At 38.3% G+C, this 144,179-nt stretch overlaps 1 protein-coding gene across 2 annotated transcripts; it reads right to left on the reverse strand.

Moving 5' to 3' along the window:
- Window positions 1-874: 874 nt before the first annotated feature.
- Window positions 875-51,443, reverse strand: LOC124507831 (cadherin-6). Of its 2 annotated transcripts, XM_047074223.1 has the most exons (11): window positions 51,216-51,443; window positions 26,869-27,163; window positions 23,527-23,646; window positions 21,374-21,541; window positions 18,842-19,029; window positions 16,261-16,514; window positions 10,670-10,806; window positions 8,043-8,164; window positions 6,875-6,992; window positions 6,492-6,743; window positions 875-1,365 (listed from the first exon to the last, which is right to left on the reverse strand). In XM_047074223.1, the coding sequence occupies exons 1-11, from the start codon at window positions 51,441-51,443 to the stop codon at window positions 875-877; spliced, it is 2,373 nt and encodes a 790-aa protein (XP_046930179.1). The 2 variants fall into 2 exon arrangements, with proteins under 2 accessions (XP_046930179.1, XP_046930188.1); XM_047074232.1 differs by lacking the exon at window positions 23,527-23,646 and having other exon boundaries at window positions 51,216-51,284.
- Window positions 51,444-144,179: the final 92,736 nt, after the last annotated feature.

The following is a 144,179-nucleotide window of genomic DNA, read 5'->3' on the forward strand; positions in this document are numbered from 1 at the left end:
AAGTGATCTGTAGTACATTTGGTGGCCCGAGCTTTAAATATGCTAAATATTTCCTTTGTTGACATCATTAGCTATTTTCCCTTTCTCTTTATACGGTGCAAGGGCAAACTTTTGTGTGTTTAATATATAAAAAAAAATATGAGTTAGTGGCCAGGAATGAGATATCATTATGTTTTGTTTGTTGTTTTTTAATATTACCATTTGATTTGTTTCTAGTCCTAAAGAGGACCCAGAATCTTAAAACATTGGTGGATTTGATGCTTTGAATAGTCACTGGTGCCAGAAAAAGTTCTTGAAGAACACATAGGACAGGCAAATGCCATTTTAAATACTTTGGGACACACCCATAAAACACACCCAATATACACAGTCCATCATCTCCTTGTGAGCGGATATACCAGGACCAACCTCACAGTTGTTCCTCCCTCATTTCTTCCCACTAAAACTATATTTTTATCGTTAAAGCACAGTCCCTCATCTCATTAGCGTGTGAAATGTACAGCCAGAGCAGTCAGCTGACCTGAGTCAATGGAGTGTGGTAGGGAGGCCGGGCCAGTGACACTGAACGTGTTCCCAACCCGCCCTAGGAGAGCAAGGGAAAATACCACTCCTGGTTCTCTCTTCCAGCACGGGGCCTGGGGGGGGGGCTGACCGACATGGATAACTGGATGCGCTAAAAAATAAACCTTTGCCTCTTGGAAGCTCATAAAAGTGTACTAGAAAAAAGTCCCTCGCGTTGGGTCCCCCCGGACTGCAGCCGTCGACGTCGGGAACGGGCACCACCGAGAAGCCTTCGCGGAGCAGTGGACACGGAGGCGGGCGTCGCCACTGCAGGTCCTTGGGCGGCGGACTGCGAGGTGACAAAGGCAACGCATTAGGAGTCTTTGTCACTGTCCACGCCTCCGTACATGTCTGCGAGCTTTTTGAACCGCGGGCCCCAGTCGCTAAGGTAGTCGTAGTCTTGGTCTCCATCCGTGGTCACCGAGTCCAGCGAGCTCAGCGACTCGGCCACCGAGCCGGTGCCCTCGTAGGCGTAGGTGGCCAAGGAGTCGTAGGGCGGCGCGGTGGGGTCCGTGTCGTTCTCCTTCAACCTTTGGTTAATGAAATCCCGGACGTCGGTGTTGTCTCGAGCAGCTGGAGTCCGTCGGGGCAGAAAAAGGGCCTCGGGCACGATGTCCCTGCGTAATTTGCTGTCCTCGATGGCTTCGGGGTTCCTCAGGGTGCCGATATCAAAGGCCTGGGTGTCCTCCTCTCCGCCACCCTCGTCGTTGTAACTGACAATGTTGTCTCTGATGTCCTCTTTGGAAATGATCAAAGGTTCTTTTTTCCGCTGCCGCCTCAAAGCTGCGAACAGCACCACCGTCACTGGAAGCAGAGACAAAGCAGAAGGGAAGGGGAAGTTAATTTGCCGCCCAATTAATGTCAGCAAGCAGCGCTGCGCTCCAACGTGAAGTTTCAAAACTTCTCCGGGAAACTGCAGACTCAACTTTTATTCCTTGAAGGTTGCGCTTGCCTCCACGCGTGATCAAACCGGGGACCCCCCAAGAGCGGAGGAGAATATTTGAAAGAAAGTTACAATTTAAGTAGAGGATAAAACACCTTCATATTTTTGTCAGTAGTTCCCTTTCGCTTTGAAACGGGGAGCTAGTCTGAAGGTAAGGAAAAAATAAAATAATAATAAGAAGAAGAATAAAAAAGCTCAAACACAGCGAGAGCGCAGCAATCAGAGTGCAAATTATGCTGAACACCTGAAATGCTCTGAAACTGCTTATAAGCACAAGGCTGGCACCTTCGGGATGTGTTGAAGGGTTTGCATAACTACACGTCTAAAATAACTTTTGCACTCTGCCTTCTTCTTCTTCTTCTTCTTCTTCTTCTTCTTCTTCTTCTTTTTTTTTTCCTCAGAGAAGTGTAAAATTGGTTTAAAACCCAAAGTAGGCATGTGAATGTCTGCATACCTTTCTACATATAAGAAATATTATTACAGATAATACCTGGAGAGACCCAGATACAATTCAGAAAGCCATTCTGGACTTCAACACCAGCCGGTTTGAAAGGGGGCGGGTGATAAGACACACACCAGCTTATTTCTGTTTGAGCTAAATAAAATAAACACATTTAAGAGGGAACTTAAAAAAAAATCTTTCAGAGTTAGTATTCTGTTAAGTGTGATGCCTGGAATGTTTGTCCTTTTGATTTTTCCTCTGAACTCCAATTAGAGGCAAAGCAAGAATTGTGTTTAAATAACTCCTGATGTTTCTTCGCAGCTGGCTACCTGTAGACAGACACATCTCCAAATGGACATATGGGTGGGAAAATAAAAACACAGCGACAGCTTAGAGAGAAAGCAGCCATCCAGGGCAGAAACTGCATTGTGAAACTGGGTTTGTCCAGGGCTGTTTACTGCAAGAAGTACTAGTAATGTGTTTTTATTTTCTCATCCATAACATGGTCCAGATTTTATGAGTCATAAAAATTGAATTACTGTGGTAAGAATTACAGAATAATGGCTTTTGGTGGATATGGATACCTACACACAGAATGATGGATACATGCATTCGCATGTCTCTATATATTAAAATTTCAGGTGTTAATAGCATTAATAATAATTGGTTTTCTACGGAGAGCGTTCTATGTGCCAAACACTGTGCTAAGTGCTTTACATACTGAATCTCATTTGATCGTCACAGCAGCCCTACAAAGTAAGTACCATCATTATAACCCCATTTTACACAGAGGAAGTTGAGGTTTAGAGATGTCACATGTACAAACAATTGAAATCCAGGTCAAACTAAAAAGCCAACACTCTTATTAATCACCATGCGTTAAAGCGTGCTTTGATTATAGACTTTTTCTGAAGGATATCCAGTGTTGCCATTTTCAAGCGTGCGATTGTGTAACTGTATACATTGTCGTTTGCTGCCAGACAGCATCCTCCTGCCTCATTCATCCCAGCCATTCAGGGCGTTTTACTAACTATTTATGTAGTGCCTACTTTGTGCCAGCTATAGTTCTAGACACTATCAATGGAAAACATTGATCAAGAGCCCCGTCCTAATGAGGTGGGCAGAGGTGGCTGTGGTGGTGGATGGAGATCTTGAAAAACAAATAATGTGTCTGATAAATAAGGAAATCATTAGAAGGTGATATGTGCAGTGGAAACAAAAAGTTGATCAGAGAAAGGAGGATGAGGAGCACTTCTGTGTATGATTGAGGGGCCGTGTGTTTAAGAGGAGTGACATTTGAGCAAAGATATGGGGAATTAATTATCTGAGGAGCTGTCAGGTGAGGGGGACAGAGCTGGAAGAAAGGCTGGGGTGCAAAGGTGCCTAGAGTATTTGAGAAACAGCCTGGAGACGCTATGGCTGCACCTGAGGGGGCCCAGGAGAGGAGAGGAGGAGGGCACGGCCTGTCACGTGGAGCCTGGAGGCTTCTGTATATCTTCACTTTACCCTGAGGTGCGGGAGGGTGGAAAATTGCAGGGCATGCTCATAGTCTACGCTTTTTTCCGGATTCCCGTGTGACCAATGACAAGGGTTTGCAAAACAAAGGACTGTAACTGAGGATGGCCTCTGGGGTTAGAGAATAGAATCGAGACAACTGTCTTGGAAAGAATTAAACCTGTATGTACAATGGTTTGTGCCACCATTTAAGGCAAGATAGCAGGCATTTATCACTTCCTAATTCTTCCCCGGCTTAGGTTATCTGTATCTTTTATTTTAGTCCTATGCACACCCAGAAGTGCGATTGCCTGGAAGAGAGAGGGCACATTTGGTGAATCAGAGGCATTCATTCACTGCCTAATTCTCCTACAGCTACGACTGCCTGTACTTTTCTTCTTAGCCCAATGTACATCTGAACAGAAATTTTGGAAAGGAGATCTTTCTCAAAGCTAACTTTTATAAACTGAAGATGTGAGTTCTAAGCATGTGGAGCAAAAAAAAATACATTCTGAGAAAGTAATAGCTTTCTTCCCAGTGACTGACCTCTTCCCTTTTCTCAATCCCCTGAGGCCAGAGGATAGTGGTGAGATTTTGAGTGGGGAATGCTTGGACCAACCTGTGTTCAAATCCCATCATAAAGCTAGAAGGTAGCAAGGCACTTGAAATCAGCCTGCCTAGGCTCACTTAAATGATTTCACCTTTTTAAGTGTGTTTCCTTCTGTAAAAGAGAGGCACTAACACAGTGGCCAGTGCTGTCATCAGGAATGAGTTAATAAATGTAACAGTTGTGCAGACTGTAAAGCACCACAGAGACACGAGATGTAGTAGTTGTTTTCAGTGTCGTTTTATTTTTTTATTTTTATTTTTTATGTTTATTTATTTTTGAGAGAGAGTGAGAGAGAGCAAGAGCACAGGAGAAGTACAGAGAGAGAGAGACAGACAGACAGACAGAGGATCCGAAGCAGGCTCTGTGCTGACAGCAGAGAGCCCGATGTGGGGCTTGAACTCACGAACCATGAGATCGTGACCTGAGCTGAAGTAGGAAGCTTAGCCGACTGAGCCACCCAGGTGCCCCTGTTGTTTTATTTTTGTAAATAAAATAAGAGATGCCACATGATCCACTTTATTGACTGTAGGTTTCCTCCTCTATCGTTGTGGCTTCCCTTCTCTTACAAAACCTGAGGTTTGTTTCCACCTTCTTCAATGGTCTCGTTTTCAGTTCGGGCTCTTTCAGCCTGGAAATTACCTTACATTCTGTGAGCTCACAAAGAAAGTAGAGAGCTATGTGGAAGCCCTGAGGATCAGGGGGAGAAGACCGGCGTTTTGTACTTTGTCCCACCACCTGTTAGCTGTGTGAGTCGGCTACATGACTGCACATCTTAGAGCCTCAGTACTCTAATTTGAGATGCAGATAAATACATACCAGATGGTTCTGAGGGTTAAATGAGAAAAACAGTTGTGAAGCCTCTTGCCCAGTTTATAGCCCATGGTGTTAGCCTAGGAAGGGTTAAATCCCATTTATTTCCTGTCTTATTGGGTACAGAATTCCAAAGAGAATAGACCAGCTGTAGGAAGCACTGAAACAAGTTAAGAGTAACGAGGAGACAGTGAATTCATTGGAGAAGGAAATGAAAAGGGAGAATAGAGGGAGTAGGTAAGGAAAAAAGTGGGGAGGAGAAAATGGGTAGATGATGAAGGTAAGGAGAAATCACTTCTATGAGATGAGAGTCAGCTCTCTTTCTACAGACCACAAAATGTCCATGGAATTCTCCCTGAGTACAGCCCTGCCAATTCAGCCCTTCTAAAAATAACTTTTTTTAATCAAAAAGAATATTCATATCCTTCTTTTCCAAAACAACTGTTATAGACTCACACCATTAGAAACACTGATTTGTCTTTGCATACTGTCAGCTTTTATTTATCCTCATATCTTAAAATACTTCCCCCAAATCTTCGTTGACAAAGAGAATCACAGCTCTGTAGTTAAGTTTCAAGACTTCTGTTATAATTAGCAAAATGATACGAAATGTGAAGTTCTTGAGCAGGGATCCCTAGGCATTCTCTTCTTGGAAAAATGTAGGTCTTTACTCTTTCTTCTTTCCTTCTCTCAAAGTCACCAAATTGTCAGGTTTTTTTTTTTTTAAAAAAGTACACCCCCCCCCCCCGCAATCCAGGTTGACACTTCTTCCCTTTCTTCCCTTTGTGTAGGGGAGCTTGCTTTGATTTTTGGAAGGACTGAGTTAACTAACATTTGATTTCTTAGTTCACAACAGGCAACGGTCTGTAAAGTGTTTTGAGCTCAGCCTGTGAGCTTAATTCATTTGTTGGGGATGAAACTTTCATTTTGAATCATTGCTAAACCTTGATTTTCACCTTGATTGCATTCATTTCTTTTAGGTCCCAGATTTACTTCCTCAGTCATAGAAGTTATTTATTTTTGAGAGTCTGAGAAATAATAGACATTGTGTATGTGGCATTCGGGGAGCAATGCTAAGAAGGTAGTTATTTAAATGGGTAGATCAAAGCAAGTTGGCTGGGTTGAAGAAAATTTAATCACTTCTTTATTTCCCGTTTGAGAGAGAAAAAGTCATCACATTTCTCTTTCCACTTGCCCACTGATCTTTAAACTTTACCTTCATACAAAGGGCCATCATCACACCTTCCATACTGGGTGACTCTCACTCTTTACATTTTAACAGTGTTTGCCAGGTTAGATATTAAACAACAAATGAAATGAAAAGGGCCTATTTATATAGTGCCCTCAAATCCTGCCTGGGATTCATTCCCAGTCTAACAGACAAGAGATTTCTTTGGTGAATGATTCCCTGAGTAGGTAAAGACATAGGCAAGTTTCATATCTGTTCATTCGCCAAAGCTATGTTCAAACAAAAACTAGTTCATGGTTGAACAACACAGATTCTCAGCATGTAACTCTACTCACCTAGAGCGGGCTGTATGCCTTAATGGGGGAGGCGGATAAATCTAGAGTGTCACAGTAACAGTGTGTGCCTCTCATGGGGAGATAGGATGCAGGGAGAAGCAGTTTACCTAGTAGGGTCACGATGCACAGAAGGATGGCAATGAGAGCCCCTGTGCTCAGTCCCGTGGGGTGGACGAGGGCCTCCGCATGGCAGGACTGCATGTTCCCATGGTGGTCACATGCACAGACCCGGACAGTTACTGTCCCAGTGCTGCTTTGGACTGGGTAGTCGTTGTCTGAAATGACCACAGGCAGGAGATAGGTGCTCATCTCGTGTCTATTATAGCCATTTTTCCGAGTTAAGATTCCTGCTGTGTTATCTGGAACCGGAAAGCAAAGTCAATGTTAACGTGCATACCACGTCATGGATTGCAACAATTGTGATGACAGTAGATAGATAGAGATAAAGATATAAATATATAGACAGAGAAAGTAACTTGGGCTCCTTTACCTTTGTTGTCTTGAATGGTAAAGTTTGAGCCACTGGTTGCTTCAGGGGCCAAAGAGAATGAGAATTGGTGCCCACTATAAGGGTCGTCTTTGTCAATGGCTCGTAGGGTCTGAATCAACTAAAATCAAAACCATAAAGCTGCTATAAAGTTTTGGTAACTCAAAAGCATTCCTTACAGTGTTGCAGTAAATTGCTTGACTAAATGATTTCTGATTTTAATTTAAAAACGATAGTCTCTAGAAAATTTACAGTGAGTCCACTCTATGCAATGAAATGATGGGTTGGAAATAGAGCCCAAAATAACACTTTGTTTTGGGGCTATCCTGGGCACTGTATGTAGGATGTTTAATAGCAAGCCTGGTCTCCTCCCACTACATACCAGTGACACCCTCCTCTTTGTGACAATCAAAAAATGTCCCCTGGGGGCAAAATCACTTGGGTTGGCAAACACTGCCCTAGAGTGATACAAAACTATAAAATATCACAGTGATCTACCACAGCATTTCAACTAAAAAACTTTGGGCACTCTGTACAACAGCCTGTTTAGAAATGCAGTCTTGACATATACATAAACCATCAACTTGCATAAAAACTAAAAAGAAAGTTTGTACATAAAACACAACTTCAACTTCCTGCCCTAACATGTATTTTAACAGTGTACCGCTGTTTCGACAAACTGTAACATAATTTTATACCATTGGTAGAAAAGACCTATTTCAGGTGGGGACAAATGTGTAAAACAGGAAAACATTCACGAATGTGTATTACTTGTACAGATGGGCAATATAAGTAAGTGGAACTATGAATTATAGGCAATTGTAAAATATGTCATAGTTATTGCTTTCCTCTCTGTACACATGGTAATTAAAAGTATCTGCTCACCAATTAAGATTTTTCAAATAAAGCTGTGACTAATCTATTTTAATGAAAACTCAGGACTGATTTGAATCCACATCAGTCTTTGAGAATGATGAACTTCCAGTTCTTAAAAACTGCTTGTTCTCTTATACAAGTTAAATATTCATTCTGTTCTTATTTATAGTATTAATTTTGTTAGCATTTACTTCATACTTAATTCAAACCTGGCCCTCAGCTCTGTGTATCGTCTGAGTTATTAGAAGATCTAAATTAATCTGACTAAATTAATTTACTTTCTTATGAAACTCACCTGATCTGCTTTTGCCTTTTCACAGACAAAGGTTTCATAGAATTCAGCAAATTCCGGGGCATTGTCATTGACATCTAGAACTTTAATATATAGAGGGACTCGGCTGCTTTGCTTTGGATTATCTGCAACATGCCAAAAAGAAGGGAATAGGCATTTATATGTCGATTGTCAACCCCCTTTAGACAACGGTCACTCACTCCTTTCTCATTCATACACAGATTCCCCAAGGCTGCTCTGAGTACCACAAGGCACTGTGTACCAACTTAGTCACAAAAAAGAATTAGTCACAAAAGAGAATGCTTCTGGAGTTGGATACACCTGCTGGAAATACCTAGGAGATAAAGCTACTTGTGTTGATATAGGGCAACTGTATAGCAACCCCCAGAATAACACAAAAATAAAGAAAAACTTTATCCAGGAAAGGCAGTTGAGAGGCAGATTTTAAGGGAAGCCAAAGAAGCAGGGAGATGGGAAAACATTTGGACAAAAGAAAGAGCCAGGGGGCTGGGGGCGGGGGGGATCAAGGAAACCAGAGGATGTTTTCATCTTAGTTTTTGTGCTGAATAAGAGCTAGCCATAGTGCTTGGCATTTTGCTATATTATCTTATTTAATCCTTACAACCGTTTCTGTAAATACAGTTTTTGCCCCTATTGTATAGATGAGGAAACTGATGCACAGATATGTTAGCTAATTTGTCCATCTTCACAGAGATAACGAGTGAGAAGTAGAGCCTTGATTTAAACTTGGGTCTGTCTGACTCCAAGCCCAGACCGTTCACCTAGGATAGTGAGAGAGCCGCACCCATGTTTGACAACCAGGGACAAGTGAAGTATCTGGGGTAGTGTGGAAGACAGATTCCTGGTCTAAGAATCAGGAGTTAGAACCTCTGAACTCAGCCCTCTTCATTCACTTCACTTATGTATCTGTTTGTTCGCTTCATAAATATTTACTGACCATCTACTTTTTCATATGTGCCAGCCACTAGTTGGGGTGCTGGGACACATGGGGAACATCACAAAAATCCTCCATGCTAAGTTTTATTCTAATGGGGGCAGACAAACTGTGAAATGGTACATGCTATGGAGAAATTAAACAGGGAAAGGGATTGGAGAGAGATGGAGGTGATACTTTGCATGGGATAACCACTCAGTCTTATCTCATGAGATGCCATTTGTACAGAGACACGAATAAAAAGAATTAAGCTATGTGAATACTTCCAGCTCTCCAGAGGGAGGGAACAGTAAATGCCAAGGCCCTGGAATGGGAGTGGGCTGGTTTCACATAAGCTCTGGGCTTCTATTGCATCAAAGATAGTTAAGAAGTTTAGACAATAAGATTCTTAAGTTCCTTTGCATCTAAAATGTTTCCCACATTAGTCTTCCAAAGTTAGAATTGCCTAAGATGAAGCCTTAAAAGGTCTTTATCACTAGTAAGTACTTTCAAATATATCACAGAAACATTAAATCTTAAAAAAAAATTAGGCACAAAGCTTAAAATATGCATGAAATGACTACTTCAGTAAAAAATAAAATTTCATGATGTTATAAAAAGTGGTCCTTTTCAGTGCAAAAAATAATTTTGTAATTTTAAAGCTTTAAGTATGCTCTGCCATTGGTATCTGCATTAGTCCCTCCACATAAATTCTGAAGAGCGTATTCCTACCTAACAAATTTTTAATTAAGAGTTCTTAACATTATCACAAGGCAATGCTTCATTTTGCCCATATTGGTTATTTATTATTCTATTCAATATCCTTCAGCCATTTCAAATCTAATGAGTTACGTTGACAAAGAAAACTACTGTAATATACCACTAGACATGGAATATTTCACACCAGATACCCAACTGAGCTAAAAATGTTTGAACTTTTAAAATCAAAAACAAAAACTAAAAAATGAGCTATAATTTAGAAGCCTATTTTTAAACATTTAAATGTTATTTTAAAAATACTTTTTCCTCCATGTACTTAGGCCTACACATTGTGTTTACATTACACAATTTTCACTGTGTATAATCATTTTATTTGAAGCATTCATTTGGCATTATTTTTCTTTGCCTTTAATTTCATGGTGACTTCCATAAAATTCACTCTAAACATTTTATTGATTACTTGGTGGTTTGGATTGCTCACTTTGGTGTACAATGGAAAAGCTAAAATTTATATCTCTTACTTCTGTAATGATTTTGAAATAGAAATTCTGTAGAAAGCCAGGAGATAGATATCTGAGATATTTCTAAGTAATGCCTACAGTTTTTAATATACTTGATTCTCCTCCCCACCAATCCTAACCATGAGTTCATTTTTTCAGCTGCTTCTGTAATGTTCTGATTAATAAAGCTTTTTGGAATTGAATCCCATATGTACCAATTCAACCTCATCTGAGAGGTACATTCTCATGTTATTATTTCTGAACTACATAACATCCACAGTTGCCTCTGCATTTGTGAATGAATGAGCACATGCCTAGAAGAAACATCACTACAAATCATTACAGGGCTCTTTCCCTCAATAGGTATCGAATAGGATATCAGTACATGGTGACTAATTTCAGCGTTGCTTCACCAGCCCTTGCTGGGACACTCACTCCATCAATTGGGGACAGTTGCTCTGTGAGGTTAGACTTACTGATCTCTGTTGCTATTACTGTAATGTTGTGCCACAGCAATGTTTCTCGGTCAAGAAGTTTCGACGTAAAAATTGAACCATTTCCAGAATCAATGTTGAATATTCTGTCCATATCTGTGTGTCGATCAACAGAATACCTAAAAATGCAGAGCAGAATTTAGAATGGTTTTCTTTTCTTTTCTTTTTATCGAATGATAGTTGACACACACTGTTACATTAGTTTCAGGTATACAACATAATGATTTGGCAAGTCTATATGTTATGCTGTGCTCACCACAAGTGTACCATCTGTCCCCATACAATGCTAGAAAGGTCCTTGTTGTATTTGTTATTCTCACACCCTGCAACTATTCCAAGAATGTCCGTTACATGAATTTTTTCTACCTTGTAGCACATATCTGAATATCTATAACTTAATATTAAGTAAAACATTCTGGAAAATTAATTCTTTACAATTGAGATCCTAATGTAAACCCATTAGACAAGTTGCATGAGTTTGAAAATCAACAATGAAGTTTTTTTATATGTAATTTGTATCTGGTTTGTATATTAATACATTTTAACTCTAATCTTAGAACTTTAATGTATATGTGTGTGTTCATGTACATAAGTAGGGCTATTTGTCTAGTTTTCTATTATCCATTTTATTTTAAAATCATTATGTTGAAAGAAGCAAAAAATGGCTAGTGTGGCTGCAGTTAGTGAGGTAGGAAAGGGAGAAAGATGAAATTGGGGAGAGAATCAGAGGCTGGACTGCAGAAGAATGGGCTGGCCACGGCAAGGATTTGGGATTTGTCCTAAGAACAATGTGAATATACCAGTGGATTTTAATCCAAATCATGTTTAATAAAGATTGCTGGTTGAATTGAGGAGAATGGTTGGCTGGTGCTGTCCCAGCTGGTACAAGAGAAGAACAGGATTTGGGGAAGATCGTAAGTTCCAGTTTTGATATTGAAGCTGAGATGCCCAAGGAAAGTTTGGGAAGCAAAAGAGCTAGATTGACAACTTAGATTTCCCGTTCAATTGTCTAGGAAGAGAAGGTCCAGTGAAGGGAGAAAAATATTAAGGACAGAATCACTTAAAAGATGATGGAAGGGGGCACTCGGGTGGCTCAGTCGGTTACGCGTCTGACTTCAGCTCAGGTCATGATCTCACAGTTTGTGGGTTCGAGCCCCGCATCCGGCTCTGTGCTGACAGCTCGGAGCCTGGAGCCTGCTTTGGATTCTGTGTCTTCCTCCCTCTCTCCCCCTTCCCCACTCATGCTCTGTCTCTCTCTCTCAAAAATAAATAAACATAAAAAAAAAAGATGATGGGAGAATGAAGACTCACAGTGCCCAGAACAGTGCCCAGAACAGTCCCAGAGCCGAGTCGGAACTTGATAACTGTTTAAGGAGTTAAGAGAATTCAACGAAAACCAAGAGGTATCTTAAAAATTAAAGGACAGGGCGCCTGGGTGGCGCAGTCGGTTAAGCGTCCGACTTCAGCCAGGTCACGATCTCACGGTCCGTGAGTTCGAGCCCCGCGTCGGGCTCTGGGCTGATGGCTCAGAGCCTGGAGCCTGTTTCCGATTCTGTGTCTCCCTCTCTCTCTGCCCCTCCCCCGTTCATGCTCTGTCTCTCTCTGTCCCAAAAATAAATAAACGTTGAAAAAAAAATTAAAAAAAAAAAAGAAATTAAAGGACAGAGTTTTCTCAACACTGAAATTGACGGAAGACTAGTAAATTTTGAGAAATGTTATCTTCTTTATAAATTTATTACTAGTTTTGAGAATAGCTATATATGGGGAAATATGTATGTACTCTGTTTTATGTATGGGATATTAAAGAGAAAACTCAGAAGAGAGTTTATATGTTAAGGTCATTAGGGGAAAGAATTGCCCATTTCAGCTAGATTCTGAATGTTGGCTCAGTAGAAATACAATTAAGTAAATGACCTAGCTACTCATACACATGTAGAATTATTATGAATGCTCCAAGAAAAATAAACTCTTGTTACTAACTTGTAGTTTCTATTTCAATTGATTATTTTGCTTTAATATAGAATTGGTGAATTATCTTAATAAAATATATTTTTGTCATCTATTAGGGGTCTAAATAAAGTAGATATTTGATTATTGTAGGCTATTTAAACCTGATATTAAAGAGAATTAATGAAGTTCAAAAAAGCTATATACCTTTCTATATCTCTATCTCTATCTCTATCTCTATATCTGTATCTCAGGCCACCTCAGAATTTTAATGTTAGTTTATATAAACCTAATATTTTATTATTAAGTGTTCATCTCTTACAGATGAAACAGCTCTTATTTTTGCAATTTGTGTCATGAATCAATGTTTATTAAGAATTTAGGCAACAGCATTGAACTTGATCAACTGCCTTCATTTTTAATTTGAGAATGATAAATATTTATAGCACATAATTAATTTCCCAAAAAGGAAATTTCAGTATTCATAGACTCTTTAAGAACTTTAATCATTGCCTACATTTTTTGCCTATGTTTTTTCCTTCATGAAAAAATTGAGCTTAAGATGCACTGCTTATTGTCCTTACAAGCTCTTACAATTATATACAGCAGTAATCTTTTCTTGTTATTTGTTTTCTTCCTGCTATACTTTTAAGTTTTACAAGCAATACTTTCCAGTCAAGTCTTTGAAATAAGGGGTACAGGGTGAAGAATTGTTAGTTGGAGGCAGTAACTATTTAAATACCAAAGAGAAAGTAACTATTTAAATACCAAAACTGTATATGAGTTTCCCCCTTAATTGGGAGATTTAAAAAGTAATAGGAAACCTCAGATTTCTACATTATTTAGGAATGATGTTTGCACATGAACCCTTATTTGTTTGTTGTTTTTTTTTTCCAAAGTAATTTCAATTCATATCTAGTATATTTACTGTCCAGTCATATTAATTGTAGTCATAACAGATAAGAAACAAGGTAATCAATCTTAACATGATTATAGCAGATTATTTTGCTAGGTAGCTCTCCCCCCCCAATTTATTATATTCTGTGATTCAATAATTTGTCTTCTAATGTATCCTCTCAAGTCAGGGAGATTTTAGGTCAGGAAAGGAAGTATGTTTGCAGGTAGATTTTTCATAATATCTATTCAGAGTGACATTTTATAATACCCTTTCATGGAAGTCAAGGGGCATTTCTGATACAGTTATTGGAAGAAAATTATTTTATGTAATTAAATAATTAAAAACTTGTATCTGCATAATGATAAATCAATGTTTGGGGGAGGATATCCCTAGTATTAATTGTGTACTTAACATTGTCTAGCACCTAGTTGTTCAATATTTACATCTTGGATAACCAAAAACTATGTGTGGATATACTTTCCCAATATAAGAACAATTTTATCCTATAAAAGGGCTTATTGGAATATGCATTTATATACCAATATATCCTTACTTTATCCTTATTGGTATTTTTATCCTTAAATCTATATCTATATATGAAATCCATATGTACCAAGAAAAGGCTGGCATAGAAAACTTTAAAATTAGCTGACAGCCAACCCAGTCTGACAAGCTAGCTACTTCCTTTAATAAAACATAAAATAATGCAGTGAGTTAAAATGGTATTCATTATAAAAAAGTGAAATAGACATAAAAATGCAGCCTAAATTCCCAGGAGACATTATCTCTTTCAATTAAAAACATGTTGAATGATCAAAGAGGTAACAAAGCTCATATTTATATAAACTTCCAGCATTAACACTTTTAAATTAGTCTTGACATTGACTTGCTGAGATTTTTTTCCTTACACAGGACAAACTCCAAGTGACAGAACAGTTGTGAAAGTACTTAAAATTATCTGTGTTATACAAGCAAAGGCCATCATTCATTTTCCTTATTAATAATATGAAATGTATATAGAACACTTGATCCACGGAGCTTACATGTGGCTGCTTTGGGTTGACCATAGTCCAATTCAAGGAGTCTATAGATATTCCAGTAGGATGACAAAACAACAGAGTCTATTTTCCCAATGATTTAAAACTATTCCCTGAAAGTAAGTCAGTGCATTTTTGTGTTTTAGATGTGGGACTTGCTATCAGGTTTCATTTGAACAAAGGGCTCATGGTTGAAAAGTTAGAAAATGCCTTAGAACCTCAAAATCTTTTATCTGCAGTAATATTTTTCATGCAGCAGTCAGTGTGATCCTCTTTAAAAATTAGGTTTAGATTAGGTAATACGCCTATTCAAAGCTTTGCAGTGGTTTCCTACCTCAATCAGAATAGAACTCAGTCTTTACCAATACCTTCAGATGTCCCTAGGACCTGCCACACTTACCACCTACCAAACCTCCTGTTGCCTCAGACCTTCCCAACCACTCCCCACCTTGCTCACTTTCTTCTAGCTTTGTAAGCTTCCTTGCTACTCCTCTTCATGCCAAGCAAGCTCTGGTATCAGACCTTACCCTCATTTCCCCCTCTTCTTTGGACATTCTCCTCCCAGATTCACCATGGTTCATCCTTTCATTTCAATCAAATCTTTACTCAAATGATTTCCTACCAAGGGCAAGCCTGACCATGCTATCTAAAATAGTACCCCAGATACTCTTTGTTTCCATACTCTGCCTTATTTTACTGCTTACAATGTATTTCACTTGAAATATTACATATTTGTTGTTTGCCTATTTCTGTCTTCCCCAATTAAAATGTAAGCTTAGTGAGATTAGGACTTGATGTTGTTCTCTATTGTATCTCTAAAGCCTAGAACATGCCTGGCATAAGGCAGGTACCCTGATCAGAATATATCTGTGGGCTCACTGGCAAGAGTTCCTCTAGTCTACTTACTTTTTTTTTTTTTTTTTTTTACAGGGGATAATTTACACAATAATATTCTTATTTAGCAGTTTTCTCATCTAGTCAAGTAAGCTACTGACTAAAGCCTGGAAGTTGTTGACTCCAGTGCCTTCATGATAAAATTCTAGAATACTGAAGCATCTGTGATTTCAAAGAGCAATGAGGTTTTCTTGCAGCATGATTTACAGCTAAGGTATTAGGAATGTATGGGGAAAATAGAGCTTGCTTACATAGTATAAATTAGGATTCAGCTCTATTAATTTCCCCAGGATTTCGCAGACATATATCATGAAATGATTCTTATTTTTATCCATGTCTGAAAATGAAAATAATTACGCGTCCAAATGGAGCATAATTCTGCCTCTAAGTGTTACAGGATAGATTCTTCCACACTTGAAAAACAGACTATTGGCCCGGTGTCTTGTTTATTAAAAATCACAATGCTCTCTCCATGCCCCTGTTTGACAAATCTAAGATCTTCAAGAAAAATTCCAGGCCATTCTGTTCTATTACCTTATACCATTTTCATGTAAGCAGTAAGCTCCTATAGATCATTTTGTGTCCCCCCCCCCAAATTTTGTGGGGTTTTTTTAGGCTTATGCTGCTGCTAAAACAATTGTTGAGCAAGGAGAGTAAAGATGCTGTTTAGAGTCATTTTTTCAGGAAGATACAAATATCTAATTGGAAGAAAGCATTAATTTTCTAACTTGCAGGTGATACTTGAATAGCAATTGACTGAAGTTTATGAAAAAGACATGTCTCAGAAGTGTGCTTACTTGACAGGATTCCTGGCAGCATCAGGATCTTGGGCTGTGACTGAGCCTATGGTTGTGTTTATCTGAGCATCTTCTCTTATTTGTAGGATGTAGGCCAGTTTGCTGAAGACAGGAGGCTCATCCACATCTTCCACCATGATTCTGACCGTAGCTGCATCTTTGAATGGACCCAGGTAGAGAAAGCGGGGTTCAACATGAGGATTGGAGGCTTCCACTTTGAGGGTGTACACTTTCTTCTTTTCAAAGTCCAAGACCTTGGGGTGGGTGGGGAGAAGAGACATATTTAAAGCAGCCAAGACACAGAAAGACGAGACATAAGGCATTTTTTAGTGCAAATCATGGGTAGTGAATGTGGTTATATTGCTTAGAGACATCACCACACAGTGTGATATTGGGCAAAGGCATGAGATGCCACACCATCCTGATGAAAATTGTGGGCTGAAACCATGCCCACTATTGCCTTGAAAGTGGGTGCAAGGGTGCAAGGTATAACGGACAGGGAAGAGAACCTGGAAGCAGGAGTCTTGTATAAAAAAGGACCCCCTGTAAAGAAAATTCTTGTATTTGACTAGAGGGAGCCACGTTAGGGGCAAATTGGCAAATCTGACTTTGATTGAATACTTAATGTGTGTTTAAAATTTGCTGGTATTGGGGCACCTGGATGGCTCAGTCGGTTAGGCTTCCAACCTCAGCTCAGGTCATGATCTCACGGTTTGTGAGTTTGAGCCCCATGTCAGGCTCTGTGCTGACACCTCAGAGTCTGGAGCCTGCTTCAGAGTCTGTGTCTCCCTCTATCTCTTCCCCTCCACCCCCCTCACGCTCTGTCTCTCTCTGTCTCTAAAAAATGAATAAACATTAAAAAAAACTTTTTTAAAAAAAAAATTTGCCAGTATCTGGACCCCACCCTGGATCATTAAACCAAAATATCTGAGGTGGGGGTGGGAATCTATACTTTTAAATACCTCCCCCAGTGATTCTAATGTGCAGCAGAATTGAGAACCACAAGTTTGCATCATGACTTCCTCTTCCTCATTCAGATAAAATAGATCTAATATGTTTTGTTTTTTTTTTTGCATGTGCATGAGTTGATAAAATATTCCAAGTGATATCCTGATAAGGGCATTGGGCTAATTACTTGCCAACGAAAGTAATGATCATTGTTGTCAGAGGTCTTTAGAAAAAGTATCTCTGCTTCTGGAGACATAGTGAACCCAAATGCTTATTGCTGACTTTTAGTTTTAGATGATGATATGACAAGGCTCACTAGAAACACAATTAATCAAGACATTAGTGAAAGTGATTTAGTCGGCTAGGCAAAATTTCAGTTTGAATCTGATAAGGCACTAAGAAAATTAAAAAGGTTAATGCACACTAATGGGCTTCCTAATTATATTATAGTATAAAACATTGGTCTGGATGTCGCTTAAACATGTTTTATTGTGTTTCCAGGTATTAAGACATGTAATTCAAAGCTTAAGAGGAAAGGATTTTCTTGTTATTTACATCTACCTGTGCTTATTTTTACCAGCAAGTATGCTAAAGGAGAGAGAAAATGTTATATCATACATGATAAAAATGCAGTTATTAAAAAAACTCACCAAAAATAACAATTTTTAGCTTTGAAGCACACAGTTTATTGGTTTTAAATTTTTGCCATACTTCTGTGTACTGCTCTGTGATGCTAGACAATTTGGGGGGGGTAAATAGTGAATAAGTACATAGGACAAAAATTGGAATTCAGAAATATAAAAAATTTATTATTGTGTTCCAAAAAGTAGCTAAACAGCTCATGGGAGATTTGTGTTATTTAATTTATTTCTGTGGTCTTTTTATATCCTGTCTTTAATTCAGGCTATCTTTATCACTGCTTGCATTACTCTTTTCCTTCAAAGCACGTATCAGAATTTAGTTACACATTTGTTTTGTTTATTTGCTTCCTTGTCTCTTTTCTCCCTTAGATTGGCAGTTCCGTGAGGGTGGACACCATTCTGTTGAATGTACCATTGCACCTCCCGCATCTTTTTTTTTTTAAATTTTTTTTTTTAACGTTTATTTATTTTTGAGACAGAGAGAGACAGAGCATGAACGGGGGAGGGGCAGAGAGAGAGGGAAAAACAGAATCTGAAACAGGCTCCAGGCTCTGAGCCATCAGCACAGAGCCCGATGCGGGGCTCGAACTCACGGACCGCCAGATCGTGACCTGAGCCGAAGTTGGCCACTTAACCGACTGAGCCACCCAGGCGCCCCGCACCTCCCGCATCTTGAAGAGTGCCTAACACTGTCTATTATTCATTGACTATATTTACTTTATGTACTTTAATGTACACCATTTATTTCTATCATTTATTTACTTATTAGGAGGTTCTTAATAAAAATTTATTAAAAGCATGAAATAAATGAATGAATGAATCAGATTATTGAGGACCTCTAAAAGCCAACCATTAGACTTGGCATTAAAAAAAATAATTAGTAAAACAAGAATCTAGAGGAATGTTCATGTGAGATATAATTGTCTCGGTTACTCGAGGACTAGAGAGAAGTGAATGTGCTCGTTTGTATGGTATTTAACAAACGGCATTACCTTTTTGACAGTAATAACTCCTTCCTGAGTTTCTTGGTCGGTGACGACATCGAACATGTCCAGCCCTTCTCCCTCTGTAATGCTGTACTCAATTTCGGCGTTTTCTCCCATGTCAGCGTCGCTGGCTTTGATCCTGCCAATTGGTGTACCCGGTGGAGAAGATTCAGGGGTTTTAAACTGGTATGTACCTATTAATCACCAGACAGATATAAGTCAAACACAGATGAAGGATACTCTATCACAATAAAGACAAACCCCATTTTCTAACAGTTCTTTCAGACATTACTAGGGATGCAGGCAGGTTTGTACTTTCCTTGCAATAATTAATGGCGCTCTATTCTCCTTACATCCTTACTTTCATGATTGCTAAGAATATTTCTTCTGTCATGACCCGTCTCTTTGCAAATGGAGAACACTTTTCTTGTCCTGTAAATAGGTCTCCAGGTTCATGGTATGATGGCGAGAAAGACTACGCTGCTAGAGAAGGGTGCAGAAGGTTTCAAGCCCCTGTTAACTAATCTAGCAGAAAGAACGGAAAAGAATTTAACCTGAACTATGACTTTAAGCCAATTACGAGGTATTTTTTAAAAGGGTTCTTTGTGTCTTTGCTAATAATAACTGAAGGTGAAAATAAATGACAGCGATCTGGAGAATGTATCCAAGTAGACACTCTCACCCATACATGGAGCTGGTCTGGCTGCGGTTAGGGATACAGATGGACACATTGAGAGAGAAAGCTCCTAATTGTTTCTTTAAGTAATCTTTCTTTTAAATTTCATTACAGTACTTTTTCTATGCGTAGGTTTCTCCCATTCTTGTATTTGTGTTGTTGATTTAAAACCTATATTTCATAAATGTACACTTTCCCGATGTCCTCATGTTGCAAAATTAGTTTAAGGAGACTGCATGTGGCTTTCAATTTAGATCCGCCAGACTAGCATGTACTTAGGACAATAACGACAAAAAAGTGTCAGAACAAAACTCATTTTACTCTCACCCATTACATTTTGCCAACCATCTGTGCAAATTATTTTGGAAAAAAACAGACTATGACTAAATATCACTAAATATCACTAAAATATAGTCATTCAGTCATATTCAATCATAGCCCATTAAGTGTTGGGCTCATCCTTGGCAAAATGATACACAAGCCAAGTTTTTCCTCTAGAGTTATTCTTCTCTCCTGTGCTTTGGTATAGTATTCAGTAATGATCCCAAGCTATCCACGGAGAGAGCAAAGTGAGGTAGGGTCCCTGTGGTATTTAAGCGCTGATGAATCCTTTTGTTATCCTTCCCCAGGGAATTCCCATATTGAAAAGGAGGTTTTGGGGCGAAGTATTGCTAATTCTGATATTGTCATTTCAGGCGTCTGTGGGAAAAAAATTTAGGGCCAGTAAAACCTATCTTCTACCCGTTACATCAGAAATTAGTTTTTTTTTTTTTTTTTTGCATTTAGCTATGAGTAAATACTTGAAAAAAATTAAAGAAAATGTAACAGTTCTGGTTGATCCATGTGTATCTCTATTATAAAAGAAGCCCATGTGAGGTGACCAGCATTGGGAAAGATATGCCATGATTGGGTAAGGTGGGCTTTCTTTTTAATGGTGAGCAGCTATTTTCTCCTGGAAGACAGGATTTAGGTAGTTTTCTTAGATCATGGTCAGAAAAGAATTTTGTTCTTGGAAGAAAAATTACATTAAAACCAGTACCCTCTTTCAAGAGCTTTGTATGAAGGGCTCTAGTATATTGCTTGATACAAAGTAGGCATTTAAGAATGTTGTTTTTCCTTCTTTTTTTCCTATCTAGCCATGAGAGTTAATGATTATAGTGATGTTTTTTTTGGTATCTCAATTAACCATAATATAGAAAACTATTTATGATTACAAATGGATTAAGTACATGGTTATTTCCCCAGTTGTATTTTTAGAAACAGTTAAATGATAAATCCTCCCTTATAAAGCTTTGTGGGGATTTAAAAGAGATTAAATGACTGATTAAATTCACAAAACATAAAGTCAATTTTTTTTCTTACAAATAGGAGCATTCTTGTATACGTATGTTCTGCGCAAGCAAATTTATGTCTGTGGTAGTCTTTTTATTTTTTTTTAATTTTTTTTTTTTTTCGTTTATTTATTTTTGGGACAGAGAGAGACAGAGCATGAACGGGGGAGGGGCAGAGAGAGAGGGAGACACAGAATCGGAAACAGGCTCCAGGCTCTGAGCCATCAGCCCAAAGCCTGACGCGGGGCTCGAACTCACGGACCGCGAGATCGTGACCTGGCTGAAGTCGGACGTTTAACCGACTGCGCCACCCAGGCGCCCCTGTGGTAGTCTTTTTAATAAGGAAAAATAAAACAATGGTGTTACCTTTACAACTATCACCATATTATAAATCATTCAACTACTAAAAGTATGGTTATTCCTAAGTTCATTAATATTGATAATTAATAACAATGGAAAATAAATATCATTCTTAAAGTTAGAGTTTTATAAAAGTGCACTGAAGAAATTCATTCAATCAAATGTTCCTACTCTGGGGAAACCGGGGAGGGTTGTCGTTGACATCAGTTAGCGTGATGTTCACTGTGGTGGTCCCAGATAATCCCCCCATCTGGCCACCCATATCCTTGGCTTGAATCACCACTTGGTACTGCTCTCTGTTTTCTCGATCCATGTTGAGCAAAGCTGTCTTGATGATACCTATGGGTGCGAAATTCAGAAATGGAAAGGGATGTATTAAAAATACTTTATCAAATCATTTATTTATGCAAACGTAGATGTCATCCACAATACTCAAACACTATACGGATGTAATAGGTGACATAAAGATGATTATAGATAGCCTTTATACTGAAGGAAATTATAACCACATAGGGGAGATAGATATATTTTAAAAACACCTATGATACAAGAATAAGTACAAGTCAAATCTGTAATAGTATAGATTGTAGGTAGTATAAATATCATGTGTTATAAGATAACGTAGCAAAATATAACTTGGCATGTGGTACAGTGTTATACTACCATAGCTGCTTGATAAAAGACATTTAAGTGTACTATGAGGAAATTGCTAAGGAAGTCATTTCCTTGAACTGACTCTTGAGCTTTACTTTACTGAATCAGCTAATTGCTCATCAAATATACCTCCCATAATGAACGTTCGGAGGATTTTCTAAGCCACAAACTATGGTCTGAAGAAAACACAGCTCAGTTCTCCCATAATTATCATCCTGTATGATCCTAGAGAACTTAAGTTTTCCTAAAGCTGATGTGAGCATTAGTTCAACTGGTCCCAGCAGCGACCAACATTCATTCTTATGTTAGGTTAATTTTATCTCTGTTGTTCAGTAGTTATAAAATAAGTAGTTGAAAGAACTTCTAAAAGTTTGCCTAATCTCTGTGTAGGCTTTATGCTTAAATTAACAACATTCTTTCAAAAATCTTTATAGGCTTTAAAGGCTTTCAAGGCTTTAAAGGCTTTATAGCCTTCTCTCGTAGCACATTCCAGTGCTTAACAACTAATGAAGCTGAAAATATCTTTTTTTTCTTTTATTTTTAACACGAACACCTCAGACAACAGGTCAGTTTTATTCCTATAGTCCTGGCTTCAGTGAAAGTGCAGCTGTGTCTGTTCTCCAATAACAGGACTTCTCTATTTAAATAGAGGAGATCACCTTAGCCTTTGTCCTTTACGTTGAATATTTCTAATTTTTCACCCTCATTGTTTTTCAACTCAACATTTTCTTTCTCCTTGGATTCTTTCCAAGTTCGTTGCACCTCTTAACACATCAATTTCCAACTGGATGTGGTAACCTAGAAAAGTTTTGATTTCTACTAACAATAATGGATGCTTGGGAAATGTAGAAAAGGAATTCAACTCCTATTATGATAGCAAAAGTATGTGTAGAATTTACCGTACAGCACAGACAATGTTTCCTAAGAAACAATTCATCAGAAGATAGTAGGCTACTTTGTGGATAAAATGCAGAAAAATGAGGTGTTAAAAAAAGAATTCCATTAAGGAATCCACTTTGTTTATTAGGATGCTATCAGCACGAGCTAGACAATGTCATAATAAAATCTTACTGGCTTAACACAGCTAACGTTAATTTTTTGCTCCTGCTCTGAGGAGGCCAGCAAGAAGCTCTGCTGATAGTAACAGACATCCAGGCTGGAGACCAAGGCCAACATTTGTTTCCATCCATGATCACTGTGGCAGGAGGAAAGGAATGTGGATTGTGCACCAGGTCCAAAAGTTCGGCTTGGAAGTGACTTGAATCATTGCCACATATACCGGCCCAAACAAATCTCATGGCTATATCTACCTTTAGAGCAGGGTAGAGAGATGCCAAATAACTAGTAAAAGAAGAATTGGAATATTTGTAAATAGCCCTAATGGCTATCAGGAGGTATTCGTTTTTAGGTTCACTCCAAACTGGAAGAAAAAACTGACATTGTATAAGTTTTCTGAATTTACCCTATATAAGTAAAATGGATGAAACATCCATTGTCAGATTTCTGAATTAAAATGATCTGGATATCATGTTTACAAATATATTGCTGGTAAAATTTGGCAGATGAATCTAAGAATATTCAATTACACTGATTGTTTTTTTAATAAATTGTTTTTATTAAATCAATTAAAATTATGGATTGTAAAAAGAAGATCAAAAAGGAATTCTAACCTGTTTCTGATTCAACTGAAAAATAGGGCTGCCCTTGTAGGATACTATACACAACTTTAGCACTGTTGCCATAAGTTGGATCATCAGCATCAGTTGCGGTGACTTGGACAACAAATGTGCCTGTAATGACAGAAACATGAATTGAAAATAAATCAAGGACCCATGTAGATCCTTGATGCACACACAGATAGAGAAAGCATGATCTTACTTCTGTACAAAAGTATCTTGACAAAGGAGTTGAGAATTTCAGGATGATACTAGTGTTAAAAAGCCTTGGATTTATCGGGACGCCTGGGTGGTTCAGTGGGTTAGGCGTCCGACTGGTTCAGGTCAGGGTCTCACCGCTGGTGAGTTCAAATCCCCACATCAGGCTCTGTGCTGACAGCTTGGAGTCTGCTTCAGGTTCTGTCTCCCTCTCTCTCTGCCCCTCCTCTGCTTGCACTCAGTTTCTTTCTCTCTCTCTCCAATATAAATAAACATTAAAAATTTCTTTAAAAGCCTTTGGCTTCTCATTCTGAAAGAGTGTGATCAACATTTATAAATGTTGTAAGGGTTAGGTTAAAGAGAAGCATGGGATAACCATGACCTTGGGTGGAACCAATTTCAACTAATGTCCAAAGATGAGATTTGATTGGACTCTTGCTATAGTCATTCTTTGAAGTTATCCAGACCTAAGTCAATCAGCATCTTGCATTGCTTTATCTACAGTGATTAGTTTCGGGGTTGTCCAATCATGAGGCCACTTGAGATTTTCTTGGGAATTCTGTGTCATGAGTGCTCTTTCTCCTGGACTGTAATGTGCTGATGTAGGGCCTGTCAATGCAGCAGCTATTTTGTGACCTCAGAGATGCCAGCCTGAGGACAACGCTGAATATGACAGAAAATTTCAGAGAAATAATTGAACCCAAATCAAACCATCTCAAAAGCCCATTTTATTTTTGACCTAAGTATGACTTAAGTCACTAAATACTTTTATTTGTTTAAACTAGTTTGAGTTGGGTTTTCTGTTCAATAAAAGCATCCTAAATGATAAATCTATCTGATAATTCTAAGAGTTTGAAAGATCTTGAAACTTAAAAGAGGTAGTGTTGGATTAAAGAATTATTAGAATACTAGAAAATTCACATCTGGAACCTGTAACTCCAAAAAAATTATTATAATTACATGCACAGAGAAGGCAATGATGTTTTAGATCAGCATTCTTGTTTTAAGGACTGCAGTCACCGAATAACCTTCAAAATATTCCTGACCCCCGTGAAATTCCACACAGATTTTTATGTGTATGCTTACATGTTTATTTCACTGAAGAGAAGATCCATAGATTTTATTGGATTCTCAAAGAGATCTGTGACTTCCAAAAAAGGGTAAGACCTTACTCTGATGAAGATCATCTTATGGCTGACTTTTGATATTCATATCAGATAAACAGTAAGCATACTGTTGGAGTTCTCCTGTCCATGGGAAGGACAGGGAAGTTACGTTCAGGGAATATTAGAAGTTTTACATTGCTTTTGTAATATCTAACCAATCCCGTTTGTTGAACAAATATATTGTACTGTGGTGGATGCTCTGGATGTAACATGTTGGTGCATGAGATCGAACACCCATCCTTGTAATTTGGGAAGGAAGGTGGGGACAAAGCATTATATGACCTCAGAGCAAGAGCTAGTAGTAGTTAACTAACACCCACATTCTTACTTGACATCAATATAAAATTTGAGTGCTTTTATAATATGGTTATCTAGATGTTTTGAGCACCTGTTAGTTGTCAGATATTGTACTGGGGGCTCTGCCCTTGTTTTCTTATTTCATCCTCATGGTAATCCTTAGCTGTTGACATTTATTATTTATTTTTTGTAGATATGAAACTGAAGGATCAGAGACATCAAGATGCTGCTTATTAGTAGAGTTTCAAATTCAGGTCTGTTTGACACCCAAAGCCCATTTATACCACCATGCTGCTATCCCACTTTGTAATGTAGGATTAAGATGCCTTTTTGTATGATAATAATGACGTGTTCATTTATGATAATGGTTAATATGAACATAACTGTACCTGTGTGCAAATTAGAAAGAGCCTTCCCTTTCTTAAGACATGTTACGTCCAGCTGCCCCCAGATATTTGTAATACATACTTAATTCTAACATAGTTCAAAAGTGAATGGCACCCTCTATAGTTGTGGGGGTGACACCTTGCACATCAAATTTTGTTTTCTGGAAACTGTTTTGCTGGGTGGTGCTGATGTTGAGACTATTGCTTATTAATTGTTCCTTACTTTTACCACATAGAGGAAAAATATTTTTTCCTAACAAATCTTCCTCTTAAAAGAGTTTTAATCCCTCTCTTTTGCTTGGCTGATGGTTTGTGATTTTTCTGATGAAACAAAGTGGTTTTAAGTAATGAGACGAGCAGCTTCTTGATGAGAAAGATTTAGATGGTTTACAATCATTTCCATGGATTAGGTTTTTCTAAGTCTTGGAACTGTGACCTAAAATGCCTCTGATATCTGACTCATAGAATTATAGAAGAGTTATTATTAAGTAATTTAGCCCTTTTGAATTTGACACCGAATGAAAATAAAAATAACCCTTTATTCAGGTAGCTTAAAATTTGTCACTGTTTCCCATTAAGTATTTTAATACGGCTAAGAGTGATGTCAGTAGGATTTTTTAAAATTTAAATTGTGTTGACCTCCCAATTTAAGCAAATTAGAAGCATACATATTAACTTTAAAATTGGTAGTAGAATTGTGCACAAAATATTAATTCATCATACTAATGTCATGAAAATCTCTTAATTTCCATCACTTAGTAAAGGATACATCCCCTAAACAACCCCTGCATAATTATGGATTTTTTTTTAAGTTTTCTTTGAGTCTCTTTCCCAAACACATATTTACTTAAAGCAACTGTCATTACTCTCCAGTCTGGAATGTAAACTCAGGCTTTTGTTTCACACTGGAGAGATCCTAACCTCAAGCCAAGTACCAATATGTGCTAAGAGAGGTGGAGAGGGCTGCTGTCTCTCAGCCTGAGGACCAGGGTGGGCACCTGGGGAGGCAGGAAGTAGATGAGATGATATCTCTTTCTTCCTCCTGTTCTTGCCTGACATTTTTTCATCCCTTCATCATTAGAGGAAATGCTGTTTTCTTATAATAAAATGAGACTAGAGTAATATTCGGAAACAGGTGTACTTGTCATAAAGGGATTGTTTGAAATATGATAGTTTTAGAATTTAGCATCTACATTCATTCACCTCAGTAAATTTCACTCCTAGGATTCTTTATTCAGTTGACGTACTAGAGGAGAGACATCACGTGGTTGAAATCACATCTCACTCACCAACATCAGACATTTCGGGAACAGTGGCCGTGTAAACATCCTTGGTAAATATTGGTTCATTGTCATTGATGTCATGGATCTTGATGATGAATTCAGATTCGGGCTCCACGGGTCTCCCTGTCCTTCTGTTTATAGCTTGAGCTCGAAGGATGTAAACAGGTTTTTCTTCCCTGTCCAGCCTCTTGGTGGCCTGTATGTCTCCTGTGTTTTCATTGATAATGAAGAGATCTCCTGCTCCATCTCCTGAAAGGATATATTTAAGTGATCCATCTCCTCTATCCTGGTCTGAATGTAACTAGTGTAGAAAAAAAAAAATTAAAGAAAGTAAAAGTCAAGCATGTGATTCTAAACTGTTTGTCTTGTTAACTTTTATTCATTCTTTTCTGAGGGAGGCAGGTTTGAGGGTTTTTTTTCTTATTGTTTACTTAAATCCTCAATAGTAATGTCATTCATTAATGAATATGTTTCCTTATAATCATAGAAATTTCTAGAACTGGAACAGAGCTTGTAGAAAATGTAGTAATCCTTGTTTTGAAGAAGGGAACACTGAAGTCCAGAGCAATAGCAAAATGCCTAAGGACGTATAAACCTGGTTGGAATGAAACTCTTTTCACTACTTTCCTATTTTCACCATAGCATTCAGATTCTACAAATACACTCTACTGTTCACTTTTATGTATCTGGACATACTAGAGAAGTGACATGCTATGGAGAAAATAATTTTGTTTTTGTTTTGTTTTTGTTTTTTTTTAGAGAGAGAAAGAGCATGTGCTCAGGGGAGAGGGGCAGAGGGGGAGGGAGAGAGAGAGAATCTTTTTTTTTTTAAGTTTATTTATTTTGAGAGCGACAGAGAAAGTGTGAGTGGGGGAGGAGCAGAGAGAGAAGGAGAGAGAGAATTCTGAACAGGCTCCCCACTGTCAGCGCACAGCCCAGCTTGGGCCTCAGTCTCATGAACTGTGAGATCATGACCTGAGCTGAAAGCAAGAGTTGGACGCTTAATCCACTGAGCCACCCAGGAGCCCTAAGGATTTTGGTTTTTGAAACAGAGAGACCGGGGTACATTCTGACTCTATACTTTGCTATCTTGGTGAATTTAGGGAAGCTACTCAATCTCATTGAGTTTCATATGATGGAGTTTATAATCACTTTTCTGGGAAGATGTGATATTTATTTAATTACTTATGAAATTCAACTCAAAGCCTTTGAGAAACATCTTAAGTGTTGCCATGAACAATGCCTTGAAAATCCCTTTACTAGATAATTTACAAGGGCACTTAGAACAAGAACATTTAATACTCAGATTTTCATTTAATATAGGAGAGGATCTTCTAAAAAGTGGAGCCAGACTAAAATGGAATAATCTGCTTTATAAAATAGTGGGTTCCCTTCTCCTGAAGGTAATCAGGCGGAGGCTCTGCTAAGATTAACCATCAGTGAGGGGCACCTGGGTGGCTCAGTCGATTAAGCATCTGACTCCTGATTTCAGTTCAGGTCATGATCTCATGGCTTGTGAGATTGAGCCCCACATCGGACTCTGCCCCGGCAGTGAGGAGCCTGCTTGGGATTCTCTCTCCCTCACTCTCTGCCACTCCCCCACTCACACTCTCTCTGTCTCTCTCAAAATAAATAAACATTAAAAAAAGATTAACTGTCAGTGAAATGGGTCAGGTTAAAGGTTGAATTAAATGAGTGCTAATATACCATTGAAGTGAAAGATAATCATTCTAACTTGGAGAACTCGCCTGTGTTGCCTATCCCAGAGAAGATTTCCAGAGCTTTGAGTTTCTGTTGTGTCTTTGGGTCCCTTTTTCCCACCTTAGTAAAAGTTTAGAAGGTATTTTTCCTAGGTCTTCAGATAAGCTAACTCTATTCACAAATTTTCAAAAATTAAAATTGAGGAGATCTATTTGAAAAGACCAGTTATAAGTATTAGCTGCATACAGACAAGATAGTTTATTGGTAAGGTAGCTAAGCTCTACCTTATTTCAACTCTGTCTAAACATAGTATAGGCTATGTTACAACAGTTATGGCAACGACAGCAACAGGTAAGCCAACTCTGTGTCCTGTTGATGAATACTATACGAAATGCTCAGAATAGTGTCTATAACCACATTTGAAAACAAACTCTCAAGGCAAAAGGGACTTTTAAAATAAGCGAACCCAGCCTTTCTAAAAAATTATATCCCATGGAATATCAATTATCTAAAATGCTGAGAAGGGGTTCTGCGGCCCCATATGTTTGGGGATTACTTCGTTTTTCTGCCTTTTTCTTAGGAGTCACCCAGTGTACATTAACGTATTAAAGGCTGTCACTGCCTCCAGTTTAAAACTGTACTTGACTGTATTTAATCTAGCTTTCCTGGGGGCTCCTGGGTGGCTCAGTCAGGTGAGCATCTGACTTTTGATTTCTGCTTAGGTCATGATCTCATGGTTCGTGGGCTTGAACCTGCATCAGGGTCTGTCTCTCTTCTCTCTCTGCCCGTCCTCTGCTGACTTTCTATGTCTCTCTCAAAATAAATAATCACTTAAAAAAAAACAAACTAGCTTTCCCGAACGTTCTTGCGCAAAGAATCCTTTGTGGGTGTTGGCATTCCCGAGAACAATTTTCTAAGAGACACACTTTGGGAAGCATGAACTAATTGAATCCATCATAACAGAATCAAGAAAATTAACACTCCGGTTTATGTAGTGTTTCCAAAATCATACACCTTGTGTGAAAGAGTCGGAAGATTAGAACTTGAGCACAAGAAGAGGCCCTACAGGTTATTCAGTGCAACCTCCTTGTTTTTAGAGATAGGGAAACTGTGTCCAAAGCCACACAGCTAATGCTAGTTAACAGCAGAGTTTGAGGAAGAGAATATTATTCATACAATTAGTAGCCTTGAAAGCAATTTGGCAGAAATAATGGAAGATGAATGGGAACGGGGAGGAAATTGCTTAGAAGTGAGACAAACGCAATAAGAAATGTAAAACAAAAGAGGACTCCATGATTTGTGTAATGTGATATGCTAAGGAAACGCTGAAACCGTGATTACACAGAAAGAGCCACTGGGGAAAGTTTAACTCTCCATCGTCAAATCCTAATGACTGAAGAGAGCTTTTAAAAGGCTATTTCATTAACTCATGAGTAATGAAACCAACATCACCGCCCATTGGATCTGGCTTCTGGGCAGCCATGGTTAGCAAACCCGGCACTGGGCGAGGTGGGGGGGGGGGGGCACCGCACCAGAGTTCCAAATAGGAGTTGTGCTCGTTCTCTCTCGCTCACCAAGTGTAAGATCATGGCAGCATCAATTAACCTCGCTGAGCCAAGACCCTTATCAATAAAATGAGGATAATAGAACCACAGGACCAGGCTATCATGAAGATCTGATTAGAGACTATGTACAAATACTACGTTAATTCCTATGCGAACATGGAGTAAGAGCACATTTTAAGATACCGTTCCTATTAGCTCCTCATTCAAAATAAGCATGTTTTGGCTCTTATTTTGACTTTGAGAACTTTGTTGTGAGGACTTTGAAAACCCAATTTTATAAACCCATAGTATCTCTAAGGTAAAATCTGTCATCCAAAGCTAGTATTCTTCTACCGGTGGCAGTCGCTGTCTTCCCATGTGATACATTGTATTCTGCATCCCACTAGATTGTAGACGCCCCTCGGCTGGTTCTTTCATCACTCTCGATATGTAATTGTTGCACACTTAGTAGGTGAAGACCACATCTGGTCACAAGATTTATTCAGGTAAAAGTAATCAGAAACTTATTTTTAGCTGTCAGGAGAGACCATTCCGATGACTTATGGAACAAACACCCGAGACGATATAAAAGGGCAGCAGAGACGCCAACGAAGAGTATGAACAGGATTGCTCTGCAGATCCCCATTCTGATTTATCAACATTTGAAAACTGGTGGGAAAATGCATCTCTTTACTCAGGCCTTGTCTGATAATAAAACAATTTAGCCTCATCCCCCTCGAGGTGCAGTGCCTGTGTCTGATACAGTACACGGAGCAGAAACCTCCGGAAGCCTTTGTGTGCTCTTTCCCCGCTTGCCCCTCCTTCCACGCACCTCCCCCGGGGCCAGTTCTTTTCTCTCTTCTTGGGGAAAAGAGGAAACATGAGACATCAGTGCTAGTGAAAGTGATGGTGGCAACCAGACATTAGGGGTTTATTGAGCACTTAGATTTTAATTGGATTTTTTCTTTTGTGATGTCATTCATCATGGCCACTGTAAAAGGCAGAAGTTAAACAACAACAAATAAAAGGTTGTAGGCTGCCCGAGGCATGTTTTTACTAATTTCAGTTTAATGTGGCTGTTCCATTAAGTTTAATCATCTGGCTCACTTTTAACGATTCACCATCAAGTAAAAATTATCCACTTTCCTCAGAAAGTCACATCTCATCTGGGGCTGGCAGGACTTTTTACTACTGTACCTGTAGCATTTTGTTCCAGAAGGAGCTCAGGGCCTTTGTTTTTCCATTGATTTATTATTAAAGTGCAGCACCTTGACAAATAAATACAGGGATTTGGGGTTGCAGACACAGGCCCACAGAGGGTAACGCCAAAGCAGTGCCGGCCTGTTTTTACCTGCTACACGTGCCAGCTCTGAACTTGATTTTGACTCCAATTTGTTTTTTTTAAGTTTATTTATTCATTTAGAGAGAGAGAACTAGCAGGGGAGGGGCAGAGAGAAGGGGGGACAGAGGATCCCAAGCAGGCTCTGTGCTGACAGCAGAGAGCCCAAAGCAGGGCTCGAACTCACAAACTGTGAGATCATGACCTGAGCTGAAGTCGGATGCTTAACTGACTGAGCCACCCAGGTGCCCCTTGACTCCAATTCAAAAGTATAACACTAATTGTGCAGATTTCAGTTTCAGATTTTCAGTCTGTCACTGAGTCGCTGAGTATCTACAACAGCCTGAAAGGGGTCTAGAAAAGGAATTATGTGATTTTTTTTCTGAAATAAAAAATTAGATTATGGCTAATATCTAGAGTGTAGTGCAAATGTGATGTGGCCATTTGAGAAATGTAAAGGTTGACAACTGGAGATGTCACAGCGCAATCAGAACAGTTGTGAAAAGGTGTCTGAAGGGGACTGAGGTGGAGAAACTGGAGTTATGGTGGAGAGAGAGAGAGAGAGAGAGAACAACCTTTTGCTAAATAGATTGAATATTATTTTAAATTAGGAAAATAAGTCTATGATCAAGTTAGGACAAACAGGCTGAACTGAATTCAATATATATATATGTATATATATGTATATGTATATGTATATATATACGTGTGTATATATATATATGTATATATGCATACATCTCTCTACATAATGCATTATACATAATGCTAATGAATATCTTGATATTGTGAAGGCTGTGAAGAGGTTGTTGGGTAGAGTTTATACCAGGAAGAAATTCAACCTTGCTTGAAGTACATAGAAGGGATTAGTAGATTCTGTTTTAGAGATTATAGGGTTAGGTAAACAATATCTTTCAAATTTTATTTTAAAGTTTATTTGTTTATTCTGAGAGAGAGAGAGAGAGAGAGAGAGAGAGAATGAGAGAGAGAATGAAAGAGAGAATGAGAAAGAGAGAGAATGAGAATCCTAGGCAGGCTCTGAGCCTGGTGCGGGACTCCAACTCACAAATTGTGAGATCATGACCTGAATTGAAGTCAGGTGCTCAACTGACTGAGCCACCAGGGTGCCCCCCACAATTTGTGTTTTAAGAAGCCTTCCAGGGGCGGGGGTGCCTGGGTGGCTCAGTCAGGTAAGCATCTGACTTCGGCTCAGGTCATGATCTCGCAGTCAGTGAGTTTGAGTCCCACATCGTGCTCTGTGCTGACAGCTCAGAGCCTGGAGCCTGCTTCTGATTCTGTGTCTCCCTCTCTCTCTGATCCTCCCCCACTCATGCTCTCTCTCTGCCTCTCAAAGATGAATAAATGTTTAAAAAAAAAAAAAAGAAAACGACCTCCAGGTAATTCCGATGAGTGCTGAACGTTGATTACCATTGCCTTAACTAGTATAATAGTTAACAGCATGGACTTGGGCAAGGGAAACACATGGGTGTAGGGATGCCCAGCTGGCTCCGTTGGTGGAGCATGGAACTCTGGATCTCGGGGTTGTGAGTTCAAGCCCCATCTCGGGTGTAGAGATTACATAAAAAAACAAAAAATCTAATTAAAAAAAAAAGAAACAGGTGGAAATGCATGCTGTGTACTAGTCGTGTAACTTGGGAGAACTTACTCTGTGCAAGTCTCAGTTACCTCACCTCTATGATAGGAATCATGATACTTAGTTTACAGGAATGTTGCTCTGAAAATTAATGAAATAATGTATGTAAAATGCTTCGCCGGAGGCCTAACTGAGAAATGCTTCAATAAATTATTCTCGCATCATAAACCTGAGTATTCAGAAGGTGGAAAGATTTGGGTCTGAATTCTGACTTTCCTGTTAATTAACTAAATTAATTAAATTTTCTTAATTTCATTCTGTCATCTATAAGATAGAACTCAGAACAATTAACTTTGCCAGTTATTCCTCCTCTACTTGCCCTTTAAAAGTTGGTAACCCTTAGGCCTATGTCTCGGGTCCTTGTCATTCCATTTCACATATTCTCTCCAGATGAGATCATCTCTCTATTTTTCTGTGTTCAACTATTACCTCTGTGGCCTTGATGCCCAAATCTATTTGAGAGTATCTATACCCCGGGGCCAGTTTCTTGAGACAGAGAGACAAAGGTGCAAGTCTCTTGGACAACTTATGCTCAGTACTTCCCAACTGACTTTATCACCCTCTCTCCAAATCTTCTACTCCTCTGTATGTCCCATCTCTGCAAAGGCGCCATCAGAGAGTCATCCTAGACCTTCGCCTCTGCCTCAATCATCCACATTCATTAGCCACCAAGCCCCTGTAAGTTCTAACTCTTACATATACCTTGACTCACCTACTTGCCTTCATTTCCACCACCATGGTCCAGGTCACTGCCCTTTCTCCTCAGTCTGTTGTAATGACGCCCTCCTAACACACTCAGTCTTACTTCCTCTCAATCTATTTTCCTTTCTGTGACTAGCCCAACTTAAACAATAGCAACACTAATTCTGAAGATGCCATTCTCCTCTAATTAAATCCTCTGGTGTTTTCTCTTTACTCTCAGGATAAAAGTGCTCATCCTCACTCCTTAACGTGGCCTCCAAAGTCCACCATGGTCTCTGCCTCCCTAGTCTCCTCAGCCACCATTCTCTCCCTGACACTCCTTGTTTCAGTGTACTCTTCTTTTTTTTTTTTTTTTTAATTTTTTTTTCAGCGTTTATTTATTTTTGGGACAGAGAGAGACGGAGCATGAACGCGGGAGGGGCAGAGAGAGAGGGAGACACAGAATCGGAAACAGGCTCCAGGCTCTGAGCCATCAGCCCAGAGCCTGATGCGGGGCTCGAACTCACGGACCGCGAGATCGTGACCTGGCTGAAGTCGGACGCTTAACCGACTGCGCCACCCAGGCGCCCCAATTAAATCTTAATACAATAATAAAACCAACTTGTATTGGGTTTGTTGAAAAAACTAGACAAGTTATAAATACATCAAGGACACTGCCCATTATAAGTACACTGAGTGCTGGGACAGAAGTCACCTGTCAAGGGTGAAGAAGCTTCAAGATTCATTCCGCTATATTTCAAATATCATCCTGTTGCAGAAACTAATGGATAATGAAAGGAAAATGCTCCATTTCACATAAACATTGTTCCATAATAAAAATAATTTAACTTTATGAACCAAGGCCATTTAAAAACACATATGGGCCTGAAGGACTGTATGAGATGGTGCATAAAAAAAAGTCACACTTGCCTTATGCAAACTTGCAGTTTAGGCTTGGAAAAACTGACTCACGTAAAAGATACAGAATAAAAGCAGAGATTAGACACTTGAGCACTGTCATTAAGTATTAGGAATAATAAGGTAAGTAAAAAGCCGGAGGATAGCATAGGAGGCACTTGTAAATTGAACAAGGTGGAGTCAGGGAACATGTTCGCTCTTTGATGGTTTATGAAAACTTCTTGGAGAAGGTAGCATTACTGATGGGAGACAAATGACTTAGCATCCAGTATGAGCACGTGGCATGGTTTCAAGGCTCAGTGTAGGAGAAAATCAGAGGAGGCTTTGAGAATGTGCCCGGGGTAATAAAAGCAATAAAGTCAGCTAAAATAGAAACACTCCTTCCCTTGAGTTGCTGGGTCACATATTTTCGCACACGGCACTCAGATGTGCAAGGGAAGATGCAGCTTCCTTATTTATTTATTTTTTTTATAGTTTATCCCTTAAGCTCTAATCCCATTGAGTATTAGGAACTCAATATTAGGTTGAACATCGAGTCAATAATTTAGTGCAATCCAATAACGTCTACCTGATTCAATAATAGAGTCTCTTTAGATAACTCTTTTAGATAAATCTCAGTCTTTCTGGCTTCTGCTTTCTCTCTTTGCCCCTGATCCAGTCCAGGATACCTCCTGGGTGTATAAAGGAGAGAGACTCACATGGTCTGTGTCAGAGGGAAATTTGGGGGCTTTTGGAGCCAAGGGCAGTCCTTGTACTGCCCTCTGGCCCACTGATTTCTAGACAATATCTCATCCATTACTTTCTTCAGTGGCATGTGTGTGTTTTGGCAGGTAGAAACATGATCTCAGTTCTCCAAGATCAAAGGTGAGGAGCTCAATCCTGCCTGCCTCATTGCCATCAGAAACCCCCCTGATGTCTGACTGTGACTCTTCCATTGCCCTTGGCTCCTGTGGTCCTAGCTTACAGGGTTGCTTTGTCTCTGATAGGTACCATCTATGGTATCATCCACTTCTTTCTTGCCCTGGAGAAACCCAGGAAGTCTGAGAGCTAAAAGGGGGCTTCTCCTTCACCACATGATTGCCCCAAATGGGAATGGACAAAAACCACTCTGCTTTTACCTTTAACTCACAAACTTGCCACTGCTGCCTGGGAACTTCAGATATAATGTCAAGGCCATAGAAAGGACTTCAGGGGCGCCTGGGTGGCTCAGTTGGTTGAGCACTGACTTCGGTCAGGTCATGATCTCACAGTTCATGGGTTCGAGCCCTGCATTGGGCTCTGTGCTGACAGCTCAGAGCCTGGAGCCTGCTTTGGATTCTGCGTCTCCCTCTCTCTCTCTCTCTCTGCCCCTCCCCCACTTGTGCTTTGTCTCTGTCTCTCAAAAATAAACATTTAAAAAAAATTTAAAAAAAAAAGAAGAAAAGAAAGGACTTCAGATACATATAGGACTGTGTGTTTGTATGTTTAATAGCCAGGACTGTGAAATTCCTCCCTTGGCTTTAGGAATACACCCACCAAAACAGTTTTGGTGGGAGGAAGAGCCAATTCCCATCCTTAAATCAAGAAGACAATGGGAGTGGAAGCATGATATGCAGTCCGGAGCCTGGCACCAATAATTTTTGGTGACTATATTTATAAATGGAATTCATGAGTTTTATTCTAGTTGGTTAGGCCCCTCTCTTGATACATTAAATGGGCTCTAAAGGAATCTAGAAAATCTCTTTTTCTCTGACAAAACCTAGGATCAAGCTGCCTCCATATCCCATGTTCTTTTTCAAGTATACTATGTTTCCTCTTATAACGACCTTAAAAATTATACTCTATAAAATATAAATAACTTGATTGATTTTTATAGCGGTGGACATATTTTATCTTTAAAGCATCCTCTTATATAATTCATCATTTGGCAACTGGTCTGGCTGCGATTTGGGAAAATAATAATAGCCATTTATTAAGCCCGTTCTGTGGGCCAGGAAATGTGCTGAAATCATTACATAGATTATATAGATGTATATCATGACACTCTTCATATTTCCTCCTAACTGATGAGGAAACCAAGGCAAGATAAGAGTTAGGTAATTTCTTGGCATCATACAACCAACATGAGTCCAGATGATCTGATACCACAGTGTCTTATGTTAACCACAACAAAAATATTATCTCCAGATGTTTACATTCAGATATATGAACCATTCATTAAAGGATTACTCTGTACCAAACTGTATTTTAAGAGCTGAGTAACAAAGATCTAATTCAGGATTTTTAACCTCTGCACTATTGACATTTTGTGTTGAGTAACTCTCTGTAGTGGGACCTAGACTATGCATTGTAGGGTTTTTAGCAGCACTCCTGGCTCCTACCCACCAGATGCCTATAGGACGTTTCAAGTTACAACAACCAAAGAGGTCTCCAGATGTTGTCAAGTGTCCACTGGGGTACAAATTGCCTCCATTGAGAACCACTGATTGAATTCTGTCTACCTATTTGTCCGTCCATCTATTATCTATCATCTTTCTGTCTTTCCATTTTTTCTCATTGTGTACATTGTTATGCTTAAAATACATTCAAATAATACCATAAAGATTCTGCATTTGCAGAGATGCCACACGACCCCACTCAATTCAATCTTTTATCTTTTGTTAGGTTTAATAACCATTGAAACAGACCTTGTGTTACGTGGAGGAGAATTTCTGACAAAGTGCTAAAAGCAAAAGAACTTTAAATTTAAACTCAGGAGAAATTTATTAATTCCCTTGACATTTATCTTTTACACTCAATACCTTGAATTTAATGTCAAAAGTACCAGAGCAACTATAAAATGAATAAAACTTGAGTGCTATAATAGTTGTGGTAGGCAGAATAATAGCTCTCCCAAAGATGTGTATGTCCTAATTCCTGGAACTAGTGACTATGTTACCTTATCTGGCAAAAAGGAGTTTACAGATGTGATGAAGATAGAGATTTTTAGATAGGGAGATTACCTTAGATTGTCCAGGAGAGACTAATGTAATCACCAGGGTCCTTATCAGGGAAAGAGGTGGGGGAGAGTTGGAGTCAGAGATGGAAAGGTGGAGCACAGGTCAGTGTGTTGTGTGTGTGTGTGTGTGTGTGTGTGTGTGAGAGAGAGAGAGAGAGAGAGAGAGAGACAGAGAGACAGAGAAAGAGACAGAGAGAATAGAGAGAGAGAGAGATTTGAAAATGATAGGCTGCTGACTTTGAAGATGGAGGAGGAGACTATGAACCAAGGGACACAGGCAGCCTCTACAAGCTCAAAAAGGCAGGGAAATGGACCCTTTTCTGGAGTCCCCAGAAGGACACCTAGCAGACACCTTGATTTTAGCTCAGTAAAACCCATTTCAGACTTCTGACCTCCAGAATTGTAAGCTAATAAGTTTGTACTGTTAAGCCACTAAGCGTGTGGTAATTTGTTTCTGCAGCCATAGGAAACTAAGGCGGTAGTTCCTTACCTTTAGAATTCAAGGTGAGTTGAGCCTGAATGCGGTCCCTCAAGAATCCCAGCCAAGAGTGGAGAACACTCACTTTTGGTGAGCACTTAATATGTGTCAGGTACCGCAAGAATGCTCAACAATTACTTCTCATAACAGCTCCAGGAGCTAACCTTTATTTTCTCAATTTATTTTTCAGAGAAACTGAGGTCAGAGAGGTTAAGGAACTTACCCAAAGTTAAGGACATGGCAAGGAAGGATACCAAGATCTGCCTGACTCCAGTGTCTGTGCTAATTCACACCAGAGCCTGCTGCCAAACGGCACTCCCCATGATGATTACAAACGTTTCTGGATTCATTGTATTTATTATATTAGACCCCAGGCTAAGTTGTTTGTAAATTCTATTGGCACAAATGATACAAACTGTAATATGTGTTATTGTTCATTTGGGATTTATCAATTAAACAAATGCCTTTTGGTTTATTCACTGCATGAAGTTATTTCCCCAAAAAGGCATTGTTTACTGCCTTTGGCTTGGCTCTGGACGTCCAAGGTCTTTGGCAGACTGGGACATTAGTCTCAGCTCCTGCTTAGTCTAACATTTTCATTTTCAAAAAGCCAGTGGTAAATCAAGCTGAGAGCCAGATACCCAGTCAAAAATTGATTTAGTAAGGCACGGCAACTCACCAGTTACAATCCTACCTTTTTGCCTTACGGTGCAATCTCTTTAGTAATTGCCAAATCTAAGGACACATGCGCATGCACACACACACACACACACACACACACACACACGTTCCTAGTGCCCCTCTCTTATTTTCCCTCTCACTCCAACACATACACTTTGGAGGAAAATATTAATACATAAATGCAGGCATTTGAGACATGATGATTCAAATGGCAGAAATTTTTAAAATTATGTTTCTCAGTAGCCAATGGACTTTTCCCAAAATGTGTTTCTCTTCAAAGGTAAAAAATATATTGGATATAATATTCTTATATTGACTCCTAGGATCTAAAAAGTTAAAGTTATATCTTTATAAAACAGTTTGCTTGAGAGAGGGACTATTTTTCTGTTCAAATTCTTAACTCTCAAGAATCCTGTATGTAGTCAATAAATAAAAGACTGAACTGAATTCCATAACCTGCTCATATAACTCAGGTGAGTGATTCTAGGAGAGGAAATTATGAGCTCATTTGTTTATTATTTTTCTTGGATGGGAACAAGCTTATAAGTTATGATTTGAACACTTTTTCTTTTTCTTTTTTTCCTCTTTCTTTCTTTCTTTCTTTCTTTCTTTCTTTCTTTCTTTCTTCTTTCTTTCTCTCTTCTTCTTGCTTTAAGGGAACAATGAAGCAATCAAGAAAGAGAAATGTGTACTGTCTGGATGGCCACACTGGGGAAACTGTTCTCACGGTTAGTGCTGTGCTCATAGAGCTCCAACTCCTAAGCATTTATGTGATTGTTTTATTTGCCTACATGTCTGAAATACTTTCTGCTACCCCAGTATCTTCATAATGTATAAGGGAAGAGTATTAGTCTCAATCACATCAAAAAGGCTGGACTCCAGCCCCAGCTTTGGCACTCTGCTGATAGTGACACTGGTCTCTTAAACCCTCTGGGACTGTTTTGTCATCCCAAAAGGATTTAATCCTGCCTAACTGGAAATGTGCTTATGCGGTCATTCAAAGGGTGCTTGTATGCTGAAGCACTTCATAAACCATAGCACCTGCTAAAAATATAAGAAAACATTATCATTGCTCTTTCTCTCATTACAAATTTTCTGCCTGCCAAGGAGTGATTTCTTTGTGTTGTGTCTTCTATTCTGTCTCTCCCCTTTCTTTAGAAATTACTTGATGGTTTGCCATCATAGTAAGGTTCCAACTACTGCATTATCATTTTAAAACTCAAGAAAGTGACGTGTAGACTGTTGAAAGGGAGATAAAATGGAATATAATACTACCACGCAAATTGACCAAGTCACTTAATTTTCTTGATTTGGTTTTAAAACTGTTTTCCTTTAAGAAGCGGGTGGATAGGTGATCACCAAAATCATAGCCTTTGCACAAGTTAAATAGCTCCTCCCTTTTTATTCTTTTTTCATAATACGCATAGTTGGGAAGCTGGACAGAACACTCAAGATACAAATCAACTCATTACAAGGAGAATTTTTTTCTTTTCTTTTTACTGTATCCATATAAGAAGGTGGATGCTGAGGCTAATCATTTCACAGTATATGTAAATCAAACCATCATGCCTTACACCTGAAACTTAGTGATGTATGTCAATTATTTCAGTAAAAGTGGAGAAAAAAAGATACACTAGGGTAGGAAGGTAATTTTTTTTAATGTTTATTTATTTTTGAGAGAGAGAGGGAGTGTGAGAGCGAGCGGGGGAGGGACAAAGAAAGAGGGAGACACAGAATCCGAAACAGGCTCCAGGCTCCAAGCTGTCAGCACAGAACCTGACATGGGGCTGAAACTCACAAACTGTGAGATCATGACCCGAGCCGGTCAGAGGCTTACCTGACTGAGCCACCCAGGCGCCCCCAGGGAGGTAATTTTTTATAGTCCATTCTGCTTTACTTGATTTCTAAAGGGAAAGTTTGCTTTCCAGAGGGTATTTACCCTAAGTGAGGGGGAGAGAGGGGCAAGAAGCCTTAGGCTATAGATTAAGTAAGGAAATGAGCCAGAATCTTACGCTTCACAATTTGTGGAAAGAAAATAATAAAACATGCTAAAATTTTGCATAACTCTATGTAAAAGCAGACTTTATTTTGCATCTTCTCTTTCCTGTTTCTCTTCTGAATTATACTCATATAAATAGTAGAAAGAGTTAAGATGAGATTACTTTCCAGAAATGATTGTTTTTCCTCCAAGAACTCAAAATATGTTGATTAGGAGAATGTATAGTTGGTAAAAAAAAATTAGTCATTATATAGAATTTTTCTCTCCCTGTATTTTCACATTTTTCTCCATAGTTGATTTTTATGTGAATTGTTGCAATCAACATTTTCAGGTCTTAAATGACTTCTTTTTTACCAGGCACTTGAATTGTCTGCACAATGTAGTTTCCTAGGAATTTTAAGAAAAATGTGCTTTCTATTGGTCAACTCTTGCCTTTCCCCATTCTGTTTCAAACTTTCTTCTACTGAGACCCTACATGATGTCTGGTTTTCATTTGTAAAGGTCTTAAAAGAACCAACTTTTATGCTATATTATTATTTGCTGTGTCTTCCCTTTTTATCTTTCTTGTTTATGCACATACAACTGTGTTGTCTTCAGTTTCTCTGGCTTGCACTAAGGTACCTTGAACTTTTTTCCTATTATATCATAAAATGTTTGTGTCATTTTGATGTGAAATTTCCAGAGGTAGCTTCCATGGAAAGACATACTAAATTTGGTTTATATGTTTACTACCTAATATATCCTTGAACTTTAAAGACTTTAGATTTTCAGTTGTCAACCCAATGACAGAAAGCACTATCAGTGATATCCATATCAAACCATGCACACCTATAAACTGGGAAACACTTTTAAATTACATGGCAGGTTTTTATCTCTTCCGTCATTGCAGCTTAATTCAAGTAATATTTGTCTGTTTCTATGGTGCAAATCTGTCCCAGGCACTTTTAAGGACACAAAGATGAATAAAACATGTAGGCTAGGGTCTTGCAGATTTTACCAAGATACAAGTACGTGAAGATTTAAATTAAATATCTAAAGTACTAATTGAAAGAGGAGTCCTGGGACTCAATATAAAACACTACTCAATATACTGAAGGTCAAAGTTGAACTTTAAACAAAGAATTAATTATTTTGCTCTTAAAAAGGTGAAGCATTCAGGGTAAGAAATTAAATCAAGAGTGATGTTTCCCTCAGTAAAACTTTGGTTCAATACTATAAGGAGATTATAATATTAACTCCAACCTAACAACTTAATTATGACTACCAACTTAAAACTTGAGTATTCTTTAAGTGCATTCATTTTTTGCATTGCTGGATGCATTAAAGTTTGTATTGGAAAAAATAACGACACCCGATCAGAGTCTTAACATTTCGCAGCAATTTAAATAATATTAACTCCAAATTGTGGTGTAAAGTGATGATGTTTTCAAATGAAATAATAAATTGCCTTAATAGGAGGGTCTACAGAAGTTACCAGGATCATCAAATAATGGGACTTGTAGTGCACATTTTATTTTTAGTTTGGTTGGGATAATAAAGAAGACTTCGTATTTTTATGTATGCGTAGTTCTCTGAACTGTTGGTGATGAGTCATTTCTGCAGCTGCCTTAGCTGCTTGGCACCATCTCCTGGCCCATAATACTTGACTTCACAGAAGGAGACTGCACATTAGCGGGATAATCCCCTGGGCACCTTTGGTTCTTCCTTTTCTTCACTGTTCCTGTTCTTTGAAGGCTCACTGGATTGCAGCGTGCCTTTCCTTCTTCCATGGTCTTCCCTTTGTGAGTAGGATGTGCCAGACCCCGTTCTAGGCCCTTTCTGTGTATTAATTTATTTAATCCTCACCTCAATAACTTTCTTACTCCTTCATGTAACAGTTGAAGAAATGGGGAACAGGGAGGTTAAATAACTTGCCCTGTATTACCCAGGTGGTCACCGTGGAGCTGGGGCTCAGACACAGGCAGCCTCCTTTGCTATTAACTTTACACTCTCTAGTGCATAATTGTTGAATGAATGAAAAGCATTTCTCTCCAAATGTATTCAAAAATGTCAAAGCCGAGATAACTTCTTCAATTGCCTTCTTAACTCCAATCTCTGTTCCCTCTAGTCAGCATTAAATCCCACATGCAGAGTGATATTTCAGGCTTTTTGTTATGCCCCCATTACTGCCCTCAGGTCTTCTAAAACATACTAATTCACCTAAAATATTTATTCATATATTTCACACATGTATACATTTTAATCTTCTAAAATGCCTCTTTGTGTGTGTGTATGTGTGTGTGTGTGTATTCTTTGTGAATGGAAAGCTGGAAGCAATTATAACTATATTCCTGGTGAATTATTTTGGCATGCTGCTTTTCTTTTTATTTCACATCACATAATTTCAAATTTGATTCCTCATATTGCCCTTTGAGAGTATCTATTCCTTCTACTTATTTATCAGTAATAGCAATAAGAAAAAAACCTCTTTGTCTTACGGGGAATTCTTTACTTTCTTTCAACCTCCTCTTTAATTCCAGACAGAAAGCTAGGTTTGCAAAGAATATTGATATATTTTAGCCTACTTATGAGGATTATATTATGTTGTCATTTTAATAATTGACAACGTAAAAGCTTATAGGAAAGTGGAATTTGCTAGTAGTGGCCAAATCTATACACAAAGAGATGCCTTCTTGAGATTCCAATGACACATTAACATCCATACATAATCTCTAAATTTCATAAAGGTTATCAAAGGCAGAACCCCTGTCAAAAACTTGTTTATTTTTGATAAAAGAGAGAACATAAGGAAGGTATCTTTTAATTTTGACAAGAGATGGAAGGCCTTCTAAAAGTTAAACTTATAATTCTGCTTACAATATATATGTCCTTGGCTTCTCATATTTAAATGAATGTGCCAGTTCTGTCATTCAAATCAATGGTAATGAAAAAAAATCAGTGGTTTAAGTATCTTTTTACTGTTGATTACCAATAAGTCAAGAATATTTATCTGATTTTTGGAATAAAATTCAGTCAAAATGATAATTAAGGATTTTGATTTGAAAAGAAATGTAAACTGCGGTGTTGGCGTTTTGCATATTCATATTTCCATCTGCTACGGTGGACCCATAATATGACAAAAAACAAAGAATTCTGCTGCAAATCAAGTGTTTATATTGTTTAATAATAGTACAAACAAGTAAGGTAATGAGTAAACAAATACTTAGCCATGTCTATAATATAGATTGGAGGGGATCTGTTATAATGAACATGTAGCATCTCTATAACCTTCTAACAACCTCTAGATCTGTTCGACTTGTGGAGTACGGAGGTAAAATAGCTCAGTGGGAACAAAAAGGACCTGAATCCTTAACTCTCTCGTATTCACCTTGATCCCTCCATTTCGTTCAACAAATTGAATTGCCAGCAGGAGGACATAGGATTCCACAGACATAATGACGTGGAAGTTGGAGGATTTGGGATTGGGTCCTTCTTTGTCTTTCTATATTTTACTCTACTTGCGTGACCCAGGCAATTGAACAGTTGCCTTTGGGTTTATGACCAAGGTCAGACATTCTAACTGTGCTGTTCTCCACACGAGCGACTATGTGGAGAGTTTAAGATTCAGAAAGAGAACTGCTGTTACACAGGACATCTTAGCATCAAATAGCAAATTGAGGGGCGCCTGGGTGGCGCAGTCGGTTAAGCGTCCGACTTCAGCCAGGTCACGATCTCGCGGTCCGTGAGTTCGAGCCCCGCGTCGGGCTCTGGGCTGATGGCTCAGAGCCTGGAGCCTGTTTCCGATTCTGTGTCCCCCTCTCTCTCTGCCCCTCGCCCGTTCATGCTCTGTCTCTCTCTGTCCCAAAAATAAATAAACGTTGAAAAAAATTAAAAAAAAAAATAGCAAATTGAAGCTTTTGTCATTAAGAAAGGGAAATCAGTTGGTGACAGGGAAACACAATGAGGATTACTGCCAATATTGGCAGTTGGGAAGTTACTTTTGAAACATTTTTAAAAAGTACATTCAACCAGCGAGTGCACGGTCTCTTAAATACACTAACCAATTGAAATATAAAAATGTTAAATGGCTGAACATTAAATTTAAATGATGAAGAAGAAAGATGTGCCCAAGGCACTTGTCCTGACTCAGGGAGAAAAGATTATTGCAGGTCATTGAACCAGAATAGAAGTTTAGAGAAGGTTATCAAGGGAAATAAAAAGAAAAGACACATTTTCATCACAATGACCAAAAAGACTGCTAATTGCATATCTAATTTTAAAATGCTCACATGTAACTATTTTGAATATCACTGATGTATTCTGAAAATTAAAATCAAGGAAAAGTAAAAGCATTGTGCATTATAATAATGCAAACATATTTGTGTAGCTCTTTGAAACTAGTCTTAACATTTTTTTTTCCTCTCTACCCTTGGGTTTCACACAGCAGGTTCTCAGCAGATATTTGTGGTATTGAGCCAGACGCAATCACTGAATGCCAAAGCGTGTTCTGGGAATGTTTTTTCATTTGCTCCTTGCAATGGCTCTGTGAAGTAGTGGATGTACAGGGGAAGGAAAATAACTGAGCTGTTACGAGGTCAGACAGACACTGACCACCAAGTCTAGCAGGCAAATACTTGAGTGCTCTGAGCCTTGGTTTACTCATATGTAAGACAGGGATCTAAATCGCATCTAGTCTGTAGGGTTGTTGTGAGCTTCCAAGGAGTTAATACATCTGAAGCAGTGAGCAGCGTGTCTGGAACAAAGTAAGGCTCAGTAAATGTTAGCTGTGACGATGCTTTAATCTGATGCTGCTGTTTCAAGCGGCAGTCGTTAAATGGCTTCTCTGAATCACCTGTCAAATTAGCGCGAGGAGGTTTCTGCTCTTCAATTTATGATCTTTTCAGAAAAAAATTGGAATACAAGAAAGCAATATTTTAATGATAGCATCTTTTAAATGGTCTTTCAGAATGAGTATAATATTGCTTCATGTTTACTGAATTTGGATCATGTAATTATAGGAATAAATAATTGTTCATTCCTAATTTTAAAGGTGTGTATGGCTGACACTTTTATTTTTATGGGCCGTTAAAACATTACTGTCTAATTATCCTGAGACTAGTGGCTTTACTGAATTGGGTAGACATTAATTTTAAGGACTCAAGAGAAAGGCATGTTAGGAAGACCTGTACATTAGAACCTCAAGTAGAACCCAAATTTTCATGGTGTTTAAAAAAGCACAACATATCTATTTTTGGTGGGGGGGAAACTCCACAAGAGAAAACCATCATCACCTTCCAAAAAGGTAACATCAGAAAATATCTATGAAAATACACAGCTTGTCAAATTTCATAAAAACAGATCTCCTGGTATGCTACTAAAAATAGAAGCTTCTAATGGAGCTTCATCTTATGTATACACTATGTGGAAGGAGAGGATAGAGAACACTGTGAAGAACAAAATGGAGGAGACAGGGAATTAAACACTGTTGTGGACTGTTTAATGAGCAGGTGCAAATCTTCTGCCTAAAACTGTGCAAAGGTCTGAGCTTGAAATATATTCATCTTTGTATTAATGATTGGCCGCATCTTCAAAATCTAATCTATCTCTGCTATGTTCTTCTTTTCTTATTGAACCTAATCTTAGACTATATGTGAATCATCACCAAGGAATTGCTACATTATATAAAGCTGGCAGGAGGGGTGTAGGGTTTTCTGAAAATGTGGAATTACAATGTTTCCCCCTTATTTTTCTATTAAGTTTACATAAGCCAAAGATAACCCAGATGGATATCCTATAAAAGCAAATACTCTTCCTGTTCCCCCTTGACATGAAAACATGTATCACTTTCCATTTTGCCAGCATTGGTGACATTTCCACTCTCCTGACTGTCCAGTCTTGAAATCTCTGTCTCTCTTTTGGCTTCTGCATCTAATTAATTGGGAAGTCCTGCTAATTCTCCCTCTGAGGTATGAGCTCACACCTGCTGTTCCTTTAAGAGTGCTTCCAATATTATCACCTCCTTTAGAAAGCTCTACTGAGCCCCACGCCCAGTTGGCTCCTCTCCTTCATAGTTCCATAGTACTTTCTAGAGGCCCATTTTATCACTGAACTTGCCACGTTTTGTTATAGTCATTGCCAGTGATAATGCTGCGAACTGAAGCAGTGGTTGTCAAATTCCGCCACATATTAGAATCATAAACAATTAAAAACCAACTCAGTCAGAATTTCGGGGTAGGTGAGACCCTGGCCTAAGCATTTTTAAAAGCAGCACTTTTCAAATGTTAATATGCATACAATTCACCGGGGATCTTGTTGAAATGTAGATTACGATTCAGTAGATCTCAGGTGGGGCCCCAAGAGTCTGCATTTCTAACAAGCTCCCAGGTGACACTGATGCTGTTTATGCTAACTCTGCTACAAGCTGCCCCCAGATGGTCATGTATTTTAGAAAAGAAATCGCATTCTTTATCTGTATCTGTATGTATATCTGTATCTTGAGCTCACAAACTCTTACCCAATACAGACAACATCTTCCCTCCCTGTTGCCCACACCTTCCACCACCATTTTTAGGTGAGTAGAGGTGTGGAGACTTTTCTCATAAATCAGAATCCAGATTGTCAATATTTCAGCTCTAATTGGCCTTCTCCACTTTTATTCCCAGTAAGTGCCTCTCTCCCTAGCCCTGCCGTGTCCATGCTTCTGCATTAATCTTACTGGCCACAGGACACAGTGAAATGCTGGGGAGCATTCAGACAGCTTAGAGGAGAGAGGTCCAAGTTTTGAATGTGATCTTATCTATTCACCTCATTGTTACCCCAGCGTCAGGATTCTGTCTTCTCTTGTGCTCATGTGACTCTCCCTCTTATCTCCTTCCACACCCGACAGCCCTCTGCTCCCACCCATTCTCACATTTCCCTCACTCACCATCCTCACTGTTGTCCCTACAGACTTACCACAAAGTAATGGAAACAACGAACATGAATACAAATATAAACAGATGCTTGTAGAGTAAAAAACTCTTCTACTTTAAGTGCTACTTGCTCAGCTGCATTACTTTTTCTTCGTTAACACTTCTGTCCTTTACAAGTACAGACCAATCTTTTTCATTTCAGGCCCAGAGGATGGACTGTAAGTAATGTTATTTCATTAGGCTAATAGCAAGATTTAAGGTTCTATTGGCCTTTGTACACCTTTAAGTGCCAGCCTACCTACAGTCCAGTGCTGTCCACAGTGCATGCTGAGGCATCCTGGGGTGTAGCAGGGAACCCACTGTGGTGCCAGGAAGTATTTTAACATTTTGAGGGAAATACTAGCAACACTTGGGCTCCGTGAGTCTCCTTGTGAATTACTAGGCCAGAGAAGTTAACAGTTTCAACAGTAGGTGGTGCTCCATTCCTTTCGATGATGTCATATATTTATATTTTCCCATCGAACTTGTGATAATAAGAGAGTACAATGCAAAATCAATGTGGAAAAGGAACTGAGGGGCAGCGTCTGATCTTAGAAGTTGCACAGTGCCTGGGAGATGCCCACATGCTGTAAGTAACTGTGGTTATTTATGAATAAAATTAAAATATTGGTTTTTCTGCTGATTGCTGTGTATTTTTTTCAAATAACTACTTATTTGTTAGAACATAAATACCTGTTAAGTTGTTTGGCTCTATTTCTTGTGTCCTAAGGGCGCTGTAAAAACGATTATTGAAATATCAAGGGCACTGCAAACCAAGAATGTTTTGGAACCTCTGCTACAGTTTAATCTTTTTTTTTTTTTTTTTTTTTTTCCCAAAAGTTTCTTTATGTGTTTGGTTCCGTATCTATTTAAAAGTGGACCAGGGGCTCCTGGGTGGCTCCTCAGGTGGGCATCTGACTCTTGATTTCGGCTCAGGTCATGATCCCGGGGTTGTGAGATCCACACTGTCAGGCTCCATGCTGAGTGTGGAGCCTGCTTAAGATTCTCGCTTCTCCCTCTGCCCCTCCCCACTCTGTCTCTCTCTCAAAAAAAAAAAATGTGTACCAACTTGTTGCCACAGAAGGAACATTTTTTTTCCCTTAAAAAATTATTTTGGCCTATTCTTAATTGTGATAAAAACACATTACACTCAAATCCTTTTGCCTGTTGATGAAGCATAACCCCAAAGATAGATTTGGGGAAATGCCCTATTTACAGTCTTAAACACATCTGAAGCAGCAATGCTGGGAATCACGACAACTTCAATTATTGCCCTTGCTTCCCCCCACCCCCAGTAGATATCTTCTTATATGTTATAACTTCAAGGAGGTGGGGGTGGGGTAGGGATGATGGTAAGGTAGGGAAATAGGTCTAGCTGCCAATAAAATACCTACATCCCACTCGTTAAGTTGAAGCTATGATTGGGAAGGGATTTTGCCTCCATCTTCTACCTTTTCCATCCATTGGGAGATCCCTTAATTACCTCATTTTACTTCTGCAATGATATAAAAATCAATATTTGTGCATTACAGATAGATTTAGTAGAGTGTTTATAACTGATCTGCTTGCCAATAATAATACTGTCTTTATGCACCTACTATGTGCCAGCCACTAGTTCCTGTCTCATGTAAGTTCATGCGGCAGGCTTCACTGCCTGCATTTTCCAGATGAAGAAACTAAAGCTGGGAAGGTTAACAACCTGCCTTGGCCACACATGTGGCAGTGCAGCCAGGCAGCCTCAGGTCCACTTGGAGTCCACAGCTCGAAACTTTTCCCCGTGGCAATATTACCTCTCAGAATTCTCATGGTAAAATTGATTCCTACGCGGTTTTATCCATTTCTGTTTCCAGGATCCTGAAATATCCCAGCCTTTCTTTAAGAACACGAGGTATTTTTGATAGAAAATGGCCTCACAATTTTAGAAGAAAAAAGCAGAAAGGAAAAAGGGGGAATCAGTTATTAAGAAATTTTAATCTTCTATGACAATAATGTTATTTGTATTGCAGAAAGTGCTTTAAAGGTGGTAAGATTATTATTATTATTATTTACAACCATTACTCTGTTAATATAGTGCTAGTCAAATTTCACAAGGAAATGGAGAGAAGTACAAATAAGTGGACTGTCTTTTTTCAGCAGTCACACAGCGTGTGAGTTTCACATCAAATTCAAGGCTAAACCCTTGGGGATCTGTGTTGATGTTCACCCCTCCACTGAATACTTCCTCTCCTACTTTATTCCACATTAATAATTCATTCATTGGAACACTGCCTGGTTACCTCAGCCCAAGCCATGGATGGCTTTCCTTCATTTATAATGGTAAATACTTAAAGAGAATATTTGCACACTGTTATTTAGGGGATATTTGATAACAGATTGAAATGTGAATGCGGAGCCCTTGGAATCTGCAAAATTTATGCTGTTTGCATGATATCCTAATATGATTGTTTCAAAATCATAGCTGTAATCATAAACAAAGACATTTTATCATTTCTGTTATGTTCATTCTCTGTTCATATAAAGGATATGTGACAATTATTTTTCTTATCAGTACCATATTATGAAACGCAGAAGCTACAAAATACAAATATGTGTCTATTTGTCCCCCCATCTCTGCCGCATGCAGATATTCTGCAACAAGAATGTAGCTGATGATAACATTTCAGTGAAACTCACGATGACAGTATAACTGAGCTGTTTCCCTGACTCAGCTCCAGTAACGTCCAAGGGCTATAATAAGTGATGCCCTCCTCACTCTACTTTCTAGAGTCAATAAAATGGTCAGATGATATTTGGAAATAGCACCTTTACATAACCATGTTTCTCTTTTGTGAACCTTGCCACAATTAAAGCACTATCTTCTGAAATGCCTCACTCTGGCCAGTTGAAACAAGACAAAACCAGCCATAGCAGCAACAATAACAGCGACCAAATCTAAGGCAATATGGTGGATTTTGCGGACAAAGGGCTCCATCTGGTCAGAGAATGGATGGCACTGTCGGGTGGTGCAGTGTTAAGAAGTAGTTAATTTGAACCTGGCCAAAGGACTAACGCTCAGAATGTTTGCTTTCTGAATCAGAAAAAGGAACCTTCCTTCCCTTACGGCTTAATCGCTCTATTCCTGTTTTTAATACATCCTACTTTATAGAATAGCTGGACCACATTTTTCAAGCTAAAGTAAAAATTAAAGGATTTATGATAATCCTATGTGGATGGTTGTGGGTGTTTCGTTTTCAGTGGAAGCATTTCTTTCTTTGTTGCACTGCTAACATTTCTCAGCTTCTTGCTACAGTCTTCTTCCCGAAACTACTCAAGTGAAAAAAAAAAAGTCTCACCAGATAAGCAACAATTCTTACTGTATTGGGGGAATAGTTCACATCCTCCCCGTCTATTTATTAGGAGTAACTTCTTCAGGCTTTAAAACCAGAATGTCAAAGTGCCCAATGGAATCCTACCTTGCCCACATACTGATAATCGGATCCCGTGTATTCCTCCAGGAGAAAGAACTGATTCCACATCCAGCTTCTTTTCGAACGGTTCAGCTCATTTTTGCTGTTTCCAGAGAGCTCCAGGGCCCTTTTCTTTGCTGGGAAACCACTAGTCCTCTTAGATAACGGAGTTGAGAAAGTTGGGTAGGGCTGACCAACCCAAAAGAGTAGAATGAAGTACCGGTAAGTTCTCATTCTGATGACACAGTCCACTCTCTGGGCAGTGGGTGCCCTGCTCCTTCAAGTGTCTTTGTTCACTGCACTCTGTCCAGTGTCATCCCTCCTTTCTTCCTTAATGTTCTTTGCTTGGCTCTCAGAGGATGTCTGGAAAGAATAATAACATATCAAACATTTTTAGAGATGCTTAAAATTCAGTGTTAGAGCAAATAAGCTCTGGAGAGAGAGGGCGGAAATTTCAATAGCAAAACAACAAAAATAAGTTGGCTATCAATTTTGAAATGAGGAAAATGTTCTTTCAGATATGCTAAATGGAAGGCATGTGCCGAGTAGGAAGCTGCTGTTTTCCTTTCTCCTTTTCTAGCGCTTAAAAATCCTATTTTAAGTAATAGCATTGCTGTAGGTCAACATGCCAGAGTGGATTATTTCACTACTCTCTTTTCCTCGCTAGTATGTGGGCTGAGATCTGGTTAGGAGAAACGAGTTTGTGTTTCTGATTCCATTTGCATATATATCCTCATGAACAAGTCTGAGGCAAAGAATATCACAGACAGTTTCAATTCAGCTGAAAGTGGATACTGTTGAATTTTCACTAAAATGTACTGAGTACCTGTGATGTGTCTGCATAAGTCAAGGCCGAGTCTGCTCTTCAGACTCTTGGCTCCATCCATGGGTTGTGGTAGACTGGCCTGGGTCAAGGAAGGTTGGAAAAGACCACACATCTTCTTTTCAAAATGCATACTAGCACATTGAAGTTTCTGGAGTGAAATTTTGCAACAGCGATGCCAGCCTACATTTAATAAAGGATTTCTCAGACTTGACCAGGAAGCTGTTTTTCCTCATACGACCTAATAACATTATAGGATAATGTTTTAGAATTTGTATATAATAGAATATAGGAATTAAATGAGCAATTCTATTTAAATTTCTTTAGGAAATCCTGGGTTTTCATCTCTAAATTTTACATATATCATAAGCAATCAAGCCTATATATATAAATTGGTCACAATGCCTATGTAATTTTAACAGGTGCATCAGGTATATCTCAATATCACAGTGAGAGTTGTCGGCTACAGGATGTCCAGAAAAGTCAGCTATTATACTTGTGAGTAATAATTTTCCAGGACAAATATTAACTTTCAAGAACGTAACCTCACATTAAAAAAAATCCTTGGGCCAGATTGCCTGGCAAAGATGTTACAAAGTGGTTTATATTTCATGTAATTAAAATAATACATGCCCATATCTCCATCCTAAACTTTTCCATATTTCTCGAAAAAGAATCTAACAAATGACTCCTTCATTGTACTATTTGAGATGGGAAAATTTCTTAAATTATACTAACCAAACATATGCAGCGCTTTGTAATGTAGAACATAACAGTAATTAAACTGGTTCATTCACGAAAGAAATACAGGTAAAGAAACACGTTTTAGGTAATAACAGAATTTTCTCTGTGTCTCCTATTATTGTAACAGGTAAATTTATAGATGACCAGTGTTTTGATTTTTTTTTTTTTACCCCAGCAATGAGTAATTATAGCCACCAAACACATGGTTTAGTGGAAAGCTTTCTATTGGAATATAAGTGAGATATTTTATAGTGTTCAGCATTTTTAAACCTTTATTCCATTACTATGCATCTTCTTGACAGCAGGCTGGGGAAGTTGAAAATTCCACAGGTGAGTGAATTAATACTGTGACAATTAGTCATGCTGGAAAAACGCCAGGCAATCGTATACTTGTCATTATGTGGCCTTGGTACAGGTGTGGAATAACTGATGCTCGGTTAGGTAATGACGATTCTGTTCTTCTCGCGGATAGTATATAAAGGGGATTGAGGGAGCATATGGAGAAAAGCCCTCTAAAGACATCTATTCATTTTTAGCAGGAGAGATTACACTGAGGTTGATTCAGTGGAAATTACATTTTTCTTAATTTCTCATATTCTCCATTATTTGCATAGACAAATCCTGCAGTGAAGAATTACACGTCTGTTGCTGCACTCCGTGTGTGCCCCATGGTGCTGGCAGGAAAGAGGGATACAGAGAATGGAGGTGTCAGCTGTTTAAAAGGCAGACTCCTAAAGGCCATTTTAAAGAAAAATCGATCCCTGTGGGTGTTGTGTGGAAACTCTACAAGCTGTTGCCACTTGAATATTAAATATTAGTTCTTTTTAATATCACAGATACCAAAATGTCAAGTATTTTTCTTTCTTTCTTTCTTTTTTTTTTTTTTTGCTTAGTTGGTAATGAGCTTTTAAAGTGATGCAAATTTAAGCAGTGTTTGCAAGTATGCTAGAACATCTAGTTTTGCTATAACCCAGCTCTTTTTGTATCAACTTGGCAGGGTGTGCCCTTGTTAAAAACTCAATATGCAAAATTACTAAAATTACTATGATCCGCTCATATTTAGTGTTAGCTTTTTAGAGGGATAGACTTCTGTGTGAAATTCATAGTTTAAAAAAACTCCAACGAACTGAACTGTTGAATATATAACTTAGCAATTCTCATTTAATACTTTGTAATAGGCAAGATTGCATGGTGGTTAAGATTATCAATGCTGGAGCCAGATTGCCTGGGTTTAAATCCAGACCCTGTCCATTAGTTGCTGTGAACTTGGGAAAATGCTTAATCTCATCTGTACCTTAGTTTCTTCTTTGTAAATGGGGATAATTACAGTAACTACCTCATAGTGTGTTGTAAGGATTAAGTCATTCCACGCAAAGCACTTCTAAACAGCGCGTGGCGCTTAATAAGGTCTTAATAAGTATCACCTGCTATTATTATTATTACTGTTGTTATTACTATTGTTATTGTTACCATGATGCATTGCATATTAAGAATCCATCTATAGCACACTGCAAAAGTCTGCAAAAGATAGCATGGTTCCCTCTTATGCTTGAATATTTTTTAATTTTTCTAGAAGCGCTTCCGAGCAAGTCAAATTCTTTTTTTTAGTCAAATTATTTTAAAATTAAAAAAAAATAGAACATCTTTAAAAATCAAAATCACACCATTTGCTAATCATTTTCCTCTGTGTAGACTTCAATTCGGGATTTCATAGTAATAGTAATATAAAAACAGAGAGGGTGGAAGCTTTATGCCCACTGACTGCATGAAGAATGTGGGCAAAAAGGAAAGTTCACTGGAGGATGGACTCATTCATGGAATCTGTGCTTTTTTTCCCCCTTTCCATTAAAATTTTTTTAATGTTCATTTTTGAGAGAGACAGAGAGCACCTAAGTCTGATGCTCAACCGACTAAGCCATCCAGGTGCCCTTCCTTTCCATTTTGTTGTGTTAAGGTTTTGAAAGTCATCTTTATTCAGGTGGAAAAAATCAGAACCCAGTTTCAACGTAGGAATTTTGCCCTTGTAAAAATGATACCGGACAAACATGTCTTTGTGTAATTTATGTGCTATTTTTATTCTAACGTTATACTGGATAAGAATATGATAAAGTTTAAATGAGTGGTATGTATATATTTTAGATTTTACTTAATTAAAAAATATGAAATAAAAACATATTCCAAGCATACTCTTAGATCCAAAAAACAGGATTCTTAGGATGCGGAATTGCCATAGGTCAAGGAGGGAAAAGCCCAGTGTAGCACAACTTTGAGAAACAGGGGAAAGTTGCTGACTTGTAAGCAGTCAAAATACAGGAGTACCACATGGCAAGTAGTAATCAGCTATGCAGGCTCATTTTGTAGATGTCAAGAAGTAAACCAAAAGGATAAAGAGTTAGGGCATGCATAGACACTGAATTTTAAAATAGCAGGCAGGCATGGTATTCAGTCAGGAAAGAATCAGAAGGTTAGAGCGCGAGAGAGCAAACAATGCAAAACAATGTAGAGATTGTACCTTTTGTCCCCATCCCCTCATGGCACTAAGAGCAAATCAGTTAGAAATATCAAAAACTCTATAAAGACAAGACTTGAGCTGCCTAATTGCAGCTTAATGGCAGCTTAGCAATGGACTTAAAAGATTACTTGATAGACTGCGTCTCTACTTTTTATTTTCTTTTTGCTGGGATCTGGGTTTTTTGGGGGGATTTTCTGTTTCTTATAGGCCATCATTTGTACACTCTGAAATGTGATATGCGAAAGTGGTTGATCCGGAAAAATAGTTTGAGTCGTTGCAGAAGCCCTTTCTTAGCGATGTGTAGAAGGTAATTAAGATGTTTATGGATAGGGGCACCTGGGTGGCTCAGTCAGTGGCCTGTCTGACTCTCGATTTCGGCTCAAGTCATGATCCCAGGGTTGTGCGATCGAGCTTCACATCTGGCTCCATGCTGAGCATGGAACCTGCTTAAGATTCTCTCTCTCTCTTTCTCTCTCTCTCTCTCTCTCTCTCTCTCAACCTCTCTCCCTCCCTCCATCTCTCTCTCTCCCTCTGTCCCTCTCCCCGCTCTCTCTCTCAAAGATAAAAAAAAATTAAAAAAAGATGTTTATGGATAGTGGGGCAAGGCCCACACAGCATTGATAATTGCATATGTTGTAACTTAATTTGCCTGGCAGCCAGTATGCATATACATTCAATCTTCACGCGAGTACGTAGCCAAGTCCAGCTTTTATTTAATGAAAGCCATTTAGGAGGAGCCTGGAACTCATTAATTCACGAGCTACCAGTTTAGAATATGTGATAATTAATGCACAAGCTCGGCTAAAGTTTTCCTTTGATTTGCAAAACCTTTTTCCCTAGATTATTGGAAATTAATAATGTAAAAATATTTCATAGGGATATATAGAATGAGAAGATAAACTACAGTGTCTTCAAGTTCCCTAGAGTCCTTTGGAATCACCTTCTATTTGCAAATCATTAATATGCTAATTAAAAACTTCTCTATTGATTGAATTGCTTCTCTGGTGACTTATGTTTGATAACAGTCTGAATGTCTCAACTGTGTTATCTGGTTTTGAGATACTGATTTTATTATAATATTTACAAACAAATAAGTAAATATTAAACAGGTTTAAAAGCAATATAATTACTTTAAGGTTTTAGAATTCAGACTCAGCATACATTTGTTCTATTATTCTTGATTAATTCTAATCAGTGCCATATTACTATAATGTTACCTAGGCTTACAAATTAAACCAAGCACGTTCATTCTTTGGTATGCAGAGCCTTAACCTGGGCACTAAAAACATAGGAAGCATTCAATAAAACAACATTCTTAATATACCTTTAACCATTTACCATAGTGAGAGAATATTTTAAAATCTGGTAGGAAACCGTTTCTTTGAATAAATAGTGTTTCATATAAATGCTGTAGCATGGTATTTTGCATTGATGCTGCTTACAAAAAACACTTCCGAAAATATTGTCTATACATGAGTCATCCTAACCCTTTGGCAGAACCCATTAGCAATGCTTTGGCATATGTATTATAAATCCCTTACTAAGTTCTGGTACATTTTCTCACCTTAGATCATTAATGAAGTAGAAAACAACTGGTTATTTACAACTACTTAACATTTCTCCTGACTCTATTGTATTCCAACTCTGAGCCTGAAATTGCTCTAGTCCCACAAAGCCTTTGGGTGCGGTGGGGATGAAGATGGTATTTACTCCATTAGAACCTAGCAAATTTAAGAAACAGAACTGTGATATCAGGATAAACCAAACAGAGGGCAGCCAAAGGTACCCGTGCCTTTCTTCAAGTAAATCTTTAAAAACGTCCATGTTCTTTATTCTGAGAGAGGAGCTTTACAACCAATTAAGTTTTTTCAAGATCAATTATCCGCTCTCCCAAGAAACTTTGTTTTGAATAAGTTGCCTCCTGCTGTGCATAAAAAGTCTACAGTACAAGGCTGATCCTCTAGAAGTGGTGGCATAAGGATAGAACCAATTTAAAATTTTTGGTAGAGATTTCACATGAAGTCTTCATTTCTAAACTTCCATTTCATTTTTCTGTAAATGTCAAAGTCACTGTTGAGTAAAATTGGTTCTGTTTCATGTGTGTAATGAACTCCACTGAAATGTGTCAAACAGCTTTGGCACCTCTCATCACATAGCATTTCTCTTGTGCCAATGAATCATCATGGCAACAGCCATCAAATGATGCCTGATTTTTTTTGTAAATGTTTATATTTGTGGATAATATGCCAATCTGTTTGCAAACTGATGTATTTCCAGATGAAGCTATTTTAACAGTATTACCCTCGTTCTAAAATCACATTCCACACATTGCATTAATGAAGATAAAATCGAATGTGTTACAGCACATAAAATGGTGTTTCATGTGTAGTTGAGGCTCAAGGAATATTTGTTGATGTGAAATACTCATTTGGGACAAGAAACCCCCAAAAGCATGAATCAGAGGATAAAGACGAAGTTCTTTTTCCACATGGGGGAAGAATTCCAACCTATTTTATCATGAGAGAAAGTTATCAGGGTATGGTTAGGAACGGACTCTGGCACACCACACATCTGGATTAGAAGCTCAGCCCTACTCAACACTGGCTGGGGATCAACATGTGTCTCAATTTCTTTAACTATAACATGGGACAATTTTAACAGTACCTACCCCATAGGATGCCTGTGAGGATAAAATGAATGAATTCATGTGAGGTGTTAACAGTAAGATGGCCACAATTACCTAAGCTGTGAAAAAAAAAAAAATCTTAGCAGAGGACACACATAGGCTATACCAGGAGCAGAGTTTTGCCTCTTGTGTATTTCTTGTTTGCAATTGAACAGTTAAACCAAAATCAGCCACCAATCTTTAAAGATCAGTGCATGCTCATTTCTGGATTAAGTTGATATCAGGAGTTCTGGTGACATTTTTATTTCTGGAGCGGACGGAGCTCCCTTCCCACGCATGGCAGGTGCTTCCCCACCAATCCTTAATGACGCTGTTCAGTTGCTTGTTTCATTCCTTTATGCATGTTGCCTGGCTCCTGAGGGTGTCTGGGCTTGTGGATATTGTCTTTTCCCAAAAGATTTACTCAGGCAAACAAAGGAAAAGAGAAAGCATTTTACACCTTTAATTAGATATTCATAGCATGAATTTTAAACAACTTCTGTAGCAAACTATATGTCTAGGTTGCAGAAATGTATGAAAGACTTGATTTCATACTACTCCTTGCTTGTAAGTTAGGCTCTTTGGGAGCTACATTAATTCTTCTGGATGCATAGCCATTTAAGACAATGAAGCTTGAATAAGACTGCAAGATGTCAAAACCCACTTGTACATTAGTGTGAATGATTTCAATGAGTTTGCTCTTCTTTTTCAATAGCTCAATGAGAGGGCAGGCTGAGAGTATTGGCTGGGAGCTGGGGCCGGCTGGAGACAAGGGTTTCTTAGTGGGTGTAAGGAGTTCAGGGCAGATTTAAATTTATTGAATTGTAAAAGCAGGAGTCACATGGTTGGGTTTATCATTAAGTCGTTACGAAACTTGGCACATCACAGATGATTCTAAAGGCTCATACTGGTGCAAAGTGTCATGAGGAGTGGAGATGTTGTATTTAATTTTTCCTGACATTATATCTAAGCCTTTCATCAATTACATGAAGTCTAACTAATAAGTAGTAATACTAGTTAAATCTACTGTGTTCCATCCCTGACCTTATAATGTGAAGGTACTATGCTAAGTATACCACAGACATGTTTTAATTTAGCCCTCATGCCCATTCTGTGAGGTGGATAATCTTCTTATAATTTCTGCTGATGAGAAACTAAAGCTTGGAGAGGTTGAGTAACTTGTCCAAAGTGATGCCATGGGTGTGTAATAAAGCCAGATCCTGACCTTGGCACCAGGGTCCTTGCTCTGAACACACCTTGAGGAGTCACAGCTCATAATAAGTGCTCAGTATGGTTGTGACTTTAGAATGGAGTCTTCATGACTTCCCTAAAATTGTAACAGCCATACAGGTTCCTAGAGGTAAAAATAGTCATCACTAAGTGCATAAGCTAAATAAGAACAGCAAAGGTTTGCTCTGTGCCAGGTAATGGAATAAATGCTCTATAAACACGTAAGTCTTTTTTTTTAATGTTTATTTATTTTTGAGAGAGAGAGACACAGAGAGAGAGAGAGATGGAGTGTGAGCGGGGGAGGTGCAGAGACAGAGGGAGACACAGAATCTGAAGCAGGCTCCAGGCTCTGAGCTGTCAGCGCAGAGCCTGACACAGGGCTCGAACTCACGGACTGCAAGATCATGACCTGGGCCAGAGTCGGATGTTCAACCGACTGAGCCACCCAGGTGCCCCTAAAGATGTAAATCTTAAACAAGAATCCTTTGAGATGGAGACTATCATCCTTTCCCTCTGCTTCAGAGATGAGAAACACAGGTTTCGAGGGACTGGATCCTTTGCCCAAGGATGCACAGCCAGTGGTTGGCAGAAGCTGGCTAAAACCCAGCTAATCTAGAGGCTCCTTCTTAACTATAACATTCACTGTCTCATTTGTAGTTTGCTCATGGAGACAGCATCTAGGTTTTACTTACCCTCATTTCAGACAAAATTTGAACAAACTTATCACCAGGTTTCTAAATCCCCAGCAAATTAAAGAGATTGGTCTAAGGAGCGCTGGAGGCTGGAGTACCAATTTTAGTAGGAGGCGATGGCTGAGGGGGGCAGAGAGAATGGCTACAAATGGCCAGCAGAAGAACTAAAGACAAAGGATGGAGTCAGGGGCTGGTCTGGGGAAGTAGTGATGCTCTGTGTTCCTATGCCAAGAACAGTGCCTGTGCAGAGTGACAGCGGATAAGCATTTGTAAAATAAGTGTGTGTATGGATGAATGCACAGGAGACTGAGTGTAAGAATGACTCAGTGCCTGAATTAATGACAGGATGACTCATGGGCGTGAGGATGAACATATGAATTCTTAGCAGCACTTGAGGGTACTACGATGTTGCAAATCTAGCAATGAATATTCATAACGATGACCTGGAATCATTAAGAAAAGGTCCAAGTCTCTTGAATGCTTGAGAAGTCATGGATATGTACAATAAATCTAAGTACGACGACTATCAAAAGTTGTTGTGGTGGTGTTTAGGAGAGCTGGGTTTTAGGTCCCACTTTGTTTCTGTCTTTCTCTTCCCATTTCATTTCAGACAAGCTTCTCTATCTCTCTGAGCTTATGTATGAAATTAGGGCTGGAGTGCTATTACCAGGGAGAGCATAGCATCGTGGTTGGAAGCACAATCCAGCCAGTTCACCCATTTGTATCCCAGCATCAATACTCATTAGTCTTGAGGAGTTGTCAAGTGGCTTGACATGATGTGCTTCAGTTTTCTCATCTTCAGATTGGGAATAGTAAACTTTGGGGTCTTGGTGGAGGGACTTGATAAATAAAACCTGGTTTCTCTTTCAAAGAAATTTCCAAAGAAATTAAGAAAATAACGCCTGGGTGGCTCAGTCGGTTGAGCGTCCAACTTCGGCTCGGGTCACGATCTCGTGGTCCGTGAGTTCGAGCCCCGCATCGGGCTCTGGGCTGATGGCTCGGAGCCTGGAGCCTGCTTCCGATTCTGTGTCTCCCAATCTCTCTGACCCTCCCCCATTCATGCTCTGTCTCTCTCTGTCTTAAAAATAAATAAACTTAGGGGCGCCTGGGTGGCGCAGTCGGTTAAGCGTCCGACTTCAGCCAGGTCAGGATCTCGCGCTCCGTGAGTTCGAGCCCCGCGTCAGGCTCTGGGCTGATGGCTCGGAGCCTGGAGCCTGTTTCCGATTCTGTGTTTCCCTCTCTCTCTGCCCCTCCCCTGTTCATGCTCTGTCTCTCTCTGTCCCAAAAATAAATAAACGTTGAAAAAAAAAATTAAAAAAAAATAAATAAACTTAAAAAAAATTAAAAAAAAATTAAAAAATAAAAAAAAAGATAAAACGAAGAAGTGTGGGGCAGCTGGGTGGCTCAGTCAGTTAAGTGTCAGACTCAGACTCTTTAACAAAATTATTTATTTATTTATTTTTGAGAGAGACAGAGACAGAGAGTGCATGTGTGTGGGAGGGGGTCGGTGGGGAGGGAAGGGGCAGAGAGAAAGGATCCCAAGCAGGCTCTACACTGTCAGCGCAGTCTGATGCAAATCTTGAACTCACAAACTATGAGATCATGACCTGAGCCAAAATCAAGAGTTTACTTAACAAACTGAGCCACCCAGGCGCCCCTAAGCATCAGACTCTTAGTTTCCCCTAAGGCCATGACTTTATGTTTCATGAGATGGAGCCCCTTGTTGGGTTCTCTTCTGCCCCCCAGCATGGAGCCTGCTTTGGATTCTCTCTCTCCCTCTCTCTCTGCCCTTCCCCTGCCTGCAGTCTCTCTCAAAATAAATGAACGTTGAAACAAAGAAGTGTTAGAAGGAGACTAAGCTATCACATTTATTACTAAAATAATAAAAGGCAGATTGGAAAGGTAGCTTAGTGTGAGAGCCGAGCAGGCTTGCTAAGTAAACCCCAGCATTAGTCAGAGGCCCCCTGGAGTCAGGGTTGCATTTCGCTTTGTCTTTTACAAAAGCCACGGAGCAGGCTCTGATTCTACATGCAGCACCAGAGAGAATGACTTCCTGCTCCCACTTCTGGACAGCTAAGGTACAGAACCTGGATGTCTGTAGAAATGATCCCAAGGAATCTGTTTTCATACTCAATAATTTAAAAAGATCATTAGATGGGGCGCCCGGGTGGTTCAGTCGGTTGAGCGCCAGACTTTCAGTTCAGGTCATGATCTCACCGTTCATTGGTTGGAGCCCCCGCGTCAAGCTCTGTGCTGACAGCTCAAAGCCTGGAGCCTGCTTTGGATTCTGTGTCTCCCTCTCTCTCTGCCCCTCCCCCACTCATGCTCTGTCTGTCTGTCTCTCTCTCTCAAAGATGAATAAATGTTAAAAAAATTAAAAAAGATCATTAGAGACATCTGTGATCTTGAGAGCCACTAAGTCATGTATTAATTACCAACAATTCTTGTATTCATAACTTTGCTTTTTGGAGTTGTTTACAGCATCACTAAAAGGAAAATGTATGAATAATTTACAGATGGGGAGTTTGAAGCTTCCCTTAAAATATCTTTCACTTCAGGTCAATCAATGCGTTCTAGGCAAAATGAATTCTTTTCCATCTTTCTTCATCTTTCCCACTACACACACACACACACATACACACACACACACACACACACACACACACACACACGAGGTGGGGGGCGAGAGAGAGCGAGTGAGCAAGCAAAAGGGATAATGATCTAGATGTTTTTATGTGCTTTGGACATTTGCCGGTTAGCACTGAAAACTACATGCTATTCTCACCCAAAAGGGTAGCACTATTTATAGCTGTGTAGCTCTTTATACCAAGTTTTAATGGGAAAAAATAATCGAACCCCCACTTGATGTTTGGATAGCTTCATTCATTCAATGTGTTTTATGTAACATTTTATTTGCAGAGGATTCATAACCTAAATTAGATGCTTCTCATAATATCCTGGTGTAATAACTTAGAAGACATTTAATTGAATAAATACTGTATAACAACGTAAAGGGATACTGCAACATTTAAAGATTTATTCCCTGAGACGTACTAAAGTCGAAGGAGGTCTGCACAGGTAGTGGCATCTTAACTAATCCAGGCTAATGTTAACTGACCATCAAATTAAACCTTCGCAGACAGGAAGACAATGTGCTTCAATGGGTTGCTGGATGTTTTATCAATTTTGATTGCCTTCATTTAAAAACTTTAATTAGAACCTCTGTTTACTTGAGTCAAATTGTGCATAAAATATCATGCAAAACATTTTAAGAGGGAATTTTAATTATACCACTAAAGAAATGCCCTTGTTCAATGTTTACTAAACACTTGCCAGAACAAGTTAATTAATACATGTTTAAATAAGTGAAAGAAAAAGAAGGGAAACAAAAAAGAATCACGTTCATCTTTTGTCAAGTTTTACTGCAGTTGTCAAAGAAGTTCAATTTCTAATTTAACGACTGTGCTGTTACAGTGTACATGTGTAATTATAAACAATGGGGCACCGGAACACAATGACGGCCAGCGGAAAGCTAATTCCCACTGGAAGTTGTTGTTCAAAATAATTGTGCGTTGTTACTTGATGTTCTGCAGTCATCAAATCAAGCACTTTGTAGTGCTCATTCATCTATTTATTTATTCCATGGTAGAAGATTGGAATGTTCAGTTGGCATCTAATATGGACTTTTAATTGTTTAAAGCTACAGAAAAATGCTTTTTAATAGAAAAAGCATAATGTGTAGACAAAAAAAATTTGATGATGTTGAATTTTTAGTTCTCATTTTAATATGCCACCAACTTTTTGACTTTATTTTTTTTTTAGAATCCTGATTTTTCTCATGTATGAATGTAAACCATGATTGGCTATGTTAGTAAAGATTGATATTGGTAAACATTTGATAATTTACTAGAAAAGCAAATTGAAATCAATGTTTCTTGGATATACCCTATCTCAGTAGCTTTATGAAAAATTGGAAGAAAAAGTACCCAAATTAACTTAGAAATCTTCTGGAGAAAGAAAATGCACATATCCCATTAATGATCTCTACCATAATTAAGAAGCCTATTCTCTTACATAGCGTAACCCACACAGTCCTATTGTAGTTTACTTCACTAGTGTTGAAACTGATCACCAAATTTCTCAAATCCTGTAAGAAGCCACAACCTGTGCTGGTCTGGGAAGCGACAGTGACTTAGGAGCAGGTCTCCCTTGGGTGTCCTACTTGAGGTTCCACTGATGGGCATAGCCAGGCCCATCAAGACAGTCAAATTAAGCCTCAACGGGATTGTTATAAGAATTACATATGATACAGTATGTAGAACACTCACCATGTTGCCGTGTAAACAGGCACCGAATATGAGTAGTATCCTTTTTGGTAAGCTCATTCATTGCTTACAAAGAACTGATGTTATGCAGTGCAAGAATAGTACATATGAACAATCTGCAGTCTTTGGGCCACTTAATATTAGTAAAAAACATGAAGTCAAAATATCATAAAAGGCAGCCTACTTAAAAAACAAAACAAAAAGTGTTTTCTTCTATATATTATTTTTCTTTAAAAAATTTTAAAAATATTTATTTATTTTTGAGAGAGACAGACAGAGCATGAGCAGGGGAGGGGAAGAGAGAGAGAGAGGGAGATACAGAATCCAGGTGGGCTGCAGGCTATGAGCTGTCAGCACAGAGCCTGATGCGGGGCTCAAACCCAGGAACCACAAGATCATGACTTGAATTGAAGTCCGATGCTCAACTGACTGAGCCACCCAGACAACCCTCTTTAAAAATTTTTTTAATGTTTATTTTTGAGAGAGAGAGAGAGAGAGAGAGAGAGAAAGAGAAATGGGCAGAGAGGGAGACACAGAATCTGAAGCAGGCTCCAGGCTCTGAGCTGTCAGCACAGAGCCCAGGGCAGGGCTCAAAATCATGAACAGCAACATCATGACCTAAGCCAAAGTCGGATGCTTAACCGACTGAGCCACCCAGGCGCCCTCCGACATCCCTCTTTTAAAGAAGAAAACTTTATATCTAGAAAAAAGCATGTTTGATACTTAAGCATGCCACTGACTTGCTCTGTAATTTCAGCTGGCAGGGGAAATAGAATTTCCTAATGAATTTTTCCTAATAAAATAAGAACCTGAAGTGCCAGCATGTTTGCACACCTACCAATTATGAAGTGAGTTTCCCAGGATATTAAAACTAAGCCAAAATATAATTTAGTCCTATAAACTACTGTCAAACTCAGCTATAGTTACATTTGAAGGATCAGGAATTATTTGATTAGCAATTGATTAATGGGCTTTAATGTGACTGATTATTTTTTCCAAAACACAGAATTTCTTTGTAAAATGAGTATTTTTTCCTATGAAGAAAATATTATATGTACCTAATATATATGTATAGATATATATTTAAACACTGTAAAGACATCTTTGAGAGTCAAGTGTTTCTGACATCCTAACCTTAGAAGATGTTGCAATTCTGTCACTGATACTTCAGATGACTGTAAATAAAAATCAGGTATCCGTGGTTATAAATACTCTGTTTCACATTTTCTTTAGCAACAGCAAAAAATTTCAATTAATTGAATCTCAGCCAACTACAAATAATGCCAGAAGTGCAATACTTGGTGTACCAGGTCATGGGCAACCATTAATTAAGATGCAAAGGATCAGCACTAAAGGCCCCCAATACCGGATTTTTGTCCCAAAAAAATTTTTTTTGTTGGGTATGGACTGAAATATCTATAAAATGCACTTTCAGCTATATGGGAAAAGAGAGAATTGGGTACAATCTTTATTTTGCTTGCTCTGGAATTTTTGATAAAGTTCTGAAGTGTCATTTTTGAAAATGAAGATGAAAATAATCTTACTTAAGGATTTTTATTTATAGACTAGAAAAGCCCTTTAAATTCCATGTTATATTTATTTGTTTAAATCTTTATTTTGAGAGAGAGAGAGAGAGAGAGAGAGCAAGGGCACACTCTGCATGTGAGCACCAGCAGGAGGAGGGGCAGAGAGCAAGGAGAGAGAGAATCCCAAGCAGTCTCCGTGCTGTCAGCACAGAGCCCTATACGGGGCTCAGTCTCACCAACCATGAGATCATGACCCAAGCCAAAATCAAGAGTCAGGCACTTAACTGACTGAGCCACCTAGGCGTCCCCATGTTATCTTTATTTTAAAGGAACACCGATTCAATCATTTCCCATTGGAGAGATGGAGGGGAAGATGAAGATCTTTTTAAAAATGGTTAAAGCCACCAAATGTGAAATTTGTAAACTATGATATACTGATTTAGAAATTTTTCCCCCAAATAACCCCCCAAAAGGCCAATAGAAATTATTTTCAAGAGACAATCCACAATCTTTCATAGTATCTAAATTTTGAAGGGCAGTATAATTGTGTGCATGCCCATGTGTGCGTGCCTGTGTGGTGTGTGTGTGTGTGTGTGTGTGTGTGTGTGTTGCTTTCCAGAATGTAGATATTTCTTCATGTTGCTTTATGGTAGTTGAGTTCAAACAAGAAGAATTCTCAGAAAAAGATCAGTACAACTTGTTAGCCTCCAATTTATCATCCACCTATCCAAGATTTAATGGTTGTGTTAACCCGGAGTCTCAAGAATAATTATAGTCTAAACCAAGTCCTTAAAGTAAGGAGATGAAAAGAACTGTATAAAGCGAAGGCTGTCATGAAATAGAAATTGCACAAGCAAGGGAACTTTCATCGTGTTGAGTAAGTACTTTACTATGGGATTCTTTTTTAAATTAAGGTGCCAGGTAAGTTGGATGAAAATAAAATATGTATGATTAGCAGGGAATACCTTGGCCCAGAGTAGTTGGATAGGAGTGGAAAAAGGACAGAGAGGTGGCTTTTCCCCCCAAGTCATTACCAGCTTAGTTCACAGAAAAGTTATTTCAAATACTTTCTTTGAAAGACTGCTTTGAGGTCTGCTTTTAATTTGAACAGTTAAATATCATATTCATGCCAATGAATCTTTTTCCTCGTTTTAATATCATTAAGAAGAAAGCCTCCCAGGCCAGAGTGAATAGTGTAATTGCTTAAAAGAAGAAATATATAACATGCATATTTAATTCAAACCTTTAAAACAATTTCCTTATGTTGACTTGGCACCTTTGTTTATGTAAGACAGCCTTTTAATTTTTTAAAAAACTAAACTACATCGTACCATATGGAAAAATCTCTAGAATAAGATTTTAGCAAAATACTCTTTCACAGCTCTTTCTCCGGTTGTCTTCCCTGGTTATATCTGTTTAGGCTGCAGGTCAGTTTTATAGGATCTTTAAATTTTCTAATACAATTAGAGTAAGCCACGCTGTATAAATCTGAAAACCTCCTAAGAACAAGATAGGAGGTATCATGAAACTTAGGTCATAAATTCTACAAACAAGTGCTTTGAAATTTTCCATGTCTTGAAATGCTCCCACCAACTGAAGAATATTTGTTTTTGTGAAAACTTTCTAAAAAATAGAATGAATCGCCACTTTTCATAGCTCAACAGATTGCTGTCTGCATGCACGACATTTCCTACTGCTTATAACGAAAGAGAAATGACTCTGGCACTTTATCTGTTTGATGAAAGACTGTTATTGCTATTGCCCTGTGAGACACCAAGCCACCTGCCACAGCATCCCTGGCTGTCTGAGGCAATCCTCTCCAGTTGGTGTGGGAATAGCAAACCAATATGTCACCGGATAGAAGTAGCCACAGCATTCCAGCTAAGAGATGGGGCTTTGGAATCAGCCAGGTATAAGTTGAAATTTTTATTTACTTATATGACTTTGGACCTGTTAGGTAGCCTTTTAACATTTAGCCTTTTCACTTTTAAACTGAGGATGATCATATTTAGGTCCTGGGGTATTAATGTGGAGACTGAATGACAGGGTGTACAGAGGGAGTAGATACATGATAGCTATTACTAGGTCATATTTTGGTGAAGGTCTGAGGGAGTGAAAGCTTTGGAGATGTTTTTCTTTTCCATTATAACTTTCAGATATGGTGGCTCACTGCCCCTCAAACTTTTCTGCGGAAATGTACTGAATAAAGATCCCTCAGAGGTATGAGAGCAGGACCCAATGGGTGAAATTTATTAAAGCCTTCAATTTTAAACATTTCAGCATATTTTGTATTCTACTCAATAACAGATCTAAATTGTTTTATTACTCATTTTGCCCCTCAAATCTTGTAAATCTGGTGCTCTGGTGTTACCTTCACACTGTGGCTTTGCCTGGCCTCTGGTACCTGTGGGGCATAAGAATGGCCAGCTTGGGGCCCACTGCAGAAAAACCAGACAATTCAGATTTCCATTAACTCTGCTTCCTAGTGCCCTTGTGCTGATGGTAGGCAGAGCTTTCTTTCTCTGACCACTCCATCTCATTCCAAAATGAAACATAGTCAGGGTAGGTGTTCTCTTATGGATTATCCTTGCCATTTTAATTAAAAATGTTGGCTGATTTGGCTGAGAAATAGGGTGCAATGGGGAAGGGGAAGGGGATTGAGAGAAAAAATATTTATTTCTTAGTGAAAAAAATTAAGTAAAATATATTAAATGGTAAAACATATGCCACTTTATGTTGGCCCTTCCCCATCCCCATGTTGGTGGTCCTTTAAGAAAATGTTAAGATAGCCTTAGAATCAGGAGGGTTGCTTAAAGATTATGGTATATGCTCAGTAGGGGTTGAATTTCATTCTATAAGTCTTGGGAAAACTTGCGGGTAATTTTGCAGATTAAGTGGGGAGGAAGATAATAACATGCTTTGGGTGACTTGCTATGTAGACAACTGGGTCTCAGCTGAGGCTAAATAACATTTCTTGTAAGTAAAAATTCAAGATAATAATAAATCAATACAATAAATAAACAAATAAATAACAATAATGTTGCATAAATAATTTCATGATATAAATAATAAAATAGTTGTTTGTATTAGTTCTCAGCCTTCTGTCACTCTGATAGGTTAAACAACTATCTAAGTCTTTTTTCTCTTTTTCAAGTTTTTATTGAAATTCCAGTGAGTTATCATACAGTGTAATATTAGTTTCAGGTGTAGAATTTAGTGATTCATCACTTACATACAACACCCAGTACTCATCACAAGTGCCCTCCTTAATGCCCATCACCCATTTGGCCTACATGTGAATGAGTCTGTTTCTTGGTTTGCCTTTCTTTTTCCCCCCATGTTCATCTGTTTTGTTTCTTAAATTCCACATGTGAGTGAAATCATATGGTATTTGTCTTTCTCTGACCACTTAGCGTTATATTCTCTAGCTCCATCCATGTTGTTGCAAATGGCAAGATTTCATTCTTTTTTTTATGGCTGAGTAATATTCCTGTGTGTGTGTGTGTGTGTATCACATCTTCTTTATCCATTCATCTGTCAATGGACATTTGGGCTCATTCCGTAAATTGGCTGTTGTCAACAAAACTAAAAGGCCACCTATGGAGTGGGAGAGGATATTTGCACATGACATATCTGACAAAGGGTTAGTATCCAAAATATATAAAGAACTTATAAAACTGAACATCCAAAGAACAAATAATCCAGTTAAAAAATGGGCAGAAAACATGAAAAGACATTTTTACAAAGAAGACATACAGATGGCCAACAGATATATTAAAAGATGCTCAACGTCACTGGGCATCAGGGAAGTACAAGTCAAAAGTACAATGAGATATCACCTCATACCTGTCAAAATGTCTAAAATTGACAACACAAGAAAAAACAGGTGTTGGTGAGGATATGGAGAAAGGGGAACCCTCTTGCATTGTTGATGGGAATGCAAACTGGTGCAGCCACTCTGGAAAATAGTATGGAGGTTCCTCAAAAGGTTAAAAATAGAACTACCCTACTATCCAGCAATTGCACTACTAGGTATTTACCCAAAGGATACAAAAATATTAATTCAAAGGGATACATATGCCCCAATGTTGAAAACAATTATCCAACTTAAAAATAAAACCCCATAGAGTCTATCCTCTGTTCACCATCAGCCTTTTCAACCCTTTGTGCTGGGAAACACAGGTTGAAGAAATTATAGAGATAATTGTGGTACTTGTTAACATTTCATCCTGGTCAAAGGCCCATAAGGCAGATAGAGGGAAGGAGAGAGAGAGGGAAAAAGAGGAAGATTAAGAGCAAACTCTGCGATGGTCCCCTAATAATTGGGGAAAGGATGGAAATCAAATCTAAACTTATCTCTCACTGTTTGTTTACATTTTATGTAATGAAAGTAATATATACTTGTTGGGGCCCATGACATATTTGGCCTTTATTACTTCATAGATGGGCTATTTATTGTCTCAATTCTGTGTCATACATGTGTGGTGATCAAAACAAACTTGTCTTACTGTAAATCTTCCCTTCTCAGCTGGGGCTTGCTTCCTGCTAGAAGTACGTGGTGGAGAAAGGGACAGGGTTTTGCTGTTCCCAGTCTCTCAGTCCTGAGGCCCCAATTCATTAGCTTCAGTGCCTGCCTCCTGTCAACATTGAAGTTGTTAGCAGGGAGGAAGGGTAAGGTAATGGGACAGTACTTTATGCTTTCTAGGCCTGTCAAATTGTTCAAGCTGATGTTTCCGTGTGGCTCAAGTATATTATTAAAATGGACTTTCCTAAGATAGGAAAGATCTTCCCTATAGGAAAGATAGGGGCACTTTGATGGGCTTCTAAGAGGTTTCTTACTTCTGGCCCCTCTTCTACAGCCCCCTTGCTCCAGCTTATATGGTCTACTCAGGATGGCCTAAGAGGACTATTCACGGCATCTGGACACTTTTATATTCTTCATGCTGAGGTCACCTTGCTCCCCCAGGAGGCTCTATTATATAGAGCTTGATGACCACCCCTCCTCCACTGGTTCTTTTCCCTTTGGCCCACATGTGTTCCCAGGAAACACTCACATACATATCCCTACACACTCCTTGGAATGCCCCAGGTCTCTTGCCCAAATAGTGAGGTAGTCCCTCTCTCAGACCCCAGTTGACAGCCTGCTCTCCCTGTGTCCAGCGTGAGCCAGGAACTGGCCCCCTTTGTGTCGCCCAGCTGCAGGGGCACCTCTCACAACAATCTGGGTGGTCCTGTGGATGTCTCTCTTAATACTGAAGTCTCTCTTGATTAGGTTTAGGATGGGAAGGTGGCAGACCCTCCTACAAAGGAGGGTGGCGATTCGGTTATGACAGAACCTGCCAGTAATCTCCCCTTGAAATCCTCACTCTGATCCCCTTTTATTTTCTCCACTTGGTGAGGGTGGCCTTCATGTCATTTATGAATTCAGCACCTGATGGGAGTTGAACCCACATCCTTGTTGCCCATGCTATCTTGGTAACTGAGTTTTAACTGGGTTAAGGAGAGTCTTCTTCCTTACTATCCACAAATCTGGCTTAATTCAATTAGGTAAAATAAGCAAACTCCCCATGATAACTAAATTTAAAAATATAGAAACATGTCATCAAAATTAAGTCACTGCAACACATTTAACTTCTCTGACAGGTAATTGGGCACTTAGAGTTTGATTTGACCATAAAAACAAGTCTGCACAAAATCAGTCTGAAACTGTCATAAAAAGAAATGAACTTTAAGACTGTATCAAATTCACATCGTGAGCTTTTTCCTCGAAAAGCGATATTTATAGGCTTGGTGCCAACCCTGTAAATGCAATCTGAAGCAAACATTTCCTTTGCACATTTTCATGAGATGCCTTTGATTATGTTGAACAGAGAGTGGATAAGATACTGGTTTGTTTTAAAGTTGTATAGCAGAGTTCCAGGTTTGAGCATGAGCTGTAGTTACCTCTGGGATTGCAACTGGTCTAGATGTGCCTGGCAGACTCTTGGGGTCAGTCTGCCCAGAGTCTGTGAGCATGAGGCACCATGATGCCTCCCGGGAGAGAAATTGTCCTCAGGGAGGGAAGTGTCAAGTAGACAAGCTTGAACCTGTAATGAAGCCTCAGCCATCACATGGGAAGGACAATTCTGAGCACAGCACGATGCTGCCATTTGGATTTGTCCCCTTAGGGACTCAGGTCTGGATCTTACGGAGGAGGGGGCTGCAAAGAAACTGAAAGAGCTATTTTCACTAAAATCTTCTGAGACACTGAAGATTCAGATGACCTGAATATTCCCAAACCCCAGTTGATCCCTGTGCCTTCCTGACTAGAAAAAGCAGCACCTCCTCTGTCTGTTAGACTGATATAATCTTGCTTAAAGACAGCCTAGTAACCCCAAATCTGGATAGTTACCCTGCAAGGGGATGACAGCTCTCCTCATGTCCCACGTTACCAGGCATCACTGCCTCTAGACCTGTATCCAGCAGTGGACCTCATTGGGCCTCCATGGGGCCAATTACAAAACCAGATCCAAGAGAAGAAGGCTCTCACAGAAAAGAACTGTAAGATTTTGAGGAATATGTGCTTGAATGGATTCTAAGGGTGTTATAGCAGGTAAGGAGGAACACAAGTTTAGATTGAGCATGTGTGCACTTACCAGGTATTCTTGGTTCTGTGTGTTTGGTTGGTTAACTCGAAAGTGGCTTCAGCCATTGCCAGTGTTGAAAGAAGTTCAGAGGCCAGAGATTCATTGGTATAATATAATAGAAGGAACTGAAAGATTTAGGGAGATAGGAAGTTGAAGTGGATATATTTTGTTACTATTCACCCACCTTAACTAGACAGCCTTCAAGCTACCTCTACGTGTCCCAGAGAATACTCCTTTCCTTCATATACTGAGAAAATATACCAGCATTCTTGCAAGGGACCATGGGGTTGTTATCTGTAGGCTGGTGATGAATGTGGTGATGCCACTATTGAAATGGACTTCTTAGTTGCCATGGTGATTGTATGCTGCCAGGATGGTAGAGGCAATGTGCAGTATATGACTTCAAGAGACAAGGTGGGCATGGCATCATAATACACACTTCGGCCAGAGTGGTGACCTGTGGGAAATCTTTGGTGGCAGCTACTGGATCGTAGAGATCTTAGGACTAAAATAGTCTGCTAAGGTCTTCCTTGATCTGTAGAGCCGATAGACTCCAGATTTGGCAAGCAGACTCACCCCATATAGAGACCAAGCCTTTAACAAAATTCTAAGACTTGAAGCAATTCCTAGACCTAGTAACTGTGAATGAGGAAGAGGCTTGAAATCTTTGAGATCAGACTTTTTATAGAACCCAGCCTTCCCTAAGGGTCTTGTAACTATTTACCAGAGTTACTGTGTACAAGGAAAGAGAGAGATCCCAAAGTCTTCACACTGTTAGGGGTGGCCTCTCTCTGAAATTCCACTGGGATGGTATTGCTTTTGGTTTACTCTGTTAGACAGAGGGATCTCCTTTGACTTCCACTTGACTCCTTCTATTACAATGCTCCCATTCCAGGAATCAGGGAGCTAATGTAGAGATTTAGTTCTTGAGTTTATCTGTTCCAACTACTACTGTTCCAACTACTACTGTTCCAACTACTACTGTTCCAACTATATACTCAGTAACTGAATTGTAGTGGGCATATGGACACTGGCTTTGAGATGAAGTTAATCCTGGGGCCCAGATGCCACTGTGGTATACTGGTCACGATGGGGGTTTAATGGAAGTCAAGAGGAAAGTGGAATGTATTTTATACTTGATTATGGTGAACAGAGAGTGGATAAAATATTGGTTTGTTTTAAAGTGATGTAGCAGAGCTCCAGGTTTGAGCACGAGCATGGTATAAAATCCAAAACAGTTCTTACCACTCTGTAAGGAGGACTTGGAAACAACTTGGCTGCAGGTCAATTCTATCAGATCTCTTCCCTCCTGGAGTAGGCACTTACACTGGGTATAGATTTGCTTCCCCTGCATGCCATGATTCTGCTGCTACTGCCATCCATGGACTTAACATTGACACATTTGCTGTCATCATAATAAGCCACCCAATATTGCTCTGAATAAGAAACTTCTTTTATAGGAAAAAAAAAGTCAAGCAATGGGTGAATGCCCATGGGATTTTCTGATGTTACCATTTACCCAATTATCCTGAATCAGCTGGCCTTAAAGAAGAGTGAGTTGGTCAACTGAAAACTCAGTTACAGATGCAATTGGGAGACATCACTGTGAGACCGCATCACTGTCCTCCATTATGCTCTAATCTAGTGAATAACATATGGTGCATTTTCTCCATAAATAGAATTCCTGGAGTAGAATGGCAGCTCTCATTATTACATCTAAATTTCACTTATAAATATTTTATTTCTCAATCTCACAGACTTGGGCTTTGCTGGTTTAAAGATCTCATGATGCAAAAAAAAAAAAAAAATCGCCTCCACTAAGGGACATAACAATAGGTCCATTTAATTGAATGTTGGGACTGCCACCTGGTTATTGGGCTTTGCATGCCACTGGGCCAACAGGGAAATGAGATGTCACTGTGTTGTGGGATTCTGTCTGATTATTTGGGCGGGGGGGAGTTGGTGCTCTATAATAGGGGGTAAGAGGATCCCAGGTATTTTCTTAAGTGACAGTCTTGCCATGGAAGGTGGTAAAAGAAGTAAAAGGAGAGTGGAACAGCCCTATAGCAGAGACTGTGATATCACCAAAACACATTTCCTTTTTCCTCCTAGGTACAGGGCTATATTGTAGTTTCCAGCCTGCCTTGCATCTAGTAGTGAGCATGTGACTGGGATCTTTCAGTGGATTGTGAAGAAAGCATTATATACTACTTGCAGCCCTAGCCTGTGAAAACCTCTTGTGCAATCTTCTGTGTCCTCTTTCCTTTGAGGCTGAATGTTGAGAATTCCAGGGCTTTATAGCAGGGCAGAGCTATAAGATAGTAGGAGCCAGGCTATCAGAAGACATCATCGTCAGTCCAAGGACACTCTCTTTGGGCTTTATTTCAAAAAGGAATAAATGTCTTTTGGGTAAAACCACTGACAATTTCAGATTTATCTGTTACAGCAGCTGGCATTACCTCAACTAATTATAAACCCCTTTAAAGCATGATTGTCCCATGAGTCAATGGCACACTTAAAAAGAAAGTCTGACCACAGGACTTTATGCCTCTATTCTATTCAATAAGAATGCTCTCTGGATGAAGAGATCCAAACAGCAAGAGACCACAAAGAAATCTAAACACAAAGGTTGGAAAAGTTTGAGCCAGAGAGGATCTCTCACCCTAGGAAACTGCAGTTGGGGGACCCTTGTTGGATGCCTGAAACACTCATACTTGTTTCTTTCTCATGGGAGAGCTTTATCTCAAATGTCTGCCACACAGCCAGTGTTGACGGTCAAGGGACACCATGGCCAGTAAGATAAGAGACACTTGCTTTGTCCATCTCTTTCATCTCTGCACTTGATGATGAGGATTGAGAACCAGAAGATTGGTGGTAATGAGGAGGAGGGAAATAGGTTGTCTCCCCTCGATGTTCTGGGCACTGCAGTCTAAATGTGATGAAGGCAGTGAGAGAGGTTGAGCTCAGACCTGACATTGGAACATTCAACTGGACGGAACTAGCCTGGCCTATAAAACAGCAAGTCAACCAGAAAGTTATGGAATTTGCCCAAGATAAATAGGGTGGGGAAAAGAGATTCAACAGAGCATGTGAGAATGTAGCAACTGGAGGAATGGAAAACCATTTCATACTGTTCGACTCTGTTAAACAGAGGTTAGAGTGACACTATCGTCACAGGCTCTCTACGTCTCCCTCTATGTTGCCAGATGAGCATGGAGAATGATGAGAACGAATCCTAGCATTATGACTTATAATTGTGGGAGAAACAGTTTCATATTAGTAAACAAAAATTGCTGTGTTTTCTTCTTGGCAATTGGTGGGCTGTCTGAGAAGATGGAGGTTTTCATGAGGGAGGGGGGAGGGAGGAATTCTTGCTGGAGTTTCGTGGGATATAAGGTGGAGGTCTCATTTATTTAGCATTGTATTTTCTGTTCTAAAAGTGACCTAAATGATCTGGCTGTGCCCTACCGCACTTTGTCTCTAAGTGAAGGTCAAGATGCCTCAGGCGCTGATGTTGGTGAAAATATTCCCTCACTTGCCCTCCATGAGCCAGTGTTTGTGGTCTGGCACACTGTGTTTGCTTCTCCCTCTTTCCCCAGCTGGAAGGAAGAATACACAAAGCTAGCATTTCCTACAGGAAATTTCCTCCAAGTGTGTTCCACAGGAATCTAGTTCCATGGGATGTTTAGTGATGCTACAGAGGAAGAAAAAAATTCTCTATGATCAAATCACTTGGGTAAATCTGGATTAAACAAAGAAGAGTTTTTTTTCTTTCTTTCTTTTTAACAGAACTTTTCTTAAACTCTATGATGCTAAAGTATGTGCTGGAGCTCAGGACAGAAATACCAAGAGCACAATTTTCCAGACTTCTACATCTGCCCCCCCCTTTTTTTTTTTTACCCCAGAGGACTGAGTGTTCATCAGCCCATACTTTGAGACCTGCTGCTCCAATTCAGTTCCCCTTTTGCAGAAAAAAATCACAAGTAATGAATTGATGTGAATAAAAAGAGAAAGTGAAATTCTATTCATTTATCTAAAAGACCATTTGAAGAATTGTCTGTGTGAAAATCATGTGCTTTTTTTCCCCCTGGACTAGAGAGAGGGCAGACCGTCCCTTGATAAAGTGAATTTCCAGTGAAACAGGAATGCATGTTTCATCCCAATGCCAAAGAGCTATAGATTCCTCTGTGACTCTTCTAATATGTATCTTTTATGCAAGTGAGTTTTAAAATGAATACTATGCATTTGCCTTGTCAGATTTTTCACTTTTCATCACAGGCGCCACCTTTAAACTGCCCATGTGGATAAGAGAAGCAGCACCTGCAAGTCCCACATTTTGTTACAATCAGAGCAGACCCTAAGTTTACCTTGCTTCCAAAGGCGAGTTTATTAACCATTTATTTATAAATATTTGTTTCCATATACTTCTAAGAAATGCTTTTTTATACCACTGCACATCTTTATATCAATGATTTCTGATGAGCTAAATTTTATACAAAAATTCTGAATATAAATGGAGAAATAATCTTCTTCCGAAATAGAGATTAGAAATATGGATTTAGGGGGCACCTGGGTGTCTCAGTTGGTTAAGCATCTGACTTCAGCTCAGGTCATGATCTTGCGGTTAGTGAGTTCGAGTCCTGTGTCAGGCTCTGTGCTGACAGCTCAGAGCCTGGAGCCTGCTTTGGATTCTGTGTCTCCTTCTCTCTGTGCCCCTCCCTCACTCACTCTCTGACTCTCAAAAATGAAATCAGAAAAAATTAAAAAAAAGAAATATGGATTTGGTAGTCACCTAAAGTATGGAAGCAATAAGTCAATTCTCATTATTCAAAGAAATAAATCTAAACTTGCAGTCAAGAAATCTAGTTTCTATTTCTTCTGTGTTTCTAATAAGTTCTGTGGCCATTGGCAAGTTTCTTCATTTTTCTAGGCCTCAGTTTCTTCAACTGTAAAATAGAGGGCTGGAGATGATATCCTCTAGGGATCTTTGAAGCTATAAAATTCTGATTCTATTTGTTTTCCCCAAATTTCCACATTTAGCAGATTTCATTAGGTATCTGTCATTGTGATGCCCCAAAGAGGAACAGTTATGGTTTCTAGAAGCACACATCTATGGAATGTTGAAATAGATGACCTAACTGGAAATATCATATCCCATTATTTTATAAAGGATAGAACCAGCATGGATCTTCTAACCATCAGTCAAAATTGCATTTGGGCATTTGGCTACTTAAGTGTGTCAATTTTTTTCCTAAATGTAGATAGAGAAATAAATTTATCACTCGAAATTCAAATCTTTTTTTTTTTTTGAGAGAGAGAGCATGAGCAGGGAGGGGCAGAGAGAGAGGCAGAGAGAGAGAGAGAGAGAGAGAGAGAGAGAGAGAATCCCAAGCAGGCTGCACACTCAGCATGGAACCCAATGTAGGGCTTGGTCCCACAACCCTGGGAGCATGACCTGAACCCAAATCAAGGGTCAGATGCTCAACCGACTGAGCCACCCAGGTGCCCCAGACTAACTTTTAACTTTTTAGGGAAAAACTGATATAGTCATAGCACAGAGAACAGGCAAACATTTCTAGAGCTGTGATGACCCATATAGTAGCCACTTGTTACATGTTTCCATCGAGCACCTGAGATGTCGCTAGTCTGAATTGAGATGTGTATAAAATACATGCCAGATTTTGAAGACTTGGCGGGGAAAAGAAAAGGGTAAAATACATCGCTAGTAATTTAAAAAATATTGATTGAATGCTGAAATGATAATACTTTGGATCTATTGGGTTAAATAAAATATATTATTAAAATTAATCTTACTGTTTCTTTTTACTTTTTAAAATATGGCTATTAGAAAATGTAAAATTACATACGTGGCTTTTATTATATTTCTAGTGGACAGTGCTGTTCTAAGGGATTCTGTCATGCTAATGAAAGTAAAGATGCTTTACATACCAACGCTGAATTCTACTTTATCCCTATAGAAACATGAACCAATATAAGTAGCTCGAAACTTTGAAGTAGGCTCTGTTTCAAATTTTTATGTCACTTTTCTCTCAATTAGAATGATTTTTTTTTACTTTGAAACAGTATTATGAAAGATTGGATAGTTTCCTAGCTCCTTCTATAGTTTATTTTACCTTTAGTGCAGCTAAGATATTACATATTAGCAATCAAAATATTAGGATGGTAATTAAATAAATGAATAAAACAAGAAATCTTTTTGTTTACTTTGGTTATTTATGCTTGAGTCAATTCTGTTCAACCAAAAGAGAAATATAAGATGATAGAAAACTTCAGTGAGGTCCTTCAGAGGACTGTGAGGCACTTTCAAAGATTTAAATCTTATGTCTGTCATTACTTCAGAAGTCACTGTTTCACTGTCTTTAAGACATATGTAATTCTTTCTTTCTTTCTTTCTTTCTTTCTTTCTTTCTTTCTTTATTCTTTTTTATGATTATTTATTTTTGAGAGAGAAAGAGAGAGACAGAGTGCTAGCAGGGGAGCGGCAGAGAGAGAGAGGGAGACAAAGAATCTGAAGCAGGCTCCAGGCTCTGAGCTGTCTGCACAGAGCCCCACACGGGTGGTGACCAGGAGCTCGAACCTACGGACAGCCAAATAAATACCTAAGCCGGAGTAGGATGCTTAACCGACTGAGCCACCCAGGAGCCCCAAGACGTATAATTCTTTCACTTCATTGTTACTTATTGCCAAGAAACAATTACAGGAATTGTTTTGATATGCGACGGTAAAAACAAAAGAGAAGTAGAAGCAGAATTTAGAAAGAGTTCTTTCTACTTTCAGAAAGACAACTGAACCGAGATAGCTTGCTCTGAATTTGGGTGCAAGCCAAACCGTGTTGGGGTTGGAGAGTATGGGAACAGAGAGGGATTGAAGGCCACTCCTCTGTATGGCCTTTCTTTAAAATAGTACTTTGCAAGGAGTTCATTTCAGTTCTCAGCCTGAAAGCACAGTGTTCTACAATAGCAAGATAATTTTCCCTTTTGATTGTTTCTTTTTGAATTATTAATCCACAATAGAACTTGACTATCTTAAAGCCAGCGACTACTACCTGACAGCTACATCCTAGACTGAAAAATCTCTAAACTTAAAGATAATTTGAAAAATCTCCAATGGCCAATGACTCAATCAATTATGCCTATGTAATGAAGCCTCCATTAAAAAATCAATTTATTACTTATTTAAAAAATCAAATACAGGAATATTTGAGTAAATATTTAGGTGGTCCTAATTTCAGAGTATTTCTTTTTTCCTCTTTCAAGTGTTCAGGGAGAGGAAGAACCTCAAGAAAAGGAAAGAATTAGCACCTTCTCTGTACCAGGCATTGCGAGAGGAAATGGAAAAATCTTTGGAATTTTTAACTCTTGCAACCATCCTGTGGGGTAGACATGACCATCTGCATTGACTGATAGGAAACTAAGACTCGGGGGTTTCCAAGAAGTTGCATAAGCTGCTCATGTTTGCACAGCGAGCAGTACGAGGGTCAGAAATGGACTTGGTATCTTGTAACTTAAGCGCCCATTTAATCTTGTGGCTTCCTGTGCTTTGTCTCCCAGAGAAAATGTGAGAGGAAGAACATTGCATGGAAGAGAAGGATGCAGGTGTGGAACATATTTCACATGCAAAGAAATACTGGGGAAAAAAAGGTCGAATCCATTCTCTTACCTCTGTCTCTGGAATGAGAAGTCAATTTTTAATTATATGGGTAAGGTTGACCAGGACCAATGTATCAAAAATGCCGAGTTCAGGGTTGGAGATTAAATATAAAAAAGAGGTTCAATTTATTACTGTTTGGAAGAAATAAACATCCACATGTAAGAAAGAGACTGGGATCTCTCTGCCTCCAGCCTGCCCTTGACCCTGAGGTGAACAGTTTGAAGTATGATCTCTCGGGACAATAAATGAATAGTGAGTGGAGAACATGATTCAATGTTAATGCCATTATATTCTGGGGTGATGATCAAGTGTGGGAAATCATGTGGCTATCACCATCTGCTGACACCATCCTTTTTGGGGGCACGGATTTGCTCAGGTCAGATAACATTCTTGGGAGCCTACCCAGGGATCTTTTTTGCCTTGTGATAACATAGACCCTAAACCCTGTGCCTGATTCATTCCTTTCCAACATGTTTCTGATTGCTAACCACTTATTAAACGTTATTCGATATGCTTACCTACTTTGTTCAGCTGTCTTAAATCCTCTCTGGAACAAGACAAGATTTAAATAAACAAACTGGGTTCATTTGTTCTTAAACATGCTACCTTGCCAAACAGTCATTTTTCTGCGTGTTTAAAAATATAAGATGGCTAAATGGCAATGTATTCTTAAACATACAAATCTAAGTGGATTTCCTTCTGAAATGAGATAAATTTTGCTCTTTATCATCTTATCAGCATGATTCCACAGTACTCCCCATGCATCTGAAATCACATTGAATAAGGTACTAACTATGATGAAAGACGGGAGAGAACGGTGCATTGGGACCCTCTTCTCCATTCAGATATTGGGCACAAATATTGATGTGAAATCCCAGCACAAGAGGCCAGATTTTCAAATTCTGCTTATCAAAACAGGTTTATAGCCAGTACATTCAAGTATAAAGGACAAAATGACACTAGGAGACAGGGGGAGAAGGGAGGGGGGGTTCCTTCCAAGCAGAGCCTTCCTCTTTATCCCCAAAAGGCATACATGAAAAACAACAAGGCCAGCTGAAAAAATTGGGAGAGGATATAATGATGTTTGCGGTAGGACAGAATATGTGGCAATGAGTTCACCACACGGCTGAGCTCGGGAAAGGCTGTGTACCCCTGAATACTAAGTAGATCAGATAGAAATAGGCCTCTTTCCCCCCTGCTTCACATCAGCCTCATTCACATTGCGTTCACATCACTTCTTAATTAGGGGAGTATATTATACTTCAATGGGTCATTATAAACTATAACTGAAATAAAGTTGAGTGATTTGTTTCAGTGAAAGACACCTTGATTGAGGTGGTTATTAGTAAACTATAAAATACAGTGAGGGTAATTGGTGTGAGCACTATCATTATTTAGTGATGTCTCAATTTTTCCCATTAATTTTCCTGTGATTAAAGAAAATTACTTACATTTGGCCAATTGAAAATAGAAAAGAAAAATCATTTGCCAAAGCACAAACTTGCTATTTATATTTGAACCATTAATAAAATTTATACTTCATGATAAATTCTTATGTGGTTTTAGACATGTGCTTCTTATGCAAGAGCCTGGCAAATGTTTTCTTTTGTTCAAAACATGAATGGAAAAAAAAATTCTTAGCAATTAAAAGCAAATAAAACTGCAAATATCTATCCTGTAGTACAAACAATAGGCATAAATTAATACAAATAAGGTGAACTAATGTCCCAGAAGGTCCACAGATCCCTTCTTCTGATCAAAGGAATACAAAAATTGAAAAACAGGTATTTATATTAAATTTAAATTATATAATTTTCTTAAGTTTTTTAGAAGCTCACTATAACTTCTTGCTTGTGTTATAGGATCTTCAGTTCTTGGCATTTTGTATTGGATTAAAAAAAAGAAAATATATTTGGCAATGAGATTGTCTTTCATTTGTTCCTTGAAAACAAGAAATTATTTGTTTGGTTTTCATTTCTATAAATAAATTACTCATTTGAGGCTTGTTTCTCCAAAATGAAGGGTTTATGCAATCAGTCATGCATAAAATGTGTTATTTTCCTTCACTTAGTCCAGTAGCTGTTTGCAGAGAAATTGTATGAGCAGTTAGTTTTCACTGTCATTATGGCAAACCAGAGACAGAAGAATAAGGGAGAATAGTAGAAATCAAATAGAGGAAAACTCTGAATGTACCATGATGGCAGATAGCAATAAAACTGTCGACTCTGAAATGAAACCTCAGGACAATATTTCTTTATAAATATATGGGCGCAAAGAAGCAACTCAAATCACAAAATTATTCTTTTGTTGTTGTTGTCTCTGATATAATGTATTGGCTGAAAAAGTGGAAGTTTTCTAACTTTCTAATAGAGCCAGAAAATAATTGTTATGTAACTTCAAAACTATAGAGTATATGTAACTGTAACTATATATAGTTATAACTATACTATATATACTTATATATATAACTATATATAAGTTATAAGTATAAAGAGAATATGTATGTGTGCAGATCTATACACACGTGTGACTCTATATGCATTATGTATATGTATGCATATATGTATGTATTATAGATATGTGCATGTATGTGTATAAATTTGGGGTAATTGTCATTATATTAAGAAAGTAGGCCTGGAGCCTAGAAAAGAAGACAAGTTTATCTCTCTAAACTCTGACCAAATACATGGCCGGTTTTGTGGGAAGTGTTGTCACAGAAGAAGTGAAACAAAGAAGTAGAAACGAAGGAATGCCATTGTTAAGTGATTTACAGTGGGATCCCCAAGTAGACATGGAAAATAGTGGTGGATTGGAATGTGATTCGCCATTCACTTTCCCTTTCCTTCTAGATAAGATTCTGAATGGCAGACATTAGGAAAATAGCATCTTAGCTCCTAGTAACTTTCTTTTTTTGTCTTTGTTCTGTGGATACATTCCCATTCTCAACCTGTAATAGTTTTGCTAAATTTAAAGATGTGACTTAATTAGCAGACACATATACATTCAATATATGTGATAAGACTCATAATCCATTAAAAAATACAGACACAGCCTTTGAATTTTATCCCAGTGTGTAGAAATGTACAAAGTCACTTATTTCCTTTTCCGGTATTATTTTAGTATAATCTTTGCATATATTTAGAAATAATGTGTCATAAGTTTTTGTTACAACATCAGACAAGGTAAGATATTAATAGAGAATAAAAATATACCCTTAATTACAATTATTGTTAGGCTAGAGTCTTATAAATTTCTAGACTTTAAAATCTAATATTCTATCAAAATACTTATTAAGCGCACACTGTAAAAGGAATAGCATTACGAAAAAGAAATTTTGAGATATTGACTATCACCATAACTTTCCATTTACTTAAAAGTCATCAGAATTGAAAATTTAATAACCCAATCATTTATTGAGAATTATTTTTGGGTTCCTTTTATGCCCCAGACACAAAGTCCTGCCTTGTGGGGTTTACATTCTGGCGGAGGAGACAGACTATAAACAAATGAATGATAGGTAAGTAATATATTTTGGATCATTGATAAGACCGTTAGAGACAAAATGGACTGGGTAAAAGGATACTGAGTTACGGGGGTGGGGGGTCTATTTCATGTAGGGTCAAGGAGGGTCTCTTTGTGAAGAAACTGGAATCATGATGAGCCACTCATGGGAAAAACTGGTGGAACTTTCTTACAGAGGAAACAGCAAGTGCCATGGCCATAGGAGGAAGCAAACTCCCAACGGTCTTAATAGAGAAAGGCCACTAGGAGGTGAGATGACCAGAAACTGTAATGAGTAACAATAAGTAATAACAAGGAAATAGGATAAGTTTGGTAGTTTTATAACACATTTCTCCTTTCTGAGCTTTTATACTTTATAAGATAACTTTTCTAGTATAAAATATACTCCTTAAAATATATAGTCTCTCTGTATGTTTGTGTACATGTATATATCAATATGTGCATATGTATGTGTGGATGCGTAATATGTGTGTATGTATATATGTGTGCATGTGTATGTATATAAACATTACACGTGCATGTATATGTATGTGTATATTCATCTGTTCATTTCATGTTAAGAGTATGGCATAGTGGACTTTGGATTGCCTAATTTGCATACTGTCTGTGACCTTTGAAAGGTTCTTTAACCTCTTTGTGCCTCTGTTTCCTCATCTGTACAATGGAGATTATTAAAGTACTTACTTCAGAGGGACGCTGTGAGAATTAAATGCACTAATATATGTCAAGCTCTTAGTGCCTGGCACATAGTATAAATGCTATATAAATGTTACTTTTATAATTTCCTCAACAGCTGGCATTTTATCTGAGTGAGTAGAATGTATTTATTCATTCCAACTGACACTCCCATCAGCAAAATCAACAGTCAAAAACCCTGACTTGATATTTCTTTATTGGCCACTCATGTTCATTTACTTGGCAAACTAGTTCAAACTTTTGTTTATTTTTGGAATATTTCAACCTTAAAGAGGACACCTCTTCTGCTTCTAATCTGGGATAGTTAAATGTTTCTGTCCTAGGGGCGCCTGGGTGGCGCAGTCGGTTAAGCGTCCGACTTCAGCCAGGTCACGATCTCGCGGTCCGTGAGTTCGAGCCCCGCGTCGGGCTCTGGGCTGACGGCTCGGAGCCTGGAGCCTGTTTCCGATTCTGTGTCTCCCTCTCTCTCTGCCCCTCCCCCGTTCATGCTCTGTCTCTCTCTGTCCCAAAAATAAATAAACGTTGAAAAAAAAAATTAAAAAAAAAAATGTTTCTGTCCTGGATAGAAGGTGCAGCCAAAAATGTTTTCCTGAGGATAAGGGTGCATTAAACATGTGTCCACTTGAGGGAGCTCCAAGATTTCTCCGAAGCCCTGGTCTTAGTTTTTCAGCCGGGGCACTTGGTGTCCAAGATACTGGGCTTGGGTTACATTCATGGTGGAAGGAAAAATTTAAATGACCATAGTTAAGGTTTGGAAAAGAAGTGCCAGGTAATAGAACTGATAATTATTTTACTGTTTTCCAGTTATGTATTTAATTGAGGGGAACAGAAACACTTTTTTGAGAACTTCAAACAGTTCAGCTGGAAGCACAGGAATTAGCATAAAGTGAAATATTTATGGGAGCTTAATACTGTTTAAGACTCATTTTCTCCTTGCCTTAAGACAAGAAGTCAAATTAACCATTTCTAATTAAAGAGTTGGAAACAAAGTAGTATGAGACCAGAAGTAGAAGTTAAATGGTAATGTCTAAGTTGTGAAGTGTGAAAAAGTCATTTGACATAGAGGTCAAGAATGGGAAGATACAAAAGAATTCCTGTAGAACAAGAGAAACAAATCAGGGTGATTAAAAAACATACATAATTATAGAAGGCTTACTACCACTCCTTCCTGGATGAATATTTTTTCCTTTTAAGGCAGAGTTCTACAACTGGACATGATAATGCCCCTTTGTCTCTCTATGTTAGTAGTTCAGCTACAAAGGAAGCACACGTGTAATATTCAAAATGAACTGGGGATCTTTTAAAATATGATTCATGGGAATTCTGGTCCAAAGGAATAGCCAACTACTAAAGATATTGAAAAGGAAAGAAGTTCCCAAAACCCAAGAAGATGCAATCCAGCAGACTCCAGAGAAAGAGACAACTCTCTCTCTCCTTATTTAAAAAAAATTTTTTAATGTTTATTTTTGAGAGAGAGAGAGAGAGAGAGAGAGAGAGAGAAGTTCATATGCGCATGAGTGGCAGAGGAGCAGAGTGAGAGGGAGACAGAGAATCTGAAGCAGACTCTGTGCTGTCAGCACAAAGCCCAATGTGGGGCTTGAACCCATGAACTGTGAGATCATGACCTAAGCTGAAGTTGGATGTTCCACTGAGTGAGCCACCCAGGTGCCCCTCTCTCCTTATTTCTAAACCACTGTATAGATACACAAAGATTTGCTTAAAGTATCAATTTTATGCATGTATTTTAATTTTAATTGCACCATGAGTAAACTGCTGAAAAATTTTGAACAGTTGGCCCTTAAATCACTATAGGCTGAGTCATCTACAGATGAAAATAAGGCAATAGAGACTGTTAACCAGAAGAAAAGGAACATATTGCAATAGAATATACTTTCAACAAATGAAAACTATAATTAAAATATAATCATGTGATTAGAAGTAGATTACAAAGAGCATATCATGCTTCCAGCATATTCTGTATATGCGTAGATCTTAAATTTTGAAGTTTGTTAGTCTTAACGTGGCTTTAAGTATTTTGTACCAATATTCACAGCAATCTTTTCATTCACAGTTCGTGAAATCTCCCACAGTTTTATTAATTAAAATATAACTTTTTTACCTGAATGGTATGCTAACTATATTGTTAAGGCACTTTTGTATGCATCTCAAATATACCATCAGCATGATCTTGATTTTGACCTGACTGAATGGATTTGTTGTGCTACTTGGGAACATAGTCAGGATTACCCTGCAGATGGTTTTTAAAACCTTTTATTTTATAACATAGTTTCCATTTCTCATGGAGCATGTGTTTCTTTTTGATTTGCCTATAAGTTTCTTCCCTTGTTTTTCATAAGTACATTACCTCATGGTCTTAAACACCTTCTGTTGCTTTCTTGAAAATGAAACAAGAGACATGCCTGTTGAGGAAGCCTAATGCTTCTGTAGTCTTAAAAAATAACTTGGAAGTGTATTTTGATGGTGTTTAATGTAAAGAGTTTAATACTCAGAGAAAATGTTTCCTTGGCAAGTGAGCGGGAATGAGCCAGGCTTTGGGGAGATTTTTTTCTGTCTGTGATGGCTACACAGACAAGCCTGTGCACAGTCTTGTGCACAATATCCATCATCCCTTTGCACATTCTCTGGGTCTTCTTGGAGAAGTTATCAAATGGTCAGACAGGACTTGCTCCCTATGTGTACTGAGTTGATCTTTTAATTTGTAACGGAGATCCTAAATGAATGAATACTTGGAAGGATACAGAGGCCCTAGCCTTCTTAACTACAGCTTCTAAATTGGGACGTCATTTACGTGTGAAAGAGAAAGCAATTTCTTTTCAACTGGGGTATTCTGCAATGAGTAGGATCATTGTTATCTTGACTTTGTTGTGCAGACAAGCTACAGTGGCAGCAGAGATAGCATCAGCCAATTAAACTCCAATACAGTGTTCAAAGGATATGGAAGATAGAATTTAATTATGAAACAGATGACACCACTCAATCCTAATTGTCATAACAGGATCCAAGTCAAGGGCCTGTTAATCACCAGGCCGGGAGAATGGATAGCACAGCATCTTACGTCACCAAGGGCAAAAAGCATCAGGCCATGGTTACATTGCACCTTAATAATCCCAAGTAGGAACAAAAACAAATAGAAACTTCTCTTTATTTTCTGTAACATTAAGTATCGGGAAATAATTATGCAGTTACTAAGATAGCAGGCAATTAGATTTCTTTCTTATAGTTGATTCTTTTACTAAGAAATCCTTAGGTGAAACTCTGGAGTTTCTTTAATTCTCACAAGTATTTTCAGAGTTATGATTCTTTTTTACATCGAAAATTAACCACACTTACTGGTTTAGCCAATAATATCAGGGGAACGAGAGACCTATAAAAGCTTCCAAATTGGCACCAGCCATACACTCACAAGAGCCAAGCTGCCTTAACAACTTGTTACAAATGCCTAACAGCTCCAGAGAGAAAATATTTTCCTGAGCCTACAGTTTCTCATCTGTTTTGCTTTTCCGCAAACTTCACAAAGATAGTGGGCAATATGCCTCACTTCCCAGACACCAATCTATTTTGGCCAAATATTTAATTTTTAACCAGTATGGTGACCAGAAGTAGAAAATAAGAAGGATGCTATATAGAATAGAAAAACGCAGGACTTGGAGTCAAAATGGTTGGTTTGCAGTCCCTGCTTTGCTGCTGCTTCCTTTTTCACTGAGTAAGTCCCTGAACCTTCATTGGATTCCAGTTTGGAGACGGGGTAGAACTCACGGGTTGTTGTGTACATTAAGAAAGATGGTTTGGAAATACCATACAATTGCTACTTAGTATTACATGAGATTGGAGTTGTGCATCAGAATGGGTCAACTAACCTTAACACCTGCTAGAGGTCTATCATTCGGTAGTTTTGCATTTCTATGTTCCATTCAAGGTATATTTTCTCCGTGTTACAGGCAAAAAAGCAATTACAAGGAGATTAAATAACATGCCTAACATCATAAAGCTTTGTTATCGGAAAGACTGGGATGAGAATCTTCTTTAACTCTGGGATTATACTTTTTTTCCATTCTTCCAAGTTTGGAATTAAGGTGAATGCAGCTTCCTTCTTCAGCTGATTTAACTCACGAATCCTGCCAGAGAGAGTATCTGTGTTTGGCAGAATAATGGGCCCCAAAGATTTCACTCTCCAATCCTAAGAACCTGTAAATATATTCCTTATATGGCAAAGAGAGTTTACAGATGTGATTAAGGATCATGAGATAGATTATCTGGGTGGGTCTAGTGTAATCACAAGTGTCCTTAGAAGAGGGAGACAAGAGGATTAGAGGAGATGTGCCAGTAAGGCACAAGTCAGAGAGAAAGAGAGTTGTGAGGATGTTACACTGAGGGCTTTCAAGCTGGAGGAAGGGGCTCTGAGCCAAGGAGTGCCAGTGACCTCTGGAAGTTAGAAGAGGCAAGGAAACAAATCCTCCCCGAGAGTCTTCAAAAGAAATCCAGTCTTACGGAAACGATTTTAGTCCAGTGACTCCTGACCTATGAAACTGTGACATAATAAACTTGTATTGTTTTAAGCCACTGAGTTGTGGTAATATTTGTTACTGCAGCAATAGGCAACTAATGCAGGGTTCTTATCTTTTCCAGGGGTCTCAAGCTTTGCTTGTCCAGATGGAGAGTGGCTCAGCTTTAGTCCCTTAACTAGGAGGTGGATGGATCATGGAGGTCAGACAGTTGATAGGCAGGGAGTGTCTGAGAAGTACACATGTTGTGGCTGGGATAGGAATCTATACTTGCTCTTTTAGAAAAATAAAATTGGGGCTGGTGGCCACAGAGATGTAAATTCTGGAGGAAGCCTTGGTCTGAGAGGTTTAGCAGAAGGTGAAGGAACAAGGGTGTTGGTTTCTGATGCTCTATCAGGACAGGGAGGACACCTACATTCGAGAACCTTGGGAAAGCGTCAGAAAATGCTCCTGTTTCAGAACGTGTAGAACAGTGACTTCCAAAAAATTGTAAAGCATGTAACCTCCAAACATATATACATATACTTCTGTACTAATATACTATATATGGTATTGAGCAAACAAAAATATAAATTGAAAGTATACGTGACAAAAATAATTAATAGAGTAGTTCAAATGTCTTCTTCCCAAACCCCAATAGATTATCTTCCACAGTCACCATGGAGTGATGTAGAGAATGAGGGAGGTTTGGGAAATGTGATTTGATGGGTGGTGGGTGTCCCCCTTCATATTTCTTTTTCCTCATCTCTTGCTAAATTTAGTTTAAGAAAGGGGTGGAGGATGGAAAGGGCACAAAGAAACCTCCACTCTTGTCTGAGCTGGCACACCACCTACAGAGACAGATTGCAAATTCTGAAGTCTGGGGAGTCCTGCTTTAAGGGAGCTGTGTCTGCAGGTAACACATTCTGTTGGGAGAAGGGGCATGGTTTCCAGGGAGGAGGGCTTCTCAGACTTTGAGATTATGTAGTTTGAACAGACTCATCGTTTTCTTAGGGAAGTCATGAGATCATATTTCTTCACATTTGATTCTGAGGATCATAAAATACTGCAAAATCCTTAATTAGTTTTGCAGAGTGATTTGACTGCATAATAATGAGGATTGTGGGATTTCACTGTTCTCGTCTTTCTTCTTCAAAGAGACTAATTTTTCACAACATATTTGCGGTCCTAAACAATTTATGAAAATAATGAAGATAATGAGTTCATGTCCCTAGTTTGTAAAAGCATTTCACCAGTTCAAGAGGAGGACACACCAACAGCTTTCGTACCACCAGCCCGCTGCATGGGAAGCAGGTCAAAGGAGGTGGACATAGTGCAGGAAAAAGCAAAAAGGGACTAGAGTAGGGACCAGAACTGGGCTCTGGTCACAGACTTCCCTAGCTTGCTGTGTTAACACAATCAAGTTGCACAACCTCTCTGTTGCCTTGGTTTCTTTTTCCAAGAAGGGAAGTATCTGATTAGAAGAGATGATTGCTCATACTCCATTCTAAATAAATACTTTTTATTTTTTTAAAGTTTCTTTACTTATTTTGAGAGAGAGAGAGAGAGAGAGAGTGCAAGTGCACGAACATGAGTGGGGGAAGGGCAGAGAGAGAGGAGAGAGAGAATCCTAAGCGGGCTTCACACTGTAAGGGTGGAGCCAGCTGTGGGGCTCAAAACCCATGAACTGTGAGATCATGACCTGAGCTGAAGTCAAGAGTCCTATGCTTAATTGACTGAGCCACCTAGGCACCCTGATACTCTATTTTTAGATGCTGTTTTTGAGATAGCAGACTGTATTTTTTTGTGAAATGAGAATATTTCTTCTCAAACCCTCGTATCTGGAGGGCTACTCAATTGTCTCTAAGCTGAAAAATGTTAAACTTTATTTGATGGAAAACACCACCTTAGTAAAATAAAGGATTACAGCACAAGTCACAAGTTAACATTTCTCTTGCTAATATATCTGGGATATGGTGAACAGTGTCAGTATCTGAGATGTGAATCCTGGAAAGTTAACCTCTGTACAGTTCCTTATGCACAATATGGAGAAAATCATACCTACCATGCAATATCGTCATGAGCATCTGAATATATAACATGGTTGGGACAGTATATGTCTAGAATGGGCTCTCATGTTGTGTCAATAGCATTAATAGTATCATCAGGCTCAAAGGATACATTACTTCCACTCCCCATGGCTCTAAGGGATAATATGAGCCTTCTGCTTTTGTTTTATCAGTCTGTCCTATAAATACAAGGTCCAGAGTCATTTATGCATTAAAACAGAGCAGTTAGGACAGAAATCAAGCCATATAAAGACATGATTACCAGAAAACCCTTCACTGGACAGTTCCTTAAAACAGGGTTTCACGACCTCAGGACTGTCGACTTTTGGGGCAGGTAATCCTTTGTTGTGGGGCTGTCCTGTGAAAGGTAGGATGCTTGGCAGTATCTCTGGCTTCTATTCACTAGATGCCAGCAGTACCTCCCAGTTGTCACAGCCCCGATGCCTCCAGACATTGTCGACCGTTCCCTGGAGGTAAAACCCACCATCTTCACCCCCACTGAGAACCACTGCCTTAAAATTATGAGCTATACAATACAGAGGACTACACTGAAGTATAAATATCATGAGATTACTTTTTATATTCATAAATATTGAAAACTACGAGTGAATGAGCACTGGGTGTTATATGTAGGTGATGAATCACTAAATTCTACTCCTGAAACCATTATTACACTATATGCTAACTAACTTGGATTTAAATAAAATTAAAAAAATAAAAATACCAGTGAAAGTGGTTAAAAGTTTGTGTCTGGAAACTTTCACTCAACCTCTAGTTATCTATGTGACTTTAGATAATTTACTGAACCTCTCAAAGTTTAAGTTGTCTTATTTGTGAAATGAAGATAATAATCATACATGTCGAACAGGTCATTGAGAAGATTAAATGAGATAATCTGGTGATGTCCGGCCCACAGAAGCAATTGATAAGTGTTGGCATTTGTTCTTTCATTATTTTTCATCACTACTACTGCTACCACCATTATGGGTAGATCCCTCTAATTGCAGCACTTAAGTATTTCTTAACAATAGACTATAACTTTAAAACACAATTGTTTCAGAAAAAAGCATTTTTAACTCCTTTATAGGATTTCAAATTTCAGCCTTCTAGATGAAAGGATCATCAAATATCTCTCCTTTTTTTCTTTTGACTCATCATTCATTAGTAATCATTATATTGGACACAGTTAAATATGCATTTCATCCAGTGGTGCCCACAGGGAACCCAACGCAACATACACCACCAAAACCAAAATGTAATGTTAATGGAAATTAACGAAAGACAAATCATTCCATGGCACACTAATTAGTTTTTTAAGAATTAAATCACTGAGAGCTGCACATTCTACAAATAATTACAAAAAAGAATAAAATAAGAATCTCATTAAACTATTTAAACAAAGTACTGGATTTATAAAACTCCTAAGTTCCACATTAGAGAGCACAAGTATGTTTCCCAGAAGGAGGGATAATGTTACAAAGCTTCCGTTTTTCTGAAATCCTAATTTTATTAGCAGCAAAGTAATTAATTTTTGTGACAACAAATTCTTCAAGGAGAAATAAATACTAAGTCAGAGCAATGTGAGCAAAGCAGTTAAAGAAAGGGAGATGAAAATACATCAAGGAAGCCTTAAGAGCAATTTTTATCCCCTACTATGAAACTATGTCCTTAAAAATCTGGTTCATTTTCAAAAGGGCTTCTAAACAAATCTCCGCTACTCAAAAGATAAAGATAGTATCAATGAGCCTGCAGAAAAGTCAACTGGGAGAGAAAATGGGGGATATTTTTTTCAGGTACTGAAAGACACTGTATAGATTGAAGGAGTGAAGAGATTGGTAAAAAGAAAGTGTGTGTGTGTGTGTGTGTGTGTGTGTGTGTGTGTTTATGAGAGAGTGAGTGGAAGGTGTTGCAGAACAAAGGATTTTATCTCAAAAAATGAAGACTTTGCAAGACGATATAGTCTCTCAGATATGTAATGATCATGGCATTAATCAAGATAATGCCCACAATACTAAAAACAGAAGATGATGTCAATTTAGAATGGCTTAATTTTATTTTTGCCATATGCAATTAATGAATAGAGGCTATGTGGAATTAAGTAGACTTTGGTTTAGGTTATAACACCATCACTAATTGTCCCACCTTAAGTGAGTTTCTTAACTTCTTTGCATCTCAATTTTCTCATCTATACAATGGATCTAAATATTTCTATCTTATAAATATTGACAGGAGTAAGTAAGACAAAGTGTACTAAAGTGTTAGCATTGAACTTGGCACCCAAGAAATGAGTCTTATTGTACTTATGTCTGAGTCCTCAGAAGAAAACACTTTCATGTTAAGCTCAACTGAGTGTACTCTTTTGGAAAAAAAATTCATTAAAAAACTTTCTGTAATATTATCCCAGGCAAAATAAAAATGCATAAGCTTTGTTATGTATGACAAAAAGAAAATAAGGGACTTAAGATACTTATATCTATTTTTTTCTTTTTTATTTATGTACAGGGGTAACTTTTATATCCATATCAATCACTTTTACAAGATGGTGGGATTACATTCTCAGAGTAAGGAAAACTGGTTTTAAAGAATATTCGCTTGGTGTCAGTTTGGTCAATGTATATCATTGTTATGTATGTATATCAATGTATATCATATGTTAGAAGCTATGTATTTCATTATGAAACACATAGAAACTGTGTATTTCAACTATTAAAACATCTCTAAATGTTTTGGATATTCTATTCAAAAAAAAGTTGTAGTGGCTATTTCTATCCCCCCAAAAAAGTTATTTGGGTCATTTAAAGATTATTTCTCCTGTAAGGACTTTACAGGAAATCTGATTTGGGAAGTCTTTCCTATTCCTAAAAATACAATGAGAAAGGTATTTCATAGTTTTATTGAAAATGTTAATAGGTAAAAAGAAAGACACAGTAACATATACTGAGAGCTTACATTTTGAGAGCAAGCATCCCTGATGGTTTTGCATATAGTTTCTTATATAATCCACACAACAGATCTAGTAGTTTCTGTCCCTGTTTTTACATGTGAAAAAAATGAAGTTAAAGGAACTTGGGGAAATATTTGTCTCAAATACTCAAGCTAGTAATGGCCACATTGGAAACTTAACTGTTTATTGTTTAATCCTCTACAACTCAAGCTTTTCCTACTACTGCTTTTCCTTAACAACCCTCCCCCAAACATTTCAAAAATATTCCTGTTGACTAACATGCCTGAATCTGTTAACTTATACTTTTCATAAGAGATATTGCATTCATTCTGTTTTACAGATGAAAAAATGAGGACTAAAAGAAATCAAGTGCAAGGTGGTACACAGTTATCAAGTTCTGTTACTATACTAGACTGAGTTTTCTGATTTCTTCCAATTCTTTCCATGAGTCCTCAATCTTTGATGACAGCCTTCTTTCAAGTGTGTGTAATAAAATGTTTGATAAAGGTCAATAAAACATATTCAAAATATATTTAAAAAGTTACAGTATTAATCAGTGAAATGAATTTTCTAAAAAACTTGAGGACTGGGGCTCCTGGGTGGCTCAGTCAGTTAAGTGTCCGACTACGGCTCAGGTCATGATCTCATGGCTCATGAGTTGGAGTGACCCGTTGGGCTCTGTGCTGACAGCTCAGAGCCTGGAGCCTGCTTGGGATTCTGTGTCTCCCTCTCTCTGCCCCTCCCCTGCTCATGCTCTGACTCTCTCTCACTCTCTCCCTCTCAAAAATAAATAAACATTAAAAAAATCTTTAAAAAACTGGAGGACTATTCTCACTTAATTCTAAGATTCTACCACTTGGAGCTGTTATACCTTAATTCTTTCAGAATAGAATTAAAGTTGATTTCAGACATTCTGAAACGTATGTGGTCTGAATGCAAGACCAATAATAGGGTTCTGACTTTACTTTTCACAATCAACACTATTGGTATGTAAGGAAGAGAACTATTGATTCAATCCATCCAGTTAGAAGTGTTTACTTTCTAAAGAGTTCTGGCAGTGAGCTGGAGTGCTTGACTAGTGAGTGAAGAGTGGCTGGGGACAAACTGAATTGTTGCCATTGACAAAGCGCTTCGTCAAAGCACACCAGGCTGTGCTTGCGTAATGAACAACGAAGACACCTAGTAAATTGAATTTTGTTGAAGAGATTCAATTTGCATGATGAACTACGTGGTTTTCATTTAAATATCCCCCCTCCCCACCAACCATGCACACCTTATGTGCAGGATAGGGTGAGATAGGCAAAGCAGCATAAGATCTTAGCAAAAGACTAAAGGAAAGAAAAAAACCTTGAAGATTTTAAGGATGATGTCCCAGGGAAAAAGATCCCTTCAGTTCTTAAACTGGATGAAACATGTTGCTCCCTTGAGTCCTTACGCATATTACCCCCTCTTCCTGGTATCCTCTCTCCATCTTCATCTGCCCACCCTATTTTCTCTTGGCATCCCTTCTCTTCGTCCTTCAGGCTGGGTAATGAAATATCAAAGGGACTTTCAAAGACAACTTTCATGACTTGCCCATCAGAGTGTATGTTCCCCAGTTATGCTCTATCTTCCCATCCAAGTCTGTCTCCTTCATAGCACATATAGTTCTTAAATAACATGTGTATTTTTGGATTATTTATTTGCTTACACTTTCTTCCTTCCTTTCTCTATCACAGTGTAAGTTTCTTAAGGTCAGGGACTATGTCTATTTTATTCACCAATGTATACTTGTCACCTAGCTCCATACCTGGTGCTTAGTAATGCTTTATAATTAAATGAATGAACAGATGAATGAGTAGATGAATGAATAGAGAATTTGGCCACTCTCGCATTAGTCAACTGCATTAACTACAAAATATGAGATCCAAGGAGTGTAGTGGAGTATGTTTATAAAGTTAAAATATTGTAAACACTTTTAAAATGATTTAGCATATCTGTTGGAGTTGGTCCTGCTTCCTGAGTTCTCATGTTAGGAAAAAAACAGTATTTGCTTTGATTTTGTCAATATAGGCAATACTATTTCATTAATTCAAAAAAGAAAAAAAAGAAACTAGTTAGTAGTTTCAACCTTTGGTACTAGGTGCACACTCTGACAAGACCCTTTTGTTCTTCAATAGGGATGTTTGCCATAAGAAATATAAAGAACCGTTTTTAATTGTGGAAGTTTACAAAGGAAGAATAATGTTGCCTTGACTTAATTAAATTTATTAGACTAAACTATGCCAAAAAAGAGAGAGAGATTTAGGAGAATTTTGGCATATATTTGAGTTTTCCCATTTAAGATTTAAGTATTGCAATTATGTGTGGAAATTAACAGAGGAACTACAACTTTTTCATGAAATATTTAAGTAGCTTTCTACTTCATGATGTGGACTCTAGATGCAGAATGGCCTCCTGAACTAAAAGATCCCGATGCTTGATGTACAATGCCTAGAAAACAATTTGAACTCTAGCAAACATGCTTTCTTTATTAATTTGTTCACTCATTTACTCAATAAATAACTTACTGTGTCCCAGGCATTGTTCTAGGTGCTGGCGACCAAACAGGGAACAAGATATAACAGGTGTTTTGCTTCATGGAACTTAGAATCAGTCGGGGGTAATAGATACTACACAAGCAAACAAGTGCATAAGGATTATTTCAGGTTGAGTTCCAACATGGAAATAAAACAAGGTGATAAAATGGAATATCTCAGAGATCTACTTTAAGCTGAGATACAAATGATATGAAGGAGGCAGTTATGTGTTGAGCCTGGGAAGGGAGTTCCAGAGACAGAATAGCAAGAACAAAGGTGTTCTAGTGAGAAAGGGTGCTCTAGTATTATAGGTGTTGAAGGTGTTATAATGAGAAAAAACTTGGTGTTTGGTGTATTAGTCAGGATTCTCCAGAAGAAAAGAGCCAACAGGATCTCTCTCTCTCTCTCTCTCTCTCTTTCTGTTATCTATCTATCTATCGATCATCTATCTATGTATCTATCAGTCATCATCTTTAGATTGATTTATTGATTTTAAGGACTTGGATCATGCAATTGTGGGGGACTAGTGAATCCAAAATCGGATGGGGTATGGCTGGCAGGCTGGAGACTCTGGAAATAGTTGCAGTTCATGTCCAAAGGTCATCTGCTGGGAGCAGGTTTATATATATATATATATATGTATATTTAATATATTAAATAAATATATAATATATATTTATAATATATAAATATTTATATTAAATAAAAAATTATTTATTTTAATAAAATAATATTATTTTATTAATAAAAATATTAATTTTTGCTCTCTTAAGGCCTTCGGTTGATTGGATGAGGCCCACTCACCTGGTGGAAGTAATCTGCTTTACTCAAAGTCCACCAATTTAAAACTTAAGCTCATCTAAACAACAGTTTCATACAACATCCAGAGTAATATTTGGCTCAGCCAAGTTGACACATAAAATTAACCATCACATTTGGGAAAGAAAAAGAAGTTAAATGTGACTGAAGTATGGTGCAAGAAAAGGGGTGATAGAAAATGAGGGCAGATAAGAAAACAAAAAGAAAACGAGGGCAGGTAAGTGCAGTGGGAACCACTGGGGCTTTTGAAGCATGAATAAAATGTTCTGGTTTACATTTTACAGACTCTTTCTTTACGGACAGCCTGATTTCACAGAAGCAGAAGAGAGGATTCAGCTAGACAAGTTTGGTGGTTCTTGTGGTAGTTTGGGCAAAAGGAAATGGTGGTTTGGATTTGGGTCTGATAGTGGAGAGAGAGGAAAGGAGGAAGGAGAAGGATTCTGGGTATATCTGGGACATAGATATGACTGAACTCTGATAGACTGAATGTCTATAATTCAGAGGAAAGGAGAAGGATTCTGGGTATATCTGGGACACAGATATGACTGAACTCTGATAGACTGAATGTGGGGCTAATGTAAAGGGGCCCCGTGCTTACTCCTGGGACTTAAGTAAGACGGGAAGAATGGGAAGCACATGCTTAGGGATTTTCTAGCAAATAAAAGGTAGTGGGTATAATGTCTTTAAAACAAACAAAAAACCCACTTCTGTGTCTTCTCATATCTACAATTTATATCAGTAAAATAGGTTCTTTGTTAAATGGATGAAACTTCAGTACATTTGGAATTGCCTACCCATGTTTTTCTTTAATTAACTATAAATCTTTAAGACATGTGAGATAAACCTCTTTCGCACATAGTTTTCTTTTAGCTGTAATTTCAAATGCAACAATTGGGTATTGTGTACCTTTTTTGTTGTTTTTGTGGGTTTCTCTGCTTATAAAATCCTAATTGCATCATTGGATAATATATTACAATTAAACTTAAAATAGTAATGGTTACAAAAGATATTGCAGGTATATTTCAAGTTGGTATTTCCACAATTATAAATGCTCTGCAATTTCAAATGTATTATAATAATATTATTATTTTTAGTAATTCGGTTATGAAAATGAACTCAACAGACTTTTATGGCAGTGGGAAAAACAAATGCCTTCTCTACTGATGCAAACACACTTCTAAATGCCTATTCCAGTATCATCTATACTTATACTCAAATTATGTCTATATTTAAGCTAAACATATCTTAAAGTTTTTCTGCTCTCAAAAGCTGGTTTAAATTTTGGGGGAGTGATTAGATCTACCTAAATAGCAGAACAGGAAACCATGTCCTAAATCCAGTTAATTGAAATATTAGCTAAATAGAAGCAAAGCTGGGCCTGGGATGTGGATTTCTCTACTTGCTGCCGGGAACTTGATACTGTAATCTGTATATATCCTGGCTGAGCTGAGCAATGTTCAACCTTCAAATCATTTACTCTTTACCGGGTTACTTTCCTAACCCAAACATTCAGCCCTTTGAGGTGAAGAAGGAGGTCTTATTGATCATAACATCCCAGTGTGTGGCATGTGTCTGGGCCAGGCATTTATTAAGGTGCTCAATGAACAGTCCTGAAAGAACTGATTCATTCAATTCATTTGAGAATATTCAGCTATTTATTTTGAAATACTGTAGACTCAGCTTTTCAAACTGTGGATTCTGACCCATTAGTCAGTCATGAAACCAATTTTAGTAAGTCTGATGAGAATTTAAAAATAATTAAGTGGAGTAGAATATAATAGAACAGACAGCTTTGCAAGCAGAAAGCTTCTCTTTTTTTGGTGAGACTCTTCTTTAAATTATAAAAATATATGAATATGTGCATTAGGTTGCATTATAAACTGTATTTCTCACAGTGGTTTGAAATAAAAACATTGAAAAATTGGTCTAGGTTTTAAAGTTAAAATGACCATGTTTTTAAAAAAAGATCCAAATTTATGAAAATTGTGCCTAATAATGAGACAAAGAGGGACTATATGGAAAAACTGAGGCCTTACTAATTACCTACATTAACATAGAATTAATGGATCTCATCCCATTTACCAAGTATACAGTGTGCACTTATACATGCTCTTGGCTAGGTGTCTGCATGGGTCAGTTAAGTGTCTGACTCTTGATTTCAGCTCAGGTCATGAACTCTTGGTTAGTGAGATGGAGCCCTGAGTCAGGCTCTGCCCTGACAGCGTGGAGCCTGCTTGGGACTCTCTCTCTCCCTCTCTCTCTGCTCCTTCCCCACACGTACACCCTCTCTCTTTCTCAAAACAAATATATAAACATTAAAAAATGCTCTTCACTAAATACTGTGAGGAATATAAAAATACCTAATATAAGGTCCTTCTTCTCAAAGAGGGTGACAGCACCCAGTGGGAAGAGCTTTATGTCTCTAGCTACAGCCTTTCAATCAGGAAAAGATCCTCTTCTTCTTTGCAACTTATGGCCACCTATTTCCAAATTTCATAGCTGAAGATCTTAGTACTACAGTAAAAATAAATTATAAGTTAATTAGCATTTGTGGGCTAGTCCAGTAATCAAATTGCCATTTATTATTTAATTCTGATGGCCAACTGACTTCCAAGTGAATTTTTGGTCTGAAACCTGTTCCTAAGTTGGATGTTGCTTCAACAATTTTTTTTTTTTTTTTTTTTTTTTTTGGTAGCAGGGCTTGCTATGCTTGAGAGGAGTTGGCAGACTTTTTCTCTAACGGGCCAGATAGTAAAGATTTTAGGCTTTGTGGGCCATACACGGTCTCTACTGTAACTACTCAACTCTGACTATTGTAGTGTGAAAGCAGCCATAGATAATATGCAAATGATTTGTTCCAATAAAATTTTACTTATGGGTACTATAATTTGAATTTTATGTATTTGTTATGAACTACTATTCTATAGATTTGTTTTCAACCATTTAAAAATGTGAAAAACATTCTTAGCTTGCAGGCCATACAAAAACTGGCAGTGGCTGGATTTGAACTGAACTACACATTGTCAACCCTGCATTAGAGCAACAACATATTTTTTTCCCAGGAGATTTACTGTAAGGGTTTTGTGTAACTGAATCAACAAAATAAAGCACTAGAAACTGCCTTTTTTTTTCTTTGAGAAAGAGAGAGAGAGAAAGAGAGAGAGAGAATCCCAAGCAGGCTCTGCACTACAATGCAGGGGCTGGAACTCACAAACCATGAAATCAATGACCGGCTAAACCGACTGAGCCTCCCAGGCACCTCAGCACTAGAAACTTGTCTTAAGCCCAGAAACTGTCTCATTTATTTAAAAAAAACAAAAACGAAAAACCTAAAGTTAAAAAAAAAAGTCAGATGATATATTGTAACTTCTAAAAATGTACTGAATGTCTGCATAAATAAGTGATTTAAATAATATAGTAGACTATCTGGTAGTCCTTATCAGGGAAAACTGGTTTTAGGTCATCTGTCTTCTGGTTCTCATGTGAAGCGTCTCCCTCCTCTATCAGATTGGATGACCATGGTTTGATTTTATAAAGGTCGCTGAGTGATTTCTTTGTGTGTGTGTGTGTATGTGTGTGTGAGACTTGGAGGATTCAGAAATCACATTTTTTTACTTGCATAGAATAATATTCAATAATAATAAAAATAATAATCAAATAATAATACTAATCAAAATGGCCAAGATTTATTGAGTACCTACTGTGAGCCAAGAATTGTGTGATGGTTTTATAATACTTCTCATTCAATCCTTACAATATAAAGAGGTAGGATATAGATGGAAAATGATAGTGATTGATTTAGTCAAGGTCACATGGCTGGTGAGAATCCAGGTGAGAATCCAGATAAGATGCTGACTTGGTCACCACCCTGAATCTGCTTATATATGGCAACACTCTTTAGGTTAGACATGAAACATTAAAATCACTGTTTTGGAATGAGTAATGTGTCTTCTGCACACCATATATAGAATTCTCAATTTACCTAACTTTATTAGAGTTATATTAGACTATGTCGTCGAAGCATTGATTTGCTCCAATCAGCATTATTTTACATGGTAGAACTGAATTGGCCCCAAGCTATTTAGTTTTACGTTTTTCTATTACCTAAATATGGATGGTTCCCCCAAACCTATCATTTCACCACCTTCTTAAAGACATGTTTTTACTAACAAAATGTTTTACATGATTTCAGGGATCCAGTGTAGGAACTATACTGAAGCATGGGTTGAATGATGTTCACACCCACAGAAGTTTATTATAATTCAATAACTGTAGTATCTAATTCTATGAGATGCTGTGTTTACAGGATTTAAAAATTCATTATTTTCTGTAAAAAAGTAAAGTATTATATAAAGAAAGCATCACTAATTTGTGCTTACTAAAGAATTTTCTTGTAATTATAGTTAAAATATATTAAAGTTAATCATATACATCATTCAAAAGAGTATTAAGAGAGAATTATAGTCAAAAGGAGTTTACAGTTCTCCTTTTAGCCAATTTATCCCAAATTGGGTAAGATGTCTCCTTGGCAGTAGGACTATAATTTCAATTGTAGCAGCTAGATAAAAAACAGTTAAAGCTAATAATTCATGTGTGTGACTTGATTCATTTCTATTAGATTTCATGAATGAGTTAATATGAACTGTAATGCTTTTTACATCAAAATTTCAAATTTTTGGAGCTAGACATTTTGAAGCTAGCAAGAGTAAAGTCATAGTATAAAATCATTTCAAGTTGGCAGTTCATATGAGTTCCCAAAACTTCACTAGGACATGCTCACATCTTTCATTAATTTCAGGTCAGGATTTATCTGCAATCAGTAAATAAAGGCTTACAGAATATAGTTCCATTGCCAAATGCGTTAGCTTCAAATGTGATTTTCTTCCAGTGTGATTTCTTTTAGATACAACACAATTTCTTTCTGATCCTGAGCATATGGGCCTATGCTAATATGAAATGGTGTCTTAGAAAGGTTATTTTTGTTTTCTGTAGGGAGTAGTCATCCTTTGACCTATATTCAATACATGACACAGATCTGATTGTGCAACAACCATTAGCCTCATCCGAAATTCCCTAGTTGGAGGTCAGGGCTTAGGTCAGGGACCATTACTCTTGGGTGTCAGAGCTAAACTTAATTAATGCCTTTTAAAAATATATGGATGATATTTTGTTCCCCATAGGATGTATGAAAATGGCCTGTGGAATTTATCCTGAAAAACGTTAAAAACAAGAATGGTTTAGTTGTTTGACATGCCCCCATCACCTCTTTCTCAAATCATCAGCACTGCCCAGTGCATTTGGCTTTTTTCCATGCCTCTTGCTCAGTTTTTTTTTTTTTTTTTTTTTTTTGTTAAGGCACAGATTCCTTCTGTGCACCTTTCTGGTCCTCAAGGCACCCTCTGGTCAGCCATGGTCCTTTGAAGATGGGCCCTACCCCCTCGTGCTGTTCCAGAGCCCAGAAATGTTTAGCAATCATTTTCCAATGAGAATTGGCAGTTGTCTGCCGGGAAGGGATGTCATGTCAGCATGAGTGTCAGAGAACGAGAGAGGTTTCTGAGGGAGTAGCTGGCACATCGGTTAGGGCTGGGGAAAATGAAAGGTGCTAGGGCAGGCAAGAGGAAGAGGGCAAGGCGCTCTCCAGCAGATAGCTTTAAAAGTAATTTTTAACCAACATTCTTTAAGAGCCTTTTGGAAAGCAGATCCCCCTTTCCCAGAGGCATCTGCCAACTGACAGTACAACAGGAAAAGAGGAAACTACTTCCGAAAAGGCTTTAAAAAGAGACTTTTAAAGGCTGTTAAAAAGACATACAATCACATTCTGCGTAAGCCTGTTTAAGCAGCAGCTTACTGCTCAGGCTGGGCTTCTTTCACTTCACAGCCTGCTGTTTCCCTTTACCCCCCAACCCGCCACCCTCTCTCCAGAGCCCTTCACCCAAGAGCTAAGCAGCCCCTCTGTTTTCTGCCTAAGCCCCACACAGGGTGGGTACACCAACAGCTGTTCTCTTGTGTGTGGTCTGGAGAGGTCTCAAATTTTACTCTTTCATTTTTGCAGTAAAATGTATACTGTCCCACCTCCTAATGTCTGAGACATGCACTGTTTGGGAGATTTCCCAATGGTATATTGCAATCTTCGTTCTGTGCTTTCACTGGTTGCGATCTAGTGACCTTTCCTACCATCCATTGTCCAGCCAGTGAAGTAGCTTACATCTGTGGTTTTAGATTTAAGGAAGATGCATTCAAAGTGTCCCCTACCAGTCCTGTTTGAGAATTTTCCTGGAGACATAAGGTTCTCAGTGAAGGTAACAGGAATTATGTTCATCATTGTGTCTGCTGTAATTAGCATACAGTAAGCAAGCAGTCAATACTTGCTAAAAATATGAATGAATACATGAATGAGTGGATATGAATGAATATCGAAAGAATATGAGGTAGGAATAGCAAAGGGGGGGCTTTCAGGGGTGCCTAGTTGGGCTAGAAAACAGCTTCAATCAACTGGTAGCATTGATTTTTAGAATTGTAACTCTCTCCCTCATTTATTTTTCATACGCAGATACCATATTGGGAAATGTTTTCCAGAGAGCAGAATTTTGGGACAGCAAAGCCAGAAAGGAGAATCAGTACAACAAAGTGTTATCAAGTTGGCTACCACTTCATGAAATCATCCTAGATACCCTATGAAATGCACCTCAAGACCATCTCTCCTGCGGAAGAAAGGGAGAAATACTTCTCCACAGGTTCGCACCTCTCATTTGTTAAAGTTTCACCTCATCGGACAAATTGCCAGCACTTCTGGGCTGTATATGGTTTTAGCGTAAAACAGGTTCCTGTGGTGTCTCACTCTGTGCCATCAACATAGAAGCCCCAGAGTGGGAGGGAGGGGTGTGCATGGCACAGGACTGACACAAAGCATCGTCAGGTTGCACCTGCAAGAAGTGGGTCAGAACCTGTGAAGAACTGGTTGTCATGGCAGTGGCTGGAAGGAGAGGCGAAGATGAAGAGATCTGAGTGGTCTCTGTCTGATACAGTCTCCAATACTAAGATCCTGCATGGAGCCTCTCATTTTTAGGAAAAAAAAGTGTAACATCACTTACATTTGAATTCATTAAGTTGAATACTACAATTTTAAGTATTGTGTTTAGTAATGTAAATTGAATGTACTATTAGTGAAACCGTATCATTATAGAGTTAGAGAAATAGAGAATTTGACTCATCTGGCTCTCTTTGTGTCATCTGTTCTTAGTTTTGATCAATACATTTTCAGGAGACCTTAAAACTGGAAACCTGACAGGAGAGACCTGTGATCTAATGTTTTCTGCACTCGTGTTAGGGGAATGACTGCAAAGGAATTAGCCTGGGCTTGGTGCAGAGTTACCTGGACTATGTTTCTGGGAAGTCTAAAGTTGGCTATGGAGGTGTCCCAACTGATGAATTTAGGGAAGAACCAGAGCCTCAGAGCAAAAGCACATCAGCTAAGTTGGTACGAACAAGTGGTGGAGTATGTACAATCTAGTCTTCCATGGTCTACCATAGGGTACCTCAGACTTTTTGGTTGCATGTCAATGAAAGTAATACTGAAAAATCTATGTATTTCTTCCATTAACAACTAAAATATTTTACTCTAAGTTGTTAAAAATAATGCAATTCCTGGCCAATTGTAAATATTAACATTAAAACAAACTGAAATCACTTAAAAATATTTTTCAATGGAATCTTAATACAGTAACAATTCGATAGTCTCATTAAAAATATGTAAGATCATTTTAATAGTCAGAAATTTTATACCATTCCTCTTTTGAACTCATTTCCATTTAACCTCCCCCACATATTTTAATGTAATGTCGTTTTTCATGCTGGGACGTCTTATATTGATCACATATGCTTTGCAAAAAGTATGTATATGAATTAAAAATGGAAATTAATATTTTTTTCTGAAAGTCTAATAATTTTGTTCTGAACAGATTTAACTTTATCATGACACAAGTCAACTCGGCGAACTTTTGTGGTTATATAATCATATTTCTACACATAAAAGTAACTTTGCATGAAAAAGGTTCATGCATATACATATATATACTGTATATATATACATATATGTATACATATATACACACTGTATATATATACTGTATATATATATGTAGATATATAGATATATAGATATATATATAATCCCGAGCCTGCAAGCCTAAGGCCCGGCCGCCGCCAGCGCCAGGTGCAAACACTGCTGGGGATGAGCGTACAAGCTCCGGCGGGAGCTCGCGGCGCCCAGGCAGAGCGCGGAGCGAGCAAAGATGGCGCGCCCCGCCTCCGCTCCCTGACGGCGCGTCCTAGGCGCCTGCATGTGTGCCAGACTTTTGCCTGCCCCCAGGCCAAGCACATAGGACTTTTTCCACGCCACAGTGGAGGTGTGCTTCACGCTGAGGTGTGTGCAGCGCTTAGCGACGCGGCCCGCTAAGAAGTCTCTCTCCCCGGTGTGGGACCCAGGAACGCAACCCCTCTGACCACCAGGGTCAGCTGTGCGTAAAAGCTCCCTTCGCGGGCACGTTGGGGCTCTGGAGCCTGGCAGGAGGAAGGCGTGATGGTGGCGCCCACCGGGGAGCGCCGCAGAGGGAGCTCGGCCGCCAGTCACCGTCTGTGGAGGATTCCTCAGCCCCCACGTGTACGTCGGAGCCGAAGCCGGTCCTCCCGCTGCAGCTGCGGGACGAGCAGAGGGGCTTCTCCCGCACCGTCGCAGACCCCGCGCCCCTGCCCGGCTGCCTCCCCGCTGGACCCTGGGGCTGGTGAGTCTGTGCGCCGGAGTCCTTCAAGGGGGGGGTGGCTTCTCACGTTGGTTCAGCCTCGGGTCGGGGGCCCCGCCGACCTTCCACGCTGGATGGCCTGGGGCTCCTTTCTCAGATGCCGGGCTTCAGAGCGCGGAGGAGCCGCGTGGGGTTCACACCTCTTGCTCCACAGGGAGAGGCGCCGGGTTTTGAGTTCCCTCCTGACCGGCCGCCGGGCCTGCGCCGGGGACGGCCTTTACGCGAGGGTGTGCCGGGCCTCTCTTGCCTGCTCCCAGGGCGCCTGCTACCCTAGGAGTCACGCAGCCGGTGTTTGAGTGTCTTCTACCGGAAGCTGTTCCATTTGCAGCCGTAGATTGGGTGTATTTGTGGGAGGAGGCGGGCTTAGCACCCTCATAGGCCGCCATCTTGCACTGGAACCTCCTTACCCCATTTTATTTGCGTGTGTTGCTGCGGCCCTTGCTTTTCGCTTTTCTCCAGTCACCGCCGCCATCTTGAACTGGAACCTCCTTGCCCGATTTTATTTGAGGTTTTTGGTAGCGGAGCTGGTGTGTGTGTGTGTGTATTCTCACGTGAGCGCTGTGTGTTGCTCAGGCCCTTGCTTTTCTCCATCTTGCCATCCTGCACTGGAACCTCTTTACCCCATTTTATTTGCGGCGTTTTGGGTAGTGGAACTGATTGTGTGTGTGTGTGTGTGCGCGCGCGGGCGCTCACGTGAACGCCTTGTGTTGCTCAGGCCCTGGTATTTTTCCGGTCACTACCACGTGGATGAGGGGAGGCTGGCAAACAGGTTAAAGGACCATCCACAGGCCAGGACAACAGAGTGCTCCAGAGAATTCGCATCGATCATTTTTACTTCATCTTGACCACAGTCAGTTCACACCTTTGCAAGCCCAGATGAGGAGCCCAGCTCAGGTTGCAGATTTTCTGGGGAACGGTGCTGAAGAGGCTCTGAGGAAATTCTGAAGTTAAGCCATATTTGGCACATTCACTGTGTCAGCCAAAACAGGGTTCAGTGAGAAGAATTATGGGCATATTGCCCTCAGTGGCACGTTACATTTGTGACATAAAAAAATGTGCTTCATTCCAGTTAGTGAAATTAGAAAGAAAAAAAAAAAAGCCAGCAGCATGTTAAAGATACCCCCAAAACCTCAACTTGACTGAAAATGTGAAGAAATAATGATAACAATAGTAACAGCAAAACAAACACTTAGCATTTGGGGGCTGTTTCCCACAAGCTCTGTACTCTGCTTAAGTTCTTTGCGGCATTATCTTGGTAACTCCTCATAACACCCTTATGAAATTGAAACTACCGTTATCCTCATTTTATTGGAGGAAACTGCACTAAACGAAATGTCCGACAGGGTCTCCTGCCTGTTGTGTCAACACAGTCAACCTGGGACTCCCTTTGTCATGCAAAAGTAGGACAGTTTAGGAGTTTAATGATCAAGATGCTCTCTTTCCTCAAAATGTCACCAATTACTCATCTCTTGATTAAACATTAAGCTTGTATGGTCTTGGTTCCTTAATTCTGCCCCCAAATTTTTAGGCCAGAAAAAAATAAATAAATAAATAAAAGAGATTTTTGTTATAGTTAAATATTTGCAGAGAGGTGAACTCACACTGTGGCAAGGTCAGCTCTAAGGGAATACAAATAAGATTAGGGAAAAATATATAAGCTTTTAGACCTTAGACTTTATTACAGGATGTTTTAGGAACATCCTGTTGTGTGGCATACATCGCATCCACATTAATGCATTTAAAAAAAAAAAATCTCAGAACCCTACTTTGGCCTAAAATTACCCAGACAACAGGGGCAGAACTCTGTTGGGTTTTCATTTTATGTTTTACAATTTTTTCTTACTGTTTTAAGTTGGATTTAGATAAACATCTGCATTTCAGCTTATTTGCCTTTCAGATAAAACCTAAAATAAAAAAAAGGGGGGTTCTTAAGGAAAGATTCAGGTTATTTTTAGCAATAAAGGAGAAAATGTTTTGTGATTCTATTTTTAAACATTTTCAAAAGTTTTCTTAAAGCTCCAGTGGTTAGGACAGTGCTAAAGGCAAAAATGTTGCTTAAGAAAACACTTCAGAACATGTTAGAAAAGTTAAAGCCCAAGCCAAACCCCCTGAGAGCAAGAAAAGTGCTCACATGGTATGGTGTCCTTTGAATCTCTTAAGATTATTTTCTAAATGAGACTATGGGAACAAAATGAAATTATATTTTCTTTCCAGCTAGTTAAGCCTCCAATGGCTAGATGAAAAAAAATGTTTTCTTTTTGGACAGTGATGACTTTCTAGTCAGTCTATTCTCAAAACAAATACACCAAAACCCTGCTTTGTGCACAGAGTAAAATGAAATAGGAATAGAGGTCATTCAAATGTAAGTATCACTCTAATTGCCATTTTGCAGCTAACCCTCACTTGGTGGACTAGGTGGATTTTGGTCTTGTTCTTTATTACCTCTAACTATCATTAGAAACTGAATCCCATTGAAGCCCTTACTTGTATAATACAGTACAGGAATCAAGGAAGCTGATCTCAAGAATGGATCTTAAGTCTAAAGAGCCAATTAGCAAATAGGATTTCTAAGCAATTAATAATGTAGTAAGAGTGGTTGTATGACCCAAACTGGCTTAATAGGCAGGCGAGAATTCTACCACTGAACCACCAATGCTCACTAAACTGGCTTAATAGGACTATCAGACTGAAGGGCATTGCTCTTACTTCTTGACTGTGAGAGACGTTTCTCTCTCTTCTGCTAGACAAGAATAAGGAAGTATGTGCCCCCCCCTTGCCACTGGCAACCTTAAAGTCTGAGAGAAATCCCTGGTTGAGTGATTTTGATGCCCAAGATGGGAGGATGGAGGGACAGAAAGATCCTGAATTTTTGACCACACCACTTAAGCCTGCCTTCCTATGGACTGTCTCTCATGTAAAATGTAATTTTATTTATTTCTTAATGCAGTTTGAAATGGGATTTACTCTTACCCGTAGCCCAAAGCATCCTAATACACAGGCTGAAAACACTTAGTGAGAAAGAGTAATCAGATCTTTAGGATGCTGAACTTGAATTACTATAGCTTGCTTTTCTGATCACCTTTCCTCTGTTAATAGGCTTAGTTATTGGCTTCCCCTCCACCCCCACTAGCTAATCACTCCTGAAAATCCTTTAATTCTCTACTTACCATTCTGAAGTTGAAGATGTGAAGTATGAGAGAGGACTGACCCTAGGCAGTTTAGATTACTTGTGTTAATGAGTGATGTTACTGATAAGAAAGTATTAAACAAGAGAATGGTCAAGAGGCAGAGAAGAATCTTGGGACTCACTGTTTTAGTTTTGGTAAATCCTGAGTTTTTACTACTTTTCCTTGGAAGTTACAATATTCCACAGTAGTGAGGTGTAATAGAAAAATTTGACAAGAGGGGCATCTGGGTGGCTCAGTGGCTTAAGTTCCGACTCTCGATTTCGGCTCGGGTCATCATCTCATGGTTCAGGAGTTTGAGTCCCAAGTCAGGCTCTGTGCTGACAGTGTGGAGCCTGCTTGGGATTCTCTCTCTACGTTTCTCTCTGCCCCTCCCTCCGCTTGCACTCTCTCGCTCAAAAATAAATAAATAAACATTAAAAAAAGAAAAATTCGATAGCCTATATCACCATACTTACTCTAGTCTAGAAAATCACTTATATGAAACAAACTATTGTATAGTATTGATTAGTAAGTTTAAAATTCTCCATGTACCTTAGACTTCAGGCTGATGGATATCACATTAAAAGGGGAAGTATAAAGAACATCATCCAAACCTCTTCCACTTCATCTCACAACCTTACAAAACATTTGGCATGCTCAGATAGAGCTGGGTTGAACTGCATATTTCATTGCCAGGCAATATTCATGAAGATTCTATTCCATGCATTGACTGCCACTTAAGGAATGAAACAGGACTACATAATCAGTTGAATTAAATTCAGTCTATTTTGTACAGCTATGTTCAAGGTTATAACAAGGTATGTAGAATCTGGTATTAAACTTCCTATAGAACCTTAAGAAACATTGCCAGGGTGAGAATTTAAGGGAAAAATGATTTTCCTCACTGAAAATTACACAAGAATGTTCCACAGACTGTTTTGTAGATTCAGTGTGATGTACTACTGTGGGTGGATTATAAACCAAAAGATAATCAAGGTTTATCATACTAGTCTACACAAAAGAGAGAAAATATACAGCCACAGTTTTCAGCCTGAACACATAAATAAAAACTGTAAACAATTCTATGTCTTTCTTGGTGTAGAGTGACCAGGCAAAAGTCAACTTTTAGATAAGAAGACATCCTAAATAATAATAATAATAATAATAACAATAAAACCCTCAAGTATTGTATTAGGAGACCTGCCAGTTACAGGGTTTGTAACTCTATTTCAGATATTTGGCCAAAGTCACCAAGGTTGTCCTAGGGATATCACTCTTCTGTTGGATGTATCCCTTTGGCCTGGACAGTCTGGAAGGCTTGCACTGACTTTCTTGTGTTGTGAACAAAGGAAATCTGATTATAAGTAACGAAAACAAACATCCAACATGAATAATGTAAAAACATATAAAGGTAGTCCAGAATAATGTGTTCTTGCTGTATGTCAAAAACAGTGCTAGGCCTTAGTGGTAAAATAAGTCCCAGAGACTTTGTTTTCCAGGTGCTTACATGTGATTTCATTGGTGAGGCCTAGATTATCATGCAGAGACTTTTGGACAGATGTGTTTACAGTTGCACTGAGATTAAGTAAGGCCTGTTATACAGTCATGTAGTGAGAAATCTAAGCCAAAAGCAGGACAGGTGAGTGAAGGTCAGAGGAAGCTTCTTGGAGAAATAGACTTTTCCCTAAAGATCCAGTGAGATTTGGTTTGGCCAGGTGAAGATGGATGGGGATACCAGAGGTAAGCAACCAGAATAGCTCTTCCGGTGCACACCAGCTCAATATTAGTACTGAGTTCGGGTGTCAGCCATTTAGCAAAGGTAGATCCTAATCTGTTCCATGACTGAAGACTCAATCCTGACAGAACACCTATCTGTTCATTAAATACGTTTCTAAAATGGTAGTTTCGAGCAGTCCTATTTAATATTAAATACATATTGGAACCGACCTGACATCAAACCATGGTGTTATCTATGGCACCTGACACAATGCCTTGTACAAAAGTGTTCATTAAATGCTTCAATTGATTTGAAATCCCCTCACCTAAACCTTAATTTCAGCTTGTCTCCTTGGGGGTAAAGTGATTTCTTGCTGAATGTATTTCTACTGGTCAATATATATAAGGCTTTATGCTGTACAGCAGACTCTTTGGTAATATTGTAAGGGTTGCTGAAAGAAACACTGTGAATGTATTCAGAGTTGTATTATCAAGAATAAAACTCTAATAAGCTTTTGGTAGTGAACAGTTTTGGATGTGTGGTTGTTTCTGAGCTGGGGTGGAAAGTCAAAAGCCAAGCCTAAAAAATAAATAGAGACCCTACAAATCATAATGTAACCTGAAATTAAAGGATAATTTCTGTATTCATGTAAGATGCAACTATGGAGAGAAGACAAAACATAGTCAACTCTGGATGTCCTATTCATTATCTACAAAGCTGGTATTATTGGCCTACCATTAATAGACCATGCATCAAATGATGCTGTCTTCCTTTACTTTGTTTTTAAGTTCTGGCTTCATGCTCAGGGGTTCTATTACTATCTCAACATTTTAAATAGAGATTTACCTAATTGTTGGTTAGTAAAGTTACAGTTTTATTTTGTACTCCTGAATCTTTAGTCCATATAAGATTTATGTGCTTTAGAGTATGAAGAAATAAATCAATTTCCCCCAAATTGCTAGTGCATGTTTGTCTGGTCATCCACTGTCTCTCTTTCCTGCACTGGACACGGGAGGCCTTCAGTAAATATTACAGAAGGAATAAATAAATGAATGATGAATCTGAACCTCCCAATACTCTTGCTAGGCCCTTTGGGACAAGCATTAAGTGATTGCAAGATTGACTCAACATGAATAGCCAGGCCTAAAACTAAAAGGCTTTCATGAGGCTGGTATCTGCTGCTTTGGGCCAATGTTAATTGATCATTAATTGTTATGCAAATATACTGATACATTCATTGAGGGATGAAAAGGAAAGATGTGTTTTCTTATTTTCTTTCTAGTAGTATTTCTGAATCCTGAGAAATGTGTACATTACATATACTGTATATATTGTATATACTTACACTTTTGACATTATTTGTGGATTTGAGATACATACATTTGAATCTATATCTGTCCATTATCTTTTTGAGTGCATACATATTAAGCATAAAAGGCATAAGAGTTCAGCAGTCAAGAGTATGGGCCATCAAACTTTGACAGGTACAGTTGACTGTTGAACAACATGGGTTTGAATTGTGTGGGTCCACTTATATGTGGATTTTTTTGATACTGTACAGCACTGTAATTGTATTTTCTTTATAATTTTCTTAATAACATTTTCTTTTCTCTAGCTTACTTTATTGCAAGAATACAGTATGTAATACATATAACATACAAAATATGTGTTATTGACTGTTTATGTTATTAGATCAACAGTAGACTATTAGTTAAGTTTTGGGGGACTTGAAAGCTATACACAGATTTTCAGCTATATGAAGGATGGTGCCCCTAGCCTTTGTGTTATTTAAGGGTCAACTCTACTAGCTGTGTGACGTTGGGCAAATTGCTTAACTGCTCTGTTTTCTAGTCTTGTCTTAAAATCAGGAGGATTGACAGAATTTACTTCAGAGCATTGTTATGAACATTACATTCCTATAAGACATTTAGAACAGTGCCTTGAGTATTGTAAGTGTTCTCTAAGTGTTAGTTTTTATTGTTATCCTACTCAGTTTTCCCAGTCATCTTTCTTATTTTTGTATTTCATGATATTTTTAAAAGAATATGTAGGGTTATTTGAATGGGAGGTGAAAAAAGTCACTCACTTAGCAAAAAAGCAATTGCTTTATTTATCATAGAAAATGTATAGTAATATACGTGGATATTAAAACTGTAAAAGAAAAAAATCTGAGAACAATGTTTAGTTTATGCTTGGATTCTTAAAAAGAAAATACATTGAAAATGTAAACTCAGAGGTACTTCCTGTTTCCAAACATAAATTAAGAATTAAAAAATCAAAATGACAGACTTCTTGCTAATCTGCTTAGGAAGGCATAAATTGTTAATCAGGCTCCAGGCAACATTGTTTCATACCAAGTTTAATAAAAAGTCTGCCTGAAGGAAGAAGAGGTCTGGTGGCCCGATTTTGAAGCTGGGCAGCTCTATTTTCATGCTTAGTCCCTCTAGCTCTCAGGACACCATGGATAGGGTTTCCTTTGAAATCAGCTCCTTTTAAAGGAGTCAGAATTATTAAAAATGATTAGCGTGGGATAGAAAAGTTAGATTTTTTCACTGCTGTGAATGAACTTGAAAAGGAAGTAAATTGGGAAAATATTTATTGAAGAGAATTTTGTAGCTTGTATGAGAATTTTACCTAGTAAGCATTTATTGAGCCCCCACTATGTGCTTATATTTGCTAGTGATGCTTTCACCTTAAAACTGTGATCTGGAGATGGAGAAGTGATATTTTACAATTGTTTCTCCTTTCTCCTCAACCTGGATTTATTTATATCATAAGCCATCTTATATGTGGATCAGGTGTGCTTTTGCCGTGCAGGGAATCAAGTAAGGAGTTTTCTAAAAGTCTTGGCATTGTTTTTAGGAGTACTTGTCATTCAGGTAAAAACTAAATTGGAAAGTATTTGACAAGCAGGGCATCTTTTGAGCAGTTGGAGTCTCATGGCTGTTTCTTTGGATTGCTGAGTTTAACACTCAGCCTAAATTGCTCTCCTTGCTTTAAAGTCTTTCTTAATAACATTATGGATATTAGTGTATATTTCTCAGTTACAAAGCAAGGCGAAGTTTGGCTCTTGTTTTCTGTGATTAGTTTCTCTAACCAGACATGATGAAAAAATTGTCATATAGATAAAAAAAGAAAAAAAATAAGCCTTTTAAAAATCCATTTTAATTTAGTGACAAATTGGGAAGCAAACATATGCTCTATAAATGTTCAGAACATTCAGGGTGCAAAGCAAACTTCTTGTTCTTCAGAGCCCAATTAATCCAGCATAGGGTTTCAAATATTTCTCCTCTCTCTGTCCACTGTATAAAAATCTTTCACTACATTACATTAAACTCAGTCACTTTAGAGCATTTTGCTCTATGTAGCTTTTGCCTTCATATTTTCAATAAACTAACTGTCTTATTTAGCATTCTGTTTGGTGAGAAAGTGGTTATTCACCTGATCACCAGACATCTTGCAGTGTCCCTCCCTCTATTGTGGTCATTTCTTTAATTTGATTCCAGTGTTTTTTACAACACAAAATATACACACATTTAAATTCAATGGGGACGTTTTTAAGAAAAACAAACCATGGTGCTATTTGGAAAGATATTTTGGAGTGTGGCATCTGAGAATTAAAAGCAAACTTGAGGAAGAAAAGGAAGTATCATGAGACAAAATTTATAAATATGAGATCTGTATTTGGCATGCCTGCACTTATTTCAAAGGCAATTTACCTGCAGGTAAATATACTTTCTCTGAATTCAAAACTTATTGCAGAGTTAGTACTTTCTGGATCTGGAGGTTTGGGACCACTCCTCTTGATGATACTAATCAGTAAGTGACTCCTTCATTCTGTCTTAGTTAGGACTTGCCCCAAATATTTTCTTTTTGGTAAAAAGACAGATAGGAGTCAGGAAGAGAGTGAAATTGTGGCACTGATATTTATCACAAGGCTTCCAACATGGAATTAATTTATGAAACACTGACAAAAATCTCAACTAGATACTTTTTAAACAAGTAGTTTAATATGAGAATAATTGTTGGGAGATATAGTAGCTTGACTTGGTTCAAATTAGGATTCAGTAGTAATATTCCAGTCTTGGTGGATTTTATCATTTTACATTGGTGATTACTTAGTCTGACCACACCATTTTGATCTGTGTTAAATTAGAACCTGTTGCTAAGGAGAGCTTAGAATATTTTAGCTGAATGTGAAATTGAGCAGTTTCAAACATTTTGTAAAATGGATGATAGTAGATTAATGAAACTCTCTTTTTTTAATCCTGCAAAAGAGGTTTAAGCTTTGCAGCTAAAAATATGATAAGCTCATTTTCATGACTGAAATCTACACTATAAGCTAGAAGGCAATTGCTTTTTGAAATAAAAATGCAAACCTTAAAATACAATGCAGCATCTTAGAAAATTTGTATTTGTCCACAATTATGTAAAGTTCACTTTTATGGAAAAAAAAGATACCTTTTTTATAATGTGAATGGTTCAGTTGAGCTGGGTTTTCATTAAGTCATCAAGTTAGATGTAAATTTAAAACTTTGTTTTCCGCTGAAGAATCCACTATGTAATCAAGTGGGCAAATTCATTGTTGATGACACATTCTGGCCAAGAGCTTGGAAAAGCATGCCTTTGGAGGACTTGTTAATATAGTCAAAGACTGTATTAGTATTCCAAACATTTGTATTAATCTCTGTAAGGTTTAATTAAGGGATCCAAGGATACCTTTTGATTGAATGACTTTTGTTTAGTTTGTCTTTTTGGCTATTTGACTCTTAAATATCATTATAATTCCCCTTTACTTTTTATTCATCCAAATAAGGAAGAGAAGTAGGTCAATCATTTTTCAACATGATGTTATTCATTATCTAACCCAGTCTCCTCAGACTTTTGGATTTTATGGAACATTAACGGTTTCTTTTTTTTTAAGGAGGTAGGGTTGACTTTGAGTTGCTTGCCAGATTTTAATTTTGATGAGGGTAAAAAACAACATAATCTATCCACACACTTTTGTGAAAGAATTGACATGTTAACTCTAAAGAAGGGGGAAGGTCACTGGGTACTTAAATAAATTGAGATTTATGAAAAACACAATAGATTGTCATAATTTTTTATATCCAATCACTGACCAATAATTTTTTTTTTCCAAAGATGGACACTTTGGATAGCCTGGGGAATCACTGACTTAGATAAAGCTCACTCAAAACAACCATCAGGCCATTACAATAAAATAAAAACCTAAATTTTATAATGTGTCCCCCAAATAGTGGTCAAAAGTTCGAAGGAAAGTTTTAGTTCTTCTTTACATTGGGAACTTTACAAAATGGTACAAACACATGAAATTTCTAAAGCCTAAATCCTCATTTTATCTGTAAGTTTCTATGTCTGCTCCTTCACAGCATATTTATAAATAACAATTTATAGATTTAAAGTTCCTCTTCAGTTTTTAATGCCATAATTAAGTGGAGATGATAAAAAGCAACACTGCCCAACAGCCAGAAGTTACAGAAAGGAGAGATAGAGAAAACTCACTAACCTCCCTGGTCATCAAGTATCTCAAATGTAAATGATGGATATTGGGTCAAGTCATTTCTAAGCTCCAGTGTCTCACATTCTCTGATTTTACTTGTAATTATCACATTGTCCATGAAAGCTGGATTAACTACATGACTTTTTGAATACTGGCAATAGAAAGAATAAGGTTTAATGAAAATGGCTCATCAATATCAACCATATATAATATTATTATATAGCTAATAGGATGTCTTCCTTCCCCACCCCAACTTTTTTTTTTTTTTGGTGTGAAATTTTACTGGGGAGAGAAATCATTCAGAACAAATATTGAACTATGATGGTAATTAAATAACAAAATTGTGGTCATCAAAGAAGAAAAAAATTATTTTTACTCATCAGATAAGGAGGGGAAATACTATGACCTCACTCAACTCTACCCATAGTCCTAAATACTCTGTATAGAGTGAGAATATCCAATGCACTGAGAAAGGACTCATGCTTTCAAAGGGTGCTGCACAGGTGGGATGCCCCTGTCAAGGAAATGAATAGTTGTCATTTTTAGCTACCTTCCTCAAATACTCCTCCAACATGAGGCTATCTCTGAAGGTAAGAGATCATTTATTCTCTTATAAAAAGTACCATTACACTCAAATGGCTCACATGACACTTTTTACTACAATTATAAGCTGTAATGCATGCTTGCAAGTAGTTTTTCAAAAATGAGTAACCTACAAGAATTTTTCCCAGCCTTAAAATCTGCATTGCTTTGGTCAAAATAATCAAATCATTCCCATGCCCTCTGCTGCTATGTATTTCTCAGAGAGTCAGACTTTAAATTCTAAGATAGCACAAGTGTTAGTAAACAGCACATTCATTAAGTGCTTAGCTCAAGCACAAATTCCCTGGAAATTCGAACCAAAAAAGGGCCAAATAAAAAGGATATAAGTATAACATTTTCCTTTTTACTTAGTGTATAATCGTTACTATACAGAATACATGTAAAATGCTTAGAACAGCATGTAACATGTAGAAAAGCTCAGTAAAGTTTTATTTTCATTTACTTTATCATTAATTTTTTAATGTATAAAAAATCTGAGCCTAATGGCTAGTATTTTTTTTAATCTTGGCTGTCATATATACATATATATGTATATAAATATATACATGTATATATATGTGTGTATATATAACAGGCATGCGTAGGGGTGGAGAGAACTGTCTTGCTAGTTCAGTCTTTCATCATGCTTTCCCACACATAGAATTGAAATGGGTGACTTATATTTGAGGTGTCTCACTATTATATATTTTGGTTTGCATGTGCTAGAAGATCACACAGTAGATCTATTTAGCTTGCAGAACAATAAAGATAATAGATGTAGAAGAGTCACTATTCTTCAAAGCAGTAAGAAAACCTCTTTCTTTGATTCTCCTGAGATTTTAGACCACTTTTTAAAAAACATGTTTCTTTGGTTATTTTATGATCCATGCAGGATCATTTCCTTTAGATAGTGATTTTTTTAAAGGATCATTTTCAAATTTACATTCCATTGTAGAGAAGTGTAGTGTTTATAAACATGTTAATGATGTTGTGTTTATAAGATTGTATTTAATAGTAGCAATATTTATAAAGTAGAAAATGCACATTGTGTAAAAACAGCAATTTTGATTCTATTTCTATTATGTTTCCCTTTTATGTAAAAATGCATCTCTTCATTTCTTTTCCTTTGCTTATACACCTCCTCAATTTATTTTTCTCTTGTTGCTTTCCATTCCTATAACTTATTGAGTCTCCTAAACATCTTTTGGGCAGATCTACCAATTTAGGAAATTATAGAAAGAAAAAGCACAGTGATTTCAAGTGATGAAATATGAAGACAAATTATTCCCGGTGGTGGCTAGCTTTATATTTCTCATATTCATAAGATACTCTCTTCCACAAGATAGCACTGCATATGGTAGGAGAAGCTTGGGACCCATGCTGCCCATTTATACTGCACATCAAATTTAATAGTACCATTCTGGCTTTAATTAAACTCTTCCTCTCATAAATCTCAGCAAGATGATCTGATTAATAGAGGAAATAAGCACCTAACAGTGTTAGTATAAGGGTATTAAACGGATGAAACAAGGTAAAATAATCTCTAATCTGTGGGGATGAGGGACACAGCGCCCTCTGCATATGTGTCTAGTTTACATTTATGCGTGTGTGCTCAGAGCGTTCTTTCTTCAGTGAGTTATCTTTGTTGGAAGAGTTAAAAATTTCCTGGGTAGTACAGTCTTAAACAACTAGATACTGGTTGTATCTGGTCCCCTCTGACCCAGCCATTTTGGCTTAAAGAGCTTTTAGTCCATTTTACTTTTGTAGTAAATGAAGGTGCACCACCTTTTTGAGTAGTTATTTGTATGAATTTCCCCCTCTTCTCTTCCTACTTTGTAAGTGATGGCGTTACAAAGACTGTATACACTTGGCTCTACAACTAATTAGGGATAACCTGAAGTTTCTCATATGACTGCTTTGAAAAAGGGAGCATTCCTTAGGAATAGCACTTTTAAAATGTAGGCCAGTTAATCTTCATAAGAGGAAAGCTTAAACAAAAATATTAGATCTAGGGAAGTGCCCCAACCTCATCTGTCTTCAAAGTAAAATAAAAATCCCAATGGAGAACAAAAAGAGAAATAAAAGACTGAGGAGGAAAAAAAAACCAACCCAAGCCCTACATTTCTATATTTCTTCTCTAATATTATCGGAACAGTGTCACAACTGGGTGTGCTCTCTCTCTCTCTGTGTGAGAGTTTTACTTTTTCTCTTTTAGCAATTTCCCTATTAGCATGATGTTCTTGAGTCTTTGTATTTAGAATCATTATTCAGAAAAAAAAAATTTGTACCAGAGAATGTTTGATTATCTACATTTTCACCTTTTTGTGAAGCAAATAAGGTGAGCTCAGTAGACACTAGCTAGCTGAAACACTATTAAAAAATGCAATTCAGACTGAGTCACTGTTCGTTATTTTTATAAGCGAGACCCTAATTCTGATCAACCCCAAAGAATGGTTTGCCGTGACTAAGCAAGCAGCACAAGGCAACTGGCTTCTGCCGGATGTTATCTCATTTGGAACACATTTCAAACTTTAGAACAGATTTTTAAATTGGAAGTTGCAACCTGCAGACTGTCAGCAGAAGAAGCTGATTCACCCCTAGAGAACTTACTTTAAGTCCCAGGCAGACTTTTTTAAGGAGCAGGTTACCTAAAATGTGTTGTGATACATCAAAGAGAAAAATAAAAACACCTCACAGAATTAGGGTGATGCATGCATCCAGACAGCATTTGGACATTTAATATATGCTTATTTGAATAAGTACTTTATATTATAAGCCTTTAGTTTAATATACTTGTGAATGTTTATGGATCTCTAAAAGGTTAATTAAATTTTTTTCAGCAAATATTTCTTTAGTGGTGGGGGTGCTTTTCATGGAAGTTTTGAGTCATAACTATAATGCCGTTATTATTATTGGGTAAATTTGAATGAAGGAAGTACAGTCTTGGCAAGGTCAGAAATAAGGAAAATCTTATATTGATGGTAGTGAATTCTTTATTAATTGGCTAATGCTATTATTTGGAACCATAGAAAAGTTACTGAAAGTCTGCATGCCCAGCTCACTGTGCAAATACTCCTGAGTTCCTTAAATTAGAGGAACCACACACATGATAGCAATAATAATGATTTTGACCTGGCATAAATGTCGAGGTAGTACTTGGAGGACATTAACTCAACTATGGAGAAAAAGCTGTTATGCACTTATTACCTTAGATAACAAAATCCAGATGCAACTGAACTACAGGGAGAAATGCATGGAGTGACCCACTAGAGGTCCCTTCCAACTAAAAAAAGTTTCGATAGTTCAAAGGATGCAGCCTTGGTAAGTTGGCATTACGACTGCAAAGCAAGTAAGGGCCAGAAGGGGGGACCACACATTTCACTTCCTAAGGAGGATACGTGGTTTTATTAAAAATATTTGTCATATTTTATCATTTTTAAAAATCCCTATGTATATTATACATATGTGTGTATATACCATATATATTAGATATTCAAGAATTTGTTGTTCCAACTTATTGACACATTTGCCAGAATGAAGTGTCTTTTGATGTCCTGTAATTGTAGTTGTGCTTTCTAGAAATTTTCACTGTTTCAAGTTTCCCAGAGCAATATTTTGTGAGAGAGACTTTTTTCTTAAAAAATGAAGAGTGCCTTAAAGTGAGTTTTTACTTGCAGAGCTGATGGAAGTGGTGGGTGGAGGAGGTAAGGTACACATTTTCTGAGAGTAGGCTACTTGGTAGAAAATGACTTTGTTTCTATACATTATCTTTGCAAAGTTAGCATTAAGAAATATAATTGCAATAAATTGATGTAAAAGCCAGATAGTAAAGGGACTAAAAGTCCCTATAGAGGATCCAGTCTGTCACTTATAATGGCAGTAAAAGATAATTTTAGACAAGTACAGTAGAACTAAACCATTGCCATTTTCCTTCAGAACTGTGCTGCTGCCTCTCATGTTTTCCTGAAGAAATTTGTTACTTCCTCTGCTTCAGAAGTATGCCATGAACCATCAAAGTAGGTAGAAAAAGATCTGCCTTTTATTTCCTCCCAATACCTTTTTAATTAGAACAGACCAAAAACAAAAGGGGGTGAGATACAGTCCTATGCAATTGTATTTTCCAGTACATATTGGATTTCTTTTAAGTTTCTGAGCTCTGCATTGAAAATCTGGCCTCTGGTATAAACTTTGCCCTCTTCCTTTTGACATGATGAAGACATCTACTTGATCATACCCCCTTTCTTCACACAACTTGTTTTCCAGATCTCTAAAATAGCAAACAGAGCCATGCAAGTGCTATTACACAAAGGATGATGCTCAAGCTAAACTGGAAGAAATTTTTTTTTTCTCCTAAAGTAGAATCGTAAAGGCTTTCTTTTCAGGTAAAGGTATCAGCAAGAAAAGAAAAAAAGAAAAAAAGAAAAGAAAAGCAATCCTTGGCTACCGTTTGTATAAGCATATTTGTTGTTCATTCTTAGAAGAGTTGTACATTTTCTAGGTATATCTCTGTGTTCCTTTTCCGATACAGAGAAGAGTTTATTATCCCCTGGATAATAAACAATCAGAAAGCCCATATTTTGCGTGTGCACCCCTCTAGAGCAACCATACATCTACATACCAGCCACTCCAGCTATGTTTGAAGGAAAAAATCTCTTCTTTCCCACATTATGTGCTTCAGTAAGTGAAAGTGAAGATTGGCGGAGACAGGGGCTGACATACTTCTATAGTGTAAATATTATAATTAAAATAGCTTTACCAAAAAAATGAAGGAGGGAGAGGGAAATGTGGGGCTATTCCAGATGATTAAACTTCTTGGTACTTGAATTTTCTCAGTAGTTAACTCAGGTGAACAGCCCTTTGGACTAACAAGGACCTGCATATAACTCCCCATAAAATATGGATTTTATTGCAGCAGTGAAAACACTTCTCAGCACCACGCTGACCTCTCCAGCAGCCTCCATCTCGAGATCTCCGATAACTCTTGGCAGAAGAATATTTAACTACAGAAGTAAACCCGGCTCTCAACTGCTGCAGTACACAACACAGCAACATTCGCTCTTTCTAAATTCGGGGATTAACGCATTGGGGGCTCCACTTTTCCTGCATCGGACACCTACAACCCGGCATACTTGGTCTGCTCTCCAACCAGTCCGGGGGAGGCGTTATCCCCCAGATTTGTGCCTGGCCAGCCGTGGAAGAGCACCATCGAGCTGCGTCGTCCACATGACTTTTCCCTGGACAGTGTGCTCCATTTTCGGAGTCCAATGTTGGACTTTCCTTGCAACCCAAGCATTTCTTTCCCTATGTGAGCCGGCAGGCATTCCCCAGAACGTGCAAGCTAACAGTTTTCTTTGGCTCCTTCTCTGAGCCATACCATCTATTTAGCTTAAGTTTTCCTTATTGAGAGCATTCAGGAGTTTTCAAGCTACCAGATTTTCTGCTTTACCCCCCAGGGCAAGAAATGTAACTCAGCCAAAGCAGTCCCCGCACAGACCCTTGTGATGTGGGCAGGTGGAAATAAATCAAGCCCCCAACGGCTCTGCGGGTCCTGCACGCACCAGCGCCCTTGGTAATTGACCAGCCAACTTTGCAAATGCCGGAGCTCTCCTGGCAGCCTCTGCCCGCGGAGAGGAAGGCAGCGAGTTCTTCCCGGCGGCCCGTTACTTACGCTCCCACCCAGCCCCAGGGTGGATCGGTCTTACCAGAAGGCGGAGGAGCGGCGCCCAGACTCCCCGGAAACCCGCGCCTGTCCTGGGCAGCGGCAGCAGAGCCGCCCGCGCAGCCGGACCCGCGCGCCTGCCCCGACCCGGGCTCGCAGGCTGAGCATCCCTCCCAACTCCGGCGTGCGGCACCCATCGGGCAGAGAGGACTCTCTCTCTGATTGGCTTCCATCAACGCTACAGAATTAAAAAAAAAAAGAAAAGGCTTGCACCACCACCACCACCGCCAACAGAGACCGAACCCACCTCTGCTTGCCTTCCTGCGCCCGGGGAGACCCTGCGACCCGCCCAGGCTGCTCCTGCCTCCGCTGCTTCTGCAGTCGCGGGCTCTGCCTTTCTTGCTGCCGCGGCTGAAACTGCAGCTCTTGGGATGGGAAGGTTACGGGCTCCCGAGAGCTGGCTCTTGTGGGCACACACTGATTTGCAAGTGAATGAAGTGGGAGGGAGCAAAGAGAGGAGGACTTTGTTAGAGAGGCCCAGTGCCTGCCCCCGCCCGCCCCCTCCCCTTGACAGAATGACTCCCTGTGTTTGAAGTCCTGAGCAATTCGCTCCCGGTAACACTCCCTCAGCCCCAGGCTTTCCTTTCCTTTCCTTTCTTATTTTTGGGGGTTAAAACATACTCAGAACTTGTGTGACTCTGTCTGTTTCCTCCTTTATACTGCCAAAATGCACCTTGTGCTATTATCAGCTATGGTCGGATGTTCTTTTTTTCTTTTTTTACCGACCGAGCAATTATAATTCCCAGGGACACAGTACCTCATCGCTATCAGTTGGCCAGCTTCGTGTTATAGCATGCATAACATGCACACATATAAAACAAACCGGGTCTCCTGAGATAACAATACCGATGGCTTTTCTACACAACATAAACAGGCGTTCTCCAGACGGAAGCAGACACAGGTTCAGACGTGTCTTTCCTTCTCTCCTCCCAGGAAGACAGGTTTTTTACATAGTCCTGTGATCTCTGGTACTTTGTCGGAGTGAGTAACCCCAAGATGTAGCACGAAGGTGTGCATCCCTGGGCTTGCAGAAACACTCGAAACCCAACCCTTCAGGCTTGCTGATGACTTATGGCTGATTCCATCTTTCTAAATTAGTTAATACAAGGGTACAAAAGACTTGCAGAAGAAGAGTGTGTAATGATATTCAAGGTCTGCTTAACGGTTTAAGATCTTTCAGGAAAGTTCCTGAAGTGGGATAACCTCTAAATTAAACTCTTTGTTACCCTTTGCAGTTGGAATGGCTATATTTACAGTTACAAAAAAGTAATTTTTAATATTAACTGCACAAATCTTAAGCATGCCAAAGTATTATTAAACGAGAGTTATGGTTTTCTACATAGGAGATGTAGACATGATGGAGCCAGACACTGTTGGGTTAGGAAAATTAAATCTAATTACCACAGTGATTGCACCCAGGGTCAGCAGCATCCCAAACCAGCTGTTTGTGTAAGCTGCAAGTTCACAGAGATATTTCCATTGCACGGTGCTCTAAAAACAAAATGCAGGCTACTTTGGCCTCTGAGTGATTAAACTGGTTGGAGGCCGGTCTCCTTCCCAGCTGAGCTCTTAACTAGAAAATCTTTTGTTTCACCAATAGAAGTTCAGGCATTTAAATAAAGCCGAAATCAAAGTAGTACCTCTAGGCAGTCAGTGCTTCAAAGAAGTGTACATGGAATGGTTTTAGCACAGATGTTCCGCACATGCAAGATGGAAAGACTCTGAATTTACTTCTTGAAAAGATCTTCCCCTAGCCATAGAATTGCCACCAATTTACAAAGAAAGGCTGAGCATTTTCTCTTCATGCAGCTATTTAAACTCTTGTGGAGAAAGGATAGGCAAGAAGAAAGCTGCTTCTGATTCGTAGTTCATTCCTCAGATTATGAATTTCTTACACATTTAATTGGAAATACTACCCCTTTATGTTTGTATAGTCCTTCATTGATTACAAAATACTTTCATAGACTATTTAATTCTTCTTTCAACAAGTGGTATGATTTTCCCTCATTAGGACGGAGGAAATAGATGGATGAAGAGATCGCATAGGTTAAGTAACATGTCTAAGGCAATAAAACCGGTAAGCAGAAGAAGCAGAAGTATTCCTAGAAAAACTGTGCAGCTGTATATGTATACATATAAAATCTACATACTATACATATATGTAATATATATGTAATTGTAAGTATGCTGATAAAAATAAGTTAGACTTTAAGACTACCTTTTATAGAAATATATGCAAATTAACTGATTTTAATGCTAGAAGTTGGAATAATAGTGAAGTTGATGTTCACCCACTGAAGGAGTTAATATCTCACAAAGGAAATCTCTAATTGTTTGTAATATGCTATTCTTTAAACCCCATTAAGCCACATATCAAAAGTGGTTAAAACAACTACTTTTTATTAAGAATGGATAAACAATTTGTTTCTGAGCAGTTCAAGTGGCAGCTTTGAGTTACAGAAAGGATGGCACTTTTTATACTAAAAATAGGTTGTGTGAATATCTCTAGTAACATTTACCACAATTATTATCAATTTCCAATTAATAATGATATATATGTGTTTAGTTTTTATTTTAGACAGAGAGAGAGAGAGCGTGCAAGTGAGTGCGAACACACGAGTAGGGGAGAGGGGCAGAGGGAGAGGCAGAGAATCCCATGCAGGCTCCATGCTCGGCATAGAGCCCGACACAGGGCTCAATTCCATGACCCTGGGATCATGACCTGAGCTAAAATGTAGAATTGGATGCTCAACCGACTGAGCCACCCAGGCACCCCAATAATATTGATATTGATGTAAATATCCATCATTATCCCAATTTCAGAGATTAAAGAATGGAGAGTTACTAAGGTTAAATGATTACCTGGTGTTTCCAGTTCATTCTCTGGCACACCAAAACATGCTGATAAATCATGAAGTTAATTAGAGATAGTTAAACAAATGGGGAGGGGTGTCTTTGCTACCATCATGTGGGATCTTCTTATGAAATGTGAGTGGGACTTCTGCAGGGCCTCTGGAAAGGCCTGGAAACAGACACCCAGAAGCTACCAGCACTCTGCCTACAGTGCTACTTTTTTCTCACTGCGCTTCTGCTGGAGTTTCCTATCACAGTCCCTTCCTCTGTCAGAACTTCATACCAGCACAACTGACAGTTCCAGAGCTTACCTGTTGGAAAGAGAGTGTCTCCCTCTTTTTGCTCCATTTTCAGTTTCATGATTGATCAGGCATATATTCTGGACCCATCAGCTGGAGCTGGGGCGGAGTGGGGGTTGGGAGGCAGTGGGGTTACCTACATCCTGGGTCCCCTAGCAGCTAGAAGTGTCCTTGTGAACTGGGAAGACATCCCTAAAAGTGTCCCATTTCACATATTCTCTTGTTTAGTAATTTGGTACAGCTGAAGTACCTCATCAGCTTTTAGGCTACTTCATTATTTTATATGCTTCAGTCAAAATTACTTGTACTTCTCTCCTTTACAGCTTGCAAAGTTTCAATTTAAAAAAAAAAAAAACTCCTTCATAGACCATTACTAGGGATATTAATTTTGATGAGGGATTTTTCAACTTCCACTAAATCTCTCTTCAGATGATTAAGAGGCTATCTTATCCTTATAATGGGAATGCATATAAATAAATAATTACAAGTTCTCTGACTTTCTTTTCAATAATATACATCTGTATGCAATGATTATCTGGTACGAACGTTTTCATGATCATCAACAATTATTCTTGATTAGAAGAAAAAGTTCACTTTTAAAACCATATGCCTAATTAAGAACCTTGGCATGGGTTGTTGTACTTGAACCAATCCAAATCTTCCATCTAAAATTTGCCTTAAGTATGTTGTTACCAGAAAAAGTATACACCTTATAATGCTTATTACTTAATATCACAGTGTGCACAAGTGAACAGACTTCACTGAGGAATGAATGCCTGTTCTCCCACTCTGCCCTGTGTGTGTATGTGCACATGTGCACGTGCATACATACACATATACACCCACCCCAGTGTTTAAGGGAGGAAAAGGGTTTAACCACTCAGGGTATTATTGAACTGAAACAAAGGAGACAGGAAACCTCAATGGAATTCCCCTTTTGTGGAGCCATAGACATCTCAATACAAGCTAAAATAAATTCACACAAACTTCATGTGCTTATCCAGGTTTTCTAATCCTGGGAGGGTTTCCAATACTGTATTTAAAATGGGTTGGATCCCAGGATGCATTAAGACATTTCTCCTCTTGATCATTGTATTTGACTCATCACTATAGGTAGATTACAACAGCCAGGAGATTTCCAAATGAGATAAATGCACAGCAACACAGTGTTATTGACCTATCCAGGGCATTTTAGTACTCTGGGAATTTCAGGGTTGGTAGAGTGTACTTCAACTTTTTGCCAGATTCTTTTTACATTTTATTCACTGCTTTGTGGTAGAATCTAAATTTGCCTGATCAGATATGTACAACCCATGGTGGGTGTACTGTACTATGTCAATGAAGGGGTATGTCCTTGTTCAGAAGAAACGACCCATTAGGAGGATAAGTATCAGTATATTTTCTTAAATAACTGCTATAGACCAGAATGAGTGGAAAAGCCTACACTTACATCTAGAGAGTAAAATAATTTTCTTCCTTTTGCTAATTCCTCTCTCAATTATAGAATCACTCTATGGGAATAGTGCAAGCTGGAGTAGGAAACAATATAATAACATATGTTCAAAATATTTTGGGACTTTGAGAGAATTAACATTTTACAAATTTTGTCAAAAAAAAAAAAAGACGAGGACAAAGACAAGAAGAAGATTATCCTCTGTGTGGGTATAAATGTTCTTTTTAGAATAGACCAGACCTCACCTAGAGCATTCTTTTCCTCTTAAGGTATCACACTTAAATACCCCTATTCTCGTTTTGCCCCTGCTTTTGTGTTTCTGCTATACTTTGTAAAACACCTATTAGTACCTTAGCTATACTTTATTGTTTACATAGTCTTTTCATCTACTAGACTGCATATCACTGAATTATTGAAGGTAGAGCATTTGTCTGTTTCATCATCATTTTATCTCCTTGTGCTTGAAAGTGTGTTTGGTGTTGACATGTATAAATAAGTAGAAATTGAGATAAAGTAAAATGGATTCAGTACACAGAAACTGGAGATGGCACGTAGACTTAAAGACCATGTTTATATACTAAAGGTAATGGGACTGAAAAGAGAAGGTTCAAGTAGGCCATGAACACTCTTTAAATACTTGATGAATTGTCCTACAGAAGAAAATTAGACTGGCTTTTAATATGATGGAATCTTCAATTATTATCAACTGGTGAAGCCACTGGAAGATATTGAACTTCACTGATTATAAGACACCCATATTTTCATATGGTAACATCTCTGAAATTATGATGCTTCTTACAACTGACAACGATAAGAAAGCATCATGTCATGGTATAATTGGCAGTGTCTCTTCTTTCTTAGTGACACATAACATAATGGTACAGCTTACTACCATTGGCATCTTAGATCTGATGACATGCAGATGGTAGATTTCAGCTTAACAAATGGAAGAATTTTCAAACTATTAGTGCGGTTCAAGATGAAGGGTACTGGCAGCTTCAGGATAGAGATGAAGGCATTCAATCACAGACTAGACAAACACTTGTTTTAAGTGAACTCAAGCATCAAGTTTGGGATTGAATAATCTTTTACATCTTTGTTAAACCTGAGTTCCTTGAATTTTGATCTAACCCTCTTATTTTTGTAGATGAGGAAACAAGGATCATACAGGTTACATGCTTTGTCCAAAGCCACACATCTCATTAGAGGTCAAGACTGGACTATACATACCTGCCATTTTCTAATATGAACACACTTTCATTTAATGCTTATCTTTGTTTTCTCTTCAGGTTTACAATGTAGAAAATGGGTACAGGTAATATTTTTATAAGAGCAATAATTAACATTACTACATGTATATGATGGGCCATTTACTTGTTCTTTACATGTATTATTTAGTCCGTCTGATAGCCTATGTGCTGGGTATTATTATTTTCATTTTCAGATGAGGAAATTGAGGAATGGGAAGTAGAATAATTTGTTCAAGGTCACACAGCTAATATGAGTCAGGTTGAGATTCAAACACACATTTTTGAAGTGTGTTCCTGTACTCTTAATCACTAGATAGGGACTTACAGATTCACAAAATTTATTGTGTAATCTATAGGCAATGATGTGAAAATCAAAACTTGCCATAGCCAAAACTTTTTTTTTTTAAGTTAAACATGCTTTGGATGCTACATTACTATCTTCTTTATTATTTGCCTGAAGATATCTGGATAATGGATTCAGTTCTCTATTGCATTTATGTCCAAACAAAACCTTAAGTGCTTTTGTTAAATTTTAGGGCCAGCAGGAAGCAAAGAAAATTCGATTCTATTCTTTGCCATGTGTGTACCCAACCCATGCCTACTTCTATTCTCTTTCTATGTGGAAGTACCTTAAAGTTGAGAAAAACAGTATTTAACTTATTTCCTGACCTCTGTTTCTTATTCATTGTGGGCCCTTGGCGATTGGTAAAAATACGTTGACTCTTACTGGTCTTTTTTGAGGAGAGCTATCTTTGTGTGCCTCTGGCCCCTCAGTGTCAGTCTTTATTTCTCAAAAAAGAATTCTTCATAGAGGATGCAGGCAGAATTATTGGTCACAGCTGAGGTCTCCTCATTGCCCCCTGGGATACTGTACTTATTAGCTATCTTACAAGGAAAAATAAAACTGGAGAAAAAGCTGCCGATCGTCAGTTGGTAAGGAAATTTTTAAAGGACCTTAGTTAAGTTCCTTTTGGAGGTACCTTTTCAGACATCATAGTATTCAGAATCTTAAAAAAAATTCTCACATGCTGGTGATTTACTGAAAAAATGTGTAGTCCTGGCCAAGCCCTTTTCTCTTGGCCTTAGTTTATTTATCTGTAAAATTAAGGCGATGAAGTAGTTTTCTACTCCAGTAGTTTCTGCAAGTCTTTTCTTTACATGTTGCTATTTTGTTTGTGGCCACTAGGGGGACAAAGAGCAGACCTTTCTATTGAAACTTACTTCCCATTACTAATTTGGAATAATGTCCTTGCAGAACAACCATAGAGAAAGTGGATTTTTCTTAGTGAGACAGCGAACATTTTAAAATGTTTTTTTAAAAATGTTTATTTATTTATTTTGAGACAGAGAAGGAGAGAGTGCAGGCTGAAGAAGGTCAGAGAAAGAAGGAAAGAGAGAATCCCAAGCAGGTTCCATATTCAGTGCAGAGCTGATATAGGGCTCTGTCTCACAACCATGAGATCATAACCTGAGCGGAAGTCAAGAGTCAGAGGCTTGACTGACTCAGCCACCCAGGCACCCTGAGACCTCAAATATTTTTAAAATGCCTTTTATTAATTGTTATTAAACTGTGTTATGAACTAGTACTTCTTTGTAAAATTTGAGAATTTGTGGAAAATGATTGTATTAGTCCCTCCTTATCTGTGGGGAATGTGTTCCAAGATCCTCAGTGGATGCCTCAGATAATACTGAACCCTAAATGTACTATGTTTTTCCTATTCATACACACCTATGATAGAGTTTAATTTATAAATTAGATTCAGTAAGGGATTAACAATAGTAACTAATAATAAAATAGAACAATTATAATAGTATGCGATAATAAAAGTTATGTGAAGATGGTCTTTATTTCAAAGTATCTTATTGTCCTGTATTTATCCTTCTTCTTGTGATGATATGAAATGATAGAATGTGTATGTGATGAGATGAAGTGAGGTGAATGATGAAGGCATTGTGATGTAGTGTTGGGCCACTGTTGACTTTCTGACAATATATCAGGAGGATCATCTGCTTCCGGACTGCAGTTAACTGTGGGTAACTGAAACCATGGAAAGCAAAACCTAAGATAAGGAAGGAACTACTGTATTACTCTTTATATAACCAGTAAAGTCTTTTAAGAATAATCATGTATCTCCATGAACATTACCATGTAGGAGATTTCACTAAGCACATTAAAAACATGAGCCTTTTGGGTCGCCTGGGTGGCTCATTCAGTTAAGCGTCCGACTTCAGCTCAGGTCATGATCTCACAGCTTGTGGGTTCGAGCCCTGCATTGGCTCTGTGCTGACAGCTCAGAGCCTGGAGCCTGCTTCAGATTGTGTGTCTCCCTCTCTCTCTGCCCCTCCCCCATTGTGCTCTGTCTCTCTCTCTCAAAAATATATAAACATTAAAAAAAATTAAAAACATGAGCCTTTTGAGAAGTATCACAAGCCACAATATTTTAGCAACACAGGTACAGACACTTAAAGGATATTTTGAAAATTTTTAGTGGTTATCAAAGTTGGTAGTAATTAGTTAATATTTTCAGAAATGAAAGCAGCACAAATAAGAAATATTTAATAGCATGGGAATGCAAGCTGGTGCAGCCACTCTGGAAAACAGTACTGAGGTTCCTCAAAAAACTAAAAATAGAACTACCCTACGACCCAGCAATTGCACTACTAGGTATTTATCCAAGGGATACAGGTGTGCTGTTTCGAAGGGACACGTGCACCCCAATGTTTATAGCAGCACTATCAACAATAGCCAAAGTATGGAAAAAGCCCAAATTTCCATTGATGGATGAATGGATAAAGAAGATGTGGTGTATATATACAATGGAGTATTACTCGGCAATCAAAAAGAATGAAATCTTGCCATTTGCAACTATGTAGATGGAACTGGAAGGTATTATGCTAAGTGAAATTAGTCAGAGAAAGACAAATATCATATGACTTCACTCATATGAGGACTGTAAGAGACAAAACAGGTGAACATAAGGGAAGGGAAACAAAAATAATATAAGAACAGGGAGGGGGACAAAACAGAAGAGACTCACAAATATGGACAACAAACAGAGGGTTACTGGAGGGGGTGTGGGAGGGGTGAGGCGCTAAATGGGTAAGGGGCATTAAGGCATTTACTCCTGAAATCATTGTTGTACTATATGCTAACTAATTTGGATGTAAATTAAAAAAAATAAAATTTAATTGCAAAGTTGAAAGGGAACTCCATGTTTTATACTGGAAAGATGCATAGTACACAATAATCTTTAAAATTTTTTTTTTTAACGTTTATTTATTTTTGGGACAGAGAGAGACAGAGCATGAACGGGCGAGGGGCAGAGAGAGAGAGAGGGAGACACAGAATCGGAAACAGGCTCCAGGCTCTGAGCCATCAGCCCAGAGCCCGACGTGGGGCTCGAACTCACAGACCGCAAGATCGTGACCTGGCTGAAGTCGGACGCTTAACCGACTGCGCCACCAATTTAAGAGCTATTTTTTACTGAACACTTACTATGTGTCAGGCAATGCATTAAAAGCTTTTATTTGTTCATTTGTGTTTTAGATTCCACATATAAGTGAAATCATATGGTATTTGTCTTTCTCTGTTTAACTTCACTTAGCATAATACCTTCTAGATTTATCCATGTCATCACAAATGGCAAGGTTTTATTCTTTTTTATGGCTAATATTCCAGTGTGTGTGTGTGTGCGTGTGCATGCACGTGTGCGTGTGTGTTGTGTGCATGCGCATGTGCGTGTGTGTGTGTACTTGCACGCGCACACATTTTCTTTATCCATTCATCTGTCAATGAACCCTTGGGTTGCTTCCATATATTGGCTATCCAGAGAACAAACTGGTGGTTGCCAGAAGGGAGGTGAGTTGGAGGAATGGGTGAAATAGGTAAAGAGGATTAAGAAGTTATAAACTTCCAATTATAAAGTAAATAAGTCACAGAGATGAAAAGTAAAGCAGAGGAAATAACAGTCAATAATATTGCCATGATATTGTATGGTGCCAGATGGTGACTATACTTATCATGGCGCACGTTGAACAATGTATAGAATTGATGAATCACTGTGTTGCATACCTGAAACAAATATAATGTTGTATGTCAACTATACTTCAATTATAAAAAAAGCTTTTGTTCATCATATTTTGATTCTGTCAGCAACTCTGTGGAGTAGTTACTTTATCATGCCCATATGTAAATGGAGAGTTAGGGTTTCATTACCGTGCCTGTTACACCTCTGGCCTGTACTTTTACACTCCTGTACATACTTGTGCCAACCAACTGTATCGCTGCCCATTGGTAATAGCCTATGTTATATTGTCCTTTCTTAATTATAAATTGCTTCATGTTAACTACTGCTTTCCATATTTACTACAGTTATTTTTAGAAGAGGGTGCATTTGTTATTAGCCTTTGTGTTTTCGGGCGGAGCACACAAATTCAGAAAGGTTAAGAGTCCTGAACAAAAATCTACAGTTTGACTTCAACAGAATGCATTTAGAAACAAGAATATTTTATCTTCAACTATTAGAACCAGAATCTGGAATGGCATGAAAATTTCTACTTTCTGAGCTCTTGATTTTGCAAAGCTTATGCTTATAGTCTGGTTGTCTCTAACTTAAAGCCAAGACCATAAAATTTTCAGAGAACTTGAAATTTCTCATTTTTGAACATCAATAATCACCCGATGTATCAAATGCTTATTATGTGCCAGTAACTCCAGTCAGTACTTTTTAAGTTGCCTTGTTTGATTCCTCATGAAAACTTTATAAAGTCAGTATTTATCCCATTATATAGATGAGGAACATGAACCTCAAAGAGATTTAGTAACTTATCCAAGGCTGTATAGTCAGCAAATAGTTGGATTTGAACCCAAATCTTAGGTGTGACTTGAATTCCACATACATATTGAGGTTCAAGGTATCATATTTGTTTGAAATGGCTGCGGTGGCACTTTCTATTCTTGACTATAAATATGACCCAAGTTGCAACTGGTGAGACAGAAATCCTGTGGCTTTACATGGAGGTGAAGAGGTATATGCAATGGGAGAGGAGGATGAGGTTTCTGTTGGTTTATTTTGCAAAATGCGATCATTTTTACTGAAGAATAAGGCAGAGCTATCCTGTGCCTGGAGTGGTTGGCTCTGAGCAGTGGATCATGGTCGTTGGAATATAAGCACTGTCTACTGGTGCGATAATATCCAGTTAGTCTGTTAATGTTCCGACCACCCCCAGTACGAGGTGGTAGAATCGTCTTGTCTCCTGCTGATCCTCACAGCTTAGCCCTTTAGTTTTAAAACTTCATTTCACTTTTTGTTCCTTTGGATATAATACTTGCTTAAAGTGAGAGGAGAAGGAAGCACAAAGCCTGCCTTCCTCAGTCCCCTTAGCCTCTTTGAGATGCTCCTGGAAGGGGTGGGGGGGGGGGGAGAGTTTTGATAAGATTATCTAGCAGTTCAAAATTAAATTGATGATCCTTCTTCAGAAGGTTTCATTTTATTTTTTTTTTATTTTTTTTTAAATCTTTTTTTTTAAACATTTATTTAAAATGTTTTGAGACAGAGAGAGAGAGCACATGAACAGGGGAGAGTCAGAGAAAGAGGGAGACACAGAATCTGAAACAGGCTCCAGGCTCTGAGCTGTCAGCACAGAGCCTGACGCGGGGCTCGAACCCACAGACCACGAGATCGTGACCTGAGCCGAAGTCGGACACTTAACCGACTGAGCCACCCAGGCGCCCCAGAAGGTCTCATTTTAAATAACTGATGACACTCATAAAGTTAGAACAAGAAATAGTACCATGTTATAATGCCCCTTTACTATTCTTTGTTTTTTCTTTGCTGGTATTTTTTATCTGTGACAATTTGTCGTGAGCATTTTGGATAAGTACATGCAAGTTATATTGTGAGCTTAAGATTGTAGTTACATTTGTTATTTTTATTTGTGCATTTATTTACAAATGCATGTAGCTTTCATGTAAGTTTTATTGAAACTTACTTGAAATAACATCTTTGCAATGAAGACTAGTAGATTCTTGAAGTGTGACTTGTTTCATGCACATGTGTAGTCAGACCCCTGCCCCTGCTCCTGTACTTAGGACTTTCCCATAAAATTCTAAATATGGCAGAATGATTGAGGGAGCTTGAATTATTTGCATAAGTATTGTAAGACTGTGTTTAACTGTGATATTCTAGTATGAGTCCTTGCTATCTCTTCCCTCCTTTTCTTCCTGCTTGGAGAATCTAAGCTACCCAAAAAGAAAAATGATTATGTGATTATGATACCATAGCCAAGTGGTTATGGTGTACCTTACTAGAACATTTTTGGGCACATATCTTATTCCCCTAGCTTTCGTATGGCTCGTGATTACAAACATACAGAGTTCTTGAAGATTGATTAGACGTTAAAAATACAGCATCCTTTTGCATTTCTAAATGAAAATCGTTAGAACAGGCTATTAAAAATGGCAGGAAAGTACATAGCCTATCGGGTGAAACATTTAAATTCAGATTTTTCTGGTGCAAGTTTTTATGGTGGAAACCGTGTGAGAAATATGACTTAGTTCACACCTCCTTTGAATCCCTCTGCATGTTGCTGCCTCTGCAGCGTTTTACTAAAAAGTTACAGTGACTTCAGTGAGATTCTGTGATAAGCTGAACTCCTCACAGCTTGAACCTTTTCTGACTTTGTAGTGGAAACCACTGTTGTTGAGTGGAACACAGGTTGCTGGTTGCCCTGCTGGACCTGGCATTCGACCCAAATGCCTCATGTTTATTCCTTGCTGCCTTGTGTCTCCATCTGATTGCCCTTCTGATGCGTGCCTCTGAGCATATACTTGGGTGGGATAATATTTTGGGGTTCAATATCTAAAAACAGAGCTTAGTGGTCTGGATCTTCCCATAGAACAGATTTCCTGTTTTGTGGTTTGCCCTCTCAGAGTTGAGACTGATGTAAAGATGCTGATGGGTTTTAGAGGCTGGCCTCTTGGGATGTGGCAGCTTGCCACGATGCCATCAGTTGAGACTAATGATTGTACAGAATTCTCATGAAGCAGATGGCTACTAACCACAATATTAATATTATTTTGCTTTGTACATTTAGAAAAAAATCATTTCCACAGTTGCAAAGGAAAACCTCGTTTGGATTTTATAAAGAATGATCTGCAACAGAAATAACATGCTGTCAGGACCTGTTTTATATGCTTTCATTATCAGTGACAAATTGTGATATTAATTCTATAGCAAATTTGTGCTTGGGATTTTAGCATTTCTGTGAGCCATTTCCTTTCTCTGCATAGCTAGCTGTAGAATAAAATGCAGTGAATTTTACCTTGGAGGGATCAACAGCTGGATTTAAATGTTACCTCCGTAATTTGCTTAGAGATACTATTGTTTATAAATTTGAAGAGTGGATATCCTTTGACAGGATTCAGAATGAAGTCTGGGCTTGAGGTAATTGCTTAGATAATCCAGGTAGCAGAGACACTTCTGCTGGATTCCCCCAGTAACGTAGCCAAAACAAAAGAAATTTATTTCTGTTTGAATTAGTCAGGTAATTACTTCTGTGCTGTGCTTTGCTTTGCTGATGACATTCTGGTTTGTACGTGTTGGGAGACGTGACAGTACAGTCAAGTTCATGTTGATGGAATGGCTGTCCTGTGTGACCTGTGTATTCAGCCATGGGGTGCCAGTCATGATTTTATTTTGATCAGTGTTCTGGACCTTCTGTAATGCTATTTTCAGGAGATCTCACAGACAAAGGTAACTCAGGAATGCCTAATATTAGGGCATTAGGGAATTTAGCATGACTTTGCCTCCAGCACAAGAATTTTAAAATTTGGAACACAAGAGTGAAATGGGACACTTGGCAGTGGTGTGCACCAGTTTCCTGTTCATCTCTCACAGTCGTGAAGCCCAGCATAGCAGACACGATTCACTGTGTGTGTGGTTTTTTGTTTTTTGTTTTTTTTTTTTTAAATACACCAAGTGTTTGGAAATGGCTTTGTACCTGTTTGGTTTTTTGACTTTCTTATTCTTGTGAAGTTCTTAAAACATAATGTAAAAAAGGAAGGAGAAAAAACCCACTTTTTGGATCTTGTAGCCTAATAAGAAGGATATAAAATGATAAAAAGATAGGAAATGGCTAATGAGTAAGAGAAGAAAATCACATCTTTTTGAGGAAAGGGTTGGGAGTGAGACATAGTGAGGGATGAGAATCATGTTCCACTTAGAAGGTCTACTTTGAACTCTTGCTAATTTAGTTCCAAATCCAAAATAGGGAAAGTAAAGGCTTCCGCAGTATCCAAGTGACTGTTTCTTAACAAACCATCCTTAATTATACTAGACATCTAGTTTTTGATCACTTAGCAGTTTTGCAGCAATAAATTAAAAGGACAGAGGGTGACATGATGTTAGATGGAAGTTTAATGACAGTGCAAATGACAGCTGACCTTGAATGGAAAGATAACCACCACTGCAAAAAAGCAGACATTGAGGGTATTATAGCAGAAATACTCTGACGTATCCTCAGGAAGATGATTCTGCAATTCAAGAAAAGTTACATGATAGTCACTTTCCCTTAGAAAGCTAGGAATGGTTTCTTTTAGAAGCTGATGAATGAGTTAATGATGACATTTGGCATATGAATAGGTTTGCTTCAATAATTTGGAAACTTCATTTCTGTGGAATAGTGGATTCCCAGTGATGCAGTTCATTAGGTGTCTTTGCATTTGAGTTGGGTCATATCAAATCAAATACTCTATCCCTCTCTGGGTAGTAATGATTCAAGGAACACTGGTGTGGGCCAAATATCTGAAATTATTCACTTGGTGATTCATTCCTTTGGGCCTTGAGGGCATTTTCATTTCCACAAACCTCCCATTTAAATTAAAATGCCTATAGGTCAAATACCTGTACCCTGGTAATCCATGGGTATTACATTTATTAGATTACTCTGACAGCTAGATACTGTGAGAATTTCACACAGGATGGGCACTTATTCATTTCCTGAGCTAAAACTATCTCCATATTTTGGATACTGAGGAAAAGACTTTGAAAGCAGACTCAGCTTATTTCAGTTCTGTAACATAGCTGCTCAACTTTCATTTTCACCTTCCTAGGGAATAGACATCTTCTAAGCTTGCTGCACTGGAAACTCCATCTATGGGGCTAGGCGTAGCTGGCGAAATACTTGGTCAGTCTTTCTGACGATATGACAAGCTTGCTGAGCTAATGGTAACTACAATTGCAAAAATAAACTTCGCAATTAAATGGCATTGAGTTACATGTAAGGAAGGACGGCTCAAGGAAGATCAGCAATGTTGCAGAAATTAGGTGGGGAAATAATAAACACATGCAACTCCAGCTAACCTACACTTATATGGGCCACGATGCTTCTGGTTAGTAATAACAAGAGAGAAGAGCTGGAGGCAGCAGAAGGGGTGAAGGAGAAGCTGTGGCTGTAGCAAGTGTGGAAATCAAGCTAGTGGCCAGGTGGCCCACCTTGGTTGGAGACAGCACCAACGATAGGCACTACCAACTTCTCTTCCAAGTGGGAAAACATTTTGTAGGAAGATTGCTTAGCTTTAGGGCAATCATCCATCCTAGTTTGCCTTGGATAGTTCCAGTGTGTGCCTGTTATACTGGTTTAATTATTGATAGGGCCTTATTTTACTGTCAGTGTTCTGGATGGGACATTAAATAATTACATGGTTACTCTGCTTAATTTTGAGTAAAACAGGAGAGAAAATAAGAAGCCTATTTTGGAACTGATCATTTACAGATAACCTTATTCACAATCTCTTCCTTACAAGCAAAGTAATAAAAACGCACCTGACAGTCATAAGTCTCGTTTCCTACCTAGTAAAGAAATGACATCAAACTCTACAGCAACTTCAACCTTCTCCCCTACTGCCTTTATGTTTTATGGAGCCACCTATGTTCACTGTGAAGTTGAGAATAACTAGGCAAAGACGAACATTTCGGATGAGAAATGTAGAAATAAACAATGCTGCACTTCTGAGTTTTTTTTTCCAGAGTGTATCAGCCAGGAGTGGGAGGGGAAAGAGTGAAGTCCTAGGAATCTGTCCAGAGGAATGTTACTACTCCCAAACCATCAGCCTGCTGCTTCTGCCTCTGTAGCGCTCTTCCCCCGGCAGCCCACCCCATACCGCTAGCTGGGGAGGTTATTAGAATGAGTTTATCATCCTCTGGTAGTCGTTAACACTGACTGCAGTGGACTGTAAATTTTTTACACTCTTTATGAGTGGGTCTGGAAAGCAGTTTCAGAATTTTTCAAAGTGACTTTTGGGGGAAATATTCATTATACCAGGGACATATCCTTACGAATAAGAAGAACATGAAGGTCTGTCTCTCGGTAGTCACAGAATTGCTTTTAGGGTGTTTCTGTGTTAAAAATCCCTACTTACTAATTTTATTTTCACTTTCTTGTGTAATATTAGTATTCCTTTACCATTCACTCTTGGAATATGTTGGTTGTATGCCTTCTCCTTGGTGAAGGCCATTGAGAAATTTCTGAGTATTGTGCTCGCCTAATTGGACCAGGTCTTCTTGCATTTTTGGTGTCTGATCATTACCTTCTTTCTCTGTGCCTTATTTTTTGTCCCTACCATGAAGATACTCTTGAGGAAAAGTTTGAAGGTCAAACAGGATTCCACAGGCGGTAGTACAAACAGCATTCCACAGGCGGTAGTACAAACAGCTAGGAAAGTATGGCAGGTGTGAGGGGGGCACATGCAGTAGGGGGTGAAATGAAAAGGAAGAACTTAAGATAATACAGTGGAATGAAGAAATGCAGTCCTTAGAGCCCCAGTACTGGGAAGTAGGCATGAAGAGAACAGTGGGTTAGTGGGATATTCTAATAAGCAGGAGGGGAGCATAAGCCTCAGAAGAACTGATATGGTGGCTGGAATCTGAAAACCAATATAGTATAGAGGCCTGTATCTAAATCTTATTAGCATGTCTCCCTAATAGCTGTGTGACTTTAAGCAAGTTTCTTAATGTCTCTTTGCTTCAGTGTCTTCATCTTAAACTGGAGAGAAATATACTATTTAACAGAGTTCACTGAAGGATTGTGTGAATCTACGTAAAGAGCTTAGAAAAGTCACAGGCACATTATGAGCATTCATAATGTTAGGAAATGTTAGTTCCCTAGAAAGACCCCTATAGCTGTGTACAGTGTGAGCAAACATTGCTGAGCAAGAAGGACTTAACAGGATCAAGAGCGACCTAGCCATGTAACACTGGCAACATTTCTCTGTAGCAGTGTGGATTCTCAACAAACTGGCTTGAACTCACAATTCCCCTCTGGGCCAAAGAAGACAAGAATGCTGAGTGATTACCACATAAAATGGGACAAATATAGCCAAAGATCTAGATGTCCATTGGGGAGTATCAGTTGGTCCTAAAACAAAAATCTCCCTTTGATGATAAGTGCTAGAAAAACACAAAGCACCTCATCTCTTCTTGTTTTCTTATGACTGTGCCCTTAAGATGGTGTTTAGCACTGGAGAAAGTGTTATTTCCTCTTTTTAGTCAGGCATAAATCATGCCCTATAACTGAGATATCTAAAAACCCCATTGGATTATCTTCTTACATTTAAAACATCTTGAATATTGGTTATCCAGATGTACCAGACCCTCCTACTTTCTAATATGAATCCTCAATAAACTGGCCTTTATTGAGTATACGTATGACTGTGCTGGGGATAATGGGCTTATAAGACATGGTCTTGCCTTCAAAGAACCTATGATCTAGTTGAGAAATAAAACTACAGTTTGCTAAAAAAAAAAAAAAAAAAAAAGCCTCTCAATCTGTTCTTCACATGTGTTCTGGCAGCGCAACCCTTCTTTTCTTACTTGTGTTAATTCACCATTGCAGTAACACAACACTAACACCGTGCTTCAACTCTGTTCACAGTGCAGTAGGTTACCAATAAACAAACTAATCACTCCCTAGCCTAGTGTTGCCTGGAAAACAGACCTCATTTTCTATGTGCATGTGTGATTTGTCCTGCCCTTACATACCATTCTGGTACCTGAAATTGTTGCTTAAGGATTCTTTTCATCCTCTTGATTTAGTTGTAATTTTTAAAGCCTTTATAAAAAAATTAAATTGAGGTCATCTATGTAAGGTGCCTATTGTAGTATGCAGGGCATAGAAAGTGGTCAATGAAAGTTAATTCAACCTGTTAATACACTTTTGTTCTGCATTTCCAAATCATCCTTTTCCATCACGTAACATAGTCGAGTCCATTTCCATTTTGTGCATTTATTTTTACATTATGGAAGATGAAAACAAAAATGTAAAGCACAAGGAGGAGGATTCATCTCTCTACTGGGATAGGAACATGGGCTCAAATAATATATTCTGTGGAGCAAGAGTAAAAACAATAAATGTCCTGCATAGACTTCCCATTAAGCAGGTAAAATTATTTTCCTATTTTCATAGCTTTGTATGTGAAGCTTTGTATTTTATTTATAGTGTAAATTCTATGCTCTTTTCAGTAGATGCTACTTCTCGTACTGAGCAATGGTTACTAAAGACTATTTTTCACCCCCATGTAAGGTGCTCCTGATACACAACCAAAAGCTTTCTTTCAGTTAACCTGCTTGCTCCTTTCATAGCAGTATGGAGCAGTATTTTAAAACATTGAAAACCTCAGGTTTATACATGGTGTCATTTATTTGTATAGTCTTTAAAAATATTCTTCCTGCACAGAGTAACTTATGGTTATTTCTTTGAACTTAATTTTATATAAATACAGCCTGGCTGAGTTTGGCTTTTCATGATTCTTTCTCAAATTTGGGCTTTCTTGTCACTGGCAGATTTTTTTTTTCTCTTCGAAGATTAATTGCATTGTATCTGTAATCTCAGAGGGCTCCTTTGAGATGAGCTAAGGAAACAATAAACATGGTTCTACATTTTTAAGTGGGTGATTTGTTGTATAAGACTATGACCGTAATGGAGCAAATGCCAACCATTCCTTGAAGGTTTCTAATTCAGTTCTATACACAGAATTCATCAAGGTGCTCATGGCGTGGAGGCTGAGAGCCACCTCCCCTCTCTACCATAGCCTTTACCGGTTTTAATTCTCTTGGTGCATCCATTTGGCTGGGGAGACCAGATAACTACCATTACTACTACTTATGGTTTCACTTTGAACTTGTACTAAATGGAACAGTATCTTTTAATTTCACCAGAAAATGAAATTAATTCAGATTTTAAAAATATAATTAATCTGAAGAAGAAATGATGAAAAGAGATCATAAATATTTTCTACCCACCTCAAAACTTGCTCTCTATTCAAGATTAAAGATTAACTCTGGCTATCAACAAACACACAAACCAAACACCCAGAAGATTTTGTTCTTTTCTTTTACCAAGAGGACTGGTTTATCTTCATTTGTGTTGGTTGGCAGTAAAACCCAATGCCCAGCAAGATGAAACACTGGTAGATATTCCTCAGGAATGGTTCAGAAAATTTATCCTATTCAGACTTCGTATCTTATTTAGAAGTATAGCCAGTGTCCCAAATACATAATCTTTCAGCACCGCATGTTGTCTGAGACTCTTGGAGCTTCTATTATTTTATACAACCACCATTTTTTGCTGTCCAGTCTGGATAGACAATTAACCACTTCACTGAACTTTTATCTAGGTCTGAGAAAGAGAAAAAAGGCCAGTTATAAAAACTTTTGTAACTTGGACCTTTGGTTATTATAACCCTCTGTCTTTTATAAGACAGTCATGGTAGGCTTTTAAACTCTGAATCCTTTTTTTTCCCCCTATGTCTTATTTATGTGAAGTTAGCAAAGCAAGGTCCAAGGAAAACTAAGACAGAAGTTAAGGATTATAAGAGAGATTAGAATAAGAAGGCAGGAGACATAAAAAAAAAATCTATATATCCATTCTCTGCAATTTTTTTCCATATCCAAGACATAGACTTATATTTAGAGGATAACTTATAAATCATCTTGGAGGATATTGCATTTAATGCAAAGCCTGTATGGGTGACCAGTTGGCTTGGCAATGATAGATGGACTCACACGACTGGGTCCAGTGGTTCAAATGTAGTTCACTTTGGCAGTGACTAAAAGTCTTTATGATCCAGTGATTGTTCAGCGACCTGAATGAAATGAATTGGTCTCTTTCCTAGCGAATAGCTGTCCATGTCACAAGACTAGAATGTAACCGGTACTAATTGTCTCCCCGGTTGATGCTTTCAGAAACAGGGTTCAAGAGGTCAGAAGGAAGAGTGACAAAATGCTCTATTTTTTCACACCATCGCTCATTTATTGAGCTCATTGCACCAGGTCATCCCATTGGCCAGGCAGAGAGGAGGAAACCATTCATTGTTGCAAGCTGAGTTAAACTGAGCCTATCTTAAATGACATGTCTTCAATTCTCTTGATTATCTCTGTGACAAAATCTTTATATATGCCAAATTTAGTCCAACACCTTCACTCCTGGTGGGGGGACAAGAGCAAAAGCAGTGTTAGAAAAGAAAAATAGTCTCTAAAATGACAAATGCTTTTGATCATTTAGAGCAAAGTCCAGATTTGAAAGAGTCATGGAATTAGCTTCATAGTTTCTTTATAATTATATCCTACTGTGTTGGAGAGTTGATTTAAAATTTACTCTCATCAGTGCTTGTCCTTCAGGACCCATTAGAGTATTTTTTAACATTTTTGTTCTACATAAAATGAAGTCCAGAAGAATTTTCCCTGGATGGGAAGAATTAATAATGTGAAGATGTCAGTCTTTACTAAATGAATATAAAAATAAAATTCAACCCCAATCAGCGTCCAAAAAGTTGGTATTAAAATCCAGAGGGAAAAATTCCAAGAGAATTAATAATAATGAGGTACACACAATAATATTGAAAGAGACAAAAGAGTTACTGTAGTAAAATAATATGAGCCTGGAAGTTAAATAGACAAGCAGATCAATGGAACCCAGTGGGACTGTGGACACATACACACATCCCCACATATGGAAACTTGGTATTTGTTAGGCATGGTGTTTCAAATCCATGAGACGTTTAGACAATTAAGTATTCAAAAGCAAAACACAAAATTGGATTCCCTCCTCATACTATACACAAAAGATAAACTACAGATGGATCAGAAATCTAAATGTAAAACTTATAAAAGTATTCAAAGAAAATGTAAGTTTGGAGTAGTGTTCTTAAGTAAGATTTGGAAAGCAGGACCCATAAAGAAAACACCATGGTTAGATTTGAGTACATTAAAATTCTAATTTCTGTAAAGGATAACAAATCCAAAGTTAAAATACAAACAGCTAATGTGAAAATATTGTAACTTACATAACAGGTATGTCTAATAAATACTTTCAGAGTTCTTCCAATAAGTGGAGAAAAAATGTTAACCTCTTAGTAGAAAAATGAACTAAGAATATGAACAGGCAATTCAGAGATGAAGAGCTGGAAAGGACTGATAAACATATAAAAAGTCGTTCAACTTAAGTACTAATTAAAGGAATGAAAATTAAAACAGGATGCCCTTTTGGCTATTATATTTGGACAATATAGAAAATTGAAAACATTTTGTGCTGTGCTATGTTAGGCAAAGCTGTGGTATGAAAATGACCTTTTCTTACACTATTGTGTTAAAGGGAATTTGCAAGTTTTGGAGATTAGTTTGGTAATAG

The sequence above is a fragment of the Lynx rufus genome, unplaced genomic scaffold (assembly GCF_022079265.1).
Source record: "Lynx rufus isolate CCGP_SWC_20201006 ecotype Redwood Valley unplaced genomic scaffold, mLynRuf1.p SCAF_1, whole genome shotgun sequence".
NCBI classification, from domain to species: Eukaryota; Metazoa; Chordata; class Mammalia; order Carnivora; family Felidae; genus Lynx; species Lynx rufus.

Bases quoted from the DNA above. Each gene is read 5' to 3' on its own strand.
- LOC124507831 (XM_047074223.1), bottom strand. From the start codon at position 51,443: ATGAGAACTTACCGGTACTTCATTCTACTCTTTTGGGTTGGTCAGCCC. The intron at 6,993-8,042 runs GTGAGTTTCATA...TTTTGATTTTAG, and splicing joins AAAAGGCAAAAGCAGATCAG to TTGATTCAGACCCTACGAGC. The intron at 1,366-6,491 runs GTAAACTGCTTC...CTCTGCTTCCAG, and splicing joins GTGCATCGTGACCCTACTAG to TGACGGTGGTGCTGTTCGCA.